At 44.8% G+C, this 144,179-nt stretch overlaps 1 protein-coding gene and 1 non-coding gene across 5 annotated transcripts; both read left to right on the forward strand.

Moving 5' to 3' along the window:
- The first annotated feature begins 31,391 nt into the window (after positions 1–31,391).
- Positions 31,392–31,463, forward strand: TRNAA-AGC (transfer RNA alanine (anticodon AGC)). The gene has a single exon. It is a non-coding gene; the product is annotated as a tRNA-Ala (tRNA).
- A 20,210-nt stretch (positions 31,464–51,673) lies between these two features.
- On the forward strand, positions 51,674–109,211 carry BCAS1 (brain enriched myelin associated protein 1). Of its 4 annotated transcripts, XM_053248639.1 has the most exons (11): positions 51,674–52,195; positions 68,934–69,098; positions 73,386–73,430; positions 85,517–85,582; positions 87,188–87,223; positions 88,241–88,468; positions 93,252–93,410; positions 94,774–94,839; positions 100,402–100,455; positions 102,384–102,641; positions 109,054–109,211. In XM_053248639.1, exons 1-11 carry the CDS (start codon positions 51,689–51,691, stop codon positions 109,135–109,137), a joined length of 1,668 nt encoding a protein of 555 aa, XP_053104614.1. In that variant the 5' UTR covers positions 51,674–51,688; the 3' UTR covers positions 109,138–109,211. The 4 variants fall into 4 exon arrangements, with proteins under 4 accessions (XP_053104614.1, XP_053104613.1, XP_053104616.1 ...); XM_053248638.1 differs by lacking the exons at positions 85,517–85,582; positions 100,402–100,455 and adding an exon at positions 77,636–77,776; XM_053248641.1 differs by lacking the exon at positions 85,517–85,582.
- The last annotated feature ends 34,968 nt before the right edge of the window (positions 109,212–144,179 follow it).

A 144,179-nucleotide genomic window follows, 5' to 3' on the forward strand; every position in this document is an offset into this window, starting at 1 on the left:
GATTCTATGGGCTCTGGCAATGTCAGATATCTTATCTGATTTATAATTTGAATCCAAATTTAAATTTAAATTCAGTTTTTCCCCTATAGTGGTCAATAGGGAAATTTTTTGAAAATCACCAAACATCACTGGTTTGTCGTAGAGCCTTGAAACCTGCCACACGTGTGGGGAAGGAAGTCAGGGCCCCTTGTAGTGAAATTGAAGATAGCTGGTTAATCCATTGATTGTTGGTGAATTTTTGAATGTTTTGTTTAAAATGGCTAAAAATTGTGAAACCTAGTTTGTTTCAAACCAGAATTTTACAAAAACTTCTGAAACTGAAGACTACCCTGGACCATCATTCCACTAGATGTGGAGGAACTGCCCTTTACCTTCATGACAAGGGGTAACAGCATGCCACTTTTTGCTCCCTCTGTTATATCTCCTGAATGGATGAGCATACAGTTTTGAAATCTGGCACACATGAAGTCCACATCGTCAGGACTGTGTAACTTTTCTCAGAGCTCTGCATCCCCATTGCAGGAACAGGCAGGCATTTTCAAAGGGATTAAAGGGACTTCACGTCTTTTAATCCCTTCAATGGCTAGAAGGGAAAGTGGGAAATTCTATCTAACCAGAAAAACAGAAACATTCATGACAAATATTAATTTAGTGATGGATTCATCCCTTGCACTGAAGGATCTGAATGCAGTACTGGGGTATATCCCAACTGAGTAGGGACTAAAATCAGGTCTTACACAATGGCTATGGAGAAGCTTACTGGTAGCCAAGAGATTAATACTGCAGTGATGGAAATCTCCCACTCCTCCTAGGAGTGAGGAATGAGTGCATGACTTGCTTGAGTTAGTGGCACATGAAAAATGGGCCCTCATAAAAGTAGATAAACTGCATAAATGGTCAGAAATCTGGGACAACTTTATTGAACTATTCTTAGAATAATCAGAAAACACAAACAAACAAAAAACAACCCCAAACACCCTTTCTGATTTACCCACATCTATTTGTGCAAGGGTGTGTCTCTCCTTCTCTCCCTCCCCTCCTGATCCCCCTCTTCTTCTCTTTCTTTCCCCCCATCTCTCCTTTCTTTTCCCACCTCCCCCCAGTCAGCGCAACACACAAAATCTAGCTAGGGGAGGGGAGGTCCGGCTGAGGGTTGGAGCGGGGTAGGTGGGAGAAGGGAGGGGGGAAACAGAGGAAGACATATGTAAAATACAAAATGTCAAAGAACATTAAATGGGAAAAAGTGCTTTCACTTTTACTTACTGTTTGCATTGCAATGAGAAGACAAAAATTAATATAAAATCAAAGGAAGGTCCTTGTTCCTCCACATAGGGGAGAATTTTTTGTTCCACCATTTTCAGCCATTTTAAAGAGAGAAAAAATAAAAATTCACCAAAAATCAGGGAATTGACCCACAGCTTTGGGGGAATAAATATTACACATAGTTCTGCCAATGTGGACCTCATGTGCACCAGATTTCATAATTGTGTGCCCATCCATTCCTGAAATATAAAGGGGGCCCCAAAGGGGCATGCTGTTACCCCTTTTCATGAAGGCGAAGGGCCAATTCCTCCACATGCTAGTGCAATGATGGTCCAAGTGGAATCTTCAGTTTCAGACATTTTTTTAAAGTTCTGGCTTGAAACAAGCCAGATTTCACCACTTTTAGCCATTTTTACAAAGATTTCAAAAATTCACCAAAAATCAGGGATTTACCATTTCACTACTGGGACCTTTCCCACATGTGTGGCAAGTTTCAAGGCTCTAGGACCAACTGGTGATCTTTGATGTTTTGGTTTTTTAAAAAAAATTCCCCATTCACCTTTAACGGGGGGGGGAAATCCTATTCCATTTTGCTAATTCCAAAATTCCAAAATATTTCTCAAATTAATTTCCAAATTTTGAAATTAATTCTGACTTTACTGATCCATTTAAAAAAAACACAACAGATTCTGATTTTACAGATTTTTACCTACTTGGGGCAATTTTGGATAAAATCTGAATTTCCAAATCCGAATTTTCACAGGCCTACAAAGCATCACAACAACACTTACTATCTATCACATCTCCCAGACCTGCCTATCCTGAGATTAAATGTTGATGAGTGTTCTTGAGCTGCAGCTTTGTATCATAACCCCAACTAGATCCGTTGTGACAGAAAAGGACACAAGTCTGCCACTGTGTTCAATTAATTAGCACACCTTGCTGTATAAGCAGCAGAGGTTATTGAAAAGTCAAAGAAGAACTTTCAGAAAACTCAGTCACTGCCTCATATTTAATATGAGAATAAGGGTGTTATCTATTAATGTATTGCTGACTGCCAGCTCTCTCTCTGTGTGTGTGTGTGTATATAGGAACAAAGCACTCACAAGCTCCTGCTAAGAGGGGGGCATTTGGGGGTGCTGGGAGGAACTACAAGGCATACCCCAAAAAGTTTATTTTGGGGGGAATTCCTGGACCTCTGCATACAAAATCAAAAACCTCCCTTGAAGAAGCAGGGAGCACATATGCTTTGTGGCCATGGATTACTCAAACAAAGGTTTCAAATGGAGGGTTTTCCTCTTCCTGTCAATCAACAGGCATAGCCAATAACACTGGAGGTTTGTGGGGGAGTGTGTGTGAAAGAATTGGGAAAGAAGAAAGAATTGGGAGAAGAAAAAACTGGGAGAAGAGGGAGGGAGGAAATATCGGGCCTGACATTTTTGTCACTGGTTTCACTTAATATTGTTCACTTGTTAATATGATTTCAATTGTGAAATGTGGGAGTACTTGTCCTTGCATTCAGTGCCCAAGAATAATTTCTCTGGGCCTGGCATAAATATGCAACACAGGTCTGCAAGCCCACCCGCCCACAAAATGATTGATTGATGCCCTTGAGCTCATTTTAGTTCCCTTTGTTTGAGCTCCATACATTTCTGAAGGCTTGATTTGCATTTATAGTCAGACATGACAGCATGGCATGTGTGTAGAGCATCTATTATTATGGCTGTTGTTGTTATTTGGCTGAGATGATGCCCTGCATTACAGAGCTGTAACCCTGTGCCCTAGGGCTGCAGTGGACTTCTAAGGCTGCTTGTGCTACCACCTTTTCTTAACAGCATTGGGGGTGCCTTAAGAAGCCCCAGGGCACAGTATTATGGCTCTGCAATGCTGTGCGTCATGTCGGCCACCACCATCATCATCATCATCATCATCATCATCATCATCATCTTTATTAGGAACAGAATTAGAAGCTGGTTCATACAACCAAGAAACAGGCTACCTCACCACTTATCCAGGACAACAGAATCTGTGTACTCCTGATTTTCACTCGTCTGCAAATGGAAAAGCCAGACAACTTGCCTGGAAATGATCATGTGCTGCAGTGCTTGGTGTAGGCTACCCAGGACTTTTGATCTAGGATCTGTTCAGAACTAGCTAAGTAGTCACACACAATGTTTTCTTTTCTTTTGCAGAATTTAACTGGAATTTCCACTTGCAGACGAGTGAAAATTGGGAGCGTGCCAGGCAGGTTATCCTGGATAAGCAGCAAGTTAGCCTGTTTCTCGGTTGTGTCAACCATCCCACCGCTTTCCAACAAAACAAGCTCCAAAACAGCCAAAGAAATGAAATTATGCTCCCCTGTCCCAGAGGGATTCAGCCAATGGAAAGACACTGTGCTGGAGTCCCGCGAGGCATGAGAGACAGTGGCCCTTTTCAGATGTTCTACAGTGAGCGCACTGGACCCGAGTGCAGGGGGAATGGGAGCATGGGGGCTAGCTGTGCCTTCCAGTTGACATGCTCCTTAGCCATGGCCCCAATCTTCCAGGTGTAGTACTTGTTTGCAAAGGCAAGCATTGAACCCAGAATCAATGTTTCAAATGCTATCCTGCTGGTGTTGCAGCAACATTCCACCCACCACACCAGGCCACAGTGTGGAGCGTTATCCTAGGGCCCCCAGGAACTAAGTGTTACCCTTGCATGGAACTAAAACACATGGAGGCAGTTCTCATGCATAAGCTGTTCTCACGTTGAACAGCCTGGGTTAGGCTGTGTGTGAGAACCACCAGGATTGGGCCCGATCCCAGCGGGACAGCGCCACCTAGCCTGGCTTTTTGGCCCAACTGCTAGCTGAGGTTAAGGGAGCAATTGCTTCCTTAACCTGGGCTGCTTGTTCATGTGAGAGACAGGCTGTTTCCATGCCAGCCGCACACAGAGACAGGCGAGTAGAGCACCCGTCTCCTGAGGGAATGCCCCAATGCATTGTATGTGTTTCGCCATGCATTTTGGGATTCCCGGAGATTGGGAATCCTGGCCTCTGTTTACCCCTGCTGCCAGGAGCAGTGTGGAGAGTCCTCCTCGCTGCTCCTGACAATGCTGGTCATGTGGGCACGTGGCTTCCATGCCTGGACTAAGAGCAGTCATCTGGGGGAAGGTTGGTAGCATCACAAGAGAGAGAGCTGCTGTTAAAGGGGCCAGTTCAAAAGTTGGCAATTCTAACTGCAGGCACAGATTTTTTAAAAAAAATCAACAGGCAACTGTAAAGAATCTCATGTGTGATCTTAGATATCTGCAATGTTTCAGGTTAAGATGACCACCAGTCAAAAAATAGTCCATAATGAGTACCGTATATACCTGAATCCAACCTAGGTCCCACCCACCCCCCAGCTCCAAGTTCTTTGAGGTTAGAAATGGGGCGGGGGGGGCATTCATCTTAAATTCAGAACCCTTTCCCTTTCAGGTGAATACTTTTTTTTTAAATTTACATTTTATATCCCACTCTTCCTCCAAGGAGTCAAGAGTGGTGTACTACATACTTGAGTTTCTCCTCACAACAACCCTGTGAAGTAGGTTAGGCTGAGAGAGAAGTGACTGGCCCAGAGTCACCCAGCTAGTATCATGAGGCTGAATGGGGATTTGAACCTTGGTCTCCCCGGTCCTAGTCCAGCACTCTAATCACTATACCACGCTGGCTCTCTACACCATGTATTTACCTTGCATGGAACTGCATGGTAAATTCATGGTAACCTGCATTTTTAAGGGGAAATTTAGAGTCATCATATTTGGGTAAACAGGGCATTGTCCTATGTAAGACATTACATATTGAATTGGTTTTCTCTCCTTTCATGAGTTTGCACCCTGCACGGTCTCATCACTTTGTAGCTTGTTTCTTATTTTTAGCTTTCAGTATCGTTGTTAATTATTCATTGCTGCTTATTCTGTTATGTTCTTCTTCTTTATTTTATATTAAACTATACACCTCCTTGGGAGGTTCTTGTTAGAGCCAAAAGGCAGAATATATGGCTGTAATAATAAATACATTTCTCCTCCTCCTGAGAAAGTATGAGTGTACTCATGGGGCTGATTTTTGAGGACACATGCATAGGCTCACACTGAGGCGCTTCACATGATTACTGTAAAGTGCCTCGATGAGGTCTTCGGGGAAAGCGGGCTTAGCCCACTCTCCCCACGGACAATCATGCCTGGAGCCCTGGACAGTCAGATCAGCTGCCCACACAATTACTCTCTCCATCACAGAGCCGGTGGGGGCTGCAGGGATCGGGCACTGCCTGGCCACTGAAAGTCCCAGGATGCCCCGCGTGAGTGTATGCGGCATTCTGGGGGGACCCCCAAGCCCAGGAGGCTGCTTGCAGCCTCCCAGTCGGGGGTCTACTCATGTGTTGCCACGCGTCACGGCGGCACATGAGCAAAAAAATGAGGTTGGTGGAGAGCTCACTCTGTTAACCTCATTTAAGGGGAGGGTGAATAGGGCTAGCCACCTGGAAACCGGGCCTGCCCACGAGCTGAGTGGTTCCCGTGATTGGTAGAAAGTGGGCTAGGCTCCCTTAGGCTTCATTGTGTGGTTAAGAAGTCGAATTCAAACTCCCCAGAGCAACATTCAGTAAGAAATATTACTGAGATAGCTTTCTGGTAATGGCGCAGCGGGGAAGCAACCTGCCTAGAGAGCAGGAGGCTGTTGGTTCAAATCCCGGCTCGTGTGTTTCCCAGAATATGGGAAACTCCTCTATCAGGCAGCAGCGGTCTAGGAAGGTGCTGAAAGGCATCATCTGATACTGTGCAGAAGCTGGCCATGGTAAACCCCTCTTTTTCTACCAAGAAAACCACATGGCTCTGTGATCGCCAGGAGTGACACTGACTTGACGGCACAATCTTTCCTTTCCAACCATATTTCCATATTCATTTTCTGCTGGCTTTTAACTAATTCAACACTGCCATCTGCCGGCTACATGTGCAATAACAAGAATGATATACATCCTTGATTGAGCCTCTTCAGATATAGATATAGATATAGATGATATAGATATAGATATGCCAAACAAATTATATGGTCATTAGGCTCATTATTTATTTATTTATCAAATTTATATCCCACCCAAACTTACGTCTCTGGGCAGCCAACATTAGTATGTAGAGTGGAGAAAGTAGGTGGAAACCTAAGCTGCAGGACAGCAACAGAGGGCATGCCTTCATCTCCTGGTTGTGGGCTTTAAAAATCCATCTAGTGGGCCACTGTGGGAAACAGGATGCTGACTAGATTAGATAGGCCTTGGGCCTCATCCAGCAAGGCTTTTCTTGTATTAATTAACAGATCTGGCGGGGGGGGGGGACTTTTAAAGCATTATGGAGATCCAGCAAAATATTTCAGCCATGCTCATGGACCTTGCAGTGAAGAACTGTGACATGTGCATTGTCCTCTTTGTTCCATATGGAGCACTAAGCCAGCAACCTCACTACTAGTCCTGTGATGTAGCTTCTGTGTATACAAACATGTTAAATAATATAAAATAAAAGGCATGGAATGTTGTTTTAAAGTTCCTTTTAGATCCCCAAGTGGCGCAGGGGATTGTAAGAATTGTAGGGTTTTTCCATGGCTGCAGGGGCGTAACTACCATTAGGCAAGGGGAGGCAGTTGTCTTGGGGCCCCACAGCCTCGAGGGGCCCCCCAGAGGCACATCACATGACTCCCCACCCGCCCATGTTGCACCCCCTATGAATTATGTTGAGTCTCTTGGAGATCGGCAGGAGCAGAGAGTAAAAAAACTAGATTCAATGTGAACTGGATATTCACCGTATTCATAGTAGGGATGTGAGTGTGAGTGTGAGTGCACGATATATTGTGAAGTGTGTTTGTGTGTGTATATCAGCGAGGGGCCCATTTTAAAATCTTGTCTCTGGGCCCCCTCCAGCCTTGCTACGCCCCTGCATGGCTGCATCCCTTTAAATATATATAACCCCTGCTAACTTGGCAAAGAGGCACCTTTTAATGTGGTGATTCTCTTTTATTTAGCAGTGGGAGAGTAACTGGCCCTGTCCATCCCCAGCACAGGACCTCCAGTGACTGTTGCTGGTGTCTATCTTGTGTTTCTTTTTAGAATGTGAGCCCTTTGGGGACAGGGACGCATTTTATTTATTTATTATTTCTCTGTGTAAACCGCCCGAGCCATTTTTTGAAGGGTGGTATGGAAATAGAATAAACAAACAAACAAACAAACAATCCCCATAATCCTCAGCACTGTGAGGGGACCTAAAAGGAATTTAAGGGGGGTGGCTTGATATAGAAGCCACAGATGGCTAGCAGTGAGGAAGGCTGAAAAAATGCATATGCTGGCCCTCACCCAGTCCCAGGAAAGGGTTAGGGTTAGGAATTGTCCTCGTTGCTAAGCAGGGTCCACCCTGGTTTGTATTTGGATGGGAGCTTACAAGTGAGCTCTGGAAGATATCCCCCTTAGGGGATGGGGCCATAGCTCAGTGGGAGAGTATCTGCTTGGATGCAGAAGGTCCCAGGTTCACTCCCTGGAATCTCCCGCTTGGTCTGAGAGAGACTCCTGCCTGCAACCTTGGACAGCCACTGCCAGTCAATGCAGACAATAATGAGCTAGATGACCAATGGTCTGACTCCATATAAGGCAGCTTCCTATGTTCCTGTGATCCTAGCAGAGGGCAGGAATGGGCAGTGGGGTCTACCAAAAATGCTTTCTACCCAAAAATGCTATCAAGCTGCTTAGGCCTCACTTATTCACTCACTGACATGAAATCACCAGACCAGACCATGAACCACAGTGATTTCACAGGTAGGTTCCAGACCTTGGCCAGCCTATTAAAAAAATTGAAAATTCCAGAAAAAATATTTAATGTCTCAGAAAATGAGGGGAAACTATCAAGCATGGTTTAGTGTTAGTGTTAGGGTTTGAACAAACTTTGGCAGTTTTCCCAAGTACTTTTAGGCACAGAAACTCCAGACTTTGTGGCACAGGAGGCATGCTTGCAAACTCAAAGCCATTTTACTAGTGCATTATATGAAGCTTAACACTCTGCCGTGGAAAGAAGGAAGGAAAAGGGAAAGACATCACTTATAATTGACTTGGTTTGAATTAGTCATAGCCTTGGTTGGGAAAAGCTGGTCTTGTGGTAAGAAGCACGACTTGTCCCCTTAGCTAAGCAGGGTCCACCCAGGTTGCTTATGAATGGGAGACTACATGTGTGAGCACTCTAAGATATTTCCCTTAGGGGATGGAGCTGCTCTGGGAAGAGCAGAAGGTTCCAAGTTCCCAATTGGCATCTTCAAGAAAGGGCTGGGAGAGATTCCTGCCTGCAACCTCAGAGAAGCTGCTGTCAGTCTGTGTAGACAGTACTGACCTAGATGGACTAATGGTCTGACATTGGTCTGACCAATGGTCTGATCAATGGTCTGACTCAGTATATGGCAGCTTCCTATGTTCCTATGAGCATGAGACAAGGAACATGAGCAACTTGTCCAATACTTCAAGAGAGGCACCCTCAGCACTTCTAAAGTGCGGGGTATTTAAGAGAACATCTTCTTTGCCCTGAGCCCCACTGCCTGCTAAGATCATCTGGAGATGTTTGCCAGCTGCTGCCACCAACTCATCTGGCGGCTACTTGGGAACGAGCCTTCTCCGTTGCAGCCCCTGGACTTTGGAATACACTCTCTGTTGAAATAAGAGCCTCCCCATCTCTGGCAACTTTTAAAAAGGCACTGAAGACACATTTATTCACCCAGGCTTTTAATTAGACTTATAGTTTTAAATAATTTTAATATTGGCTTTTAAATGTTTTTAATCTTTTAGATGATTTTAATTGTTAATTGATGTAAGGTTTTAAATGATTTTAATTGTAAGCCTACCAGAGATGCAAATTTTGGGCGGTATAAAAATATTTTAAATAAAATAAATTAAATTAATAAAGGTCCACCCTGACAGTAAAAAAGGGGGACACCTTATCTGTCCAGCAGATAACTGCTGTGTACTCTGTTGTACATTGTGTGTATTGTACTGCTGTGTACACACTAAGATGACTGGAAATCACAGTTGTGCTGTGGTTCTGGACACTTGTTTTTTATCCAAGTCAAGCAGTGGTGAAGTGTTTGTGTTTAGATGTGCAAGTTATGTTGTCATGAGTTTTATTCAATGTCTGTATTATAATTTTTTTGGTATACTTAAGAAACGATGGGGTACATGATACCCCCGAAATCAGTCACGAAATTAACATTGTGTGGTATTGTAGTGACTTCTGCATTATTCTACTGCTTCCCAGAAAAAGAATAGTACATAAAGTGTTGCTGTTTTATATTGCAGTTGGTGTTATGCTTAATGCAGCAACCCTACAGGTTTGAGATTTTTCTGAATAACTTAGGGTGTGTTTTTTTACCCCCTACAAATTAATATCGGTGACCATCCAAAGCTTACATAAGTTCTGAATGCTGAATCAAATTGGCTGTTAAAAGATACAAAATGATGCACACTGATTTTGGAACATCCAGACTCATGACAGCAGGGAATGGTTAGCTGGCCATCTGAGAGTCAGTGTTAAGCAGGCATAGCTGTGAGTCCAGAGGCTTATCTAGGGAAAATAGCACCTAGGGCAAGCACTGAAATTGCGCCCCCTGTCCACACATCTGACACCCATCTTTACCATAACTTTACCATAATATCAGCTGAAAAATGCAAGTCAAGCTTGTTAATCTTTTAATATTTCAAAAACTATTTAGCAATGGACGTAGCCAGACCAGAAAATGCTGGAAAACTACAAATTTCAGTATGCTGGGGCTCATGAAATACCCAAATACTATGTGGAGGTGTACTTGGAAAACTAAACAGAAATACCTGTTCTAATTCTCTACTATGCATTGTAGCATCACTATTACATAAGTTTTAAAAATAAATGGAAAATTTGGCTTTTCCCAGCTAGTCTGAAAATAATTAAAGATATGCAGAGTAAACTGTGTCACAGCTTGTAATATATTCTAGTATTTCAGAAAGTCAGTTAAAATGAGAGAAAGAGAGCAAGGAACTCCCAATGGGCCTTAATACTAAGGATTTCACACTGATTCAAAGACAAACTCACCATTAATAGCCATATTATTAAGACATCACATTTAACTCACTTATTACAAGAAGCAAAGTAAGAGCAAATGAATATGATCCTAGCTCATAAGCTTCAGCTCAGTATTCACAAACCCTGATTCGTTGTACCTAGTTCCAAACTAAATATGTGTAGTGACTTATATTATATATATTTTTTTACCTGTAGCCATTTGGGGTGCTTCCTAAAGGTTGGGGGGGTCTGCAAATGTTCCCCCTCCCCGCGCTGGCCTCTAGGGCCTCTCAGGGACCATTTGAGTATGTGCAGTGGCCATTTTGTTTTCGGCGACCATTTTTAATTTTTAAAAAATTTTTAGAGAATGGTGCCCCCCTTCAAGTGGCACCCGGGGCACGTGCCCTGCCTGCCCTACCCTAGATACGCCCCTGTGTGAGTCATCAATCTTCGCCTCTTTCCCCCCTCTCCACCCCTTATGTGCTAACCAGGTGCTTGATTAGATTGGAGAGAATTTTGGATATGAGTGTGGATTTTAAACTGTGGGGCATAGAACACTGAAGCTGACAACATATATATGTCGAAACATATGTTCTTTGTTGTAACTCCCCTCCCTCTTTTAATTTATGGAATAAAAATGTCTGGAGAGAAGTAATGCTTATTTCATAAGGACCAAAAAGAAATCAGAGAGCTTTGCTGGATCAGGCCTAAAGCCTATCTAGTCCAGCATCTTGTTTCCCACAGTGGCCCACCAGATGTCTCTGGGAAGCCCACAGGCTTCCCAGAGATGAAGGCCTCCTCTCCTCTCCTACTATTGCTTCTCTGGGAGTTATTCAGACATGGCTTCATGCCTCGGGTTATTGGAGGGGTGAATCGTTTTTGCAGCAGATTCGGAGCTGTTTAATTTGCGACATTAAATGGACCATTCACATTTCCCCGGTGTTTCCTCGGCACCTCTCTGCTTCTTCCTCTGTGTGTGTTCCCACAGCTTGCTCAGGATTTCTTCTCCCACCAATCACATACCAGGAGGAGATGAGAGAGATGCCTCCCTTCATTATTACTTCTTCTTCAATTATTATTATTATTATTATTATTATTATTATTATTATTACATTTATATCCCGCTCTTCCTCCAAGGAGCCCAGAGCGGTGTACTACATACTTGAGTTTCTCTTTCACAACAGCCCTGTGAAGTAGGCTAGGCTGAGAGAGAAGTGACTGGCCCAGAGTCACCCAGCTAGTATCATGGGTGAATGGGGATTTGAACTCGGGTCTCCCCAGTCCTAGTCCAGCACTCTAACCACTACACCACGCTGGCTCTCATCAATTAGTTTGATAGCTTGCAGACAGAAGTTCCAGCTGTGAGCTCAGAAGCATCCTGGGAGGGGGAAAGGTCCACCTCCCCCCCACCCCCGCCGCACCTCCATGCCCAAACCTGCAGGAAGAGAATGTTTCTCAGTAATTCAACACTCCACTGCGCTGCAACTTAGCCATGAGCCTTGGGGTGATGCGAGTGGCGTTCCTTTTGCCACCACCAACCATCTCCTTGCCTCCAGTTTCCACCCCTGAGCCCAGCATGGTACTGGGAAGAAGGAATCCTTGCCAAGGATGGAGTCCAGTCTCTGGTTTGTATTGAGCCCCCTACACACAAACACACACACACACACACACACACACCATGTCCCCTCCTCAAAGGTGGCCACTTGATGGCTCCGATTCCCAGTTCCCTTCCCCCCATCAACATCTGCATATGTAAAGCGCTCACAATTGCAAAGCACTCAGAGCAGACCACAGCTGTCAAACTCTCCTTCATTAGCCTTGCGAAAATGCAAGTGTTAGGGAAAAAACGAAATACTGGTAATGGCCACCCCACACATCAAGGGAGAAGCGGCAGGGCATACCAGAAAGCTCAGTTAAATTTTTAAAAAGCTGCCGCAAATAGAGGAATTTTTTTTACCCTGGACATAATTCGGGCCAAACTAGAATGCACAATAATAATTTGGGGGAAAGCAGAACTGGGTGTGAACTGGTCCCTGATAGCTCACAGGGACTTCAGGGTAAATGCAGCTGATATGTAGACTCAAACCCTCCATTCCAGGGGAGATGCGAGCTAAAAGCCCTGTGTGTAAAAGTCCCGGCAAATGGTATTCAGAAGCACCCTGCTTCTGAACTTGGAGCCATCAAGACTAGTAGCCCCTGACAGACTTGCCCTCCATGGATTTGTCTAAGCCCCACTTAAAGCCATCCAAGCTGGTGGCTGTCACCACATACTGTGGCAGAGAATTCCATAGATTAATTACATGTTGTGTTGAAAAGTACTTCTTTTAGTAGGTCTTAAATTTCCTAGAAACCAGTTTCATGGGATGAACCCAGGTTCTAGTGTTGTGAGAGAGGGAGAAGAACCTCTCGCTATCTACATTCTCTACACCATGCACAATTGTATAGTTGCCTTTTTTCTCAACTGAAAAGCACCGGGTGTTGCAGCCTTTCCACATAAGAAAGGTGCTCAAGACTCCTGGTATTATATTGGTTGCTTTCTTACAAAATGAGCAGGAGTCTCGAGCATCTTCCTTACAAGGCAAGGCACCATGCTGTGAGTAGTTTCACCACCTGGTTTTGTCACATCCAAGTGCTACTAAGGGCACAAGAGCAAACCCGGCTGTTTTTCTGATCAGTTGGCAACTCTAATAGCTAGACTGGGCAAGAGAAAAGTGACCATCAGGCTTGACAGTCAGTGTCAGAGGATTGGCAGCTGATGCACCATTTTAAAACTTGCTATGGGTATTATAAACGGCTGATGACTGCAATCCTATGCATGGGATTCTATTCTAATAGAATTGCATATTCTTTTCTATGCAATCCTATGCATGGGATTTGATTCCTAAGGGTCAAACCAGACATGATATTTAAAGCATTATTAACATTGAGATTTAATCTCTCTCTCTCTCTCTCTCTCTCTCTCTCTCTCTCTCTCTCTCTCTCTCCAGGTAGAGCTGGGAGTCTGGAACCCTAGAGAGCTGCTAATAGTCACAACTATAGAGAATTCTGTACTAGCTGGACCAATGGTCTGACTCGGTACAATGCAGCATCTTCTGTTCCTTATGTTAGGGCCTAGGGTTAAAGCTCCCCACCCCTTGCCATGGTCCTCAACTGTGGGGGTGCTGTTCCATCTAAAGAAAAGCTAAGCTGACAGGGATAATGATGCTTTAAACATCGCATGTAGTTTGGCAGTAAGAGTAAGTCCCATTGAAATGAGTGGGGCTTGCTTCTAAGTAAACATGAATAGGATTGGGCTTGGGCTATAAGACCAGCCCTGCCAGAAAGATCATTGCTTTGATTCCTGGCATGGTAGTGCTTTCTGCGCTAATACTGCTGCGACGTGCAGTCTACGGACCCAGCAGCGTGTGACTTGAAAGAGGAATCTAGACATGAATAAGCCATTGATAGAGTCGGCCGGGCTCTCCGTGCCTCATCATGCTGAAGGAGAGAAAGAGGGAGAAAAGATGGTGAACCAAAGAGTGTGGCTCAAAAGCCACCACTGCTTTGACAGAGGTAGAGAACCATTAGCGCAACTTTCCAGCAACTGTATTAATGGAGCAAAATATTTAGCATAGTATTGCAATCAATGGAACGTATTTGGTGGGAATGTAAAACTGCTCATACAGTGGGGTTATTGTGTTCCCAACATGCCTGCCCCACGCACCTCTCCAGCATTCGGACAATGGCTTTCTGTTTTAGTTTTGGTTTCTGACACAGTAACCTTCTCTCTTTTCTGGAATCTCCCACGTGAAGAAATAGCCTGTTTTCCATTTTGTCCCTCATCTAAATAAGATTCTGATAAAATGCAACTGGTGTATGTACATATGTATGTGTACACACACACACACACAGAGAGACGGGCTTGGAGTATGAATGTCCTCTCTTGCTGTAACTCTACTGTTTTTCTGTCTCTATGAGGTCTCTTTCCCCATGTTTGCCCCTGGAAGAATTTTCCCACCTTTCTTGGGGTGTGTGTGGGGTTTTTTTTGGTAGTCTAGGTGAGGTCTGGACCCCACCTGCAGAAATGGCATATTTCTGTCTTTCATGGTTTGGTCTGAGAGTTTCGTGGCATTTTATAAAACGCCATCATTCCCAAGGACAACCTTACCCTCAGCTGGAGTGCTCTCATGAGGCAACCTTAGAGTGCTGCTAAGGGCCAGAAAAGAAAATCATGTATTTTATTTTTTTGTTGTTATTATAGATCTATATCTTTAAAGGCTACACTTAAAAAATCTTACATCGCTATACAATGTAATGATTTGGGATAGTGTTAAGATATGCAGCCCTCAGGAACATATTCCTGCAAGCAGACAGATCTTTTGAAGTGAGGGGAGAGACGTGAAAATCGCTCCCCCTCTGTGAAAATTGCTCCCTGCTCCCCACGCCATGCCTGCTTGGCTGCACAAAAAGCCTTCATTGCCGGGACCCTGAAGGCACTCTGTAAATGAGCCTTCTTGTGCTCATCTACTGCTGCTCAGCATTGGGGCCTGTATACGTTGATTGTTATCACCTTAGATTATTTGTCATTGTCCTGACTTTTTCCATTGAGCTGTTGGTATTGCTTTGTTTGGTTTTGGCCCACTGCCTGAGCAGAATCATTTTCTGTCACCTGAATAGGGTTAGATTTTATGTACATTGTGTTGTGTGGTTTCCACTACAAAGCAGACCTCCTCTTGCACTGATAACATATGGGTGTTTCTCAGATCATGTGACTTCTCCCGGCACCACTGTCAGCAATTTCTGTTCTTACCATTGTGTCGCAAGCAGCTACAGAGAACACCTTAACTCTCATCGTTGCAAAGTGTAATGCTTTATATGCTCAAGAATTATGAAACAATAATTGTTCAGAATTATTGGATCATAGGACAAATCAATCCAGAATTTTCACTTGAGGCACAAATGACCAGGCTCAAAGTATCACACTTCAGACACATTATGCAAAAACGCAGCTTCCTTGAGAAGTCCATAATGATGGGAAAAGTTGAAGGAAAGAGAAGAAGAGGACGACCAGCAGCAAGGTGGATGGAGTCAATTACGACAGCAATGAATGCACCACTGGGAGACCTTAAAGGCCAAATTGAAGACAGATCATCCTGGAGAGAATCTATCTATGTGGTCGCTAAGAGTCAACACCGACTTGACGGCACTTAATCCATCAGTCAGTTGTTTCCTTTTGCCTTCTCCTATCTGACCGGTATCCAGTTATTTCTGATAGTGTGGCCAAGTTTAGTAGTATCACTAACACTACTCAACTTAATACTGTTTCTTCTTTTTGATGCTAATGGTTTTTTGTATGAGCTCTGAACCTAGGATGATATTGTAAGTGCTGTTATACTGTGTATTTTCTGCTGGTCTACAGCCAAAATAAACTTTAAAAAAAAGATTCCCACTGATTCACAGATGAATGTGCCACCACCCAAGGTTGTAACCCTCATTGATAGAAATCTTAATTTCCACTTAGTGGAGCACATATATGATAGAAAATATGGAGGTAAACAGAAAATGTATTAAGTAAACATTGAGTAAGGCCTGCAACATTTAAACACTATTACTAAATGGCACTTTAATCCTTTGCTCTCTTTCAAAGCATACACCCTTCAGGTACTTGCAGGTAGCCGATATGATTCTTGGATCAACTAAATGTTTGAGTCACTGTTAATTCATCCCATGTTTTGGTTATCCTAAAAAATGTAAACACATTAGAAATGGCATTGCTGGATCAAGGATCCATTTACTCCAGAAATCTCTTTCCAACCAGATGATCTTGGGAAGATTCCAAATCACAATTTATTAAACCAACTACAAAAAAGAAAAAAGGGAGAATTGTGGCTCAGAGCATGAAGAAGGTCCCAGGATGAACCCCAGATATCTCCAGTAGGGTTCCCAACCCTCCAAGATCTCCAGGGAGTTATTCACACCTGGCTTCACACTGGTTAGTCAATATAGACCAGGGATTCCCAACCCCGGTGTTGTTAGGCTACAGCTTTAAGAAGAAGAGAGCTGGTCTTGTAGTAGAAAGCATGAATTGTCCCCTTTGCTAAGCAGGGTCCACCCTGGCTTGCACTGAATAGGAGACTACATGTGAGCATGGTAAGATATTCCCCTCAGGGAATGGGGTCACTCTGGGAAGAACACCTGCATGCTTACATACAGAAGGTTCCAAGTTCCCTCCCCAGCATCTCCAAAATAGGGCTGAGAGAGACTCCTGCCTGCAACCTTGGGGGAGTTGCTGCCTGTCTGTATAGTCAATACTGAGCTAGATGGACCAATGGTCTGACTCAGTAGACAGCAGCATGATAAGTTACATAAGAACAGCACTGTTGGATCAAGCCCAAGGCCCATCTAGTCCAGCATCCTGTTTCACACAGTGGCCCACCAGATGCCACTGGAAGCCACAGGCAGGAGTTGAGGGCATGCCCTCTCTCCTGCTGTTACTGTTCACAGTGGTGGTCGCCATCCATTGCCCATAATCTAGCAAGATCCTAATATGCATATGCTACTGTGGGTCTGCAAGGGGCTTTTGTCTTTTTATTCTGAATAGCAGCCCTGATCCAGCACATCAGAGCTGCTATCCAAACTCAGAGGAAGTGTACAAAGCAGTCTGATGTGCAGTGGGAGTAGGCGATGGACTGAGTGTCAGCTGCCGTTCAGAGAAAGAGAACAAAAGCCGCCCCCCACCTGCAGATACGGCTCCCGCTCCCCCATTCACATCTGCTTCTCTCTGCAGAGTTCCATTCACTTCCCTAGTGGGAGGACTTGGAAGCAGTTTTCTACCCCAAAAGCAAGTGCATTAGTTCTTTTCACATGCCGATGTTATCTGCAGGCAGGCAGAAAGCAAGGGAGTATTTCAGTTGCTGAAATGCATGAGTCAGGCCAAGATCAAGCCAAATCAGGTGACACGATGAAGAAAAATTTCTGGAGAAGTCCTGCCAAAAGTGGGAAGAAATACTCCTTGGGCAAACAGAAGCAAGTTAATATCCTGCAGAGCAAACACTGCAAGGCAGAGCCTGCATAACGACATCCTGCTTATCACAGGATGGCAAGAGCTGATTTTGTCTCTCCTCCTGCTCCAATGAGCCACCTCAGAATGTGAGTTGCGACAGTTGTCATTCTCCAGGATTCCACTCCCTCCCAGGGGATCTAGAAATTCAATCTGCAAGTGTATCATGTCTCCAGTGCACCTGCACATAAAAGGGTGCATAACACTAAGGCACTCTGCAGTGCAGTGCATACAGCAGGTGGAATCCAGTCTTAGCAATGTGTAGTAATGGATGGAGGCAGGAATCCTTGGAATGAGAATGGGTTGTTTAGAAGGGTATCGCTGTTCTCATCAGTGACCTGGAGGCTATAGGCTTGGATTTCTGCTTTGGTAACCTGAACTAATGTGCTCTGCTGTATCACCTGCTTTCCATTTGTGGCCTCTTTGTAGTACACCATGCCTCCCCGGTTGATGGCCATCACCCCCACACACTGTACATATGAACATAGGAAGCTGCCTTATACCAAGTCAGACCATTGGTCCAATCTAGCTCAGCATTGTCTGCACAGAATGGCAGCGGCCAGGGGTGGAGCCACCACTGGGCGAAGGGGTTCAAAGAACCCGGGCTGCCACCAATCAGGGGCCACGAGTGCAGCCCCTGACATGCCCCCGCCTGCATCTGACATAAGACACAGGGGGCATTATTTTGGTCCCAAACTGAGCTGAAACCATTTGGGGGCCCAAACTGGCCCGTGCTGCGTTGGCATCATGGCCAAAGCAACTCTCCTTGCCTTAAAGGCAGAAAGCGCAGCTCCTGGTCTCACTGCGAATGCAGCAAGGCCGATTGATCTCTCTCCCAAACAGAGCTGCGTGGCCCCATTTAGGAGAGAGATCGGCCCGTGCTGCATTGGCAGCATAGCTGGGATGGCTCTCCCTGCCTTTAAGGCAGTGAAAGTCACTCTGGCCCATGCTGCCCAATGCAGCGTGGCCCAACCTCCCTTCCAAACAGGGTCGCACAGCCCTGTTTGGGAGGGAGACCACGTCCCCCATGTCTGACATCAGACGTGGCTAGCCTGGCCCCTGCGTCTGACGTCAGATGGGGGGGCAGGGGGCTGCGGTGGCCGCACACAGGCCACTGCCAGCCTCCCTACGCTACTGGCAGCGGCTTCTCCAAGGTTGCAGGCAGGAGTCTCTCTCAGCCCTATCCAGAGACACCAGGGAGGGAACCTGGAACCTTCTCCATGCAAGCATGCAGATGTTCTTCCCAGGACAGCCCCTTCCCTAAGGGGGATATCTTGCCGTGCTCACACATGTCTCCTCCCACTCAAATGCAGGCCAGGGTGGTGGACCCTGCTTAGCAAAGGGGACAATTCATGCTTGCTACCACAAGAGCAGCTCTCCCTCGTGCCTCACACCCCCTACATAATGTATTCACTTTGATATAATTTTCATCAGTAAAATCTTGGAGGGTACGCACATATCGTGATCTCTCCCAGCTCGAGTGTACGCAAAAAAGGGGGCTAGGGATGTACGTGAACCGAGGTTCCTGTGCCGGTTCGGCACCACAGAGATGGGGAGGGTGAGCAGGATCTTTAAGGAAAAGGAGAGGAGGTCTTTACCTGCCCTTCGCGGCTGCATGGAGCTCTTCCTGTTGTGGCAGTGCTTGTCCCAAGTACCCCCGTGCTGCACCAGCATGCACATGGCATCCGTGCATGCGCAGGCGCCACTTGCATAGTCCGCAACACCATGCTGATCACGCAAATGGTGCCGCACATGCGTGGATGCCATGTGCATGCTAGCGCTGGGGGGGGGACTTGGGATAAGCGCTGCCACAGCAGGAAGCTGCATGCAGTGGTGGAAAACATGTAAGGACCTGCTCTCCTTTTTCTTAGAGATCCCACTCACCCTTACCCTCCCCGCAGCACCAAACCAGTGTACGAACCGCAGTTTGTGTTTGGTTGCGATCCAACAGAACCTAAATATTACCATCAACGAAACTTTAGAACTTTAAAACATCTTAAACTAAAAGCCTGATAAAAGAGGTGCATTTTCAAAAGTCGCTTAAAAACCACCAGAGAGAGGGAGATTCTGATTTCATTTTGGGAGTGGGTTCCAGAGCCTTGGGCAACCCTAGAGAAGGTCCGGTTTTGGGTTGCCAGCAAGCGAGCCGGTGGCAACCAGTCCTCCCACAATGATCTTAATAGGCAGCAGGGATCATGAAGAAGAAGGTGCTCTCTTAAATACCCTGGACCCAAGCTGTAAGTGTAATGATAAATATATGTGAAGATAATATATGTGCAGCACTCTGAACAGTCAAAAGGGTATGATATAGGCCCAGGATATTTAAGATAACATCTTCTTCATTATGAGCCCCTCCAACCATTGAGGTCATCTGGAGAGGTCCATCTCCAGTTGCTGCCAGCTCGACTGGTGGCCACATGGAGGCAGGCCTTCTCGGTGGCTGCCCCGAGACTGTGAAATGCGCTCCCGACTGAAATATGATCCTCCCCATCTCTGATGATTTTTAAAAAGCACTTGAAAACCCACCTCTTCACCCAAGCTTTCTCAGCTTTTTAACATTTTTATGTTTTAACCTGCTTTTAATTTTCAGATTGCCTTTATTGTTTTAAGATTTGTATGTATGTTTGAAATTGTTTTATATTGTTGTTAACTGCCCAGAGACAAAAGTTTGGAGAGGTGTACAAATTTGACAAACAAACTAACTAACTAACATGCTAAATATTATGACTGAAAATGACAAATTTGCCAAGCTGTTAGGCAGGAGATGGAAAAGAAATAATCATATGAAATAAATCTCAGGGGAAAAGAAAGCAGAATGACCAGCACGGAAACAGAAAGACAGACCACCCAAACCAGTTCAGAACCTGCTAAGCGAGCAAAGAGACACCTTTTAGAGTGGTGATCCTCTTATTTTTTGCAGGGGGAGAGCAACTGGCCCTATCCAGCCCCAGCACAGTATCCCTTCAGTGGCTGTTGCTGGTATCTGCCTTATGCTTCTTTTTAGCTCGTGACTCCTTTGGGGACAGGAGGCCATATTATTTACATCTTATTTATTTTTCTATGTAAACCGCTTTGTGAACTTTGGTTGAAGAGTGGTATATAAATATTCATAGTAGCATTAATAAAGGAAGATTCAGATTTTTAGAGAAAGATCAGCAGAGTGGCTCTTTAGGCTCTTCAAGAGTCTTTCTTTCTTTCTTTCTTTCTTTCTTTCTTTCTTTCTTTCTTTCTTTCTTTCTTTCATTACATTGTTATACCACCCCATCCAAAGACTCTGGCTCTATTGCTGGTCTTGAGTATTTCATTTCGCAGTTATTCAACAAGTAATTCAGTTGGAGGAATGAACAGTAATTCAGCTGGATTTTGAATCTCAGCCAAGAGACGATTGTTTGAACTGGTGTGAACATATAATGATAAATCAGTAAATCTAATATCACATTACCTCTAGCTCTGTGGGCAGCCAGTAAGGCATTCCACCTGTTGGAACTGCCAGCTGCTACTGCAAACCAATCAAATGCCACTGTGCTCCTGAAAAGAAGGAGTTCCCAAGCTTGAACCCCCAGATGTTGGGGATGGGGAGGATGGGAGTTCTCATCCCACAGAGCAGGGGTTCTCAACCTTGAGTCTCCAGATGCTGTTGAACTGTGAATTCCCTCCAGCAGAGAAAGCCAAACTGGTTGCTTACACAGCCACCCCCACCCCCCGCCAATGAAAGAGAACTGAGTCAAGAATCCCTGATCAGGCAAGGTGTTTTTGACACTCGTTCAAGTCATGCAACATCATCTAAAGAAAGCAAGAGGTTCATTTGGAGCATACTTTGATAAATAAAAGAAAGAGCTATACATAAAAGCACTCCTCTCCTTCATTTATTTATCATGGATTCCTTCATGTGATTTCCCCCCACCTTTCAGATGACATTCAATGGGCTTCAAGTTTCCACATTCTGCTTCATTTGTGGTATTCACCTTCAAGTCACTTCGGTCTGGTTTTTCCCCTTGAACTTGTAAACATATCAGAGTTCAGCCAGGTCAGCCTGATGACGAAACAGGTTAAATGTCCTGCCTTAAGTAGCAAATTTGGAGTGTGGATTCAAGGCAGCAGATTCTGGGAAACGATATCACTGAGACTGGAAGATCGGAAGATCCCTGCTAACTGAGCCAGAGAAACCTTTTAAAGTGGCGACTCTTTTTATTTAGCAGGGGGAGAGCAACTGGCCCTTTCCATCCTCAGCACAGCATCCCTCCAGTGGCTGTTGCTGGTGTCTATCTTGTTTCTTCTGTAGATTTTGAGTCCTTTGGAGACAGGGAGCCAGTATCTATCTATCTATCTATCTATCTATCTATCTATCTATCTATCTATCTATCTATCTATCTATCCTTGTAAACTGCTTTGGGAACTTTTTTTGAAAAGCAGTATATAAATATTTGTCGTATTCATATTTGTGCTGCAAAACTATATCGCAAGGAGATGCTTACAAGGTGGTTAGGAGCATGCATTTGACATGCAAGTTTTCAAAGCTGCATGCAACTATATCCAGAACTGTCTTGATGGTACTTGTCTCCCATCCCCACCATGTGCACACCTGCGTGCATGCGCACATACACTGCGGTAGCTAACACTGAAGATGGAGGCTGACTCAGTATGAGGAAGAGGCCAGTTTGGAGTACAAAAACAGACCCTCAGTGGAGACAGTGGTAGGGGCATAGGGCAGAGCTGCTCAGCTTCAGCCCCCCTGCAGATGTCTACCTACAACTTCCATAATCCCTGACTATTGGCCGCTGTGGTTGGGGATTATGGGAGTTGTAGTCCCAGAAACAGCTCGGGTTGAGCAGCCCTGGCTTAAGGGATAGGATTGTGGGAATTGTAGGCCAACATCTGCAGGAGGGCCAAAGTTGAGCAGTCCTGGTGGGATGATGCTTAACCTGCAGCTGTGGAGGAGGTGGAGGCTTCAAAGGGCTTTAGGTGCAGGCTCCAAAATTAGCACCTCTTCATGATAAATAAACCAACAATAATTACTTTGCCTCTATAAGAATTTAACATATAGCAAATCTTCACTCCTCAAATAATGTTTTTTTGCCACCCCTTTTTGCCCCCTCAAACAAGTTGTTCTAGAGTCGTCCCTGTTCCAGGTAGGGCTGTGAAAGACTCCTGTCTGAAATCCTGCAGTCAGAGAAGACAACATTGAACTAGATGGACCAATGGACTGACTCAGTAAAGACGTCTGCCTATGTGCAGACGGTGTGAGAACCCATTGCTAACTATGTCCCACACCAGTCCTTTGCTCATGCTTTGTCTCTCAGGATTTCCTTTAGACCCTGTGTAAGTGAGAGGACATTTACTGACTTTACTTATTAACTTAAGTCCCACTCTTCATTTAAGCACGGAGCAGCTCAGACGAGGCTCTGTATAAGGTGTATGTTTGCATTGTACATAGATGTTGTGGTCAGCAGGGGTCACGAAATGTTGGCTCTGTTCACTAGCCAGACAAAAAAGTATTTACTCATTGAGCGATATTTCTATATTTTATTGACTGATTGATTTGTTCGATTTTGATATATTTCAAAATTTATTTGATTTCGACACATATAATTCGATATATTACTCACCAGGATTTTTTTTGCTCGTCAGCATCATTTTTCACTCGTAGATGTGAGTAGACTAGTGGGTTTCCTGAGCCCTGGTGAACAGGAATGCGAAAGGCAAGGCACCTGGTAGCAAATGGCACCGAATAGGTTGGGCTTGGTAACTGGAACTCAAGTTCCTGAAGAGCACAGGGAGTGGATTCCGCCTCCTCCTTTTTCCTTCCTTCCTGTTAATTGGACTTCTAGGAATCTAGGTTTTGCAGAAGCATTTGGACACCTGCTTGTGGTTGGCTTAACATATCTAAGTAAACCACCTTGTGCTGCACACTACTACTTTTTCTTCCTTTGTATACACAGAAATTGGAGGACTACTAGATGTCCAGGTGCTCTTTGTCTGGCACAGCACTTGGATTTTAAGATATTTCCCACTTGTGAAGTGGAGCTTTCTCTGTACCAGCTTTAAGATTTGTGCCTGTGTGTGTGTGTGTATTCGAGTGCATTATTAAACTGTAATAATGCACTCTTCAGTCTGAAGACTCCCAGGGCATCATACACATTTAAAACAACAATCTTTTTTTTTTTTAAGCCAAAAAACCTAGTGGAGCAGCAGAGTAAGTAGAAAAACAGAGCAAACACAGAGAATGGGTGGTGGTGGTGGTGGTTGATTCAGACCATAGTGTGGGTGGAGGAGGTTAACCCTTTCCCTCCATGTTGTAGTCCCACTGAAAATCCTCTTTAAAGCTAAATTTTGTCACAAGGGAGAAGCTGCCATTGGTGCCGTGGACAACCTCCCTCTTGGGACAAATAGCTTCAAGGTAGGGGGAGGATTTTGAGTATGCATGATCCCAGCTCTTGTTTCTCCATATGTTTACATGCCAACTGGATGTTTCAAAAGGGCTGAAGTATGTGTATTGAGTGGGGGACCCTTAATTGTTTGTATCCTGGTGTGCCAAAGTCATCATCATCTCCTCCTCCTCCTCCTCCTCCTCCTCCTCTTCCTCTCCTCCTACTATCACTAATATTTATATACCACTTTTCAACAAAAGTTCTCAAAGCAGTTTACACAGAAAAATAAATAATAAATAAGATGGTCCCCTGTCCCAAAATTGCTCAAAAGCTAAGAAGGTAGACACCATCCAGCAACAACCACTGGGTGAATGCTGTGCTGAGGTTGAATCGGAACAGTTGCTCTCCCCCTACTGGGTAGCAAGCTGGTCTTGTGGTAGCAAGCATGAATGCTAAGCAGGGTCTGCTCTGGTGTGCATTTGAATGGGAGACATGTGTGAGCACTGTAAGTCTGTGTAGACAATACTGAGTCTGTGTAGACCAGTCTGTGTAGACAATACTGAGCTAGGTGGACCAAGGAAGAAGACAGATTCCTTTGTTCCTAAGAGAATTACTATTATTATTTTGTCAGGGAGGAGATCTGTTCTTGTGGCAGCCAACATGAATTGTCCTCTTTGCTAAGCAAGGTCTGTCCTAGTTTGCATTTGAATGGGAAGCTACATGTGTGAGCACTGGAAAATATTCCCCTTAGGGGATGCTGGAAAGAGCACCTGTATGCTTTCATGCAGAAGATTCCAAGTTCCCTCCCTGGCAGCATCTCCAAGATAGGGCTGAGAGAGATTCCTTCCTGCAACCTTCTGCTGCCAGTCTGTGTAAACAATATTAAGCTAGATGGACCAATACTCTGGCTCTGTAAAAGGCAGCTTCCTATGTTCCTGTGATCCTACTAAATATAAGAGAATCACCACTTTAAAATGTTGATTTAATGTTTTCAATGATTTTAATTGTAAACCGCCCAGAAATGCAAGTTTTGGGCACTATAAAAATATGATAGATAGATAGATAGATAGATAGATAGATAGATAGATAGATAGATAGATAGATAGATAGAAGGTGCCTTTGCTCAGTTAGCAGTTTTCAATGTTTAGTTTCTAGTCTAGGTATAAAGAATACAGAACTGAATGCACAGGTTGATGTTAAGAAATCAGACACAGTCAATGGAGAAAGCCTGGCTGTAGCTGAACAGGTTTGGGTGGCTCTAGTGGCTGGGGAGATAAAATAGCCGAGCAGGGCTGCTGTGTGTCAGGAACTCCACCCTCTCCAGGAGTTTCCTCCTAGTGTTTGTGTAGCTTCATTCTCCAGATTGCCCAAGGTGAAGCAAGTCACCTGTTGGCCACTGGGAAGGCCTTTTCCGGATCTGCAGCACCTTTGCCTGAACAGCTCCGGGGGGAGCTCAGCACTGCCAGGGTCTTTGCTGAAAGGCTCCACCAGGTAAGCTTACCTCATCTGCAAACTAAGATATTTATACTCTTGTCTGTCTTGGCTCATAAAAATCACTGGCCTGCTGGTTTTTCTTTTCTTTTCTTCCCCTCTTCCCTGTGTTCTGCCACAAGCATTTTAGAGAGCTGTGTAGGACGAGGCTGCGTATGAGCTTTTGCCAGCTTCGGGAGTTGCAAAACAGTGTTGTTTTGTTTGCTTGCCAGCGTGGCTAGTGTAGCTGTGATTCCTTCTCGGTGAGGATGGAAGCCTCTGATTGAACAGGAAGGAACACAAGGAGACGGGGAACTTTTCTATAAGGATTAGATCTCCGTCAGGAGATAGAGCTGGTACAACTGCATAAAAAATCTGAAATATGTTCAGGGGCACAAATGAATCCAGGAGGTGCACTGCAAGATCCCCACACCATGAGACTGTGAAGTCATTCACAAGGCCAGCCCTATGGAGGTAGAATAGGGCTACCCCAGGTAGGGCTGGTCATGTGCAGGGCTGGGATCACTCCTGATCCTGGCACTCCAACCCTGGATAGCCCTGCTTCTGTACCCAGGCTAAAAGTGGGGTAGGAGGACATGCTTGTGCCTCCTGCCACACACCTGGGTTGTGTGGGCACACCGGGCTGCCGGCAGCCATCTGGACCATATAGCTGAGGTCGGGGGGAGGAGCAGCCTAGCAGCAGGAATTTCCCCAATTGCAGCAGGGAAGTAACTGGCCTAGGGAGCAAGAAGTTGCTGGTTCGAATCCCCACCGGCATGTTTCCCAGACTATTGGAGACATCTATATCGGGCAGCAGTGATACAGGAAGATGCTGAAAGGCCTCATCTCATACTGCCCGGGAGATGGCAATGGGAAACCCCTCCTGTATGCTACCGAAGACAACCACAGGGCTCTGTGGTCACCAGGAGTCTACACCGACTCGATGGCACAACTTGACCTTGACTGTGCTACTTATGCAGTGCATTGTGGGATTCCTGGCAGCCAGGCTTCCTTTCCCTGCCACTGGATCACCATGCCGCTCACCACCCTACTGCTCAACTCATGTGGATGTGTGGGCAGTGGAGCCCTGTCCAGTCCCTGGATCCTCTGGGGGAAGGCAGGTAGGCTCTGGCCATCCCCCAAGCCCTCCGTTCCCAGCCCCAGCCCTAATGGTCATGTGAATGCCCTTATTAGGTTGCACAGCCTTCAGATGTCTCTACACTCATACATGTTTTTGTGTGAACAGTTATTTAAAAATGTGAACCTGGATGCAAGCCCCCTAAAGGCAGGATTCAAATGGGAAGTGTCCTGCTCTCTTGCAATCAACATAACTTGAATAACTGTACCTGGATACAGATCTGTACCTGGATATGGATCTCAAGTTAGATGAGAGCTGAACATAGCAAAGAGGGCTAATGTCACAGAGCACTCAGAGGGGCAGCTCTGAGCTCAGAGTGGTGTGTATAGGAGCAAGTGACCACACTTCATCGTCACAACAAACCTGTGATGTATCTGCATGCGATTGGCCCAAGATCATTCAGTAAGGTGATTAGGGGTCATCAGATTATAGCATATTTCAGGCATACTCTAGGAGATTCTTTCACTGAGCAGAAGACTAGACTAGAACACCTCTTAGGTCCTTTCTCGCCCTATGAGTCTATGATTACACAAGAATCCATGGAATGCAGCCCTGAAGGCCACCTTCTCTGAAGAAAACTAGCTTTGGAGGGACCCATCTGAATACAGAAATATATAAATGAATAATGAATTAATTAGCTACTTAGTTAGTTAGTTAGTTAGTTAGTTAGTTAGTTAGTTAGTTAATATGCCTCCTGACTCCAAAGGCTCTAGGTGGTTCCCAAAAACAAACACAACAAAACCAAAATAAGACAAACTTTTAAAACAACTGAAAATAATTTAAAACATTCAAAAATTACTAAAAAAAAAAACAACAACCCCAAAAACCTGTTGTTGTTGTTGTTGTTGTTTTTAAAAAAATTGTCATAAAGGCTGTTTTGAAGCCTGGCAAAGATTTTAAACCAGGGACATCTCTAGGGAGTGCATTCCATAGAAATTGTATGTGTGGAGGAAGAACTTAACTCTTTCCCCACCCAGGCATCTCCCCCCACCCCAAATCACCCTCCCCAACTTGCTTTTCTCCTCCTGCCGCTCCAAGCATGTGCCAGCCTGCTGAGTGTCAAGTGTGGATTATGGGCAGATTTAAATGCAGGGCAGGAGCAACGGGAAGTTGCACTGAAGGCTGTTTGGAGACATCAGGGTTTGAAATACGGCATGAGCTCAGCCACCTGTCAACGGGTGGTTCTTGTTGACGTTGTGTGACTAATGCCAGTCCCTTCCCTTGACCGTTGCCTTCCAGGCTACAACTTCAACCCAATATAGACAGATCAGAAACATCTTCCTATTGGATTGGGGGTGTGGTGTGTCACTGTCACTTCCATTCATTCCCTGAGGACTACCCAAATGCAAAAAGAGCATCACTGGAGGTCTTTGGCTAGTCTTGTTTTTCTCTCCGTGGGCAGGCCCACAGGCGACATCTGTTCCAGCACGCTGCTGCTGGCTCTGTAGCTGGATATTTACTTAGCAAGAGGGAGTCACGTGATGTTGACAGATTCCACTATGCCTTCTGGGTTCCTAGCCCATGATCCAATCCTGCTGCTCCCACATGGAGTGACACGGCTTCCTGCCCCTTCAAGCCTATTAGGCATAGCAATTAGGTGTCTCATCCAAGGTTGTTCAGTGCTGAAACAGCTGCCTTCACAAAGCCCTCTTGCAGCAGTGTCTATGGGCCCATACTATGTGGGATGCTGGTAGACTCATATCTTTAAACATGGATCTACCCCAATCAGATATAAAACAGGAAGGTGCAGTTTAACGTACAAAAGAGGCCTATGCGGAGTTACTAAATCCCCCCAGCTTAACTCCTCTTTCCCCTAACAGTTTATCCTCAAGATCATTTTGAAATGATCATGGGATTCCCTCCCAAGAGAGAGCAAACTGAATGGATTCAGAGGAGGGCAACCAAGATGATGAGGGGTCTGGAAAACATGTCCAGGGAATTATGGAGAAGAGCTGGGTAAATTTAGCCAGATGAAGAGAAGGCTAAGGGAAGGTGTGTTAGCTGTCTTCAAATATCTGAAGGGCAGTCACATATAAGGAGTATGGACATGTTCTCTGTTACTCTTGAGGGCAGCACGAGACCCAATGGATTGAACTGGGATTGAATTGAACCCCTGCTAACTGGGATAAGAGGCACCTTTTTAATGTGGAGATTCTCTTTATTTAGCAGGGGGAGAGTAACTGGTCCTATCCACCCCCAGCACAAAATTCCTCCAGTGGCTGTTGCTGGTGTCTGTCATGTTTCTTTTTGGATTCTGAGCCTTTGGGGGGACAGGGATCCATTTAGTTATTTATTATTTCTCTATGTAAACCTCTATGCTTTGGAAACTTTGGTTGAAAAAGCAGTATATTCCTCCTCCTCCTCCTCCTCCTCCTCCTCCTCCTTCTTGGAAGCAGATTTAGGCTAGACCGAAAGAATTTCCTAAGAGCTGTTGGACAATGGAACAGTCTGCCTTGTGCAATGGCTATAGGCCACCTCCAGCCTGAGAGGCAAGATGCCTCTAAATACCAGTTGCAGGAGAAGAACAACAAGAGAGAGGGTATGCCCTCAACTCTTGCCTGTGGGCTTTCCTTCTGTGGGCCACCATGAGAAACAGGATGCTGGACTAGATAGGCCGTGGGTCTGATCCAGCAGGGATGTTCTTAAGTTCTTATGGTGTAGAATCTTTCACTGGAAATTTTTAAACAGAGGCTGGCCACATTCTCATGTAATGGGAGACTTGAGTTAATCGAGGCAGAGGTTTGATTTCATGTATGTCTGAATGCATGCAACCTCAGCCCCATTGAAAAAGCGACCAGAGGTTTCTCTCTCCAAACTTGAATTTGAACCATTGGTCAGTAGTGAGTTCCGCTGCTCCTACCTGAGGTTTTCAGCTGGCTGTAGTATGTCTGAATTCTGAATTGCAGGCTGTGTTTGCTGTAACTGGAGTTGAGGGACGAAGCTGCTCCCTCTCTCTGGCTGTGATTGGCTGCTGGGGCTGTCCTTAATGCCAGAAGGAAGCCATGCAGCCAGTCCCCCCTTCTCTCAGCAGTCTCATAGAGTGCAGAGAGCCAGCTCTCCATTTTGTCTGAATGTCGATATTAAAGCAGGGGTGGAGAGGGGAGTGGAATCGTGCATCCACTGGACCCGCGGTTCTGCGTTACACGCAAATGTGGCCTCTGAACCCCAAACCTATAGCCAACTTCAAACCTGCTCGTTATATCAGAAGGCGGATAGGTCAGTGCGTGGGGTGATGGCGGGGGAGACCGTGGGTCCGATGGACCCACAGTTCTGCATTGCTGTAGCAGTTTCCTGCATTGAGCAGGGGGTTGGACCAAAAGTTCTCCAAGGTCCCTTCCAACTCTACCATGCTATAATTCTGTGAACCTGATGCCTGATGTGAATCTTTTATGTAGGTGCCACTCAAAAAGATTGTTAGGGCTTCCCTAACCTGGGCAGGGCTGCTCGTGTGCATAGTCTTAATAACTGCTATCCTTGTTGTGCAAGCACAACACTTACACAAGTGGACCAAGAGTAGAAGAGACTGAGCCATTTTGAGCTACGTGAATGTCTTGTGTGTGCACATCTTTGTTCACTGCTCTAGCACAGCATGAGTCTGGATGTCAGCCAGTGAGATTTCCAAACATGGGACCTGTATGTCACACCCAGTTTGGACCTGGGTTCGTCAGTCTTCCACACCTGAGGATAGAATCAGGGAGGAATTTCTCTACGTTGAAATTCTGCCTGTTCTGTTCAAGCCTCTTGGACAGGAAAACAATTGAAACACACCCTAGGAAGGTAATGTTAATGGGTTGTGTCTGGCACACGCTCTGAGAACATGCTTTCTCTTTTAAACTGGTCAGACAACATTCAAGCTTAATGTGAGCTGCAAAATCCTATTAAAGAGCTGGAGTTTGGTGGACTGTTACACATACATTTAGGCAGAGTACTTTCCACAACAATATTTTTTTTCATTCAGTAGTTTTTGCATTTATTATTTCCATAGAGAAATCCTGACCCTGCTTTGCTGACACTCCCTTCCCCAAAGGAAGATTTGGTGTACGGGTTTTGTCCATGGCTTGGAACAGTAAGACACCGGGACACTGTATGGGCATGTGAAAGATTAGTCCGTCAAGTAATACATATCTGAGCTGGTACCATCAGCCGCATGGCGAAGAGGCGATGCTGGCACCCCTGTCTTCCTTCATGTAGACTAGGGGTTCTCAACCTAGGGTCCTCAGATTCTATTGGACTTCAACTCACATAATCCCCAACCAAAGGCCACTGGGGCTGGAGATTATGGGAGTTGAAGTCCACCCAACATTGAGAATCTCTGGTGTAAACTACATGGACTGGGCACTCCTTGCAAACACCTAATTGCGGGCAAGCCTGATTCACGTGATGCTCTTCCAACCAAAAGAAGATTGCATGGATTGTGTTTCCATATACGATGAATATTTATATACCGCTTTTCAACAAAAGTTCCTAAAATAGTTTACACAGAGAAATAGAAATAAATGAAATGGCTCCCTGTCCCCCAAAGGCTCACAATCTAAAAAAGAAACATAAGATAGACACCAGAAACAGCCACTGGAGGGATGTTGTGCAGGGGATGGAGAAGGCCAGTTGCTCTCCCCCGCTAAATAAAGAGAATCACCACTTTTAAAAGGTACCTCTTTGCTCTGTTAGCATCATATGATTAGACAGTCACACAGAGCACAATGTTCCTGGATACCAGTAACAAAATTTCAGCCACATGAGTGACAGCACCAGCTCCAGTAAGTATAGATAGAGGCTTACTATATAGTCCTATTCACACTTACCTAGGAAAAAATAGGTCTTCTAATTTGTCCTTCCCTTTTTTCCGACAGGATTGTTTCATAACCTTGCTCTAAAGCAGGGGTCCCTAACCTTGGGCCCCAGATGTTTCTGGAATACAACTCCCATCATCCCCAGCCACAGTGACCTTTGGCAATGATGGGAGTTGTAGTCCCAACAATATTTGGGGACCTGCATTTGAGAAGCCCTGCTCTAAAGCATGGGTGAAAACTCACCAACTGGGGATGGAGTCATGGCTTAGTGGTAGAGCATCTGCTTAGCATGCAGAAGGTCCGAGGTTCAATCCCTGGCGTCTCCAGGTAGGGCTGGGAGAGACTCTTGCCTGAAACCCTGGAGAAGTGCTGCCAGTCAATGTGGACAATACCACCCTAGATGAACCAATTGTCTGACTTGATATAAGGCCAACTTCCTATGTACCTAACTAACCCAGCATTTCCTAAACTTACAATTTTGTGTTTTCTCCAATATAGCAATTATGGGGAACACAGTGTCTATGCAAAAGGAACCCATAGACGATGAACCTGTTCATGGAACAGCATATTCTCAGGTAACCTTTAATATAATTTTTTCTCTCCTTTGCTGTGACCATAGGTGGCCCTGGTGGCGCAGTGGTAAAACTGCTGCCCTGTAACCAGAAGGTTACAAGTTCGATCCTGACCAGAGGCTCAAGGTTGACTCAGCCTTCCATCCTTCCGAGGTTGGTAAAATGAGTACCCAGAATGTTGGTGGCAATATGCTAAATCATTGTAAACCGCTTAGAGAGCTCCGGCTATAGAGCGGTATATAAATGTAAGTGCTATTGCTATTGCTATAGCTCTAAATAAAAGGCAAACTATTAAAAATCCACAAATGCAGCCTGTAAGAGCTCAACAAGAGTTGTACAGGAGTTAGTTCCGATGAATAACCTATCATTTGATGTTCCAGATCTCCTCAGAGCCTCCTGACAATGTTAAGAATGGGCTTCTCACAACCCAGCCTGTACAGACTATTTCTTCTGCCAATGGTGATGCACTAGGTATGTTCCAGACAGAAAGACCTGTGATAGATATGCCTTTCTATCTGTTTTTGTTGTCTTGTATAATTGTGGCTGTTCTGTGCTGGTCAAAAAATGGCAAAGCGATGTTGCAGCATGGAGCTGATATTGCCTAGTGGGCAGGGCGATTTTGTGCCCTAGGCAAACACATTGACACTCTGCACTCTGCGCCCCTCTGAGGTCTGCGCCCTAGGCAGCTGCCTAGTTGAGCTAATGGTAGCACCGGACCTGCTAATGGGCAGAATGTTGTACTTGCACCAGGGAAAGCAGCTCAGTGATCAGATCCACTGGTTTCTCTGGCCCAGCCACTCTTTCTCAGCTTAACCAGTCCACAGGGTTGTTGAAGCATAAGATGGGATCTGCTGCCCTGAGAAATAGAAGAAACAGAAATGGGCATAGAACATTAAAAAAAAAAAACCTTGCTGGATCAGGCCCAAGGCCTGTCTAGTCCAACATCCTATTTGCCATGGTGGCCCTCTGGGGTGCTTTCCAGATTGTGAGCCCAACACTGCAAAAAGCAGAGTAAATTGCAACATTTTGTGGCGCTGAATTCAAACCACATTGGAAATTAATTGTAAGGGGGCAAGCCTCCTACAATGGGCAAACACAGCTATTTTGGGGCAATGCATATGTGACATTATGCGGCTATGACGCAGCAATAAAATCCAAAAGAAGGCATCGGAAATATGAACAGCACCTTCCTTACAATGCAGGGGCTGCGATTTCAAAACACAGGCAACATGGAAGCATGCTTAAGGAACCCCGTTGCAACACTGTGATAGCATGCAATCTGGAAAGCACCCAGGTGCTTGGGAAAGCACACAACCAGGAGATGAACGCATGCCCCCTTTCCTGCCTTTGCTCCCCTGCAACAGGTATTTGGAGGCATCCATCCTGCCTCTGCACATGGAGGAACTCGATAGCCATCAGGACTAGTTGCTTTGTGAGGAGAGCTGGTCTTGTGGTAGCAAGAATGCATTGTCCCCTTTGCTAAGCATGATCCACCCTGGTTTGTATTTGAATGGGAGACTACATGCTGTGAGCGCTGTAAGATATTCTCCTTAGGGGATGGGGCCGCTCTGGGAAGAGCATCTGCATGCAGAGGTTTCCAAGTTCCTTCCCTGGGATCTCTAAGATAGGGCTGAGAGATATTCCTGCCTACAGCCTTGGAGAAGCTGCTGCCAGTCTGTGCCAACAATGCTGAGCTACATGAACCAATGGTCTGACTAAAGCAGCTCCCTACATTCCTAAGTAGCTCAGGAGCCTCTGATCTTGTCTGAAGTAGTTCCCCAGGCACTTGGTCTTGCTTCTTGCTCCTTTCCCTTCCAGACAATACTGCAGATCTGATTGACCTGGCCACACTACTTTCCACCTCGCTCTCTCTTTTCAAGTGATCAGGGTTGCTTTGACTTCCTATCCCAACACTTCCTCTCCTCTCCCACAAAACAGCCTCTCTTGCTCCCCTTCTGTCCTGCAACAAAATTATCTGGAAATTTGGTGGGGGTTGGGGTGGGGGGCAGCATGTTACAATTCCTTATTCTGTTGATGCAACCACAGATTTAGCAAGTGACATTTCCCCCATCATTTCCCCCATCGATGCCAGGAAAAATGTTGACTGCAACATTTCTGAGTATCACGCTGCTGTTTAAGATTTTTAAAAGCAGCTAGTAAAACGGAAGCAGTGCCACTGACGGGAGAGTGCCATGGCACAGAAACACCCACGGCTGTAGACATTCACATGAAAGATCAAATACATGCGCCAAACACATGGGCTGACATGCGCGTTGCAATGTAACATTCACACGGTTGTGCTGTAATGCTCCTGCGTCAAATGCAGTCGCACAGTTGACAGCCAGTATAGCCATCACCATCTGCACAACTACCTCTGCACAATTCTTAGTGCAACAGTATGTACAGAATTATTGTGTTTAGTGCCACAGTGTTAAAACACTGGGGCTGTTCACACGACTGTGCATGCGGCTGGGTGGGCAGACAGGAGGGAAGGCAGGGTTCAACCTACCTTTCCCCAGACGACTTCTGACAGCCTGGGTGGCGTGCAAGCCGCGTACCCACACGAGAGGAGAGCTGGTCTTGTGGTAGCAAGCATGACTGGTCCCCTTAAGCCAGGCCTGCTCAACTTCGGCCCTCCTTCAGATGTTGGCCTACAACTCCCATAATCTCTGGCTATTGGCCACTGTGGCTGGGAATTATGGGAGTTGTAGTCCAAAAACAGCTGGGGGGCCTACATTGAGCAGGCCTGCCTTAAGCTAAGCAGGGTCTGCCCTGGTTGCATATGAAAGGGAAACTAGAAATGTGAGCACTGCAAGATATTCCCCTCAGGGGATGGAGCCACTCTGGGGAAAGCAGAAGGTTCCAAGTTCCCTCCCCATCTTCTCCAAGATAGGGCTGAGAGAAATCCCTGCCTGCAACCTTGGAGAAGCCGCTGCCAGTCTGTGAAGACAATACTGAGCTAGATATACCAATGGTCTGACTCAGTATATGGCAGCTTCCTATGTTCCTATGACCAGCGCTGCCAAGAGTAGTGCAGATGAATCTCCATTCTGCTTCAGGAAGTGCTGGTAAACAGAGGCCAGGACTTTGTCCCTGCCTCCATGAATCCCACAATGCACTGCACAGCACATGCTATGCATTGGGGGATTCCCCCAAGAGACAGGTCATCTAGGTGCCTGACTTTATGTGCAGCCGGGCTAGGAGTAGCCCAGCTCGCACATGAGCCCGTAGCCCGAGTTAAGGGAGCACTCACTCCTTTAACCTTGGCTAACAGCTGGGCTAAAAAGCGGGGATAGGCAGGGAGCGGGATTGGACCCAATCCTGGCCGTTTTCATGGGCAGCCTAACCCAGGCTGGGCGTCCTGGGTTAAGGCTGCGCGCGAGAACAGCCTCATTCCAAACCCAGACTTTGGAATGCTCTCCCAGTGGCTATTTGCTCCTCGGTCTCCATCATGGCTTTTAGAAAATATGTGAAGACTTGGCTTTTTACTCAGGCTTTTATGTGATTGTCTCTATTGCTGCTTCTTTGCATGTCATATGGTATTTTTATGTATGTATTTTTTTAAAAAAATTAATTAGATCTGTTTTTATATTTTAGCATATTTTAATTATGTAATTTTAATAGTCTTGTTTTAACTTTTTCTATGTGAACCACCTTGTGATTATTTTAATGAAAAGTGGTATATAAATTTAACAATAAATAAATACATAAATAAATGTTGCAACACACATGTAACATAGTGCAGTATGTTGGCTGTTGATTTTCAGGAGGAAAGAAAGTAATTTTGCTAATTTGCATCCCACTCTCTAAAAGCAGGTACACTTGGCTGTGAGAGCTCTGGCTCCAGTTGATTTGAACAAGACCTTTGTACACCCGAAATCATATCCAAGCATGTATGACAGTCCCCACTAGTTATACCTTAAAATATGCAGATATTTTAGGTGACAGCTGTTTGTCATATTTCATGAGAATGTGTAGCTATGATGGTCCCAGAGATGAGATGTGCAGTAAACAAAGATGATATATTTTATTGTAGCAGCTTCCAATAGGGTATATTCCAATGCAGATAAATTGTTGTTGTTGTTGTTGTTGGTTATTATTCATTACATTTATAAACTGCCACATCCAAAGGCTCTGGGTGGTGTACAACAAATTTAAAAAGACATAAATTCACACACCATTTAAGAACCAGTGCTAAAAACAACATAAAAACAATTTAAAAACAATTAAAAACTAATTAAAATACTTTAAAAAACCAATTTAAAAACCTTGCAAGGCCAGGCCAAACAAGTAGGTTTTTAGGGCTCTAAAGGTTTTATGGCCAACAGCAAGCCTAAACTGCCAATATCTGCCAGGAGTGCATTCCATAGGCCAGGAGCAGCTACAGAAAAGGCCCGGTTCTGAGACGCCACCAGACGTACTGGCGGTAACTGGATTATTGAGCTCTTCAGCAGCCAGAATGGAAAGGAAGTTTAGGGCTGTCCGACATGATTATTGTGTGTATACTAGACTAGTCGTTCCCAACTTGGGGGCCTTCAGATATTGCTGAACAACAACTCCCATAATCTCAAGTAGAGCTGTGCATGAACTGAGATTTGTGCATGATTCAAAGGGGCAGTCCGTACATCTTTGAAAAGCGAGGAGCGTGTGGTCAGCAACCAAGCTGACCACACAAACGGCCACCCCATATGTGTGGAGGCCATGTATGTGCTGCCGCCACACTGCCGCCTGTTTGAGGGGTGCTGGGGTGTGTGTGTGATGTTGCAGCCGGAAGCTTCAGCAAGCAGCAGAGGTGCAGGTACGGACTTGCTCTCTTCACTCTTAAAAGATGCCCGGACTGCCCCTTCCATTCGTGCACGAATCTCGATTTGTGCACAGCCATACTTTCCAACCACTTCAAATTGTAGCTGGGGCTAATGGGAGTTGTAGTTCAGCAAGATCTGGAGGCTCCCAGGTTGCACTAGACCTTATTCTCAGATACAAAGGGTGTTGTTTTGCTACATTATGGTCAAAACACACACACAAATTGCTTTTCTGTTCTGTGCAATTTATAAACCTGTATTTTCCTACATGGATAAAATGTTGGGCCAATAAAAGTTACCACCTGTTTCTATTTCAGGCACCGTAGATATATGCAAATAATGTGGACCATGGCTGGGAGCCAGCAATGGTTGTGAGTCAGTGAGCTAAAAACTGCATGAGATAAAATCATGCAAGACAAAAACCACATGATATACCACACCCCTGAGGACATGCCTACTTGCTTCGGAGCTGCATTGTTTTTGCATGTCTCTTTTGATTAGTCCATAAAGGTGTGAATTTACAATCAGGAGATGGGAATCATTTTGAAAAACATGGACGCTATGAATACTACTCATGAATCCATTGTACTGAAACGTAACAGTATTCATGAGTTGAATTCATGCGGTGAATAAGTAATGCAACTGGACCTTCATCAGACCGAAAGAATTTCACTCAGGTCTGTAAAAACCTCATTTCCCAAAGAGGATGTGCCACCTTCATTCTAAAATCACCAAAAGATAGAGGAGAGACAGGAGCCCAACTCAGACAATATGCTGTACATGTGTACAAATGTCTGTACATTCGTACAGGTCTTTGTGTGGATGGCTGTAAAGGTAAAGTGTGCTGTCGAGTCGATTTCGACTCCTGGCAACCACAGAGCCCTGTGGTTTTCTTTGGTAGAATACAGGAGGGGTTTACCATTGCCTCCTCCCACACAGTATGAGATGATGCCTTTCAGCATCTTGCTATATCACTGCTGCCCAATATAGGTGTTTCCCATTGTTTGGGAAACATACCAGTGAGGATTCAAACCGGCAACCTCTGGCTTGCTAGTCAAGTCATTTCCCCGCTGCACCATTAGGTGGCATGAATGGCTGTACCTGTGTTCATTTTAAAAGTGAGCCTGGATACAGGCCCTTCCAATGCATGGCACAGATAGGGAGTGTACTTCTATCCCTGAGCTCAACATAATATGTGAATGACTGTACCTGCGTACAGATTTGTATCTGTGTACACTGTACACTCATATGAGTGTTGAACCTAAAGTCTGAATGGGCCTTCCGCACAGCTCACAAAAACAAGAAGGATTTACTGGGACCTGACAGTGTTTAATTTCGAAAGTTAAAGTTTTAGTTGGTGGTTTTAGTTGAATTTTATTGATTGTTTTAACTTTAAATTTTATATATGTTTTAAATGTTTAATCTTTTGTTTTGTTATTGTAAACCGTCTAGAGACAATGATAGTGGGTGGTTATTATGTTAAATAAAAAACTAAAATGAGAAATCAAGGGATTGAGATTTCCTTGCTAAGGAACTAGGGGGCAGAGTGGCGGGGGGGGGGGGACTAGGGGAAAAAACCTGGCCTACCTGGGTTTTATGTTTGTTTTGCTATGGGGCATGTTGTTGTTGTTGCTGTTGCTGCTGCTGCTGCTGTACAACCTCAGTAAATAGGCAGCTTCATCTCTAATCCTGACCTCACCCATGAACCCATGCCAACCTTCTGGCTGCACCCCTGCCCCAAACCCAGGGCTCAATCTCTGGACTAGCCCCAAATTGCTAGTCACCACCTCCAGTCCCTGCTCAGATACCAGGTTTTTATTTTCATTTTTATTTTGGCAAACCTATATGAATGTCACTTCCTCTGGCCTAGAAGCTCTTTCCTCCATGCAGGGGTGGACCCATCAGTGTGTGTGCGTGCATGCGTGCTGGGGGTTTCAAAGAACCTAGGGGACCATGCCTGGCACCCCAGCCACACCCCCTGCATCTGACATCAGAGGCAGGGGGCATGGCCAGGTTAGCAAATGGGGCCACACACCCCGTTTGCAAGTAAATTTCAGCTGGAAATTTGCATCGGACGTCAGACGCAGATAAATAAATTTCAGCCGGCGCCACATTAACAGGAGCGCATTTTTCTGCTTGCAAAAGGGAACCCACTGGGTTCCCAGCCTAGCCGGAAACATGTCTCCCTCCTTTTGCAAGCAGGGAGAGCCACTCCTGGCCACGATGCGAATGCGGCACCAGCCGAAATTTATTTGTAGACAGGGTGCGCCCCCTGTGTCTGACGTCAGACGCACCAGCATCTGGTGTTAGATGCAAGGGGCCACCAGCAGTGAAATGGACAGGGCCTGCCGGCATCCTCGCTCCACCAATGCATCCATTCATGCAGATAGATGGACAGATGTCTGGGGACTTTGGTTTCTTACTTGCAAAAGAAGCACACTTTCACTCTGCACATGCTCAGGATACTGACTTCCTGATAACTGCGTCATATGTTCCAGAATTGAGCATATTCATGGTGAAGAGCTTCTAGGGTTGAGCACCAATAAGCTGGGAGTTTGGGCAATGAAAACAGCCATATTTAGTCCATTTGCTAAATATGATGTTTGCTGTGAATCACTCGTTCATGGGCTCTATTTATAGACTCAAGCAAAACTGAACATAAATAGCAGCTCAGCAGAAAATGGGGGGAAATGCTTTTTAGAGAGAGCAGTTATGGGAAATAGGGCCATTTTTAGAGAGAGGAATCATGGGAACTCGGGCACTGTTCTGGGTGAAGTGCAGACTGCAGTGTTTCTTGGGTATGATTAAGATCTTAGTTTGCTATTGGCTGATGTTTGAGGATACAGCACTGACAAATGTGCCTTGTTGGCTAATCCCGGCATAATATTTCCACATCTATAGATGTTTGTTTTAAAATGCTTTTCTTTGCAAATGACCCTTAGTCCCCTCAACCTCTTCATTTTTTTGTTGCTTGGACTTACTGGTCTGGACTATTTCCTGTGTACAGTACATAGGCGGAGGACACTTCTTAGTACAAAGGCTGATATGTCAATATCATGTATAAGTTGTGGGTGTAGTATAGCTCAGCATGAGTAATGGTATTTGACTTGGTTCTGACTCAGGATTCCACACTGTGTTCTCTCCAAAAACAAAAAGACATTTGCTTGTTGTACTTATGCCTGCCCCTCTCTCGTGAGACATGCTCATGCCCAAGCAGCATTTTCAGGCATGTGCAAATTATTTATTTTTTATAGTGGCTGATATAAAACACAGGGCCGGTGCTCGAATAGTGTGCTGGTGCTATAAGGAAGGGTCAGTTTTCAGAGGAGTGGGGAGAAACAGAGGACTAGCAGCCCCTGATCACAGGCGGATTACCGCAAAAGCAATAGAGGCAGTTGCCTAGGGTGGCGAATCCTGGGGGAGCGGCAAATCTTGGGGCAGGGAAAATGTTGGGTTTTTTTTTTTTTTTAAACTTGCAAAAACAGTTGTGGTGAAAGATTAAGCCTCTTGCCGCCCCACCACCACAGAGAGGAGGGTGGGGTAGTGAGGACGACCCGACCCCCCCATTTACTTCTAAATGCTGCCACAGTGGTGGGATAAAGGGCCACACAGCGGCTGCTGTGGAGAGCTTAGTTGGCAGGGTTGGCTTTCTTAAAGCTCAACTTTGGGTTACAGCCCATTTGACCCACAAGTATACCCCCTGGTTTTGGAAGGGCTGCTTCAGGGGCGGGGCCTGCACTCATTTGAGAGGGAAGGGGGAGCTGGAAGGAGCTCTTTCCTCACTGTTCCTCCATGCAGTGGAAGCTGCTTTAAGGGAAAATGGGGAAACTTCCTCCCCCGCTACAACCCTCCCAGTCCCTGCTGCAGCCGCACCATTCCAGCGTACAGGCGGCGGCATTTTAAGAGGCAAGGGGAGACTCGCCTCTTGTCCCCCTCTCCCTGCAGCAGCCGCTGTGTGGCCCCCTATCCCGCCACTGCGGTGGCATTTAGTAGTTTAAAAGTGGGGCTTCATCCTGGCCCTCCCACCCTCCTCGCTGCGGCAGTGGGGGTGGAAAATCCTTGGCTGCCTACGGGCGGCAAAAGGCTTAATCTGCCCCTGATGGTGAGTGGCTTGTGTTGACCGAACATGACTGCTCCATTATGGCTCCGCCCCTGCAAGGCAACATAGAATGAAACATTATGGGCAACACCCAGATTAACCCAGCACTTCTAAAAACATGTTGCACTAGCACACTGATGTTGAGCTAGCCAGAGGCAACCAGACAGAAGCTTGTGTTCCAGAGTAGTGTTGTACTAGTGCAAATGTCTTAGCGCTTGCGCGAGGTGGTGCGCCTCCTGCCGTGAAACATCTTCCTCATCTGTTTAGCAGGGTTTTATTGTTGTTGTTTTTGTTGTTTTGCAAACACACAACTTGGAGCGTCCCCAGGACACTGAGCAGCTATGCAGTCTTCTTGAGTCATGCAACTTTGTTAATTGTGCAAGCACTAGATTCATCTGGATGTCGGCCTGTTAAACAGAGCCCATTAAAAACACAATATAATGGAGCAATTTGGGGAGGGGAAAAAACTAATTCAGTTGTGTTACCTGAGAGGAACCAGGAACTAGTTAAAAGCCACACTTGCTTCCTCTGACCTGAGAAGAGAGGCCACAGACTGGGAAACCTCTATAAAAAGTGTATTTAAATGAAAGTTGAGTTTGTTTGTAAAGCACATGGTGAGGTCATTCACACAACCAGAAACTGGGTAGGGCAAGTGTCCTACCCAGGTTTGGGATCTGTGTGTGCTCCCAGTTTTTGGTTGTATGGGAGCAAGCAACTAGGTAGAAGGAGGGAGATGTGAATGTGTGGAGTAACAGTAGGAGGAAAAGCTTGGTAGGACAGTGTCATCCTACCCAGCTTTCATACCTAGCATTTGACCAAGGTAGGAGGAAAAGCTGTCCTACCCAGTTGCTTTCTCCAACACAATCTCTTCTCTCTCCTCCTACCTAGTTGTTTGCTCCCACACAACCAAAAATTGGGACACACACAGACATCTCCCAGACCTGGGAAGGACACTTGCACTACCCAGTTTCTGGTTGTGTGAATGACCTCAGTCTGTTGGATGCTGTAAGCCAAGGGTTCCCAACCTCTGGTACTCCAGACATTGTTGAACTGCAACTCCCATCATCTCTAGCTACAATTGATTGTGGCTGGGGATGATGGGAGTTGTTGTTCAGCAACATAGGAGTAGCATGGGTTGGGAACCCCTGCTGTAAGCAATCCTGTCATCTTGGAACATGGTCGCAGGGATAAAGACAGAGGAAAAGCCTGAGGAGTAACTCATCACTTTTTAGGAGGAGAGGAAAGAGACTTTTTGGGAGGAGATATGGATTAGGTTTGGTGCCGGGAGTTCAGTAAAATGAGGAAGAGCTCCTCAAATGCTAAAGGGGGGCACTTGCGTGGAAGCAGTGTGTCTGACTCCTAAACAGAATATTATTGGCATATTACTGGCACAAGGGAATGCATGAACAGCTCATGAACATCCCTAAGCAAAGGCAACTGTGCCTCTTTGGAGGCCCTCTTGGCTCATTAGGATGAGCTGCTACTGATTGCCATGGATCTTACAACATGATTATGGCTCTCAAAAGGCATACTTGGGTATTCCAGACCTAAATCTAAGAAGTGGACCTCAAAGCACGTAGGAGCAACCCTTTCAACAGATTTATCAGGGCACAGAAGTGGAGCCTTTTCTCTGAGACACAAACTTGGACTTGTTTGAAAACTGGCACAAGTTAACTGTACTGGAAGGCATAATTTAGGAATACCATAAATCACTGCAAACCAGTCTGAAGTGTTCTGGATCCTGAATTTCAAGAAATGCTGCATTTCTCTGTACAACCTACTTACAAACAGGCATCTGTTGAGAATCATACAATGAAAACATAGGTGAGAAAATTAAGTGTATCTATGTGTATATGTGATACACATATGAGTTGATATGACGTGATAGTCAGCCAACTCACACTAAAAAAATGGGTAATGACTGCATTGTTTTGTCTGGAAGCCGGGAGTCAGGAACAAATGAATGAGACTATGCAGAAGTGAAAAACAACCAGTACAGGGCCAGACTGAACCATTCTTGCTCTGATCTCTTAGTTGCACATACAGAAAAAATGAGAGAAAGTTTGTGCTCCCATAAATAGTGCCAGAGGGGGAACAAAGGGGGACAAGCACCACCAACAAGTAGTCTAACCCCCATGCTGCTTCTCCCTATTGTTGGACCTCTTTGGTAACTTGCCAGCAATACGTCCCTGAAGGGCGAGTGACCCTCAGGGACATGTTTCTGCAAATGAAAAGAGGCTTTTGGAGGGAGGGGAGAGAAGCAAAAATTGCTTTCTTCTCCCCTCCACCCACACTGGCCTGGAGAGCAAAGTTTTTTCAACAGAGCATTTTTCCAGCCACTCTGTAAGGGCAGAGGCCTTTTGCCACCCTTGTAGCACGGTGAAAGATGTGGATTTTCCACAGTGATGATGATGATAAAAATTCAGCCATCCCAGGTCCTTGGGAAGGACTCCATGTCTGGATTAAACAAAACAGTCAATAATACCTGTCTGACTGTGTAAACAAGAAATAATAATACATAATAAATTATTCCTACCACTTATTTACTGCTTTCCAACAAAAGTTCTCAAAGTGGCTTACCTAGAAAAACAAGTAATAAATAAGTAAAGATGGTTCCCTGTCTGCATAGAGCTCACAGTCTAAAAAGAAACATAAAGTGGACACCAGCAGCAACCACTGAAAGGATGTTGTGCTGGGACTGGATAGAGATGGTTGCTTTCCCCCTGCTTAATATAAGAGATCCACCACTTTAAACGGTTCCTCTTTGCTCCATCAGCAAATTAATACTAATTAAAATTATGCCACAAGTAGGCGCCCGGTACTCAGTTCAAGTTTTTGGATCATTGCCAAGGAATACTCCTGCTCCAACCAAGTTTTCTAGGTCCTTTAAAGGCACAGTGTGAAGTGATCAGAAATCAGAATCCAGTTCCAATGTCACAGAGGTAGGACTGAATCCTAGTTTTGCACTGTGTCCTCTAGTGTTGGGTAATCCTGGCTTATTCTGTCCAGAGTTTCCCCAAACAAGGATCTGAAGCTGGGGAATGGGGAGTGCATGCATCCGAGGCTAGAAGATGTCACAGGAAACCTGGATTCAATCCTGTCTTTGTGGGGTGTTTGAACTGGACTCTTAACAAAGCTTCTGGTTTTTTGGGGTTATGTTTTTTAAAAATTGTTTATTATTTATTTATGTAGCTTATGTATATACTGCCCAAAACTTATGTCTCTGGGCGCTTTACAATTTATTTCCCATTTATTTGATTGACAGTGTTCTAGACTTCCCAGCTCCCTGCCCTACACTGTGTATATAGCAACATATTTAGTAAATGGGTGTAGTTAGTCCACCAACCTGTTAAAATAACAAGAGCAACCCAGAGAGTCAACCGACTCAAGCCATTCCCTTGACCAGACAGGGTCTCAGTCACCATCTGCATCTGCTTCTCATTAATGTGGCCCCACTGGCAGCTCCCTGCTTCTTTGCATGGCCTGATTCTGTCACTAAAAGCTCCCTAGGAACATAGGCAGCTGCCTTATACTGTGTCAGTCAAGCATGCAGATGCTCTTCCCAGAGCAGCCAATATCTAACAGAGCTCACACAAGTAGTCTCCCATTCAAATAAAAACCAGGGCAGACACTGCTTAGCAAAGGGGACAATTCATGCTTGCTACCACAAGACCAGCTCTGCCCTATGCCTCATGCCCCCTACATATTGTATTCAGATTGGTATAATTTTCATCAGTAAAATCTTGGAGGATATGCGCTGATATTGTGATGATTCCCAGGTCAAGTGGATGGCCGGGGGTGGGTGGGGGGCGGGGAGTAAGGCAGACTTTCGCTGCCTTCTTTCTGACTCTGTCCCTCCCTCCGCCAGTCAGTCACTGGTGAGTGCTTTGCTTTCAGTTCTTCAGTGCACCCATCCCACTCAGCCCTGTCCCGGCCAGAGCACCTCAACAGCAGCAGCCATTCACATCGTTTGGGAGGCGGGAGAGTTCTCGCTGTCGCCATCCCTCTTCGCCGTGTTTTTTAAAAAAACAACAGATAAGCCCCTAGGTGGCCATGCCCCTGGCCCCCCTCGGAGTCCCCACCCCAGTTTCAGCCAGCACAAAGTTGGCAACCCTAGGTTTCGGAGTTCCAGCAATCCTGCTGCAAGCGCCGAGTGGCTCAAATCAAGCAGTGGCTGTTACCCATGAGTAGGCCCATTAGAAACAATGGGCTTACTCATGCATTACATTTGCTCTATGGAGCTTGTTTGTATGCTGCTGCTGTGCTGGCCATTCCCATCCCATTTCCCCAGCCCTGTATTTTTTGAAGCAGCCTGCCTCCCCCATCGTTGGCCAGAAAAAGGGGGAGTGTCCTCCATGCATGCGCCCGTTACGGCGCTCGCAGCACACGTCACATGTTGCGTGCACCGCAACAGGCACATGCATGGAGGACACTTCTCCTTTTTCTGGCCAATGATGGGGGCAGGGGTGGCAGGGAGGAACGCTGCCACCCCAAAAACTTTACTCCAAAGTGGAGCGCCAGAGGGGGAAAAGCGGCGGGAGGGGTAAGTACTACCCCCCCACCCTTAAAGCTAGACATCCCCCAGTGCCGGACCGCCGGACTGGCCCAATTCTGAACCGGTTCAGAGGCCTCTAACGTGGCCCTGGACCAGTTCTGTGCACATCCCTAGTGGTGGTTTCCATCCCCCTTGAAAATGAAAAGAAAATGTACCATATGGGAATCCTTTGTCCCATAGGATTCTGTGATTAGAGTAAGGTTGGTGTTTGAACTGTGTGGAAAAGGGGGTGTGTGAGTTTTATTTATTCTCAAATTATCCTGTTTTTAGAAAAGCATGCATATATAATGCCAATTAGCATATGTAAATTTTCTGCACATTTTAAATACAAAATGGAGACTTAAGAGACTTTTTTGGTGAATAGCACCAAATATTTGGTCACAGATTTCCACTATTTTTACCACCTGAACCTGGCAACCCTAAAATATCTCACAGGGCTCACACATGTAGTCTCCCATTCAAATGCAAACCAGGGTGCTTAGCAAAGGGGACAATTCCTGCTTGCTACAACAAGACCAGCAACTATCCGGCAGGTGGAAAAAATAACTGAATTTCCATTTTTCTATGACACCCGCAAATAAGCAAAACGTTTAGCCCTTTTCAGGTCTACAGCTGAGATGTAAAGTCACCCTGATTTCCACTGCCCTGTTTTGTCTTGTACTGAGCCATTTGGCTCATATTTTTGAACAGCTGTTTCAGACACCCTCAGAAATCTTTTTCTTGTACTTCCTGCCTTGGTACTGCTTCTGAAATCAAAGCCATGTCAATCCACTGTAGCGTGCTTTTGTCTTTGAGTTGGCTTTGCTTGAGTGAGTGACAGGATGCTATTTTCAGGCCAGGATCTGCTACATTATGCATGTTGATTAATGAGTGCTCCCAGCAAGCTTTCCGAGTCATTGTTTTAGGACCAGAATTCGCAAAGTAGGAAGTAGGCCTCAGCTAAGGCAGGGAGATAATATAACAGGAGCCCTTCTTGGATCTCTCCCTGGTGGTCTGTGGGATGGGATGGCCCTACCACAGGCTAGGCATGGATTTTGGGTGTCCTTAAGAGAACAGAGTGGCAGGCAGCAGTTCAGAGCCAGGGATGCAATCTGCACAAAAGTTCTCCTTAGTCTGCCTACTCATTTCAACAAGTGCACAGGAGAACTTGATGAGAAAATGTTCCTTTTGTTACTTATGCTTGAGGGGGTGGCTCTATTTGATTTTTCTGCCTTGGCCATCAAAATGTCTTAGGCCTGTGATTATCTATCTATCTATCTATCTATCTATCTATCTATCTATCTATCTAAACCTCCCAAAATGGTTTACATAAAAGTTTCTATAAGGAAGCATACATCAAGCAACATGTTTAGATCTTTACATGCTGATCTTTTAGGCTCTGTCAGGTCTTTCTTCTCTCCTCCCCTCAGAGCAGGATGGTTCTTAGGTAGCTCTGTGGTAGTAATAGTTGGGGAGGGAGGGATCAGCACATCTGAAATTGTGACCAACTCCCACTGTATTAGAGACACCAGGGGATGGGGTTCACCTTGAGGAGGTTCTCCAGTTTGACCATTGTGAAGATTCCTGGTTAATAAGGGCCAAATTGTCTCCCTGGATAGAAAAGCAAATCAAGGATAATTTGGCTGCAGATGACTGCTTACATCTCCGTACACTTATTTTGGCAGAGCCCCCAAATGCGGGCATCCTTACCCACTATCAAACCCTTGTCCATAAGATTCAGCACTATTTGGCCCAGGCCGCTAAAACGGACTCCAATAGAGGATGCAAATCCCATAGCTGGTTTGATCAGGATTGTATTCTAGCCAAAAAAAAATGGTTACAAAATTTAAATTCTACAGGGCCGACGCAGATGCGGTGACGGCCCAAGAAATTTTGGATTGGAAGAAGCAGTATAAAGCATTGATAAGGTGGAGGGGGGGGGGGAGAACTGCAACAAAGGAGGCCTGGGAACGGTTGTATGCTGCCTCCAGAATGAAAGATTTGAGAACATTCTGGAGGATCATGTGGGCCAGTCCCAAAGGGAGCTCCCTGAAGTTGGGATGTCATATTTCAGCAAACACTTGGGTGACATACTTTAAGACTGTATATCTGGCCAACTGTACTAGGGGTACACCCCTACCACACCATTTGGATGCACTTCCCACTTGGCCTCTGGTTACCTCTCAAGAAATTGCTAGTTTAGTGGCCCAACTAAAACCAGCCAAGGCACCTGGAGTGGACCTGATCCTTACGGAGTAGATCTCGATTGGTGGGCCCCAGTTTTGGCAAATCTCTTCTCCTATATTGATTGGGTAGGTTGTATACCGGAAGAATGGAACACAGCTGTTATTGTCCCTATTCATAAGAATGGTCAGCACTCAAATCCATCTAAATATTGCCCAATACACTTGTGAGCATAGTTAGCAAAGTGTATGCTAGACATCTTTGTAACAAGCTTATTGATTGGGCAGAAACAGATAACATCCTTCGAGACAAACAGGCTGGCTTTTGTGTTGGTCGATCTACATTGGATCAGGCCCTGGTTCTAAGACACTTAGCGGAAAAGTATACCTACAATTCCTCCTCCTTATATGTGGCATTTATTGATTTCAAAGCTGCTTTTGATTCTGTCCCTAGATCTTGACTCTGGAGCAAATTGACCAATACCTCTATAGACCCCCAATTACTCTTCCTCATCCATATGCTATACGAAAACACCTCATTGAGATTAAAGTTATTATTAAAGGCCACTTGTCTGAACCTGTTGCTACGCAAAAGGGGGTTAAGCAAGGATGTATTTTAGCTCCCTTTCTGTTCAATTTTTACATTAATTACTTAATCCCCCCTCTTAGACAACCCTAAGCGAGTTGGTAGATCCATCTCAATTTTACTTTATGCCAATGACGCGGCCATACTATCAAGAACACTAGTTGGTATGAGAAGGGTGCTACGAAAACTCACACAGTTCTGTGAAGATGATTCGCTTGTTATAAATACACAAAAGACCAAGGTCATGGTATTTGCCAAGAGACCAAAAGAACATAAATGGCAAATTAATGGGTGCAGGGTCGAGCAGGTTAAGATCTATAAGTACCTGGGTCTAGTTTTCCATGCAAAAGGTTCGTGCAGCCCTCAATGTGAATACGTGGCAGCAAGTGCACAGAGGAGTGCATCTGCTGTACTCAAATTCTTTCACACTAATGGGGGACATTACATTCCTGCAGCGGTTAGGGTGTATCAGGCTAAAATACTGGCACAAACATTGTACAGGGTTCAGATCTGTCCCACCTGTAATTTTAAGCCCTTAGAAGTGGTGCAATCTGGAGTTCTTTGTGCCATTTTTCAAGTCCCCGGATGTGTATCGAATGCTATCTTGTGTTTAGAAACAGGGTTGACCAGAATTGAGGCACAGGTGTGGCTTCATACATTTAACTACTGGCTTAAATTATATGCCTGCCCCCAGGGCATTGCCCCCTTGGTTCTGAAAGGTGAGTTTCAGTCATCCTGGTGCAAGAGCCTCTATGACAATTTGGGCAGATATAGCTTCTCACCGCAATATTTATTGACTTTGGGTTATGATGCTGCCAAAGAAATTATTAAACAGCGCGTGGCAGATATGGAGAAGCAATTGGATTTAAGTCTAGTTATCACCAGTAACACGTTAGGTGGTTTTTCAAACTACCCCCAGCCAGCTGCATACCTCACCCACTTGACCACCTTAAACCAGAGGAGAGCCTTTTCACAGGCACAGTTTAATGCCTTGCCTTCTGCTATTTGGGATGGCAGATTCGCTAAGGAATCGCTTATGTCCATGTAGTTCGGGTGACATTGAGTCTGCCTTACATGTTTTTTTACACTGTGCCTATTATAGGGGCATTCGTACTATCTGGATTGAAGCATTTTTAAAAAATAGGCCTGGTCAATCAGAAGAGTATCTTTTGGCGGATCAACATGCAGTTGTCACAGCGGGGACAGCAAGATTCTGTGCAGCAGCCTATAAGCTGAGACGGAACAACTTCGTTGTAACTGAGATTTTTTGCATAACCTGATGTTGTGTTATCATGTTTTACTCTTTTGATTTTGTTTTGTTTTGTGCTGGTTTATATTTTGGTGTGTATGTTGACTGGTCATTGACCATAATAAACGACTACTACTTACTTACTCATCTGGAACTTGGGAGGTAGATCTATATGGGGACTCTAAACCCCCACCCGCCCACCCCACACACCATGCCATCCCAAGCCCCTGGAAACCCTAACATGTTGGGGTCTAGACTCCGTGGCAGTGGGTTCCAATATGGAGAGCGCCATTTTATTTCCTGTCTCATACAAAAAACAGAATTCACTTACAAGCCGCAGTACTTCGCAAGGCTGGGAGTCCATGACCTGGGCTTCCCTCAGCCCAGAAAGACTAGATGGGCCACCATTTGGAGAAAAGGCTGCTTGCCAATTGTAATTGGTAGCTATTTTAATGATTAATCCCATTGGAATTAATGGGAAAAGTTAGAAATGTCTAATTTGCCCCATTAATTTCAAGGGGACTACTCATGAGTAACTTAGTTTGGATGTCAGCCAGAATCTGGGAGAAGGGCCAGAACCCCCAGGAATCCTTAGTTTCTACTTGACCAATTGATGGTGGCCAGATCAGTAGCAGGACATAAGTGGGTGCCCATCTCTGCATTAACTTCTTTAATAATGAAATACTGGACCATTTGAGAACGGGATGGAGGAAAAATTATTTCCATGTTGATCAGAACAATTTTATTGAAGCAAGGTATAAAGTCTTTATTTTATTGTGTCAGCAATTACTTGCATGTGAACATCCATATAAATGTGATAGAGGAATCCTCACGGGCAGCAAGGACTCACAGAGCCCTTTCTCATGATTGCGTGAGAGGGTGTCAGGGCAGGTGTCAGAGAAGGGAGAAGAAGCTCATCTTCCTCACAGATGATCCGGCTGCTGGGCCTGGGAGGGTCAGGGTGCATGGTCCTGTGCGCCCAGATGCTCCGCTGCTTTGCCTGGCAGCACAGATGTGCAGGGGACAGGACACATCATCCCAGCCCCCAAAACTCCCACAATGCACTGTGCAAGCATACTATGCATGGTGTGGATATCCCCAGCGATGGGTGCGTGCTCGTCAGCATTGCAGCATTGGCTGAAAGCAGCCGGTGCTGCACACGATCTGGAAAAATGATCCGGCACTGCACACGATCCAGAAAACAGGGGTAAGGGAGCACTCGCTTACCCCTTAGGAGGTGGGCTCCCTAGGCAGGTTTGCCGCTAGGATCAGGTGTGATCCCGGTGGTTCTCATGCACAGCCAAGTTCGGGCTTGGCTTTCTTAGTCTGGTCTTGGCTACACAGGCGAAGAGCCTCAAAGTTTCTTTGGACTAGCATGTGCCTTTAAAAGAACAGATGGGGGAAGAGGAAGAGATGCTTAAAGGGTGCTTTACATTGGACTGGGGGAAGTAGTGGACAAAAAGTTCTTTGAAAAGAGTTTGCAACCAGATTGTAAATTATATGAATAAAAAGCTGGGGGTGGGGGTGGGGTTTCCCCCCCTTTCTTGCTTCCTTTCCACAACCTTAATTTCCAGAAAATGTGAACAAAAACTTCTACATTCCTGATATATCTGTCTTTGGAGACATTGTTTTAGTTTTTCTGGTAAGGAAGGGCTTCCCTCTTCTTATGGGAATTTTAACTTCCCACCACAATGCAGAACATGCTTGTTAGTTTTCAAAACTTCTCTGTTCTCTAAAATCAAGGAACTAAATGCACTGAACTCAAAAGCACGCTCTTATCTATTGTTTCTGTCTTCTCCAGCATATAGCTTCTTATTTAAGCTCAACTTCTAATGTTTCAAACAAGAACTACAGCCAGGAAGTTACAATATTGTAATACTAATACTAATACTGATAATAACCGCGACTCACATACCACCCAGCAAAATGAGAATAGTGGAGCACCTACAGGCCCCACTGTGTGTATGTAACTGCCAGCAGGACTGTTGCAGAGCAGAGCAGAGCAGTTCTGCTCCAACCTAAAGTTGTGCAAGCACTGTTCTGCGGCACCCATTGGAAAGAATGGGTGTCGCACTGTGCAACTGGAATTGCACAACTTTAAAGACAGAACTGCTCTGCTCTACAGCAGTCCCGTCCCTGGACTAATTTACAAATTTAAATGCTGTAACTAATATGTAGTATCTTCCTTTTTGGCCTTGTCATCCTAGGACTTGGGAGAGCACTCCTGTGTCATAGGGATATGACCATAGGTTGTGGGCCAATGACCATTCAGTGGGTTTTGACACCCTGGATCCACGTGCCAGTTGATAAGCCAAAGCTCACAATTTGTAACAAGAATGACACGTACACACTGGGTTTGTTTGGCCATCCCAGTTTACAATCAGTCCATTAAAGACGCAGGCAGCTATGATTAATAGTGCATCTTTCCTGTTGCAATGGATAATTGCTGTTTTCTTGTTTGCACTTGTAGTGGATGGAAGAGTGAGTGTTGTCCAGGATAATGTGGCTGTTTCTTCCCAGAAGACAATGGAGATAAGCTCCGTCTCTGAGGCCAATGGAAATAATCTCGGGAAGGAGGCCAAGGCAGCCCCGCCAGCTGCCAAATCTCGTTTTGTCTTTGCATTTTCACGGCCTGTACCAGGACGTACCGACGAGCCGGCGACAAAGTCATCAGTTGCATCGGCTCAACTTGATGTCAGCTCAGAAGCAGCCCGAGCGAACAAAGCGTCGAGTGAGGCTGTGGGCCTTCCTGCTGCAGCTGTGCCAGAAGAAGCTTCAGATAAAACCCTAAGTGAAGCATCTCTCAGTGAAATTGAACTCACAGGGCCAGCTGAGGCAGAGGATGCCGTTCCGTCCAAGCCCAAAGAGTTAACCTTTTTCGACAGACTTTTCAAAGTGGAAAAAGCAAAAGACAAGAACAAAACACAAGACCAAAGCCAACAGGAGGTAACGGCAGAAACCCCAGAGGTAGCCATCACAGTAGAAGGAACTGCAGGATTACAAAGCACACCGGATAATGTCCTGCAGGGAAAGGCAAGTATTTAAGAAAGAATATCTATCTATGTTGTTCCTAATTAAATCCATTAAAGAGTATTTGTGGGCACCGCATGGTAGAAATGAGGAATCAAAAGAGTGAGGTGGAAGAGAAATAAAAATTTCTCTTTTATTTATAGAAGAGAAATAAGTCTTTATAGCTGTAGGATTAGATGACGGGCTACAGTTGTGAGCGTCATCTGGTGATCCATGGGCCACCACAAGGCAACATTCATTGGCCCCCAATAGCCTTACTGAATCTTACTGAAATTCATGAAATTCAATAGCCTTACTTAATAAGGCTATTAAATGATAGCTGAATAAATGCAGGGAAAAGGTTGCTCACAGTTTCACTCATAAGGGAAATGCCACAAATGTTACATTTTCTCTTGGGGTCTTCTGTGAAAGGCTCAGTCATGTTTCCATGCATGCCTTCATAGCTTTGAAGCCCTTAAGATGCCACCCACCTTGTTCTAGAGCTTCACCACCTATGTGGGAGGTGGGTAGCCAGGCTGTGTGGCAAAAGAGTCTTCCAAACCAGTGTCTAACTCTTGAGAACACAGATGTGGACCATCTAGAATTTCGATTCAACCACATATTCTTCATTACAATTTATCACTTGCTTTGGACCCAAGACGTAACTCCTGTGTTTATATGTGCATGTAGCTATTTAAAAGGAAAGGAAAGGTGAAATCTGTGGAGATTCCAGTAGGATCCCATGGACCCCAACAAAAGTTATTTTCACCTCTGATCACATCCCAACCTTTCCCTTTTATTTTTAGTTTGTCTGTATGGAATTTTGGGATGTCCAGTGCAGAATATACTCTGTGTGTGTGTGTGTGTGTGTGTGTGTGTGTGTGTGTGCGCGCACACACACATGTGCATGAATGTGTATGTGTTGTTGTCTGCACAATGTGGAATACCCATGGAAATTAATTATTAAAATCATAGCATTCCTGTAGTTTCTCTCTTACGGTGTATTTTGCATACCTCAAAGGCAGGGCTGCACAACTTTGGCCCTCCAGCTGGTTTTGGACTATAACTCCCATCATCCCCAGTCACAGTGGCCAATAGTCAAGGATCAAGGAAGTTGTAGTCCAACATCTGCAGTAGGGCTAAAGTTGTGCAGCCCTGCTCAGGTAACAACCTAATTCATCTATGGCATTTAAAAAATGCTAAGGAATGATAATCCTATGCAATGTATTTCCAAGCTGATCTAAGAGTTAGATGCCTTTTTTTCAGTGTTTAACCCAATAAGGGTATGGGGAACTGTCTTGTAACGTGATTTATGCTTCTAGTTCAGTATAGCCTGGCACCAGATTTCCAGAGTCTCAAGCAGAGTGGTATTTCCCAGTCCTACTATCTGAGGGTCAAATTAGATGTGACACAGGAGATGAGTGAGTGGCCATGATGCGGAGCTGCAACACAATACCAACTAAACGGGGTTAGTGGAGCATGCGCTCCGCTAACCTCGTTTAAGGGGAGGGGGGAATTAAGTGGGTTGCCCTTAGCGGGGCTCCCTTAGCCTGGTTTCTACCACACATGAGAATAGCCTTTATGTCTCAGTTCAGCTCTTGTCCTTTGGGCATTGAACATGTCACTCTTTCTTGTCTTTCTGACATACTTGTGAATATTAGATTGTCAATCTTAAACCCCTTTTTAATTATTATAAGGCCTGTCTGTACCACTCAGATTCTCAGGACTGACTATTTGCTAATAGACTTGTGTCACAAACTGGTTAAAGTATGCCACGGGTCATGATGGCCCATTATACAAGAAAGGTACACAATTCTAATTAAACTGGGCCAGAGCAAATTTACTGCTTTCTTATAGCTTTGGGTCAACCATACACTGAGTTGCCAATTAGTGTTTTATTGGTCCAACCAATAGAACAAGGTTTTGGCTGCTCACCAGTATTATGGCATGAAAGGCAGCATTGACCCTGTTCTGGCTCCACCCTTGACTCACCAGGTTCAGCATTGATTCCCTGACCCACCAGTTCCACTCTCTAGGCTTGTCAACAGGCCCAGTCACTTTTCCTGTAGATTCAAATCGAATCTGCATGATTCAAGTGATTCAAATTTGAGTTGAATAATCTCTTAAGGCAATTCAATTCAAATTCAAATTCAATTTTTGAAATTCGATTTGAATTCGTTTTGAGAGCCATTTGGCGCTCTCTCTCTCTCTCTCTCTCTCTCTCTCTCTCTCTCTCTCTCTCTCTCTCTCTCTCTCTCTTTAAACCATTCAGGCCCCCTGATTGGTTTTAAAAGGCATCAAAACAGGGTCAAATCTATTCAAATTCAATTTGAATTTGACTGTAAGTTTCAGACCAGATTCTAATTTGATTTGAATTCAAAATGAATTTTCAGAAAATAGGAATCATCCCTGGTAAATATGAACAGCCAGAGCAGCTGTAGGATGAGGGATCATTGCTCAGCACGGTGGGGAAGCAGCAGCTTTGGATGCAGAAGGCCTCAGGTTCAAACCTGGCATCTCCAGATTGGGCTTGGAAACCCCCCTGTCTGAAACCACAAAGAGCTGCCCCCTTGCCAGTGTAGACAACAATTATTTAGATAGAGCTGACTCAGTAAAGGCAGCTTCCTATGGCATTAAGTTGTAAATATTAAAGAGATAAAGTGTAGGAAGAAGAGCTTTGAGCACTCCAAGGCAGGGGTTCCCAACCTGTGGTACTCCAGATGTTGCTGAACTACAACTCCCACAATCCCTAGCTGCAATAAATTGTAGTTCAGCAACATCTGGAGAACCAGCAGAATGATAGAATTCTGAGTATTTTTATTCTGCCATCAAGTGATGGTCCCTCCTCCTAGACGAGGTATAACCCTGCAGACACTCACACTTCCAGGAACACTTTCAGGGCAATCCTCAGTGAAGTCAATGTGATTTTTGGCACCTATGTAGTTCCCATTCATTTTAAATTGATCTGTGTACACATTCAGAAAGAAAGGATTGTGCCTTATATACATTGAAAAACAAAAACAAAATTTAAAAAAGTGTAGCAAGCCTTTACCCGATTGTCAGTTTTGCTTTGGTTGTATCCTGGGGCGGGCGGGGGGAGTTTTTATTCTGAAAAAATCCTGAAATTTGGTTTTATTCTTTTAAAAAATGGAGCACTACATCAAATTAAGAGGCATGAGTGTAAACAGCACACTTCCTATAAAGCTGGTTTCTTAACATGACCGATGGCAGGAAGCCTAATTTCTGATTGCATGGATGATATATTTACACTGGAAGGCTACATGTTTGATATAATCACAATTACCCAGATATTGCTTCAGGCACACATCACTCTTTTAGTAAGCCATGACTGATGCCTTCTGTGGGAGCGTAATGGCATCAAAGCCTTTTCCGCATGTCACGATGCCAACAAACAACAAGTAGTGCTGCGGAGAGGGAGGGAGAGAGATGCCTCCATTTTAGGTTTTAATCCAGGAACTGCACAAGCATTCTGTGTTCAGTTGAACCAGGGCCTTCTTTCTGAGCACCACAAAACGACATTCAGGAAACTGCATAATTAAAACAAAGGAAGGATTCATGAATTGATGAAGCATTTACTATTCAAGCCAAGGTAAATTGTGTGCCTGAAATGTTTTGCTGACTGAGCTTCTTCATGTGGACAAAGAAGTGTTGGCTAAGACAGATAGATAGATAGATAGATAGATAGATAGATAGATAGATAGATAGATAGACAGACAGATAAGCTGGAATAAATTCTTTTTAAATGGATTCCCTCTAGGGGTGTGCACGGAACCACCAACTGCGGTCCAGCACTGGGGTGGGGGGGTCCCTTTAAGAGCGGGGGGAGGGTTTACTTACCCCTCCCGCTGCTTTCCCACTCTGGTGCCCGTAATCCTTAGAGTAATTGGGGCGGCAGGACACCTCCTGCCACCCCTTCCCCGACGTTGCTTCAAAAAATTCCCAGGAGTCCTTTGCGTGCACACGTCACAAAGACGAGCACGCGTGCACGTCTCTGTGATGTGTGTGCGCGCGCAAAGGACTCCTGGGAATTTTTTGAAGCAACTTTGGGGAAGGGGCGACAGGGAGGTGTCCTGCCGCCCCAATTACTCTAAGGATTACGGGCACCAGAGCGGGAAAGCGGCGGGAGGGGTAAGTAAACCCTCCCGCCGCTCTTAAAGGGGCCCCCACACCCGAACCGAACCAGAGGCTATTTTAATGGCCTCCGGACCGGTCTGGGCCCATCCCTAATTCCCTCTCCATACAGCAGAATGACAGAGCTGATATCAGCACATATTGAGGTCACTCACACAATCAAAAATTGTGTTCTACCCAGGTGTGGGAGCTGTGTGTGCTCCCAATTTTCAGTTGTCTAGAAGCCAGGTAAGAGGAAAATCTGGGTAGAAGTGATTGTGTGAAAGTAAGGTAGAAAGGAAACCAGGGTGGCGCTCACTGGCACATCCCAGTAACCCGACCCCAAGAGCTGATGGGCAAGCCTCCAATCCGCCCGCCCAGGGAAGCCATAGCAATATTCTGTGGGGAAGATATGTTAAACCCAACATCCCTGCAAGCTCTTCTCATGGATCATGAGAAAAGCTCTCTTGGTTGACATCCAGACTAACACTGCATTAGTAATATTCACTATTTTTGAAGCAGGGTCCACTTTTGCAGAAAACTTCCCATGTGAGCCATTTCCCACTGCACTTTTGCACAGTACTGCACTTTCACCTTCCTTCACAGTACTGTACTTTCACTTTTTCACCTTTGCAGGGTACTGCACTTTCCTCGGTGCTGGGAGGACTCTTTAAGAGAGACAGAACCTTCTCTTAAGAGCTCTGTGCAGAAAGCATTGGGCTACACTTCCCAGCATTCTGTGCACACCTTCCAAGATGGTGCAGGAGCTCCAAATGGCTTCATTTCCTTTAAAGAAGCCCCACTCCCTGGGCTGGGAAAGCCCAGCACTGCATGGTGAGCATCTTTGTCTCCACATGGCGCTGGGGGGCTGTGCAGAGCCAAAGCTTTGTACGGGCCCAATAAACAATCAGTCGGGGGAGGGGGGCACCCTTAGGGTTGATGGGAGCCCCCACTGGCCCCCAGGCCTTACCGTGATAAGCATTGCACTAGCTCAGTTGGGAGCTTGGGTTCCGACCCTTGTTGTGCTGCTGGAACAGGGTACCATTATGCAACCTGCGGCATGCCTCCTGCCATGAAACCACTTCATAAGAACGAATAACATAAGAACAGCCTTGATGGATCAGGCTCAAGGCCTATCTGGTCCAGCATTCTGTTTCACACAGTTTCTTACCAGATGCCTCTGGGAAGTCCACAGGCATGATCTGAGAGCATGCCCCCTTTCCTGCTGTTGCTCCCCTGCAACTGGTATTTAGAGGCATCTTGCCTCTTAGGCTGGAGGTGGCCTGTAGCCATCAGACTAGTAGCCATTGATAGACCAGTCCTCCATGGATCTATCTAAGTCCATCTTAAAGCCATCCAGGCTGGTGGCTCTCACCACATCTTGTGGCAGAGAATTCCATCGGTTGATTATACATTGTGTGAAAAAGTATCTCCATTTGCCAGTCCTAAATTTTCTGGCCATCAATTTCATGGGATGACCCCTGGTCCTCGTGTTATGAGAGAGGGAGAAAAATGTCACTCTGTCCACTCTATCTTCTCAGTCCATACACATTGCAAGGAAGGATGCAATTGAGCGGGTGCAACACTTGCACAGGCAGACCATGAGTGCAAGAGACTGAGCAACTATGCACGTTTGCTCAGCTACGTGACTTTCTTACATGGGTTCATCTTTGATCATTGCACAAATGCAGCATTAGTGGATGGCAGCCAGTTAAAATAAAAATAAAAATGCAAAGACATCAGGACCTGCAAGGCAGAATGAGACTCTTGCCTGAAACCTTGGAGAGCCTCTGCCAGTCAGTGTAAACAATATTGAGTTAGTTGGGCCAATGGTCTGGCCAATAAGGCAGCTTCCTATATTCTTATGTTGAATGTTGGTGGTCAGTTATCTATTGACTTAGCATGGACCTTATTTTTCTTAGAAAGTCGTCATTCGGTTCATTGGCAGCTACTCTCAGTTGCATTACGTTTCTTGTTGCAAGACATTTGTAAGCAACCGATTGAGGCATTCCAAGCCACAGATCTACATGAATTTGGAGGTCGGTTTGCAAAACTTGGTAGGTGGTGGCAGGCAGGGTGGGGAAGAATTAAGCAGGCATTCTCTTGTGCTTCTGTCTAATTCAACTGATGCAGTTAACTCTTTGGATGCCAGCCTGGAAAATGAATCCTTTCCCCATGAACCTTTTGTGGGGCTACGGAGGACTTTTGTTATACTGCAATTCCATGCATGCAAGATTTCACACATATCAGGAATCTCCATCCACAGCCCACACCAGCCCACTCGAATCTATGTTCCCTTCTTAATAATATGTACCATTCTCTATAAATTCTTTGAAAGGAGCAGAGGAAGGGAGAAAGGAGGACATGCAAAGGGAGGAACAGGCTCAACAGTGTATCCAAGGAATATTCTCTACAATATAGAAATAACCTAAACAGGATTGTAGTAGATTTGGGTTTATGACAAATATGGTGGCAACCCAAAAGATGATCATGGTGTCTATAAGGGACAAACTTCCAAACATAGGCAAGGAAATACACTATTAGGACACAGCTGTGACTTACAATCATAATTATAATTAAAAATATATATTTTTAAAAAGCATTTAAAACAATTCAGTCAGTACTAAGAAATAAAAGCATACAACTTTCACCAATATATCTCAAAGTCATCCTTGTTGTGCAAGCCCAAGCTCATTATCCTGAGTACCTTAGGAGATAAGCTAATACAGGAACTCTGATCAAAACAATTATTTCAGATTACAGAAGATCACTGAACACTGCTGTAATCCAGAGGGCCTTACAGTGCGTCTTAAGAGATCAGCCATATGGTATGTCTCTTTTTGCAGGAGATAGATCAGACCTCCACCAACCGTACCGTGCAGGAGGAAGCACTCCTAAATAGTGTGGGTGCTGTTGATCGGAAAGGGCAGGTGGGCTCACGTTCCTGAGTTTGCTGGACTTTTGACTAGAGATTATGCCTGGACCTATAGATACGCCGTGGCAACAGGCAAGGCTGCATCCACTGGGCCTCCTGCCCCTTTCTTTCACCAGTCCTCTTGCCCACCCTTCACCCTCTCTTGCTGTGGCCAGCAGGACTCTCGGTTTGCCCCAGAGCAGGCGAGTGGGCAAGAGATCTGGCGACATCAAGCAGTAGGCACAGTGGTTGTTTGCTCAGGGCCTTTGAGTATTTAAAGGTACTTGTTGAAGTACAGAGCAAGGATGCACTGGTGCAGTGAAAGAGCAACCAAATGGAAGTTCCCGACTAACTCTACTGGAGGCAGCAATTTTTAGGGATCTGTATGAATTGTGATTTGAAGTGCCTTTTAAACAGAGGAGAGCAGGTGCATACCTGCTCCTCCTCCACACACTGCCACTTTCTGTATTAGCACTGCTAGCCCCCAGCTATCATAGCACACTGGTGGCACTTCCTCCAACTGCCCTCGTGTGACTCCAGCAAGCACCATGCAACCGTGCAGACCACGCAAATGGTCGTTGCGCATGCACGCAGGCCATGTGCGTGCCAGGGTCTCACGAGGGCAGCTGGGGAACGCGCTGCTAGTGTGTAATGATAGCTGGGGGCTGGTGCTACAAATACAGGATATGGCGGTGAGTAGCACAGGTGTGCACCTGCTCTCCTCGGTTTAGTGCTGGGGATGTGCTGCAAATCACGCTTAAAATTGTGATTTGTGCACATCCCTAGTAATTTTTGACACCCTCCCCTTTCCCAGGAAGCTCTCTGTACCACCCAAAAATATGTCTCTGGGGGTTATACAGCCCTTAAGGGCATGGGTGGCATGGAGGGCTTCCTGGGGAAGAGAAAGGCATCACAAATTGCCTCTTCCCTGCTGCACTGGTGCAGTTAGTTGGGAAGTTCTGTTAGGCTGCTCTCTCACTGTATGTCAGCCAGTATCTCTGTGTGGTGACCTAGCAACTTTATGTATGCTAGGGGAAGATCAGTCTCTAAGAAACAACATCTGTGTCATTAAAGCAAAGCAAGGCCACATCTCTAAGCTGGTCCTCAAGGTCAATGCGGCATAGTGTGAATGTGGTTTGAATGGGTCCACAGAAAGTTCAGTATGTAGAGAAGCAGGCCTGCTTCCATTTGCCTTTCATTGGGCCACTTTTATGCTACCCAATGTGAGCTGAGCTCTCATAGTACAGTAAATGTGGGTTCAATAAAGGGGACTGTGTAGCCACTGTGCTGCTGAACTCTGCCCGGGTCTATTTTCAGAGCCAAACGAGACACAATGGAGGAGATCTGTGGTTACAATTTCCTGAGGCTGTTTTTACGATCAGCCTAAAAAAGCCTAAGACACCCAGCCCGGTCTTTGCTAATCATAAGAACCACTGGGAGCCAGTGCAGCAGCAAACCCTGCAAAGAGGCTACCCTATTAAAGGGCTTAAAAGAGATATGCTCTCTTAGGCCCTTTTGTAATTGTCTGCCAGCCCCGGCTGCTTACAGCCAGAGCTGGGAGACTGTGGGGCTCCTGTCCGGCATTGGTGATCTCCAAAATACACTGTGAACTCATGTGATGCATTTTGGGAGTTCCAGGGGCGGGGCAATGCTTTCCAGCCCCCGACTCGCCGCACTGACGGGTGCATTCGGCAAGCGTTTGGGCAAGCAATCTATCCGCCCAGCAAAGACAGAGGGATCCTTTGCGGGGAATGTTACCATGGAACATTCTGGCATGGAACGTTAAGAACTAAGAATTGTGCAACTCTTCCGGAATTTGGGCTCTTCCTCTGTTGCCAGGGCTGTCCTTAGGGCATGGCAAGCAGGGCGACCACCCCTGGCCCCGCTCTTTTAATTCCCATTAGAATTAACTGGAAGGGCCCCCCGCACTGGCTGATTTGCCCCAGGCCCCGAACCTCACCAGGACTCTCTAAGGATGGCCCTGTCTGTTGCTGTGTGTCTTCCATTAGGAGTCTGTTATTATTATTGGAACATTGTCATGGCTTGAAGTTCAGCTGCAGCCTCTACACCAGGCCTGCTCAACTTCGGCCCCCCAGCTGTTTTTGGACTACAACTCCCATAATCCGCAGCCACAGTGGCCAATAGCCAGGGATCTATGGGAAATGTCGGCCAACATCTGCAGGAGGGCCTAAGTTGAGCAGCCCTGTTCTACACTGAACATATTTGGAAGGGGCTGTACTTTTATGAACCAAGATTTGCTACTTAGGAAAAGGGCGCACCCGCACCATTCAAACCTAATGGTAGACAAATCTATGGGGAAGCAGAAATTTGAGGGCCAGAAAGCAGGGTTACTTTTTGTTTATGGATTGTTTGGATTGCATGTGAAGTTTGGATTGTATGTGAAGGAGGTGGCTGAGTGATTACCCCAGCACCAGTACTCAATCTAACATACCACCACAAGCAGATCTTTGAAAAGGACATTGGCCCCTGTTAAATGAGCAAAGAGGCACTTTTAAAACTGACAGCTCTCTTATATTTAGCAGGGGAGAGCAACTGTCCAGTGTCTTCAGTCCAGTGTAGGTTCTCTTCAGTGGCTTTTGCTTGTGTCCTTTTAAAATTGGTTTTGTTTTAAAGCCCTTTTTGAACAGGAAACTGAAGGAATTCCTAACTAGAAATCTAGGAGACTGGAAAGTTTAGCAACTCCTCCTTCCATCTACAGGTTCTAGCTTCTTTTCAGGATGATACACTAAAGGCAGAATCGTGCTACCAAATCATTTTGTCATATTGGTCATTCATTCATTCATTTAACACATTTGTATACCACCCAAAATCCAAGTCTCTGGGCAGTTTATTGGTTTCAATGTTTAATTTTTTTTGTCAAAAAGCAGAACAACAATAATGGCAGACATCCAGACTAATGCAGCACTGGTGCTTTATTGCTGCAGTGGTGATAGTGGAGAGAAGCAATTTTTGTCAATCTGCCCTTCACTCCAAAGACCACCATGCTGGCTGAAAATATGCCCCTGAGGGTTTCATAGTCCTCAGGGACATAGTTTCAGGAGGCAAAGGGAGATTGATAGAAACTTCTCCTCCATTATAGCAGCAGTCTGGATGTCAGCCAAATAATGTCAGCAGTCTGGATGTCATCACATAGTTATGTTTGCTACTGCAGAAGAGAAGACTAGGAAATTGTTTGATGTATTTGTGGATTATTTTATTTTTTACTTCCCTCTGTACATTCTGCCTTGAGTGTATGTAATTTATGTGTGTCAATTTTGTCACAAGGGAAATACTTTTCCTAAGGAAAAAGGAAGCCTGTTTCAAATCAAGTTGATGTGGAACTGTTTGTTTAAGTTGCTGTCTGATGTCATGCTAAAAAAGCAAGTTATTGCTGTTACTTCTGAATTCAGGCTACCCCTCTTGGGCTCCACCTCCCTGCTTGGAGAGCAAAATCCTTAAAGAGGCAGCCTTCTGAACTGGAGTCGGGCAGTCTTCCTCATAAGGACATAAGAACACCCCTGCTGGATCAGGCCCAAGGCCTATCTAGTCCTGCATCCTGTTTCACACAGTGGCCAACTGAGGGCATGCCCTTTCTCCTGCTGTTGCTCCCCTGCAACTGGTATTTAGAGGCAACTGGCCTCTTATGCTGGAGGTGGCCTATAGCTCTCCGACTAGTAGCCACTGATAGACCAGTCCTCCATGATTTATCTAAACCCTGCTTAAGGGCATCTAGGCTCTTGGCTGTCATCACATATTGTGGCAGAGAATTCCACGGGTTAATTATGAGTTGTGTGAATAAGTACTTTCTTTTGTCAGTCCTAAATTTCTTGGCCATCAGTTTCATGGGATGACCCCTGGTTCTAGTATTATGAGAGAGGAGGGGAAATTATCTCTATCAACTTTATTCACACCATACATGACTTTACAGACCTCTATAATGTCTCTCCTCAGTCCTGTCTGCCTATTGTTGGGATTGGCATGCAGAAATGAGGGAGTTCAATGGTGTGGGTGGGTGGGGGCAGGGGCGTAACTATAATAGGGCAAGGGGAGACTGTTGTCTGGGGGCCCACTGCCTTGGGGGGGGCTAGAGGAAAGTCACATGACTGCCTCCCCCAGCCACACACCCGCCCAGGCTTCCTTCAGTTGTATTCAACCTCCAAAACTGAGGTGAGTGTTAAGACCTGGAGCTACCAGGACAGCATGTCGTTCTCTAGTACCATTAAATGACTTGCATCGTCCACAGTTTACAAAACCTTTAAAAAAAATTTAGGATGTTGTTCTATTGTGGCACATACTGCCATATACTGAGTCAGACCATTGGTCTATCTAGCTCAGTATTGTCTTCACAGACTGGCAGAGGCTTCTCCAAGGTTGCAGGCAGGAATCTCTCTCAGTCCTATCTTGGAGATGGTGCCAGGTGAGGACCCTGGAGCCTCTTCTGCTCTTCCCAGAGCAGTTCCATCCCCTGAGGGGAATATCTTGCAGTGCTCACACATCAGGTCTCCCATTCAGATGCAACCAGGGCAGACTCTGCTTAGCTAAGGGGACAAGTCATGCTTGCTACCACAAGACCATGCTTTTTGTTACCACTATTCAGCCTCATTTAACATTTCTTTACTTCATGAACTGAGCTTCAGTGATGGGGGGGCCCATTTTAAAAACTTGTCTCTGGGCCCACTCCAACCTTGCTATGCCCCTGGGTGGGAGGCAGTCCCCTGGGGGGACTCAGGTTCTGTAGGAAACTCCAGTTCTGGGGCTGTTTCAGACCCCGGCCCAGTGTCTGAAGGCCTGGGATTAGGTCTAGTGTTGGTCCAAGTGCCTCTGGGTCAGACTCAGAGTCACTGCTCAGAGAGGAGTCATGAGAAAAGGGGCCATCCTCTGTTCCCCTGAAAGGCTTTGGCACTGCATGATTGGGGATGGGAAGCCTCCTGTTGGCCCTGATTGTAGGATGATAGTGTCAGGGTAATGCCCCACAGAGGGTTCTGAGGTGAAAGACTCCATAGGAGGGAAGCAGGACCGCCTCCTCTGGTGAAGGAAACACCAGCAACCCTAGTTCCTGAGGCTTGGGAGACTCAAGCAGGTATTTCTGGGGCCCTCTCTGGGCATGGTTCCTTCCCTGTCTGAGTTCTCAGCATCCAAGACTGGAGCCATGGCAATCCCCTCATTTGAGCAGATAGTAAAGGCTCCTCTCTGAGTTGCAGATATTCTATAGAACATACCACCACCACATCAGTTTTGAAGGTAATTTTAACCTTCTCAGGTTTAACAATGGAAACTGTTTTGATCAAGTTACTAACCAACCTATGCCGGAGAGTATGAAATCTGGTCACACAGAGAAAGGAAAGTGGAGGGGGGAAGAGATGTGAGTGAGTGGGCAGACACTTAACAGGAGTGAAAACTGAACTTTGGACTGTTTGACTTCTGTGCTTGATACCAGTCAGCTGTGCAAAGCAGAGAAGAAAACACATGTCTTTGCTTCTCACATCAGTGGTTTTGGCACTGTTTGAAAGCAAAGTGGAATAAAAGCAGAAAATGGACACCAACCAAAGCCCCCCTCCCCCCCATGCCACCCACCCCCACACACAGAATTTTTGGGCAGAAGGAAGTCCCGCAAGAAAGTTGCTTGTGAGGGACAAAGACACTGATTGATTGATTGATTGATTGATTGGATTGGATTGGATTGGATTGGATTGGATTGGATTTATATACCACGCTTCCAAAAATGGCTCAGGGCGGTTTACACCAAAAAAACCACAACCAAATAAAATCAAAACTAAATTAAACAATTAAAATTATTTAAACAAACATTAAAATTATTTAAACCCAACATTAAACACATAAAACCAGAAATCCAATTAAAAGTGTGGGTGAATAAATGTGTCTTCGGTGCCTTTTTAAAAGTTTCCAGAGATGGGGAGACTCTTATTTCAACAGGGAGCACATTCCAAAGTCCAGGGGCCGCAACAGAGAAGTCCCATTCCTGAGTAGCTGGCAGCCAAATGAGTTGGCGGCAACCTCTCCAGAAGAAACAGGCGGTGGGGCTCATGGTGAAGAAGACTGTTGGAGGGCTAAAGGCCACCTCCAACCACAAAGGCAGGATGCTTCTGAGTACCAGTTGCAGGGGAATAACAGCAGGAGAGAGGGCTTCCCCTCAACTCCTGCCTGTAGGCTTCCAGTGGCATCTGGTGGACCACTGTGCGAAATAGGATGCTGGACTGGATGGGCCTTGGGCCTGATTCAGCAGGGCTGTTCTTATGTTCTTATGACGTTCTCTTAAATACCTCAGGGCCTAGGTTGTTAGGGCTTTATAGGTAATAATTATTTGACAAATTACACATTATTTTGGTGCTCATGACTGGAACCTCCAGTGTTATTTTCTTATTGTCCTTGTCCCCTGCCCCAACTTGCTCCCACTTCAAATCTTCTAATCGTCACAGAAAGGAAAACTTACAGGGTGAAATGATGTGTGGGAATGGGGGGAATTGGCATGAGGGGAATGGATGGGCCCTTTTGCTGGATTTTGGAGAGACCAATTTTAAAATAAGTTTAATCACTCTCAGCTTTTGCAAAGCATGTATCATATGTGTGAATGCAGCTGGACATAAAAGAGGGCTGGCAAGGTGAGTATAATTGATTGTTTCATCAGTTTTTATTTTTACAGAAAATGATTGGTGTCAAAAAGGCCCCCTCTGCACTGCCGACCCTCAAAATACTGTGAGGGTTGACGGCTGATTATTAGGGATATGTAATCCCTTCAGGAGTCTATTTGGGTTTGGCTTTTTTTGACCTGCTTCAACTCACTTCAGCCCAAAGCAGAACACCACCTGCAGGGGCTGAAGTGGGATCCATTGCCCCACTTCCATCCATTGCCCAGTGGCTGAGATCTTCTGAGGGCCCTTGCTCCAAGTCCCACTCTTCTCTGAGACGTGACTTGATGCAATCCATGACAGGACCTTCTCAGTGGTGGCACCTATACTTTGGAACTCCCTGTCTGTTGAGGTTAACCAGACCGCCCACTCTGTTGTCTTTCCACAGACAAATTACAATTCTGCTGTTCCACCTAGTGTTTTTAACTTGAACTATTTCTTGAACCTTTGGTTTGCTGTGGGTGTTTTCTGTTGTCTTGGGTTATTTATTACCCATTTATTTATTTATTTATTTATTTCATTTATATCCCGCTCTTCCTCCAAGGAGCCCAGAGCGGTGTACTACATACTTGAGTTTCTCCTCACAACAACCCTGTGAAGTAGGTTGGGCTGAGAGAGAAGTGACTGGCCCAGAGTCACCCAGCTAGTCTCATGGCTGAATGGGGATTTGAACTCAGGTCTCCCCGGTCCTAGTCCAGCACTTTAACCACTACACCACACTGGCTGTGTTGTTAGTTTTAGTACTACGACTACTACTATTACTACTACTACAACTTATTATTATTATTATTATTATTATATACTGCTCTTTAACCAAAGTTCATAAAGCAGTTTATAAAGAAAATTAAATAATATATATATAAAATAGTCCCCTGTCCCCAAAGGGCTCACAATCTAAAAGAAACATAAGGCAGATACCAGCGACAGCCACTGTAGGGATGCTTTGCTGGGGCTGGATAGGGCCATTAGCCCTCCCCCTGCTCAATATAAGAGAATCACCACTTTAAAAGGTGTATCTTTGCTCAGTTAGCAGGGGTTAGCTGTAGTTTTAAATGGTTTGCTGACTATTAATTAATTAATTAATTAATTCAATTTTTATACCGCCCTTCCGAAATGGCTCAGGACAGTTTACAATTAAAAAACAGAAACCATTAAAACCAACAACAATTTAAAAAGAAATATAAATATTGGCTTGCTCATCGTGCAGTGAGCCACCCATGTATGCAACAGGTGTGCTCGCTGCTTCTGTGGCACTTTCAACCCCATTGGTACAGCTTGCAAAGGCATGGAGGGCCTGTGCTTGCTAAGGAGTGCATCCTCACACTCCCACTGCTACCCCCATTACTCCCAATGGGAGTAGCTGCAGCAATGTGAGTACGCCATCCTTAGTAGACACGGAGCCTCCCCGCCTTTGCAAGCCATTCTGGAGCTTTTTCAGAAGGTGACCAAATGCAGTTTCATCCAAAGGAACCATTTACAGCAATATCCGGATGGCGACAGAAGATGCTGTTCATACAACCAATGGCAATATTCCGTTTTGCTCCTGACGATTCGCAGTTACTGTGCACTATATACATACTTTGAAAGACAGCACTTTGGTACAGTGCTCAAAACAGCTTAACTTTAAACACTTTCTGCTGCAGTAAAGCTGCCCATCTGGGAAAGCTCCTGGTGGGATTTCAAGGGCTGTGGAAACCACGGACACACCTGTTGCTACATGATATGTGAGCCATTAGGCCTGTTCGCATGACCCAAAACAGGGGCGAGGGAGCACCCAGTCAGGGTAAGAGAGCCATGTGCTCTCCTGTTCAGCAGTCATGTGAACCCAAACATCAAGGCAGGAAGAGGGGAGAGGGATTGTGTGGAGGGCGGGAGCTGGGTAGGATAGACGGGCCAAACCCACATCCTGTCGCCAGCATTTCAAGATGAAAAGCCATCCTATCCAGCTCCCGCCTCCCACACAATGGGGCTATTCTTACCATCACAAATATCGGGCTAGGAAAATCCTAGCCCGATTTTTGTGATTGTAAGAACCACCGGGCTCGCAGCCGAGCCCGGTGGTTCTGGAGTGGCTAACCCGCTCCTGTAGCCCACCCCTTAGCCCGGGTTTGCGGAGTGAGCACTCCACAAACCCAGGCTAACTGCTCATGGGCGCGGCTCCGTGCCATGCCTACTCATGAGTAGACCCCCGGCCGGGAGGCTTAAAAGCAGCCTCTCGGCTCAGGGGTCTCCCCAGTATGCCCTGCGTGCTCACTGGGGCTTCCAGGGGCCGCACGGCCCCCGAGCTCCCCAACCCCCGCCAGCTCCGTCTCGGAGCTGGCCATCGTGTGGGCGGCCGATCCGGTCGCCCAGGGCTCCATGCCCGCTCGTCTGCGGGGAGAGCGGGCTTATTCCGCTCTCCCCGCAGTTTTGACAAAAGCGGGTCTCATGGATCGTGAGACCCGCCTCAATCACTCTTCCCCTCTTCCTGCTTTTCATTCACGTGACCTCCCATCAGGAGAGTGCACAGCTCTCCCACCCTAACTGGGAGCTCCTCCAACCCTGTTCTGGGGCCTGCAAACAAGCCAACTGTGTTTTATTACAAGGTGTCATTTTTACTTGCCTGTATGTATAGTACACCACCCTGAGTGCCAATTTTTGGAAGAAAGGCAGCACAGACGTGGAATCACTAAACACAAACGTTCTGTAAACTGAGCATGGGAGGCTCCTTACGTGTGGAGTGACCTGACCCAAAGGCTTCAGAGACCACAACTGCAGCCGTGTGCTACTTACTATTCAGTGTTCAGCTGCACTGAACAGAAGAAGGGGCTTGTTTTGCGTGGCATATGCAACCTGGCTGCTTGTATTTGTTGTTCTCTGCCGTTCGGAACAATGTCCCCCCAGCCACTGGCAAATGCTGCATATATTAGATGTGGCTAGCATAAATGGCCAATTGTTCTGGATATGTAGGCTGAAAAAATATGGATGGAATTAGGAGAGCAACATGATGCAAGTCGCAAACAGATTACTTTTACAGTCTCCAACGGGGCATTCAGGAAGGGAGAAATTGAGCTCTGCTCCCTTTTGACAGGGCATAGTCGATGAGTGCAACCGAAACGCAGCACAGCCAGACTCAGCAGGTGCCGATTGTCTGGCTTCTGAGGATCTTGCTCAAGAAGAGGTAAAACCAGAGACCATTAAGACAGCAGGTGGATCAGATTACAACAACGCCGTCATGAGTTTCTTTAAAACCCTGGTAAGGCTCTGCCATCCTTCTTTCTTTTCAGCACTGGTATGAACTGTAAGGTTGCCTGGAAAGTCCTTTTTGTAATTGTGGAGGGAATCTAAATGTGTGGGGGATCCTTAGCATCAATGGGAGCAGAAATTAGCACAGCAAAAGCTATGGTGCTTGATTTGATTGTGAAATGATTTAAAAATGGAAAACAGTATAAGTTCTGAGTGTTCTAGGTAGAAAGCTATTTGTCTTAATTTAACAGGAGTTTTGCAGTGTAATTAAGCTGTGGGAAAATGTATCTCAATTGTGCATTATATCTTATTTTCATTAACAGAGAACAAAAGTATTATTATTATTTATTCGATTTCTATACCGCCCTTCCAAAAATGGCTCGGGGCAGTTTACATAGAAAAATAACAAATAAATAAATAAGATGGATGGACCCCTGTCCCTAAAGGGCTCACAATCTAAAAAGAAACATAAGATAGACACCAGCCAGCAACAGTCACTAGAAGTACTGTGCTGGGGGTGAATAGGGCCAGTTACTCTCCCCCTGCTAAATAAAGAGAATCACCATGTTAAAAGGTGCCTAATGCTATAAAATCAAATAAATAAATATAAATATATATTTATATTTATATATTTATATTTATAGTATATAAATCAAATAAATAAATAAATATAATCAAACAGGTTTTTCAGGTTTTTTGAAGCACAACAGAAACATACAAAATATATTCAGCTAGAGATTATTGAGGGACACAAAAAGTGGACACATCATGAGCACTGGTGCTTCTATCATTTCCAGTTCAGGCACATCTAGTAGAAATGTTTTGCTATTAGGAGAAGAAAGGTTTAATAAAATAGCAATTGCCATGGAGGTCTATCTATCACTATCCTGAAGATGTACAAACTTCACTAGCAGTATTTGTTTGGCTCTTTGTCTCCTCAACGGTGTTTTTTTTGGTGTGTGTGTGTGTTTGTGTGTTCACATACCAGAACTGAATTAAACTAATTTAAGAACATAAGAAAAGCCCTGCTGGATCACACCAAAGGTCCATCTAGTCCAGGCTTCTGCTTCTAGCCAATTGCCTTTAGGAAGCACACAAGCAAGGCATTAAACAACAGCTCACCCCTATTGCTTTCTCCCCAGAAACCAATATTCAGATATATACTACCTCTGAACGTGGAGGTTCTAGTGAGGTGCCATTTTATTTGTATGTTACATTTTTAACTCACAGTTTTTCTGTGGAGCTCAGGATGGTGTACATGGTTCTCTGCCTATCCATTTATCCTGACAACAACACTGTGCTGTGGATTAGGCTGGGAGATAGTGACTGGTTCTAAGCCTAGGTCTCCCTGGGTCTAGTTCAACTCTCTGACCAGTATATTGCACTAGCTCTTAGCCTAAAACACCTATCCTAGAATTTGTCTAATATAAATATTTGGATTTTGAGGACATTTTTTAAAAAATGGAATCATGAGGTCAGAATGCATTCACTGGGTCATTTATTCTAAACTCCTGCCTGGAAGCCATATTTTCTATAGGCCTATCACACATTATGTTCAATTGGCGTACAGTCTGTGTACAGTGTATGCACATACAGATCACTATGCATATACAGTACGTTCAATGCACAGACAGCAATACACTTCCTGTCTGCACGTTGCATTTCAGGGAGGCTGTACCCAGCTTTACTTTGAAAATAAATGCATGTGCAGTCATTTACACAAAAACAGTTTGATGCATACAGACACCTGTATGCACATACAACATAGTGGAGCTATTCACACAAATGGGAGCAGCAGTCGGGGAGCAGGTAGGCAGGGGGAAGGATCCTTACCTTCCCCCAAGAAAAGCGAATGATCCCTGCTGGGAGCACTGACTATGCTTCCACATGACCTGATCTCTGAAGACTAGGACAACACGACCCAGTCGCTGGGTATCCCACAATGCACCGCACACTGCGCCTAGTGCGTTGGGGATATGGGCACTCTAGGCGCCCATCTCTGTGTCAGCGTGGGTTGCAAGCAATCCCGGAGCCTGGGTTAATGGAGCACTCACTCCATTAATCCCAGCTAAAAGCTGGGCTTGGAAGCTGGGTTTAGCACCACGGCAGCAGTCGGGATCCATGTGGATCCTGGCAGATCTCACAGGTAGCCAAGCCCAGGCTTAGCTGCTCGTGAGAACAACCTCAAGGTCTAAATAGGACTTTTAACTACAGTATAACTGAGACTGGCAACATTTTGAAGAACACTGATGGTGTTATGATAAAAGTCATTTTTGCCTATGGACTGCACAACTTCGGCCCTTCTGCAGATTTTGGAGTACATTTCCCATCACCCCTGACTACTGGCCACTGTGGCTGGGGGTGATGGGAGTTATGGTTAGAAAACAGCTGGAGAGCTGAGATTCTGCAGGCCTGGTATACACATGCTAAACTAGGCGTGTCTTTAATTGACTTTGATGTACTTGTTTTTTAAAGTCAACTAGCGGACCCCGCACAGAGCATCTGTGTGCTCTTTGGGGCTGGCGGTTACTTCTCCCCCCCACCCACCCACCTTCTGCCCCAGTCTCCATTTCCAGGCCTAGTCACCTCTCCTCCCCACCGCCACTTCTGCCCCCCACTCCCCCCCCTGGCCTTGCCTCCCCCACCCTGGGCTGGGCCCGCCGCTGCCTCTGGCCTCCACGGCCAGGCCCACCACTGCCACGGCGACCAATCCTCCTGGGTGTGCCTCAGCCAATCAGGCGTGTCTGCCGCCCAGCCAATCAGCCAATCACTTCTAAAGGCACACCCAGGATAAATAAATATATAGATATCAGCTGCCAACATACCACACATCCAAAAGATATGCAGGCTCGCTGCTTCTGCAGCACTTGAATCCCCTCCTAGAAAAGGTGGGGGAGGCTCTTTGCGAATGATGCTGTGGGCATCATTGTTGTTCCCCACTCCCACTGGGGACGATGGGAGTAGGATGCAGCAGCGATGACTGCAGAACCAGCATTAAGTGCCACAGAAGCAGTGAGCCTGCATCCCTCTTGAATGTGCAGCTCACTGCAAATAATGTTGGCCAATATACAGACAGTGATCTGGATTGGAACCATTGCAAGAGAATAGGGGTCTTATACCCTGTCCTTCCCATTTATCCAACACACACACACACACACACACACACACACACACACACACACACACACACAGTGCAATATTGGGTGGGGAATGTCTGGAATGGCCAAATATTCAGAGGGCATTGGAGACATTCCTGACCCAACCTAGGGAAGCCCAGTTCGGGTCGGACTTCTCTGACCCCATTTGGGGGAAATTGGAGTTTTTTTGAGTTTGAAATGGCGGTGGGAGTTTCCTCTTTTTGTTGTTGTTCTTCTGTGATTGTAGCTGGGGTGGTGGGGGAAACATCTTCTGCCCTTTATCTGCCTGTTAGCTTGCCCACCAGCCTGCCCATTCATTTGTTTCTCTTTTTTTAAAAAAAGTGTTTTAGCCTGTTCTTAAACCTATAGTTTAAAAATAAAGCAGCTGATTTCCAGGTTTATACCTGCAATTCTCCAGTATTACCCAATCCCGATCCCAACATTCTGAATGGTTCAAAATACCTTGAACCCACATTTGTGGGACCAGGTCAGATCGAATTGGACCCAGTTCCAACATTTGCAATCATATGCAATCCTAACACAGAGAAACACACACACACTACATCAAAAATGCTATAAAATCAAATAAATAAATATAAATATATATTTATATTTATATATTTACAGTATATTTATAGTATATAAATCAAATAAATAAATAAATAAATATAATCAAACAGGTTTTTCAGGTTTTTTGAAGCACAACAGAAACATACAAAATATACTCAGCTAGAGATTACTGAGGGACACAAAAAGTGGACACATCATGAGCACTGGTGCTTCTATCATACCGATTTCAACTCTCTATGGAAAAATAAAAAACCTATCATCATACTTCAGCCTGACACGTGTCGGTCCAATCTGTACTTGAAGATTTTATAACATTCCTAGGTAGCTTGCTCTTGCTCTGAACTAAATTTACAGTTGTGGATTTCTTCCAAGTCCATAACTTCAGTCTGTCTCCTAGTATTTTAAAACCATTGGTTCTTGTCTAATGGTCCATGCATATCCTTGGTTTTAAGTTTGCATGGCCAATGTCCTTTTGAATCTTTGACTCAAGACTAAAGGTTTTTATTCCAGTACTTTCATGTTGTTGTTATTGTTGATCATGTTTAAATATTGCACATTTTATGGATAGTTTTGTCTTTTTGAATTGAAAGGTTTCTCCAAGCAAAGGAGATTCCAAAACTGACACTGAAGATAAGGTGAGTTTTGTTCATTTTTAGCTTAAAATCAATTAAGGTTGACTTTTCTTTTCTTAGGATTCCAGCTTAAGCAAAGTAATTGCTTTTGAGTTGATATGAAAGTCCCTTCTGCGGTATTATATCTGCAGTATGGTTATCATTATTTCCCACCCTTCCTCCAATGAATTCAGGGTAATGCACATGGTATCCTGCCTTCCATTTAGTGGGAGAAAATCCTCAGAACAGGGAATCTTACAGCACTGTTGCAGAAGAGTGTTCTGTTCATTGATGAAGACTCTGCGGGGAGGGGTGGTAGTAGTGAAGTCTGTGGGAAGTATCTTTGGCAGGAAGAAGGAGAAATGGGAATGCTTGACCAAGGTCTGGTTTCTAGAGGAGCCTGGACTGCCCCACTTTATTTTCTCATAGTTATCAGTCACTTTTTATATCTTCTAACAGAATGAAACTTTTGCATGACTTGAATTTTTGAAGTGTAGAAGTGTTCTTTTAGAACTGCCCATTTGTGATTTTTTTTTTTTTAACTGCATGTTTTATGTCTGGTTACACATTTTTTTAAAGCCCCACTATTTTGTTCTCTCGATATACTCATGTAAAGATGCTAAGCAAGTTATATACAAATAAGTTAAGTAAGCAAGTTGGACAAATGCCTCAGAATCTGCTTCCCAGAGTGGACCAAGGCACCCTTGTTCATGTCAGGGCCAACCCTGAGCAAAGCTTTAAACAACATATGGTTGTGCTTTGCTAAAGGTGTAGTTTGCACATCCTGCTGAAAGCACCAGCCATGTTTGCATTAGCAGCAAACCAAACCCATACAGTATATTTGCTTCCAAGTCGTCTATCTCTAGAGTCACAATCCTGCCAGAGCCAAGTTTCCATTGAGTTTTTGTGCAAAAGGATTAGGGACACAACTTAGTAGAGGTACAAAACTGCTTTCCCAGTCTGTCTGTTTGCCACCCTGTTTACCCCACAGAATGAGAAGCAGTGTCCCAGAAATGCAACATGCGCCACGTACAGGCTGCCACAGTCCATGTAGGCAAGAGATCTCTGCTATGGAATCCGATGTGCACCAACTGAGGTTCAGGCACTGGTTCAGCACTGTGGGTAGGGGAGCGGGGAATGGGGTCTTTTTTAAAAAGGAGAGCAGGCTCGTACCTCCTCTCTGCCACTGCATGCACCTTCCTGCTGCGGCAGCGCTTGTCCCAAGAACCATGCACGCCGGTGTGCATGAGGGCGCCACATGCAGGTTCTTGGGACAAACACCACCCCAGCAGGAAACTGCATGCGGTGGCAGAGAGCAGGTAAGAGCCTGCTCTGCTTTTTTAAAAAAGATCCCACTCCTCTCCCCGTGGCGCAGCACTGAACCAGTGCACGAACGTAGGTTCGTGCACATCCCATAGCCAAATCAACTGCTTAGTGAGAACCCGGGGGTCTCTTGCTGTGGCATGTGCACTGGACCTAAGAACAATTGGTGGAAGTTGCAGAGTCCTCTATTTCTGATGATAGAGCCATAGTCAGCAACTGGGTTTGCCCAAGATCCACTGTGAGAAAACAGCTTGGGAAGATGGGCCAAGGCCTCAAATTCCTCAGCACAAAGTAGCTGGTGATTCCTATCAGCCCAGCTATAACTCCCTTCATACCCATATACACCTGGTTTAGTACTGAAGGGCCTAGAGAAATCGTATTATCAGGTGACCAGAAAAGGTTCAGGGGCCTGCGGCTGTTGACTCCTTACCTTATAGGAAATCCATAGGGTATGGGTGCCAGTTGTTGCCAAGGTCTGAAATCCCTCTGCTTTGAGAGCTGGTCTTCTGAATATTTTGATGAAAGTCACGTGGGGGCCCTCCTTTCACCTTTGCCCAATGTGAAAAATAAAACATAGTGGCTAGCATACTGTGCAGTGAGCAGTGATGTGCAGTGTGCTGCCCATCCAAAGGAATGGATTCTCTTTGTATCATGAATAATGGCAGTAGTGGTGCAGTAGTGATGTACAAACATCTTTGGAGGCACGGAGCAGTCCCTGCCTTCAGCAGCTTCTTTTGGCTGGTGAAGCCAAGATGGGTGACTCACTGCACTGTATGTCAGCCGATGTATTGGCATTCTCTTAAAGATTGATTGATTGACTGATTGATTGTTAGATTTCTATACCACCTTTCATTAAAACAATGATGATATTATTATGCTATTTACACACAGTCTACCAAATGTTATTGACTGGATTTGGTAATTTAATTATTGGGCCCTTTCCAAGAGGATAGCTAAAGAAAAATTAAAAGATATTGTTGTAGTATTTGTGCTGTTCCGAGTAGTGTGGCCTTCTGTAGTTGATGTGTTGTAATTTTATTGATGCCCAAGGTGTCGAGATGGTGTTCAAGTTCTTTTGGTACTGCACCAAGGGCACCAACAACTATTGGCACCACTCTTATTTTCTTTTTCCAGAGCCGCTCAATTTCAATTTGAAGGACCTTGTATTTAGTTATTTTCTCCAATTGTTTTTTGTTGACTCATTTATTATTATTATTGTTGTTGTTGTTGTTGTTGTTACATTTTAAAATGTTTGAATGGTTATCCACTGAGAAATAGGCCATGATTATTCCCATTTCACAGGAAGGGAACTAAGGCTAGGTGGCTTTGCAATGACCCTACAAGACAGGGGCAAGCTTGCCCATCCTTCCTGTTTTTTCAGTGCAATGTGCAGCAATGGGTATATTTCAGGTTGTATTCTCATTTCATGCAGGGCTGTGGAGGTGCCCAACAATCATCTTGGACAGTGCTCCTTACGAGCAATCTTCTTCTTCTTCTTCTTCTTCTTCTTCTTCTTCTTCTTCTTCTTCTTCTTCTTCTTCTTTCTCCTCCTTCTCCTCCTCTTCCTTCTCCTCCTCCTCCTCCTCAGGTCACTCAACTGAACCCAGATGCAAAATAGAGGCTGGGCAGCAAAGCCAGATGCAAAATGGTGGCTTAGGGGGTGGAGTGAATTGTCTACTGCTTCTTATGAGCCGTATACTGGCTGACATCCTAACGAACTAAACATGTGCATAAGGAGGGGCTGCCTGTGGGAGCCCTTGCGCAGCTCCTCCAGTTATGCACACACACTATTGCACAAGAGCCCTTCCGGTTCAGGGTGATCCCCACACTCCAGGCTCCTGTGGAACAGCATGCATGCAGGGGAACGGGGTAGCTGTGCAAGGACTCCAAGCACATCCCTGCAGCTCCTCATAAGAACATAAGAACAGCCTTGCTGGATCAGGCTCAAGGCCTCTCTAGTCCAGCATCCTATTTCACACAGTGGCCCACCAGATGCCTCTGAGAAGCCCACAGGCAAGAGGTGAGGGCATGCCCTCTCTCTTGCTGTTGTTTTCCTGCAACTGGTATTGAGAGGCCTCTGAGGCTGGAGATGGTCTATAGCCACTGGACTAGTAGCCATTGATAGACCTGTCCTCCATGAATTTGTCTAAGCGCTTTTTAAAGCCATCCAAGTTAGTGGCCATCACCACATCCCGTGGCAGAGAATTCCATAAATTAATCATGCGGAGTGTGAAAAAGTACTTCCTTTCGTTGGTTCTAAATTTCCTAGCCATCAGTTCCATGGGACAACCTCTGGTTCTAATGAGAGTGCGAGAAAAAATTATATCTCTCTACTCTCTCTACTCCATGCATGATTTCATAGACCTCTGCCATGTCTTCTGGTAGTCCTCCTTGTGCATGCTTCATTAGTCAGAATGTCCACCACTATATATAAAAGGCTGTGGTGGTCAGTGGGAGGGGGGGAGTCTTTTTCATTGTTGCTATTGTTAAACTCCTGGGAGACCTGCTGATCTATTGCAAAGTACCCACTGATCTACCAATAGAACCTTATCTACCTTCTGTTTACCCCTGCCTTAGGACACAACCCAGAACTTTCTGCAGTGTGCTGGGATGCTGTGACAGATAGCACAATGTCTGAAAATCCACTGCAAGAGTACATACAATAGTGAAAATTGTTTCAAAGTGATATCTCAATGCTTAGGGGCTTTCTTGGAGAAACTGAGAGATGGTTATCAAAAAAAACCCTGTGAAATGCAGAATTATCTTACGTGAAGCAGTGACTGCTGATATGAGTACTATTTTATTGCAATGTAGTGCTCGTAATCTTGCTGATGCATATTGTGAGTGAAAGTAAAATGGAGTATGTAATGAAAACTTTGAACCATATGTTTGAACCATGAACAAAGGGATCTCAAACAGGCAAGAGCCATGGCGGGCAGCTTGCTGAGAAGGCAGCGGTCGATTCGCATGTGAAAGGCACCAAGAAAAAGAAGCCAGACAGCCCCAGAATAGGACACAGTACATTTAGCAAACTGTTTAGGCATAAGGTCGGTATTAGTGAGTAACCAAAACCGAACCCTGAGTTGCAACAGACAAGTTAACTCAAAGTGCAACCCTACATGGTTGAGTCCCCCTAGGTTCAGTGGGATTTACTCTCTGGTCAGCAGCTGACATCCAGACTCAGCAGAACTATGCAGAAGTTACTCTAAAGGACTACTAAATTTCAATAGGGCTTCCTCTAGTCAATTTAGTCAGTGTCTTTCACTGCAGCTGCTGCAGTCAGTGTTTAGGACGCTGGGACCTGTGTAAATTTGCCCCTTGAGTAACATCTGTGAATTCAGGGTTCAGGAAAGAAAGAAAAAACCTCTCACTACATAATATTTTTAATTTCCTGTGTAAGAAGTCCATCTCACTAACCCTACCCCACTAAATCCATGTTGCCTTTAACCGGAACATAGATCTGACAAACAATGAAGAGTTGTTGTTGTTTTTAAGTAGCAGATCATGTGCCTTATTTGATAAGACTTAGAACTTAAAGTGTTCATAGAACTTCACTTATATTGAGTGGGTTCACCTGGTCCACCAACAAGTATGTTGAGGTGTGGGGTGGGTCCTCTCTTTCCCAGGGAGCATGTGTTCCCGGCAGGCATGTCCTGCAAACCCACTGAAGTCTGGTTCCCGAGCCTTCTGCCTTCTGCCTGACATTCCCTGCCCATTTGTACTCAACATTTGAAGTTGGGTGGAGAATGTCAGGTGGATGTTGGGCTGAAGGCTCAGGAACCAGACTTTGGAGGGTTCACATGACTTGCCTGCTGGGAGCACGCAATTCCCAGAAGGTTCCCTTCAACTCACTTGCCAGCAGATTGCATGAAGCTGCTCATTGTCTTAGTCATCTTTGCAGCAAGGAGGCATGTTGCAAATAGTGGGGCTGCAGCTAAGAAAATAGTGGCTGACATGTTCCACAGTGAGACATGGGTGGTGCACACCCACCTGCGCTGCTGTGGGACTCTAACACACATGATGGTGCTGCTGCACAAGAGGGCTGTTCCAATCTAGCTCAAATTGCTTGAATGCACATTGCATGCTACTTGCGCTGGGGAATAACGCAAGTGGTATGTGGCCTGCAATCCCTCAAGGATGAGCTGTGACGGAAGAGCTGTCTGGCTCAGCAGTGTCGCCACATGTGCTAGAGCCCTGCAGCAGTGTGGGTGGGTCTGCATTCAGCTGCAGAACATATTAGCCAGTAACTTGCCTAAAGCCATCAAGTGTTCATGATATTTAAACCTAGGGTTTGTCAGGTCACATTCTGCTACCCCAGCTCCCATGTTAGGGAGAACCTTTGAGTAGGTGAAGTTGCTTTAAATTGAGTCAGACCATCAGTTCTTCTAGCTCAATATTTTCTACGTTGACTCCAAGATGCCAGGCTCTACCTGGAGATGCTCCACCACTGAGCTACAGTTCCCTGGAGTCATAACAACATTTTGCTAGAAGGGAATGTGACATCATCGTTGACGGAGGGCCAACTTACACGCACCCATAACTTCAGATCCCAATGACAGATTCATGTTGGTTCCCTGTTGGGTTGGCACAGTGCCAATCTGGGCTTCTCGAAAAAGCCTGGGTTCTCCCAACACATTCTGCAGGAGCACGTGCGTGGCGGGAATCTCCCGTTCTAGTCTCAGTAACATTCGATTGATTGTGAGAGCTGGCCCATATTGCTGCAATATTTCTGCTTAAGCAGTGAACAGCCTTCATTAATGGTTACAACTGACTCCCATTCACTGTTAAAGTGCGTGCAAAGGAGAACTGTCCAGTGAGTTATATTTTGAGGCTCTGATATGGACATGTGTATAGAGATGTGATACAGAGATGTGTGTGATGGAAAGCTAAGCTGTGGCAATCACTGATTCTTCTTCTTTCCTCTCCCCCCATCCCCACATAGTCATTTTTTAAGCGTTCAGAACACCTGCTGAATGTAAAGGAGGAAGCAATCTGCAGACTCAATGCTGATACTATCCCTGGCTGATTCTGCTTGCAGATTTGCCTTGTGTAGGCACAGAATGCATTTGCAATGACCTTTTAAAAAAGCAGCCATTTACTGCTACATTAACTTTAGCAGTAAAATACTTCACTTGTTTGCATTGCCATCCCAGTGGGGAGTAAGCTACTACTGTTTCTCTCTGCTTTGTCTCCAGCTTGAGAATGATAACATCTGTCCCATAATCCTTTGCATTAAGTAAGCGGGCATGGGTGATGCTGCTTTTCTAAGAAATGCTCTGGCTTCACCCAACTATTTCTGCCTAGAAGGAGAGAAGTAGTTACTCTCCTCTCCTAAACTGTTCAAGCTGGCTGCCTTTGGACATAACACGGAACCGCACCAACCCTCCCCCTGCTCTCCTGTCTGCATTCAGACCAAATGGAGAGCTTCCTCTCTGCAATCTTGCTGACTGCAGAGAGGAGGGGGAACTAGCTATTGGGGCTTCCTTCTTTTCTGAAGGACAGCCCCGGCAGCCAATAGCAGCCGGAGTGAGGGAGGAGCTTCCTCCCTCTCCGGTTGCAGGAGGGGAAAACTGTGAAGCCAGCATTTGGATGGATGTAACGCTGGAACCACAGAACTGGAGTTGGAGGCAGCAAAACTGAGTGAATACCTAAGTAGAGCTTGGGGAGGGAAACCACCGGTCCATTTCTCAATGAAACAGAAGTTGTCTGCACTTGGACATACAGCTAACGAAACCAGAGGTGAAGGGACCTCTGGTTTCGTGTTATGTGCATATTCGGCCAATGTCGCTTTCTAGTGAGAAAGGAGAGGAGAGGAGAGCTGGTCTTGTGGTAGCAAGCATGACTTGTCCCTTTAACTAAGCAGGGTCCACCTGGTTGCATATGAATGGGAGACTTGATGTGTGAGCATATTCCCCTCAGGGATGGGGCTGCTCTGAGAAGAGCAGAAGGTTCCAAGTTCCCACCCAGCAGAGCCGGATTAACCTAGTAGCAAAAGTAGTATTTGCTATGGGCCCCGCATTTTTGAGGGCCCCGCACTAAATGCTTGCAAGCTTTTCTCCTATTCCTATCTCCTCTTGTGTCTGGAGATCTCTCTGCTTCTGCAGTCTGCCCTAAGCGGGAAAAGTGCCGTTGCGGTCTTGCTCACCGGTCACCCAGGCCTCGCAGCTTCACTCATTCCTGTTGAAGGGAAAGTTCACTTTGCTGCCCAGGCAGTGCTCCAAATGGTGAAGAGCTGGGGATTTTAGCAGCCTGAAAGAAATAGCCTGTCCATTGGCTCTTGGAAATTTCTTGTCACATTTGCTTTCCTTACAATGCTGGATGAGATGGTGGTGCCCATGTCCCACTGCCCCTCCCCCTGGTACCCTGAAAGGTGCTAATAGCCTTATCCACTGTTTGCACATTAAAATAGTAGCCTTTAAAAAAGCCAATCCAAGGAAAAACCATCTGCTGTTAATATCAGAGCAAGATTTACTCTGGGGATGAATTTGAATAAGAATATTTGTTTTCATTTGTTTCATTCATTCATTCATTCACGACTCAGTGAATTACTTTACTATGCAAGTAAATAATTTATGTTTTAATATTTATGTGCATTTTAAAAATTTAGGGCCCCTTTATAACATATGCTACAGGCCCCGCACTAGCTTAATCCGGCCCTGCCACCCTGGCATCTCCATTATAGGGCTGAGAGAGATTCCTGCCTGCAACCTTGCAGAAGCCGCTGCCAGTCTGTGAAGACAATACTGAGCGAGAAGGACCCATGGTTTGACTCAGTATATGGCAGCTTTCTATGTTCCTAGCAGTCTGGAAGAAGCTTCAGCAAGCTACTTCTGTGTATTTTTCCACGGGCACTGAGCAATATCACTGGTCACATGCAAACCATACAATGGTAGAAGAACATCCAGCAGTAAAGTACCAGTTTGAATGCTTAATTATGAAGAACTTACTCTGATCATAGGATCTGGCTTCCTGGCCAAAGCCCCACTAATGTATTCTTTAAAATGTGCACATAAATCAATATATTTGTCTATTGATAAGTGGGGACTTGGAAGAAATGAATGGCAGCATTATATCCTCAGGAATGCATCAGGACAAAGACCCTTGGGCTGTGGCTGGAAAATGAAATGAACCTCATGCACAAATTCCACCCAGACACCCACATGGAATTTTTGTGAGTAGGGGGCTTGTATAACAAGTACATTTATTTGGAATGGAATGGTGCTTAGAAAGGCACTTAGGGTCGTTTTAGGAGAAAATGCATAGTATTTTTATTCTTTTTATATAGAGAAAGAAAAAGAAAGATGCACACATTCCCCTGAAAGGCATGTCATATAACAGTTATAACCAGGATTAGGCAACCCTGGCTCTCCTCCAGCTGTTCCTGAACTACTGCTCTCACCACCCCCAGCCACAATTTATATACCCCTGGTAATAACTCTGTGGTCCTGTTTTGGCCCTAATCATACGGGCAAAGAAAAGAGCCCCAAATAGTTCAGAGGCATTTGCTTACCAATAGACACGATCAAGATTAAGCTTTTTAAAAAGGATATTGATGATTAAAAGGCATGATGGCAAAAATAAATAAATAAATAATAAAAATAATAAATAAATAAAATAATAAAATACATAAGAAAATAAAACAAAAATAATAATAAAAATAAAATCCTCCCCTGTGTTTCCCCGGCATGTCTGGAGCATTTCCTGGCACTAAAATGAATGGAGCAACTCCTGTTCATTCAGTGTTCCATCGCTACGATGGTGCCACCCTGAGCTTCCATTGGTTATTAATTACTGAGATGGAAAGGGTTAAAATATTGGTCAGTAAAGAACGGCTCAGGGCATCTTCAGGAGGAGCAGGAAAAGTGACTTTTCCCCATGCTGCTTTCTAACGTTGGAAGTGAGGCACAAGTAGCTGTCAGGTCTTGGCCCGACTCCAAGGCCTGGGTCCAAATGTGGAGCTTACACATGAGGGTCAGAGGCAGTAGACATAGTCAAGCCAGACTCAGTTGATTGCCAGATCAGGTAGAACAACCCTGCTGGATCACTTCCAAGTCCTTTCTAGTCCAGCATCCTGTTTTACACAGTGGCCTATTTCACAAATGCCTCTGGGGAGCCTGCAGGCAAGAGCTGAGGGCATGCCATTCACGCTTGCTCTTGCTCCCCTGCATGTCGTATTGAGAGGCATTATGCCTCTGAGGCTGGAGGTGGCCCATAGCCCACCAGACTAGTAGTCATTGAGGTGGCCCATAGCCCATCAGACTAGTAGCCATTGATAGACCTGTCCTCCATGAATTTGTCTAAGCCCCTTTTAAAGCCATCCAAGCTGGTGGCCATCACCACATCCAGTGGCAGATAATTCCATAGATGGACTGTGTGAAAAAGTGCTTCCTCTTATTGGTTCTAAATTTCCCAACCTTCAGTTTCATGGGATGACCCCTGGTTCTAGTGGTGTGAGAGAGGGAGAAAAATTTATCTCTGTCTGTTCTCTCCACCCCATGCATAATTTTAGACACCTCAGTCATGTTTCCCCTTAGTTGCCTCTTTTCCAGACTAAAGAGCCTCTGACGCTATATTCTTGCCTTATAAGGAAGGTACTCCAGGCCCCTGAACAACTTGGTTGCCCTCTTCTGCACCTTTTCCAGTTCTACAACGTCCTTCTTAAGATATGGTGACCAGAACTGCATGCAGTACTCCAGATGTGGCCGCACCACAGATTTGTATAAGGGCATTATAAATATGGGTCAGAAGGGGCAGAGGCCATAGCTATAGTTTGGGACAGGGAAATGGTCAAGTACCAATTTGTTGAATCAAGAAAATTCTATGTTGTGCCTCAGTCAGATGACATCGCTCAGACTGAGGATCCAAGCCTGGAACCACTGTTATATGGGGCCAGGCAGACCTTTACTGGTTCCCCTGGCCGCCTGAGCAATACCAGTTCTAGCTGTTATATGTGTGGCACTGCACTGTGGAAGAAAACAGACTGATAGAAAGTAGACTCTATCAGCAGAGTCCCCTGAGCAAAGAGGCACCTTTTAAAAGTGGCGATTCTCTTTACTGAGCAGGGGAGTGCAACTGGCCCTATCCAGCCCCAGCACAGTGTCCCTCCAGGGGTTGTTGCTGGTGACTGTCTTACGTTTCTTTTTAGTTTGTGAGCCCTTTGGAGACAGGGAGCCATCTTTATATTATATTTTATTTATCTTTCAACTTTTGTTGAAAAGCGCTATATAAATATCCATTGTTGTAGAAGAGAGCTGGTCTTGTGGTAGCAAGCATGACTTGTCCCCTTAAGCTAAGCAGGATCTACCCTGGTTGCATACGAAAGGGAGACTAGAAGTGTGAGTGCTGTAAGATATTCCCCTTGGGGGATGGAGGCGCTCTGGGAAGAGCATCTAGGCTCCAAGTTCCTTCCCTAGCATCTCCAAGATAGGGCTGAGAGAGCTTCCTGCCTGCAACCTTGGAGAACCCGGTGCCAGTCTGTGTAGACAATACTGAGCGAGATGGACCTATGGTCTGACTTAGTATATGGCAGCTTCCTATGTTCCTATGTTCCACCTGGGAGCTGCTAATAATTCCTCTGCCTGTGAGGTGTGTAGGGAACCCTGCATCCAAAGTCCTCAGTTCAAGTCCCCCAGCACCAGCACCTTGCATTGCCCCACATCAGATCTCCACATGGGAGGTGTGTGTGGTTTCCATTTTGAATTCTACAAAACAGCATGGAAAACAGGAAACATGAGACAGCAGGAAGCACCAGACACTCGTACTTCCTGTTACCATTGTATCTCATAACTTCTGAAGTGAGGTATCAGTACTGAGCTCTTCTCTGAACATTAAAAGTAGCATGGAGTACAGGAAGGGCCAGTCACTCACACTTCCTGTCCCTCCCACATCACATAAGTTCTGAAGTCACATGTGCTCTGTTTTTCTTCTTCTTCCCAAAGGAAGCATTGTTTTTCAGGTCTGCATGTCAAATACTAACTTCAGTCCAAATTAGTATTTATTTTAAACTTGTTTTTCTCACAAAATAACAGTGATGCCAACAGCCTGATACAAGCATAAAGCTGCATTTGGATTACAGAAGTAAATTTTTGGTGTGGGAAATTTACACCACATTTTCTAAAAATCCTGTCATTTCTGATCCAAATGTAAAAATTTATCTGTACAAAAGCATCACAATAAATTTCCTCTAAATGTTTTCACCTCTAAAATATGTATGTATGCAATATTCCTTTGAAGATGTGGGCTGATGTCATCTGGCTGTGAGGCATCATTCTGTTTATATATGTATATACATGTTGCCTTTTATTCAAAGGACATAATCCAGTGAGATATTGTTGTAAGTCCCATGTAGAAAGAAACTGACATCACTGTGATTAACTTGATTTCAGTAGCCTGATCCTATGCATGTTATCTCTGAAGTGCTTTTGCATACAATTGAGCATTCACCTAAGTAAATATGTATAGGATTACAGCCTAAATATGCTGGTTGAACTCTGCTTGACTTAATTCTGAGTAAACATGCACAGGATCACAACATGTTTATGAGAAATTTCTGTGGATTGTGCCCTAAATATATTGGCTGATATGCTGCACATTATTTCTCATGGCTGTCTATTGAGAAACTGATAGGTTGGGGCATGCAATTGGCCGAGGAAATATGACTCTCTTGCTTGAACATGTGGGAATGATAGGGAACAATATGCTAATATGGTAAGAAGACTAACTTGTTGATCCTCAGCACCATTTCTTGTTAATAAGTTTCTTTGATTATAATATAATTCGCTTCCAAGTGCTTAGGATCACTGCCTAAAGATTTGGGCATGAAGTTGAAGCTGCAACTCACTCCCAGCAAACAGGTTATGTTATTTTATATGGACACTTTTGGGATATTTGTGGCACCACACCCTGTGGGAATGGATTTCCTAAGTGAATTGTGTTTGTCCTCTCATAGTTAATTATGTCATTTCACAATTATGTCTCATCGGGAAGTGTGGATGTGGAAGCAATTAACTTAAAGGGTTGTGTAAAATTACCAGGAACATATATTGTGGTCGGTGATCATAAGAAACATTGCAAGCAATGCTTTCCACAGGGCTGAACCTACTGAAACTTCTCTTGTCTGCAACCAAAGGTGAATGAGTAGCAAATCAGAGATGATTTTGGTTTCCATAATTAAAAGGAACCTGAGACATTACATGAATTCTCATAACCATTTTATGTTAATGGTGTGTGCAGTGAATTCATCATTAATTGGTTTGGTTCTGGTTTTTTGCATGCCAATCACTTACTGAAAATGCTCTAACACATCCTCAGTTTAGATCCCAATTCACCACCTCCTAGGAAACATTCAAAATGTGTGGATCACAATCTCAGTATGTCAGAGAAACGTCTAAATATTTTGCATATGTGTCTACAAAAAACCTTATAGGGTTCCAAAGAATTATGCTATTGAAAAAGAAAGAACCCCAATGTATGATCTCCTCCTCAATCTGCATAGTAATCAAATATCTTTTTAAATCAGAAATTCAGGTATTATAGTCTATACAATACTGATCAACAATCTGTGACTCCACTACACAGAAAAATATGACACATGTAGTCATAAATACAGCACAGATGCTCCATATATAAATAGTTTATAAGATCTACTGCCAGTCCTGAAAATCAAATCCATGCACTAAAATATATGAATGTATAAAAGTCCTTTTGTTACATAAGATTGAAATGGCTTTTCCCCTTTAATATGGTTTCTATGAGAGTTGCTACAGTGCTTGATACATATTTTTATATCATATGGAGTGATTGCATTGGATTGCAAGGAGTTTGATTTTTTTTTTAATTAACGCCACTGGTGAAGATCACACCATAGTCAAAACAAGGATTAACAAGGATCTCCTTGGACTTTATGACAATATGTCAAGCTTCATGAGGAACATATAGTTTCTTATATATTGCAAAGGATTGTGAAGAATTCATTTGGAGCAAATAGTTTTTGTTGGAACTCTATGAGAAACATCCTTTGGGACTATTCTAAGATTTCACAACAAAAGGACTTTTATTCATTTATGATTGGGAGAAGATCTTATAAACGAATGGACTATATTTATGACTATATGTGACATATTTTTCTGTGTAGTAGAATCATAGATTGTGGATTGATATTGTTTAGTTGATAATCTTACCTATATTTCTGATTTAAAAAGAGATTGGATTAGTATGCAAATTGAGGAGTAAATCATACATTGGGGTCCTTTCTTTTTCATTAGAAACATTTTGCATAATCAGCCTCTATGGAATGTTCAATTTATGGAGGTTTTAACATGATTGTATGAACATATCCATACTGGATCCTTGAGAGTAATGGAGACACCATTTGATCCTGATGGTACAAAATGACAGTATCCCAAATGACTTGGTTGTCTGTGTGTGTGTGTGTGTGTGTGTGTGTGTTTCTATTTTAGGCAAAGAAAGATACCCAACAGATGGCCAATACCAAAGTGAGTAAACTACAACTACTACGAATATTTATATATCACTCTTTAACAAAAGTTTTCAAAATGCTTTACATAGAAAAATAAATAAATAATAAATAAGATGGTTCCCTGTGCCAACAGGACTCACAGTCTTTAAAATAAGTAAAATTACCAAAAAGCATTCATGTGGCTATGCTACTTTAATACCTGTTATTTTATTTATTTATTTATTTTACATATTTTTATACTGCCCAAAACTTATGTCTCTGGGTGGTTTACAACATTATGAGTTATTTAATACAACATTATGAGTTACTAGTTATTTTAGGCCCGTTAAATTAACGGGCTAGTAGACGCTAGTTAACGCTAGTAGACCGCCCCCGCCGCCCCGTCTTCCGCGGGGCCGAGTGCGGCCGCCACCGCCAGCGGGCCCAGTCCTCCGGCCACGGCCATCGCCGCCAGTGGGCCCAGTCTTCCGCCGTGGCGGCCGCCGCCAGCGGACCCAGTCTTCTTGTGGCGGCTGCCGCCACCATCGGGGCAAATCGCCCCGCCGCGGCTCCCGCCGCCATCAGGGCCAGTCGCCCCACCATGGCGGCTGCCACCATCAGGGCCAGTCACCCCGCCGTGGCCTCCGCCACCTCTTGCTGAGGCTGCGGCTCCGCCGCCGCCTCGGCCACACTCCCGCCACGGCGGCCACCGCCATCGGGGTCACTCGCCCCGCCGCAGCCACCGCCGCCTCGCCCACACTCTCCTCCTGGTGTTGGCGGCGGCCGCTTCTCCTCGGCCTGCCGCTTCTCCTCCTCCCGGGCCCAACATGGCTGCCCGTGTCTCTGCGGCCGTATCTTCCTCGGTTGTTCTGGGCATGCGCTCTGCGCATGCCCAGAACAGCTGAGAAAGACACGGGCGCAGAGACACGGGTGCACACTTTAGCCTTTTATTATAGAGGATGTAATACTCATAACACCTGTTTCCATTTATAATGTTGAAATATATTTAAACTTTCCTTTGATTTTACAAATGCTTGTATATGTATGTTTCTAGGATAGCGAGCAGCCTGCAAGCTCTACTAGTGTGAAATCAGAAGCAAACGTCCTTCAGTCACAAGAGATTCCACCAATAAAGCAAACCGCAAAAGCCCCTGAACCTCCCATACAACAGCAACCAACACCACCAGCAGCAATGGTCATCACCAATGAAACTCCAAAAGAGTTGACAAAGGAAAGATCTTCTTCTACTCCCACACCCCTAAGTAAATTCTTTTGGAAAAAGGTATGTGTATAGGTCCTAGATTGGTGCTTTTGTTTGTGGTTGTGTAGCAATTAGATTTATCATTAGGGATTTTCTTTTCCACCCATCACACAATTGTCTCTGGATTGGGCCAGTACTGAAGCCCTATTCAGACACTGAGGGCGTACACAGCCCTACCCAAGTAGGGCTACTTGTGTGGAGCACTGAGATTGGTCCCAGTCTCTCCCTCCAGGGCACTCTCCCTCCAGTTAGCCCAAGTTTTATACCCGGACTTTTACTGAGGTAGAAGGGCACGAGCCCTAGTCCCTGGCCGTGTGGCTGCTTGGGCTGCCTGCAACCCGAACAGCCACAGAGCCAGGTGGATAGAGCACCTGGCAGTGGGGAAACCTCCCGATGCACCACCAGGGGTGAAGCCACCGTTGAGCCAATAGGTTCAAAGAACTAGGGCTGCCACCTCTCAGGGGCCACACCTCACGCCCAAGATGCAGGGAGCATGGCTAAATGCTCCCTGCATCTGACGTTAGATGCAGGGGGTGGGACTAAGGGGCCGCGGCGGTGGAACCCAGGAGCGATGCCGCTGGAGGGCTGCTGCTGGCCTCCCTCCGCGGCTGTGCACCGCACTCCTCGCACATTGCATTGTGGGATTTCTGGAGCCTGAGTTTCATTTCCCCAGCCTCCAGATGGCTGTGCTGTTCCTGGCAACACAGTTCATGTGAACATACAAGTGGTGCAGCCAAAGAAAAGAAAAGGATCGTCGGGTGGGGAAGGAGGTGGGTGTGATCCTGCCTCCTCCACCAGCCCTCCCCTGCCTGGTTACAGGGTCGTATGAATGCGCTTACTATGTTTACCTGCATTCAGATGTTTGTACACATGTACAAGGTTTTTTGTGTGAATGACCTGGGTACAGACCCCCTGCAATGTAGGAAACAGACAGGAAGTGTACTGCTGTACCCGCATTCAGCCTTGGATTAAGAAGCTCTGAAGAGGCCTGTATGGAAGAATTATACATGGACCCCACCGGATAATTTCCCCATAGAGCGCAACGAGAAACAAAAAAGACTAACAACTCCCAAACAGCTGGGCAGAAAGGGATGAAATTTCACATGGCATTCCTACACGATGATAGCAATAAAGCGTGGACATTCAAAATCAGTCCACCCACTGATTTTCAATGACTTTTTAAAAAAAGTTTTAAGAGCTTTCTGCCCTTAAGAACTTTCTGCCCTTAAAAGTTTTCTGCCCACCTGTTTGGGAATTATTAATATTTTAAAAAAAATTTCTCATTTATCCCTATATTAAAAAAATATTAAAGTTGGAAATCTGGCATGGATCCCCCTAGTGGCAGCCTATGTCCATTGCATACATTTGCTCAGTTCTAGATCTGTCCTTGGCGTTCCACATAACATGTGAATAACTCTACCTGCATTCAGATCTGGATCTGTATAAACTATACACAGACCTTATGAGTGTTGAATTCATAAAGCTGATTATGTCCCATCAAGGCACTTACAGATCAAAATAGCTCATTGAGTATCTCTGAGACACAGCTAAACAAAATGGCTGTTTGTTTCATACATATGACCTATTCCACCCTCAAATGTTCAAAGCAGTAAAGCGGCAACACCTCCTCCCAATAAGAACCCCAAACACATTTATTTTTTGCAAGATTTGTTTCTACTCAAAGCTTTCAAAAGCATCCCTTAAACTGAACCATCGTCGACATACGAGAGACACTCATCATTATTGTTATGGTTTTGACAAACCATAAAATAGCCAGTTAATTAGGCTTCCTGGGTGACTGACTGTCCCAGATTTCCTTTGTTCAAAGGAAATGGTGATTGGAATTTCCTCCCAGGATAAAATTGTTGTCACTAACGAAACTCAACCCACTGCATCAATATAGCATGAGAGACAAAATGCAGTTTGGCTGCAGCTGCAGCAGCAGTAACTGTAATAGGATCCCACATTAGATTGTTTGAAAAATGAATTCCTGGCAGAGGAGAGCTTCTGTTTTGCTGAGGATATGCTCTGCTTTGTGAAGAAAACTGACGCTTGCACCTAAAGAAGAAGTGGCTATCCCAGAGACAGGATTTTAAAATGCCACACACACACACACACACACACACACACACACACCCACTGAACCTCAGCTCATGAAGTAAAGAAACCTTAAATGAAGCTGAATAGTGGTAACAAAAAGCACACACACCTACACCTATGTGCCACAATAGAACATCATCCTAAATTATTTTTTTAAGGTTTTGTAAATTGTGGACAATGCAAGTCATTTAATGGTCCTAGAGAAAGACATGCTGTTCTGGTAGCTCCAGGTCTTAACACTCACATCCGTTTTGGAGGATGAATACAACTGAAGGAAGCCCAGGCAGGTGCTTGGCGGGGGGGGGGGTCAGTCATGTGACTTGCCTCTGGGGGGCCCCCAAGGCAGTGGGCCCCTAGACAATTGTCTCCTCTTGCCCTATTATAGTTACGCCCCTGGAAGGAGCATATGGGGTTCCTGCAGAAAATGGCAGCCCTTTGTCAAATTATCCCTTGCATAGTTCCTCCCTAAAATTGAATCCTGTTTATTTGCAGCAGCAAATTCAAGAGGGGCTCCAAAGGCTCCCTCACTGGCATTTTATTAGCCTGCTGTGCACGGCCTCTATGCTGGTGCAAAGCTGTTGAAAGTGGACTGTGCAGTGATTTGCATATATATTGTATGTGAATTTAGAATGAAATCACATGGTACAGTCTTGCTGGACTGTATCATTTCAGACTCAGAGGGCAGATTGGACCTTCCCCACCACCACTGCCTGCAATATAGTGTTCTCCTCTCCCAAGTAAGAAAAAGGGATCCCAGCCTAATATTCCTGATATCCTAGGCACAGGAAGATGGGTTTGTTTGAAACAGATGTGTGGATGCAGCATGCAAATATCTCTGGATCAGGGCCTAGGAATTTCTTCAGGCAATGTCTCAAAGTCCAGTTGTGGTTGACACAATATACATATGGCAATGCAGTGCAAAAACCCAGATGCTAAATACTGGTTGGGACACCCAGCTTGCTGGCAGAGGTGCTCTTACCCCTGGACTTTGGAGCCAGGGTCTCCACAGCCCCTGAGAGGGCCCAAATCCTCTTTAGTCTGTCACAGTTAGTGTAGTTGTCCAGCTGAGCATGATGATGCTTAATTTGAAGTGGAGGGGGGCCTCCAAAGGCCTTTAGGTCCAGTCTCCAAAATTACCTAGGTGCACCTCCGCTTGCTGGAGACAGCAAGAAGCTGGTTTCTTCTTCTCCACAGTCCTCAATTAGAGCCAGCACAATTGGCTACTTTGCTGGAGAAAAGGCTCCTGAATATGAGCTAGGGTTTCCAGCTAGGTTTGCACCTTGGTCGCTCTCATTTATGAAGGTAAACATATTAGCCCATTTAGCCTTGGGTTTTCTGTTTGGCCCAGTAGGGCCAAATTTAGGGGCAGGTGACCCTAATAATTTCCATTATTCTTAAAATTAAAAACCTTCTCTAAGATTTGAGGCAACAAATGTCTTTCTATTTGCTTATAGACAGCACAAATAAATATCAGTTTGTTGATCTATGCATGCAAATGTATCATCTTCTACGTCAATGGTGGATCATGCTTGCAGATCATACATTCAACTCACGAATGGATCTACAAATATAATTTTAAAAGCATGTATTTAATAGTTGTTGTTGCAGTGCAGTGGCTAAAAGGACAGAACTATTGGAGGTGGGGCCATAGCTCAGGGGTAGAACATCTGCTTTGCATGCAGAAGGTCCCAGATTCAGTCCCCGCTGTCTCCAACTTGGGCTGGGAAAGAATCAGGAAAGCTGCTGCCAGTGAGAGTAGACAATTCTGAACAAAGTTCAGAAGATGCCTTCATATCAGGCAGTTTCCTATGAACAAATGGGGAGTAGGGATTCAACCTGGACTTCTTGCATGTCCCCCAGCAATATGGACACCCTCAATGAAGCATTGTTTGGGGAAAGAGTGGCGGGAGTCAAATGCCACCAGCAAGAACAGAATCCCTCTTCTCTTGAAAATCTTACTACTACTACTACTACTACTACTACTACAAATATTTATATACCACTCTTTAACCACAGTTATCAAAGCAGTTTACATAGAAAAATAAATAATACATAAATAAAATGTTCCCCTGTCCCCAAAGGGCTCAGAATCTAAAAAGAAACATGACAGACACCAGCAACAGCCACTGGAGGGATGCTGTGCTGGGGATGGATAGGGCCAGTTGCTCTCCCCCTGCTAAATATAAGAAGATCACCACTTGAAAAGGTGTCTCTGCTCAGTTATCAAGGGTCTAGATCAGTGGCTCCCAACCTGTGGTCCTCAGACCACTGGTGGTCCATAAGGGTACTGTGAGGTCTATTGGGCAGGGGGAGATAATGAAATAATAATATAATCCTGCTGGTAGGCCTGCCCAATGTAAATGTACTGTGACAAGTACAATAAATTTATGCCTGAGCATAATAAATTAGAAATAGCTGTGTTTTTAATGCCCCTTGATATAGATGTTTGTTAAACACGTTTAAAATGGCTGGCTCACATGGTGGTCTGCAAAAGCTTTCTTTGACGACGTAGTGGTCCACATAAAGGAGAAGGTTGGGAACCACTGGTCTAGATCTTAAACGCTGACATAAATGTTTGTAACCATTTGTGATTTTTCCCCCCGTATGACATTCTGAATTTCTAAAATAGACCATCTTGATTTATATAGAATAAATAAATGAATACTTGCATACTCTCTTAACATTTGTAACAAATAACTTGCAGACTCCAACAGATGACATAGAGGTGATAAACACCGAGAGAATGGAAGCACCCCCTGAAGCTCCTGCTAAAGATGAAAACAAAAGCCAGGAAGTTGCAGAAACAAAACCCAAAGGAGATGAGAAGCCTTCCAAAGCAAACCTGAGGAAATTCTTTAAATTGGTAAGAAGAATGTCTTTGAATTAGTGTGGAAGAGGTGTTGAGTATCACCCAGGAGCCATTCTCTAGCTACAAAGATTCTGCATGAGTATTGCAGTGGCCAGTTGTTGTTGACCAATGGTTAGCAACCCCCCTACATGTTCTTGCCTCCTGGAATAGGCAACATATTAAGACTGGTCAGCTTTGTAGTGATGGGCTATCGCCTACCATGAGCGATAAACAAACAAAGCCAAGTAGATGTGAATTTGGTTTAGCAGATTACCCCCAGTGCATTTCTTCTTCAGTGGAAATTATGTAGCATGTCGCAGTTAAACAGACACAAGCCACCTAATGGTGCAGTGGGGAAATGACTTGACTAGCAAGCCAGAGGTTGCTGGTTCAAATCCCCACTGGTATGTTTCCCAGACTATAGGAAAAACCTATATCAGGCAGCAGTGATATAGGAAGGTGCTAAAAGGCATCATCTCATACTGCACAGTAGATGGCAATGGTAAACCCCTCCTGTATTTTACCAAAGACAGCCATAGGGTTCTGTGGTTGCCAGAAGTTGGCACCAACTCGATGGCTCACGTTACCCTTCACTTTAAACAGACACACTGTGGTAGACATCCGGACTAATGCTGTGTTTGTGCAACAAAGTTGTGCTATTGCAAGAAGGTTATGTACCTATGCTAAATCACAGGGATTTTGTGTGTTGTGCTCTTGCACTATTGTGCTCTTGCATAAAAGCTCCATGCAAAACAGATGAGGCATGGCACAGGTTGTGGACCTTGAATACCTGAATAAGGTATTCAGAAGCTGAACAAATGGACGGGATGCCCAAGACACTTCTTGCCTGGGACACCCTTCTCCTGGGTCACATGGAAAGATTTTTCACAGCACTGGTACCTGAGATGCTTTTAGCTTGAGGTGCCAGGAGGGAGGCACTGAATGGCAGCAGGTTTCCCATGCCCAAGCAAAGGCTTTTCCAAACCTTGTTGCCTGAGATCTCCTTAAATGCAGATACTGAAGACTGAACCTTGGAGCATAGGCATCTTCTTATGTGAATACTGGTTTTAACAGGCAGACAGGCTCCAAAGGAGCTAGGACATGCCAAAAGATGTTGCCAACCCTCAGAGCTGTGTGAGGCCTAGATGAACTTGCCTGAGGAGGTGAGGAGCCCCCAAACAAGTCCTAAGGGACACTTCCAAGAAACTATCCAGTTTGTGAAGAGTGAGCTGTATAGTCTCTGAGTTGCGTTCACATGAATCAGCCCCCCCGCCCCCGCTGTTCAAAAAGGGAGACAAAAAAGACAGCCATCTGTGAATGTTCTTTGTAACCAGCACAAGGAGCATGGTAGAAACCCGTATCATCCTTTGTTATTTAGACAGTCAAAAGTGATGCAAGGGTAACCCCTTCAGAAGAGGTAAATGGGCAAGCACCTGACCACCAAGTAAGTGCGTAGATCCAATGCTCTCTTGGTGATGGGTTCAGTCATAGTCTACTTCCGGAATCTCACTTTGCCATGTTAATATAATGTACAGGACACTGTCATGATTATGTTCATTCTCTGACCTATTGTATTTCACTCCTTCTTTGTTTCATGGTACTGTTGGGTAAAAATAAATAAATAAATAAATGAATGAATGAATGAATGAATGAATGAATGAATGAATAAATAAATAAATAAATAAATAAATAAATAAATATCTGGAAGCAAATCCATAACAAAAACTAAAATTCAGAAAGTAGAAATGGTTATACTGTAGTCCTCATGTGCTGAACTAATTGGTTTGAGTTCTACTATCTGTCCACCACCCAAAATGGACAGTATAGGAAGGAGCCTGGAAATTCTCATTTGTGGCAAGTGGTTACCCTTTTTTGAAAGGTGTAAAGCAGGGGTTCCCAATCTTGGGTTCCCAGCTGGTGTTGGACTACAACCTCCATCATCCCCAGCCACAGTGGTTGCAAGGGATGATGGGAGTTGTTGTCCAACAATGTCTGGGGACTCAAATTTGAGAACCCCTGGTATAAGGGGTGAGATGGAGTTCTATAGCTGAGCCAGTCTGTTCCTTGGGCTGCCCATATAGGAGACTACATGCCTGGGAACCATATATAAGCCACTTTGGGCAATTTATGGGAAGAGCAGGGCATAAAAAAATCCTATCCTTTCATAGTATGTATGATGTAAATGGAGTGCACTTGTTTCATTGATGTTGCTTGGTGTCAAGTAAGACAAAGATGCACTGATTATTTATTTATTTATTTATTTATTTATTTATTTATAACATTTATATCCCGCCCCTCCAGTACATTACTGCTTGGGGCGGCTCAAAACATTTATAAAACAGTTACAATATAAAATCAGAAGCACCCGCAAGCAGCGGACTTTGTCTTTCAGAGGGAGTGTGACCCCATCCAAGACCAGATTTACCTCATTACTTTACCAACCCAGAGCACTTCCATCTTATCTGGATTAAGTTTCAGCTCGTTTGCCCCAATCCAGTCCAGGACAGCCTCCAAAACATCCACTGCCTCCCTGGTATCTGCTGACTTAAAAGAAAGGTAGAGCTGGTTGTCATCAGCATACTGATGGCACTGCAGCCCACACCTACAGATGATCTCTCCCAGAGGTTGCATGTAGATGTTAAACAGCATGGGGGACAGAATAGATCCCTGTGGCACCCCATAGGCCAAAGGCAAAGGGGTGGAACAAGCATCTCCCAGCACCACCTTCTGAGTACAACCCCCAAGGTAGGAGTGGAGCCACTGTATAAATGTGCCCTCAAGTCCTAACCCAGAGAGATGTCCCAGAAGGATACCATGGTCAATAGTATCAAAAGTGGCTGAGAGGTCCAGGAGAATCAACACACTCCCTCTGTCTATCTCTCAGGATGACCAAGGCAGTTTCCGCCCCATATCCAGGTTGGAAGCCAGACTGGAAAGGATCTAAGTAATCAGATTCATCTAGGGCATCCAGGAGCTGAGATGCCACCACGGTCTCCAACACCTTGCCCAAGAAGGGCAGGTTTGAAACTGGTCAGAAGTTATTCAGATCATCTGGGTCCAATGAGGGCTTTTTTAGGAGGGTCCTGATGACTGCCTCCTTCAGCTGAGGGGGCACCACCCCCTGCCTTAGAGAGGCATTCACCACCCCCACCACCCATGGACCCAGTCCCTTCCTAGAAGCCTTCACCAAACATGAAGGGCAAGGGTCGAACACACACATGGTAGGCCTTAGCCTTCCAAGCAGCCTGTCCACCTCCTTAGTCAACACAGTCTGAAAACCATCCAATATAACAGGACCAGACGGTGCATCAGCAACATCCAGTTCCGGCACCACATAAATCTTAGCATCCAAGTCAGAACGTATGTGAGCAATTTTATCAGCAAAATGTAATGCAAATTGGTCACAGCGGGCTGCCGGTGGTTCTGTTCGATGGTCTTTGGGGTCCTCACCTAGGAGGCCCCGAACAACTCAAAAAAGCTCCTCTGGACAACATTGAGTAGATGCGATGGTGGCGGAAAAGTAGGATTTCTTTGCTGCCATCACTGCCACAGAGTAGGCCCTAATATGGGCTCTAACCTGTGTTCGGTCACATTCATTCTGAGTTTTCCGCCAACAACGCTCAAACCATCTACCAGCCTTCTTCATTGTCCGCAACTCACCTGTATACCAGGGAGTCGCTTGGGCTCGGTGGGTTGGGAGAGGACGCCTAGGCACAACCGTTTTAATTGCCTGACCCAACTCCTCATACCAGAGGGGGACCAGGCCATCAACAGGATCATCCACTCTCTCAGCAGGAAACTTCCCCAGAGCCATCAGGCATCCATTAGGATCCATAAGCCTCCGAGGGCGAATCATTTTAACTGGTCCCCCACCCCTGCAGAGGTGTTTTGAGTCCACCTTCAGTGATCAGTTCATTTAGCAAATTCTCCACTTTTAGTAGCTTTGCAGGAAACCCATGGTTAGCACCATGGTTCGTGCTAACCATGGTAACCAATGGTAACTGGCATAAAACCTTGAAGACCTGTATTAGCACTGCCCGTATGCAATGCAACCCTTCACAGCTGCTAAGGGAAACAGTCCCAGATCACCTCTATTTCGCCATATGGTGGCAGCAGTCTAGAGGAATGAGAAAGGAGAAGAGGTCATTGAACAGCAGTAGCAGCAGTAGTGACATCTGTAGAAGCTGACTGCTCCATCTCAGAATACTGTCTGTGGAAGGGCCCACTTTCCCTTTAGTGGCACCAGCCCATCCCTTGGATGCCCTGTTCTCATTTTCCTGATCTTCCAAAATGCAGTAAACCAAAAGACATTAGTTTAAATGCAGTACACCAAGTTTGCTTGATCCTGCTCTGAAGTCAATAAGAATCTTTCCTTCAGCTCCAATAACTTTGGAGCTGACTTGAGCTGAATTCCTCAAGAAAAACCTAATCCTGTTCATCTGGTTTTCCTTTCTCGGGGGACACTAACTGCCTATGAGCTAAGACAGACTGTTATGTCTAAATCAACCTTCGCAATGGGAAGGGTTAGCACACTTCATTATTTATAGCTTTCATTTTGTGTTTCTCAATGTCGCTTCCATCAGTTTTAAATGTGTCAATTACCTGCTTTTAAACATTAGTATGGAAAGCCTCAAAGAGATTCCCTGATTGTATCACTTCCAGTTTCCCCTTGAAAACATGTGAGTGCCTTTCAGACTGAAGCAGAGATAAGATGACATTGTCCTCATACCCCAGTCCCAAGGAAGACACAGATGCAATTGGCTTGGATAAAAGGGGCCCAATTTATTAATGAGGTGCAATCAGCGAACAGTGCAAAGCAGACTCCTCCCACCCCAGCAGTGCAGGCTTAACTAAGGCCAGGTTAGAACATTGCTGTCCTCACTCGTGCCTAAAATGGGCGACACACCCTGTTTCAGGATAGAAGCAAGCTCCACTGGCTTCATCACCCTCATTGTCAACCCTGCAGGGTCAGGGCAACTTCAAGGGCTTTACACACGCCAAGCCGCTCAGCCTTTAGGATCTATGAAGCCCTGAAGCAGGTTTCCTGGTGAATCAAAGTCCCTGAGCCACCAAGCCTCAAAGAACCGGTTGATCAGTCCACTGATCTCAAACCCATATACACCTCCACCCACCCTCCACGCACTGTACCTGCCCAGCTGTTACCTAACTAACTGCAGTAAAACTAGGAAACACAGAATGGAGTAGGCAAAAAGACCCCCAGCACGGCCAATACACTGAGGGCCAAAAATTCCTACTTGGCCCCAAAAGGATGACCAACTAGATCGATTTGATGACCATTCAGATATCAAGTGTGACCTTTGGGATGCTTAATAAAAGTAAGGATCTTGGTCTTATCATAATTAATCTCTAAAGCTTCCCCATTACAGTACAGAGCAAGAGAGCATAATGCTCATTTAAAGCCAACCAAAGTTTGAGACAGTACAACCACACCATGCGCGTAAAGCGTAGGAACATAGGAAACTGCCATATACTGAGTCAGACCATTGGTCTATCTAGCTCAGTATTGTCTTCACAGACTTGGCAGCGGCTTCTCCAAGGTTGCAGGCAGGAATCTCTCTCAGCACTATGTTGGAGAAGCCAGGGAGGGAAATTGAAACCTTCTGCTCTTCCCAGAGCAGCTTCATCCCCTGAGGGGAATATCTTGCAGAGCTCACACATCAAGTCTCCCATTCATATGCAACCAGGGCAGACCCTGCTTAGCTATGGGGACAAGTCATGCTCGCTACGACAAGACCAGCAGTATTACATAGAGATATAGAAATAAATAAATAAAATAAAGATGGCTCCCTGTCCCCTAACCAAACTGGTGGTCCACGAGCCAATTCGACTGAACCACCAGCTGTCTGGTCCGTTTGGCCTCCGCACATACACACCCTTACAATCATAGCCCTCGAACCAGGTCGAACTGGTTCCTGGCTGCCAGTTCAAGTTTGAAGTGGTTGAACTGGTTCTGCTCATCCTCTACACAGTGTTAGAATGAATGACAGCATTTTCTCGAATTCCTTTCCCATTTTCTTGGAGTAGGGATTTCTTTGGAGTTGAGTCCATATTATATGTTTGATTAAAATATTTACACCCTGCCTTTCCGCTTGACAACAGGCCTCCAAGGTAGCTTACAATAGAGATGATGGCTGATGAACACTCTGTGGGGAGGATAATGTAAAATGTCCACTACCCAGGCATTACATTTGCTCTACTGTGACTTTTCAACAACAACAACACCTCAGACAGAGATGTTTTGCAGACATAATTATTGGCTACCATGGTTAGCACGAACCATGGTGTGCCCCTAGTCCAACATTTGCCTCAAATGCTGGGTGAGGAGTGCACCCAGGTCTCCTCACTGAGGCACTAACATTGGTGGAAACATGAAGGGCTGCAGGGTTGAATGGAATTTGCATATATGGCCCTTAACCAAGATATCACTTGTTCACCAGCATATGCAACAAAGGAGGAATATTCTAGAGGTCTCATTAGGGGAATTCAGTGCTCATTCAAACTCTAGAAACTGGCTGTTATGAAACCAGAGACTACACCCTAGTGGATGGCATCCAGGCAAATTAAGATTAGATTTTTTTAAAAACCCAATAAAACTAAGTATTTTATGCTAAGCCATAGCTTCCCCATGAACACTGAAAATAAATATCACAACCTCTCAGCCACCTTTTAAAAATGAGTTTGCTTCCAGATATTTAACTTGGGCATGTTATCCCAGACATATGATGATATGACAGGAGGGAATAATTAATTACACCTTGTATTAGTTCATTACACCTCATAAGCCGGAACTGCAGGAATACTAACAGTACCATTTGATTTCTCCTTCTTTTAAAACCTGCATCATTGTCAATCCTTTTAAACCTTGAACCTTGTCTGTATCTTTGTATTTTTCCTCTTCTTTTACTGTAGTGAACTGTCTTGTAATAGTTTTTGCTTTGCAAGAAATAAAATCAACCATATTTTCTCAATTCACAATTCCATGCAGAATTTTCTATGGCGTTGGACTTCCTTAACCAAATCATGGCTTGTCAATCTTATGGTGGAGTATTGCAATTTTACATAGGGGAAATTTGTTCTGATAACATTTCTTTTCTGTAGCATGGCATTATTGATCTATTGTTTAAATATTTCTGGTGTCTTTCCCCCCACTCTCTTTGGACTCTATGCTTTACAGCTTGGGATGATCATATGTCCCCAAAGTTACTGCTCTGTTATAGTGATGTTATTGCATGCATGCCTGTGAAAAATTTCTGTCCCAAGGGCTGTGTCCAGATGGCAGTTTTCTGGGCTCCAGATTGGGCCTTGTAACATAAAATGTGAAGTGTGGGGAGTGTCCCATGGAGATCTATTTCTGCTCAGGAAACCCTGGTGCTCACTACAAGGAATCAACAGTGCCAAAAGCACAATGTTCATTCCTTTCTGCTCCCTACCAACTGTGTGGTTCAATGGGTGATAAGCATTGGCTGATGTCCACCACTTGATTCAAATCTTGAGTCTGCAAAACTTTGGCGCTCCAGCTTCATCTTTCTTTTTTCTTTTGGACTGTAACTCCCATAATCCCCAGCCCCAGTGGCCAATAGTCAGAGATGATGGGAGTTCTAGTCCAGCGTCTGCAGGTGGGCTAGAGGTGTGCAGCCCTGCTTTAAATAGTTCTTGCATGGCTGAGACAATGTATGTGGAATGCTCTGAACACTCCAAAATGTGATATAAATGCTAAGTATTATTAGGGAGTGCTGAAATGGCACACCTACATGCCAAAATCAGAGCCATCTGGACATGCCCTGTGTCTCTTTTCTTATCATGCATGAAGAAACATAAAAATACAGAAATGTGTCAAAAGAAATGCTTTGCAGAAAACCACATGTACAGTTTTCGTTCACATAAGTAACCCCACAAATTGTAAGAGGGCCTACTCATGTGAGTGAGGGTGGCAGGCTGGACTCCCTGCTAAGATGCTCTGCAGTCCAATCCCATGCTTGCTTACTTAGAAGTAAGCCCCACTAAATTCGGTCACTGGCACATAGTGTAGAGAAATGCAGACAGTTGACCACCACACGCAGACACTGCTACATGTGTCTAAACTCCGTCCACACTGTTGTGGCATAGCCCAGTTGCGCTGCACGTTAAAGTTGTGCAAGCACAATGGTGCAATATTACCGGAAATAACGGACAAAATGTCACACAACTCCACTTACACAACTTTAAACTGTAGTGGAACAGGGCTATTCCACAACAGTGTGGGTGGGATTTTGATACATGGGCATGCCATGGGTAATAGATTCAGACATGTTACCACTTGTTCAATGACAAGGGCATAAGCAGATTTTCAAGTTGATCTTTGATGTACCCACTGGTAAGAGAACATCTCCTACTATAAGGCCATATTTCTACAGAATCCTTAAATATTACAGATTGTATCTGAAACATGCAAAATATGTCAGTAACAGAATCAGCAATGATGTCCAAGAATGCTGATTCCATTGCTGATGCATTTTTATGTTTCATACACTATCTGTAATACTTAGGGATTTTGTAAAAATATGGCTTTGTAGTAGGAGAATTTAAGTTGCCAGTGAGTGTATATAAGATCAGCTTGAAAATGTGCTTATGGCTACAGTCATTGAAAAAGTGGTAACATGCTTGCTTATGTTGTAGTTGACCCACAAAGACATTAGCATTGATAACATGCCTGATTCCGGTACCCTTGGAATTGTCCACATGCCGCAGCGTGGGTGGTGCTCAACCTCCTGTGTTTTGCTGTGCTGTACATCAGCTACTGGGACTTACTCCTAAGTACGTATGCACCGGATTGCAGCCTTACAGGCATTGGGTGAAGGATTTTCCACCTTGTTGCTGTTGGGGTGCGGGGGTGGGCTTTAATTTGTCTAAACTGGGGAGCCTCCTGCCGAATCAAATGCATTTCTTTCTTAAAATGAAAAAAAGTAACTGCTGTTTAAACTGCTTTAGACACTGGACTTCACAGACAGGCCCTTAACCCAAGCCGAGAGCAGAGAATCTGTGGGCGAGAGGAGTAAAGAGGGCTCAACTGAGAAGCTGAACAAGCAGAAAGAAAACAAGCAGGAAGTCAGCAAAGACCAGCAAGAATCCCAGGAACAAGAAACAGTGGAGACAGATTCCCTTCAGAATGGAGGGGACGCAGCGAAGGAAAACACTCCCAAGAGGGTTGAGAAGAAACAGTCTTTCGGCGGGTTTTTTAAGGGCCTTGTACGTTATCTTTCATCTCTCTTTCATGATCCGCATGTAGTCACCATCCCTGGAAGCTTTCTTGTGTGGGTAGATGTGGGCTTGGCTTAGCCTTGGGACTGAGTAGATTCCCTCACTTCTGTTATAGTTCCAACCAGTGTCCCTCTAACAGGGATTCCCAGATGTTGTTGACTACAGCTCCCATAATCCCCAGCCAAAGGCCATTGCAGCTGGGGATGCTGGCAGTTGTAGTGAACAACATCTGGGAATCCTTGTTAGAGTGAACACTGGTTCCAACATTTCCAAACTTTAGTCCCATTCTGTTTCAATTCCAGTAGGAATTCAAAATTTTGGGGAGTCAGTAACAGATATTGGACAACATCCACACAAATGCTGCACACATTCAGCCCAAAAAGCATATAATGCTTTTATATGCTATATCCTAGGATGGCCAAATTTTATTGTCAATGTTGTTGCTGTTGTTATAGATATCGTCGCAAAATATAGGCTGTTCCCAGTAAAGCTGCTTTTTGTAATTGGCTGATTGTGATTTCTGGGGCCCTATGGTGTTGAGGTGCTCTTTAAGGTCTTTTGGAACTGCACCCAGGGCGCCAATTACCACTGGGATTATTTTGGTCTTTTTCTGCCACAGCCTTTCAATTTCAATTTATAGATCTTTGTATTTGGTGATTTTTTCCTATTTCTTTTTCTTCTATTCTGCTATCCCCTGGTATTGCTATGTCGATTATTTTAACTTGTTTTTCTTTCTTCTCGACTACAGTTATATCTGGTGTATTGTGTGGCAGATGTTTGTCTGTTTGTAGTCGGAAGTCCCATAATATTTTTACATCTTCATTTTCTTCAACTTTTTCAATGTTATGGTCCCACCAATTCTTGGCTACAGGTAGCTTGTATTTTTTGCAGATGTTCCAGTGTATCATCCCTGCTACCTTGTCATGCCTTTGTTTGTAGTCAGTCTATGCGATCTTTTTACAACAGCTGATTAGGTGGTCCACAGTTTCATCTGCTTCTTTACAAAGGCGGCACTTGCTGTTTGTTGTGGATTTTTCTACTTTGGCTCTTATTGCATTTGTTCTTAGTGCCTGTTCTTGTGCAGCCAGTATTAAACCTTCTGTTTCTTTCTTCAGGTTGCCATTCTTAAGCCATTGCCAGGTCTTGGTGATGTCTGATTTTCCGCTTATGTTGTGCAAATATTGACCATGCAGGGGCTTATTTTTCCATTTTTCTGCTCAGTTCTTGACTTGTTCTTTCTTGTAGGCCTGCTTTGTTTCATTGGTGTTGAATAGCTGCAGGGCTACCTCTGAAGCATTAGCATGTGCACTTTTTGCTGAACTCCCCTTCCCTGGAAGTGCTCTGGGCAATGCACAAAATGTCCCTGGGGGTCACACAGTCTGCAAGGTCATGTTTGTGTGTTGCATAGAGCACTTTTGGAGGAAACAGAGATCAGCAAAAATTGCGCTCCCCACACACAAGCACCTGCACTGCTGAAGAGGAATGCACCCACTCTGTTTGTGCTCCTTTTGGCTGCACATGCACAGCTTTAGTTGGGAAGTCAGGCAACCTAACTTTTTGCCCAGTTATTTTCATCTAGCATTTTCACAGCTAAAATAACTGAAGAACCAACTTAACTCCAAATTTCAACCAAACTCAAGGTTCAGAAGTTGGTGTCACATCCACAAATACAGTACCACATTAGCTGCAACTATTATTTATCTGCAGCTGAAGGTGACGGTGTTCCTGAGCACTGACAGAAAGCCCTTCCCTTGCTGTCAAGGGCTGATTTTTTTTTTTTTTTACCCTTAGTCACACCCTGCTATGGATGCTTGATTACAAAATACCTGGGCATCAGATCAACTGGGAAAGTTGGCATGCTTGTAAAATTTGGCACATGTGCCATCAGAAAAACATGGAGAAGAACATTTTACATGTGCATTCTCTTCATACATGATGAGGTTTGCATGATTTAAAGTTGGGTATCCATAATAGAATTCAAATTGCAATGTGAGAATTGACTCTGACTCGCCTCAGCACTTGAGGCCTTGAGTTTTAGGACCTCACCTTTCAAATGTGAAGCACTGAATAGCCTCCCATACAGAAAACCTTTCACTTGAGGGTGACATGTCATGACAGTCTATTTTTATGAGGGAAAACTCTTTCTAATCAGGGCACTGCTTCAGGTATGTTGATCCAAAAATGCTCAATGTTCAGCCCAAAGCTATGAACAGAAAATGCTTTGCAAACAGGACTGGATTTTATTGTATTTTATCATTTGGAAAATTGTTATCCACAGTTGTCTTTTCCCCTTACAGCCTCATTGTTTTACCTTTCCTAAAACAATGTTGTAGGGCAAAAAGCATGAGATTGTCTTGAGCACTGAACTGTGATTATGAATAGATAGGCTAGGCAACATTCATTTCACACATACAATCTGTGTATGCGTATACGAGCCCCATTCAGACCTTATGGTGTACTTAGACTCAGATGTCTGTACACATGCACATGTTTTGTGTGAATGTTTATACCTGTGTTCATTTAAAAAACGAGTCACTCAAATGCAGGGTACAGATGGGAAGTGTACTGCTATACCTGCATTCAGCATCTGAATAATTGTACAATGTATGCAGATCTGTACCTGTGTATACAGATTGTATGAGTAATAGTGCATAACATGACTAGACCTGAGGTTATGGACACAGTGAGGCAGTTCCCACAATCAGTGGAAGCCGCCTGGGGAAGGTGAGCGGGGTGAGCGGGCTCAACCCGCTCTCCCCACACACGAGCAGGAAGTCTGCTCCAGGCGGCCGAAGCGGCCACCCACACAACTGCCGGCTCCGTTACGGAGCAGGCGGGGGCTGGGACGATCGGGGGCTACGCACCCCCAGAAGCTCCAGCATGCCCTGCGTGAGCGTGCAGGGCATGCTGGGGAGACCCCCGAGCTGGGAGGCTGCTTTTAAGCCTCCCGCTTGGGGGTCTACTCATGAGTTCCCACGGTGTGGAGCCATGCCAGGTACAGATAGGGAGTACAATACCATATGTAAGTTTAAATAATAAACATGTGCCAAACACACATAATAGCGTGTGGAACATAATGAGGCTATTCCCACAATCAGCCGATATCAGGCCAGGGGAGCCGAGCCCGATTTCATCTGATCATGGGAGCCACTGGGCTCGCAGGCGAGGCCGGTTGCCACCCGGCGGTTAACCCGCCAAACAACCCCTCCCCTTAAACTGAGTCAGCGGAGTGAGCGCTCCATCAACCCGGGTTTTTTAATCGTGAGTAGCCGCGATGTGGCTCCGCGGCGTGACTCAGCGGCATGGCTACTCACGAGTAGACCCCCGGAGGGAAGGTGAAAAGCCACCTCCCAGCTCCAGGGGTCTCCCCAGTATGCCTTGCGTGCTTGCGCAGGGCATACTGGAGCTTCCAGGGGGCATGCAGCCCCCAAACTCTCCAACCCCCGCTGGCTCTGTCAGCCAATCCATTCGCCCAGGGCTCCCGCCTTGCTTGTGTGCCAGAAGAGCGGGCTTAGCTCATTCTCCCTGCAAACCCGGCAAAAGTGTGAAAACCTATATGGTCGTGGAGATCTGTACGTGTGTGAAGTGTACAGACTGTATACGTGATGAACATTAAGGCTCACAGACCATTCAGCGAGTTGCCTATCTAAGCGACAGCCATGCTCGCTGCTTCTGAGCCCCTTTAAAACCACCAGGTGTGACTTGCAAAGGCAGGGAGGCTCCGACTAAGGACTGTGTCCTCAACTCCTGCTTCTCCCATCAGGAATAATGGGGGTAGCAGCAGGAATGCAATGAAGCACTCCTTAGTAGGCACAGTGTCTCCCGGCTTTACTGGCAGGGTCTACAGTACCACGGAAGCAGAGGGCACGCTTGTTGCTTAGACCGGCAGTTCACTGCACAATGTGTGAACAGGGCTTGACTTTCTGCGTTCACTTCATGGTCTCAGAGCAGCCTGGACATGGAAACAAATCTCATTCCTGACGGGAAAGTTCCCATCTTGTTATGCTGAATGCTCGTGCCTGATGGCAGATTGAACATCTGCATTCCTTTTAAACAACTGTATTAGACCAGAACAACTTGTCATTTCAGTTACTCTGCTCCTCTGTAGATACTCATGTAATTGTGTTTTGGAACAGCCATGTTTGTTGTTGTTGATCACAAGACCTTAAAGGTTATGGTAAACACTGATAAATATGACACTCTTCTTTACATTGAGATTCTTTTAAAATGTGGTAGTCATGAAGATCTAGCAGAAGTGAACATGAGTGGATAATGTTAATTGTAAATAATGCACTTAGCAAGTCAGAGTGGGGATTATTTAGCATGATTTTGCTTCTTGTTGGCAGTGCTATGGAGATGTACAAAACACTGGGCAAGTTCAGACATCACATGGAACCATGGTCTATTTAGTCTAACTGTGATTAAATTGTATATCTCATGCCAGCAAACAAACCATGGTTTATTTCAGGCAGTCAAACCACAATCTGAACCCAAGGATTGAAGCTGGTTTGTTTATCCTAATGACAGTTTTACACAATACGTCTGAATTATGGTTTTAATCTTTGTTTGTTTCAGTAATTCCATCCTTGCAGGGCTCTCTCATAGAGAGAGGCAAGCTTAGATCATGCGAGGTAAGGAAAAGGGATGGGGTCTAAACAAACATGACATGGTGAAACAAACCAAAATTTGATAATTGTCTATTTTGCTGATCCAGGTTTGTTAAATAAACCTTGGTTAAAATAAACCATGGTTCCACATGTGTCTGAACCTGCCCAGTAAATTCTTATCATTCCATTTGGACTAGCAATATTGTCCTGAGTTTTCAAAGACAGCAGCAGCTGACAATCTGGCTGGAGGTTTTCTTTCAGAGGGCTTGATAAAGCCGCCATTGTCTGTAACTTGCTTCAAAAACCTATGAGACCTGTTTAACAAGAGATGGTAGTGGGACCACAGAAATGATGGTTGACATCCTGACTAATGAAGCATGTGTGCAGCAAAGGAATCACATGTGCAGTGTGCTGCACTCCCGGCTAAAGGAGCATGGGTGCTCATGTAGGGGCAGGGGGCGGGATTTTCCCTCTAAAGCACCCTGTGAGGCTGTTCTCACAAGCTAGGCTAGCCTGGGCTAGGCTGCTCGTGTGGAGTGCTGGGATATGCATGGATCCCAGCACTCCTGCCAAGCCTAACCCTGCTCCCACTCCCAACTCTTAGCAGAGGTTAGTGAGGGATAGTGAGTGTTCTTGAGCTGCATGTAGCTTGAGGAGACACAGAGACGTCTGCCTAGAGTGTCCATCTGAACGGGGGATACTGTCAATGCACCACATTCATGGCACAGTGCATTGTGGGATATGTGGAGGCTAGCATTAGTCTCCCCCCCTCCCCCCTCTGCCTGCCCGGTCATGTGAATAGCCCCTGTGTGTCATCTGAAAGTATGTCCCTGAGGGTCAGTTAGCAAACAAATATTAACAATGCATCAATGGCAAAGTGCCCTGCAGGAACATACTACAGGGACAGACCCTCAGCTTATGTATATATATATATGTATAGGGAGAGAGAGAGAGAGAGAATGTTTCTAGTCCTTATGCCTGCAGCACTATGCTTCAAAGTATACAAGCACTGCCTGATGAAATCCCAAAAGGAGATGCATAAGACTTCCAGGATATTGGGCTCTGGAGCCCTTTAAAGTGCCTTCCTCCTCCCCACCACCAGAATAAATTATGCTAAATTAAATTTGAACACTGTATACAGGTTGCAGAAGGTTGGGGGGTGTTGATACAGAATTTGGCTTACCATAGCACAGAAGAGCGAGGTACACAGCATCCTGGCTGTAGCCTCCTTCATTCGCTGCATTAAGCGGCTTACACACTTGCTAGGAACATAAGCAAAAAATTCCTACATGAGGCCCCAAAATGATTCCCTGAGTATTTTCAGGTATTTTTATACACGTATATATTTCACATATAAGATCTATTTAAGAGAGATCTATTTAAGAGAGCGTCTTCTTCACTATGAGCCCCACCGCCCATTGAGGTCATCTGAGGAGGTCCATATCCAGTTACTACCAACTCGTCTGGTGGCTACACAGAGACGGGCCTTCTCGGTCACTGCCCCAAGATTGTGGAATGCGCTCCCTGCTGAGATATGATCCTCCCCATCTCTGGCAATTAAAAAAAAAAAAAACCACCTGAAAAGCCATCTTTTCGCCCAAGCTTTCCCAGCTTTTTAAAATGGTCTGTTTTTAATTTTATGGCTGTCTTTAAATGGCTGCATTGTTTTATATGTGTTTTAATTGTTTTTATGTTAACCGCCCAGAGATGAAAGTTTGGGCGGTATAGAAGTTTAATAAATCAATAAATAGAATAAAATATTTATTTATTTCTCTTTTTCTCCCTTTACACAGAGTGCCAAACGGATGTCTGATGCTGAAGTGCAAACGGATCCAGTGTCTATTGGGCCTGTGGGGCCTATTGCAAAACCTAAGTAATGCACACTCTGAAGCAACTGAAGAATCATGGATGCCTCGTAATTTCTTTCCTTTGCAGTAAAAAATAACTTTTTTTGGTTCGTTTCTTTCTGTTCACACACACACACACACACACACACACACACACACACACACACCCTCCCTACTCCTGCTGTATATGGCTGTTGCCAAATGAGTGTTCTGCCTAGGGCAAAGACTGATGTACCTTTTGAACCTTACAGAACTTTTTCTTCAAAAGATGAGTCTAATTAACCATCACTGAGAAACAAGGGGCACAGTATTAAGTCTGGAGGCAAGTCAGCGGCAAGGATGGGGTTTAGATTAATAGTAGAGGGAGGATCAAGGGTGGGGAGGGTTTCCACTATAATTATCCAAGTGTGGGGACCCACTATAGCCACCCAAGGCTGCCCTGACCACAGTAAAATGTTTTGTTACAGTCAAAATTCTAAGGTAGGGACTTCTGTCCCTATATCTGGTCCTGGTTTGCCCTTCATAGGAACCTAGGAAGCTGCCTTTTAACGAGTCAGACCATTGGTCCATCTAGCTCAGTATTATCTACACTGGCTAGCAGCCGCTCTTCAAGGTTCCAGGCAGACGTCTTTCCTAGCTGTATGCGGAAATGCCAGGGATCAACCCTGAGATCTCCTGCATGCAAATCAGATGCTCCACCACTGAGCTATCCATGATAGGATACCTTTGCTCCATATCCATTTAGCCCTTCCTGAGCAGAGTGGAGCTCTCTGATTAGAAAGTGTCTGGGCACAGCCATTTGGTGAGGGCTGAGCCAGCCAGGTTGGTCCCTCTTAGATCCAGTTTGGAAAAGAGTCAAGTTCTGAGAGCCTCTTCCTACTCCAACTAGAACAGGGATCTTATTGGGGCCATTAGTACAACTGCCATTCATTAGAGTTTGGCCAACAAGTGTAGTATGCCCAATTTGTATCTTTGTAATTTGTGTAGTATTGATTGACACTTTATATAAAAATCAGATTAGAGCTCCTAAATTTGTGAGGATGAGATATTGTAGCCCAATGTGTGACTGTTTCAAGATCATCATCCTATAGATATAAATGTGCCTTGGCTTGGTGGGTGCATAGCTATCCCACGTTAATAATCTGTACAGTTCATCACATTTTAAAAATCTGGATTAGTTAATCTAGAATAACTATGAAAAGCAGCATTTGTTGAGAAAACAATCAATGTCTTCCTTAACATAGGCAGAGGGCAGTGTAAACTGAGTTGAGAGGCAGGATGGTGTACAAAGCATGAGGTCTGCAACTGTCAACAACACTAAACTGAAGACTCAAATCTGCCCACTTATGAATATGTGAAGCTGCCTTCTAGTGAGTCAAACTACTGGTCGATTCCACCCATTATTGTCTCTTCTGCTTGCAGTTCTCCAAGTTCTCAAGCAGAAGTCTCTCCCACCCTGATATCCCTGATATCCTTTAACTGCATACTGGAGACAGAACCTGAGAAGTTCTGCATGCAAAGTTTATGTTATCTCAACTCTGCTGAGCAGTAGGCTCTTGGTTGGCCTCAGAACACTGGCTGGTTTAGGAATAAAAATTATTTTTGTCAGAGTTGAGAATTTGATAGGAGTACAGAATGATAGTCAGGAGAGACAAAGGCCCATTTACAAGGATATATATGCCTTCTGACATATATCTGTGGTCCAGTGAGACAACATGCTTAACCATAGTTAACACTGGTTGCCTTAAACCTGGTTAAGATTCTTTTCTGTGGACTGGTTCCAACAAACATGGCCTCAACATGCAAAGATGGGTGGGGATGTGTTGAGAGAGTGCCCACCCTGATGTCACTGAAGGACATCCCGACATGCTGTTGAGAGACATGTGGGGATTGTTCATCCAAATGGCCCCTAAAAACATGCACTCCAAAGCCCTGTTTAAACTGGGTTTTTTAGCATATGTTTAGGGGCCATTTGGATGAACAGCCACCACTTGTGACTGAAGGCTGTTCCAACAGTGTGTCACATCCTTCAGTGACGTTGGGATAGGCATGTTCTCATCACATTCCCACCCCTCTTTGCATCTTGGGGCCATGTTTATTTGAACTGGCCCTGTAAACTATGGGCCAGTTCACATGATCAGGAGACTGGTAAACATTAAATCCTAGGTGAGTGCAGTCCACACACTCCCAATTTCTAGTTGTGAGAACCCAGAAATTAACTGTTAGGTTGGCAATGCACCAACCCAACATTTAACTTGGATCATTAATCTTAAATCTGATCTATGGCTATCAATCTTGATTAAATGTCAGATTGGTGCATTGCTACCCCACTTTGACAAAAATTTCTGAGTTCTTGTGACTGGAAATCGGGAGTGCACACACCACACTAATCTAGGATTTAATGTTTACCAGACATTTCTCTGAATGTGTGAACTGGCCCTGTGGTGTCATTGGTGTCAGGAGACTCCAGCAAGATTTACTTGCCACATTTCAAGTGGATTTGCTTGGGGCATATATAGCAATGGCTGATGCAAACTATGGTTGCAAACCATTTCAAACCATAGCTTTATATCTTGTTTTCCAACCAATCCTTGATAATGGCTTAATCAGGTGTAGCACTTAGCAATGGTTAAGAAAAACAAACCATTGTTAAGTGTTATGTCTGCATAGGGCACTGTAGAAAGAAGAAAGTGATTACTCTAACCACCAATATAAGAAAATACTCTTAAGATAAGGAAGGGGTCAGGTTAAAAATAATGGTGATTAAATGCATGTGATGAATGGGATTCAGTTGTGTGGCAGAACTATCAGATAAAAAAGAACAATATAACACTCTAAAGCAGCCATAAAAACCACCTTTTGATAATTTGTACATTGAAAATATTTTTCACAGTTGTTCATGGTTATAAGTACCAAGGTCACTGAATCATCAGCTTTTTAAAGGTATGCTTCGAATTGGTTTTTAAGTTTTTAATATTAATTTATCAGTTTGAAATGTACAGGACTTATAACTCATTTTCATCTTCTTCCTTGATGTAATAAAATGGAGGAAATTAACTTTAAAATGCAAGTAATTAAAGTATTAACAAGAATGTACCACAAGGGGACAGACCTGGTCTCCTTTTTATTACTAACTCAGAAGATGTATTTACTTTTGTGTTATTACTTTTTTCTGTCATTAGGGAAAAACAAACCCTTTGTTTTTCAGACACTTTTCTCCATTTATGTCTGTAAGTGAACCTAATATCTTTTCAGAATCCACCAACTCCTAAGACTGAACACAATTCCACCTGCTTTTTGAAAGTCCTGTGATATGCAAGTCCAACAGCATTTCTAGAGTTTTGAATTATTGTAAGAGTGATAAGAAAAGAATGACAAATATTATAACTTAACTACCACCTGAATTCTAGATGGTTGTATAGATTGATTTCCTTCTGATTCAATAAACATTCCTAAAGAAAATCCATGTGCCTTGTCAGCCTTCTAACTGAAAGCCATAATTCATCATTGCTGTGCTTTAATAATGGGGATGGGTCGGGCAGCTCGCTGCTGAGGCGAGGTGAGGCAAGAGCCTCGAGTGGCACCTGCGCCTTGGGGCTAGGGCTGCCATATGGAAAAGAGGACAGGTCTCTTGTGCCTTTAAGAGATGCACAGAAGAGGGAAGCTCAGCAGGTGCCGTTTGTTGAACAGGGGGAAGAAAAGCAGCAACTGCCTGCTGCCCCCTAGGCTGTTTGCCACCTTCCCCTTCTACCGTTTATTCTCTGAGTGTGTGGTGATGGGGTTTTACAACCCCATTCTGACATGCTCAGAAGGTATGTGGCGGAAGAAGGGAGATGGGGAAAGTGGCGCACGGGTGGAACTGGCCTGGCTTGTGTCTGTGTCAGGGGGCCTGGCCAACATAAGGGGCGTTGCCAGCGCAGCATGGCACCAGCACTGCCAACGACAATGACGAATATTTATATTCTGCTCTTCAACCAAAGTTCTCAACACAGTTTACACAGAAAAATAAATTATACATAAATAAGATGGCTGCCTATCCCCAAAGTGCTCCCAATCTAAAAAGAAACATAAGGCAGACCAGAGACGCTCCTATCCATGGACTTTGTTTAACATCTAAGAAAGCACTTTCTTTGACAAGAACCGTGCGACCTATTACGATCTTCTGGAGAGGTCCGTTTATGCTTGCTGCCGGCGACTCAAGATTGGGCTTTCTCTGTGGTTGCCCTCGGGCTTTGGAATATGCTCCCTGTTGAAATATGAGCATAAAAATATAAGAACAGCTCTGCTGAATCAGGCCCATGGCCCATCTAGTCCAGCATCCTGTTTCACACAGTGGCCCACCAGATGCCACTGGGAGCCTACAGGCAGGAGTTGAGGGCATGCCCTCTCTCCTGATGTTACTGCCCTGCAACTGGTACTCAGAGGCATCCTGCCATTGAGGCTGGAGGTGGCCTATAGCCCTCCGACTAGTAGCCGTTGATAGACTTCTCCTCCATGAAGTTATCCCTATCCCTCTTAAAGCCATCCAGGTTGTTGGCTGTCATCACATCTTGTGGCAGAGAATTCCACAAGTTAATGATGCATTGTTTGAAAAAGTATTACTGTTTGTTGATCTTAAATTTCCTGGCAATAAATTTTAAGGGGTCACCCCTGGTTCTAGTGTTATGTGAGAGGGAGAAGAATTTCTCTTTCCATTTTCTCCACACCCATGCATGATTTTATAGACCTCTATCATGTCTCCCCCACAGTCATCTTTTTTCTAAACTATAAAGCCCCAGGTGTTGTAGTCTTGTCACCTAAGGAAGATGCTCTAGGCCGCTGATCATCTTGGTTGCCCTCTTCTGCACCTTCTCCAGTTCTACAATGTCCTTTTTTAGATGTGGTGACCAGAATTGTGTGCTGTACTCCAAATGTGGCCGCACCATAGTTTTGTATAAGGGCATTATAATATTAGCCATTTTATTTTCAATCCCCTTCCTAATGACCCCTGTCATGGAATTGGCCTTTTTCACAGCTGCCGCACGTTGAGTCGACATTTTCAACGAGCTGTCCACCACGACCCCAAGATCCTTCTCCTTGTCAGTCTCTGACAGCATATTGTGAAAACTCTCCATTTATACCTACTGTCTGTTTCCTGTCCTAAAACCAGTTAGCAATCCACACATGTACTTGTCCCCTTATAGCAATAGCACTAACAATAGCACTTACATTTATATACCGCTCTATAGCCGGAGCTCTCTAAGCGGTTTACAATGATTTAGCATATTGCCCCCAACATTCTGGGTACTCATTTTACCGACCTCGGAAGGATGGAAGGCTGAGTCAACCTTGAGCCCCTGGTCAGGATCGAACTTGTAACCTTCTGGTTACAGGGCGGCAGTTTTACCACTGCGCCACCAGGGGCTCATCCCATGACGGCTTGGTTTTCTCAAGAGTTTTTGATGAGGAATTTTGTTGAAAGCTTTTGGGATGTCCAGGTATACAAGATGCACCTGTTCTCACGGGCTTTTAAGTGGAATTAATGTTAATAATTTGTTTTAACAACTTGTTTTATTGGATTGTTTTTATTGTGTTTTGTGGATTTCAAATCTCTTTTTACTTTTATATATTGTTTTAAATTTTGTACACCACCTAGAGATGTACATATCAGGCAGTATAAAAATATGATTGATAGATAGATAGATAGATAGAGTGAATGATGCTATCCTAGACTCTGTTGTGTTTACCATTCAAACTCAGTAACTGAGGGTGGAAACCACCATTTAACAATCCAGATGATTATCTAATCACATAATAGTAACTAACACACATTTTAAATCCTACAGTATATCTAGTATTTAAATCCTTGGTAGAGAATGCATGTTTTTTCAATTTGGATTATCATTTATACACATGTAGAGGAATCTGATCATATGTTGAAAGTGTTATCTGAACTGGACCATTTTTTTTAAAAAAAATTCTATTATTAATTGTTGGCACTTTTTCAGTCAATAAAATTATCCATTAATCTGACTGATTAATCAACTAAATGTTCCAGCCCCAATAAAATGATTAAGGTGTGTGTGTGTGGATTTAATATATATGCTTTCACAGCTCTGCTGAGGAAAAAGGTGTCTTCCCATTTTTCTACCAAATGCTACACTGGATCTAGGAGTAATTCAAGATTACAGACTTGAGTAACCCCATCAGTTACTGGGGATCCCTCGATGGCTACTAGGTTCCAACATCTGCTAATCATTATCTTAGTGAGCTTTTAAGAGGAAACTGGATGAACTAGATTTTAAAAATTGGATTCTCGTGACTTTTCCTCCAGCTTTTCATGAATTAGCCTGGCAATTCAGAAACCTGAATCCCTCCTCACTTAGTTCATCACGCTCTTGCCTGCCGAAAGTAAGTAGCTGGCAAAGCATTTGTTGGCTTCGAACCCTACCGTGAAGTGAGCTGAGTAAGCATACTGGTTCAGGTGATATTCTGAGCCAGCCCCTTAACTATGTAGAAAGGGCTGTGGGCATGCACATCCTGGCATGCCATTACCAAATCTGGCATCATCTAATCACTTGGAGAGGGAGTGTCATGTGAAGACCCCCTCCATGCGCAGTTTAAATATAAAGTAATATTAAAACCATGCATTGAGGGAGAATTTGGACAAATCACCCGCACCCCCACATGCATGATTAGGTGCCAACCAGCTGTGTGAGGAGGAGGTGTGTACATCCCCAGTCCATTGTGGCTAAAGAAGATGGGAGTTGTAGTTCAACAACATCGGGGAACACAAAGCTCACAACTCATGTGTTGGGGAATGGTGGTTGCGGGGCAGGAGAAAGCAGGGGAACTTACCCCCAATCCTGGGAAAGCTCGGCCTGTGTGTCATGTGCCCCGCCCACTGCTCTGCCTTGTGGCCAATGATGGGCTTAATAGGGACAATTGTAGGCTAAAGTGGCCCCAGCAGGGAAGAGTGTCCAACCGTGGTGATGGGGCCGAGACTTTAAATAGTATGCTGGAACTCTTGTGGGATCTTGGAATGAGACCTCATCTCAGGCCGAGATCTCACAAGATTTGCCGGGACTACTGTGGATTATTTAAAGCTGGACTTGCCAATGATGAGGGGCCAGTTACTGAGGAGGGCCTATGCTGGTGAGTGCCCTATGACTCAGTGTAAAGATATCACCAGGAGGGCTGTTTGGAGTAATAATCAGCCATGCCATAGGTGGTGTTTTAAACCTCTGAGGTTTGTCTTGACAACATTGGAGATTTGTTCCTGGATAGGTTACTGGGACATAAAGGGCTGTGACACCACAAGTTACCCGACCCATTTCGGTTGCTAGGCTCAAGTCCCTTCCCATTTACAAGATTACTCATTTTTAGTTACTTGTGCAGTGAAACCTCTTGTGTGTGTGAAGTTACTTACTGATTATGAATTAAGAAGAAAAAGAGATTAGAAAAAAGTCAACACATAAATCTGCCATGCGAACACATATCTGAGAAAGCATTGTATGTAGAAGTGCTTTATTACCCTATATATTCACTGTCAAGTGCTCAGCAAAGAACACCATACAATTCACCGGTTCACTTTAGCAGCAAATAAGGCATAAAAACAGGAAATTCTGCACAAGCCCTGTTGAAGGTTAGTGTAGTGTGTTATAACTGGAATTTTTTCTTAAAGAACAGAAAAGAAACCTAGATACAGCAGTCTAACTTCTGACTGAGGTTTTTGTTGCTAATTTTCTATTAACAAAAGTCTATTAACAAAGTCACATAGATAGAAATAAATGGGACATTCTGCACATACTGCAGAATGAAGTGATAGAATCCTGGGGGTGGGTGGGAATGCTGTTCATAATCCTCCCCAAATGTGAAGCTTTCTGCAAGTAAAAAGCTAAGACATACACAGAAATATTCTAGCATAGTCTACCTCCTGCTATGTTCAAGTTTTACTTACAGGGAGGTTTTTTGTTTGTTTGTTTGTTTGTTTGTTTTAAACTCAGGATAACATTGACTGCACTGGCTGTTTCTGGGTACAATTCAAAATACTGCTTATTACCTTTAAATATCTACATGGCTTGGGTCCCAAGTACCCTAGGGACCACCTGCTGAATCTACCCACCTGACTAGATCAGCTGGGAGGGCTCTACATTAGGGGTGTGCACGGAACCGCGGAGCTGCGGTCCAGCACTGGGGTGGGAGGTTCCAATAAGGATGGGGGGGTTACTTACCCCTCCCAACAACGGCGCCGTATTTTCTGGAGCAATCGGGCAGCAGGATACCTCCCTGCCGCCCCCTTCAAAACCCCGCTCGGCTGGCGGCCGCCCCCTTCAAGCCCCCTGCCACCCCCAAGCCCCCTGCTGCCCCCTTCTCCCCAGTGCTCCATTGCAAACGGGCGGCAGGATAACTCCCTGCCACCCCTTTGCCGGCTTGGCTGCAAATGGCTTCTAAGAAGCCTTTTGCACGCACGCGCCAGGCGCCAGGCCCCGCAAGGCTTTGAAAGTCAGAACCAGGACCTTAAATTGAGCTCGGAAGTGAATAGGCAACCAGTGCAATGACTGTAGGAGAGGGGTTACCCTGTCATATTTCCTGGCACCCATGAGTAGACGAGCCACTGCATTCTGGATCCGCTGCTGCTTCCTGATCGTCCTCAAAGGTAACCTTGGATAGAGAGCATTACAATAGTCTAAACGGGAGATAACAAGGGCATGGGTCGCTGTCATTAATGCCTGCCGACCAAGTTTAGGGTGTAACTGGCGAACCAGATGAAGCTGGGCAAAAGCACTTCTGGCTGCAGCCTCCACCTGCTGTTCAAGCAGGAGGCGCAAGTCCAAAAGGACCCCCAAATCACGAACAAGCTCTTTTGAGGGCAGCGCCACCCCATCTAGAACAAGGTTCACATCCAGCTGTTGGCCGTTACGGGGGTGAATAAAAGTAATTCAGTCTTAGTGGGATTCAGTCTGAGCTTGTTTTGATTCATCCAGACCTTAATTGCTTCCAGGCAGTGGGTAAGCACAGAAACAGCATCCCCAAAATGGTCTGGGATGGCAATATATAGCTGAGTATCATCAGTGTATTGATGAAATCTCACCCCAAACTGGGAAATGACCTGACCCAGCGGCTTCATATAGATGTTTAAAAGGACAGGGGCAAGAACTGAACCCTGGGGAACTCCATAAAGAAGTGGCCATGGGTCAGAGCACCTGTCCTCAATGCATACCAACTGGACATGCCCGCTAAGGTAAGAACGGAACCACTGTAAAACAGTGCCCCGATACCCAACCCACACAGGCGGCTGAGAAGGATAGCATGATCGATAGTGTCAAAAGCCGCTGAGAGATCTAAAAGGACCAAGAGAAGGACACTACCCTTGTCAAGGTCCCGAAGAAGGTAATCTACCAGAGCGACCAGTGCTGTCTCTGTGCTATGCTGAGGCCTGAAGCCCAAATGATAATAATTAAGATAACTCGTTTCTTCTAAGACCCTCTCAAGCTGGGCACATACAACCCTCTCTAACACCTTTGCTAAAAAGGGGAGGTTGGAGATCGGCCTACAGTTGTCAAGGACCTCAGGGTCCAGGGAGGGTTTCTTCAAATGAGGGCTAATGATATGTAGATTGCTATTCTCAGGGACTTCCTTCCTTCCTTCCTGCCACTTCCTCTTCCTCTTCCCCTTTTCTTCTCCCTTGCAACACACATGCTCCTCTCTCCCTGCACCATGTGTGCAGAGATGCAGAAACCATCCCTCGGCATCCAGCTAGCTAGCTAGCTAGATTAGAGATCCTATCTCTCCACTTTCCTATCTATAATGGAGTTCTCCAGTAAAGACTCCTTATATTGATTTGAAACTATGAACTGGCTCCAAGTTATTTTACTCTCAGCATACACACATGCCTAGGCAGACTCTGCTGTGTTGTGACTCAGTGCACTCTGCTGTAATAGAAGGGTATTTCTTACCAGAGAGAATTCCCAACACCTCCCTGTGTGCCCTCAAGTCCTTCTCACTGATCGTGAGAAAGAGCTCTATGTCTTGAAAGTGCTGCAAAACTCTTCATGCAACAGGCAAATTTACTCTTCTAGAATGTTTCTATTCATGGAAGAACCAGAACACTGCAGTGGGCTGAGTGTTGCTGTCAAACGTGGAGTCCGAGAACATTAGAATCAGTGCCAGATTTAGACACAAACTAAGTAAGCTACAGCTTAGGGCCTCACTTTATGAGGGGCCTCTGAATACCCCAAAATGACTCAATTTCAAGCTTTACATAATGGGCTCAAAAACAAAGAAGAAAGTGGGGGGAAGTCCCTAAAACAGACATTGTTCCGATAGGACAAAAATATATTTATATGGCTACACAATTATTTATCATATTGAGGTTATATATCTGTAAAGGAATAACTGTAAGTTATGTCAAAATTTCATTAGACCAGGATCTGGTGTTTTTGGATGACCCCTGCAATTTATTTATTTGTTTGTTTTTTAAATTTGTACATCACCCCCAACTTTTATCTCTGGGCAGTTAACAATGAAAATGAGGCAAATAAAAATGAGGACAGGAGAAGTTGCTTGGAGGCTGTTGTTCTCTTTCGTTTGTTCTAGAAGATTGTTACCAGCTTAGCTGAGGCAGACAAACAGCTGAGGGATCAAGGTGCTGACAACCTCTCCACTTTTAGCCCAAAGGAATTTAACTGGACATAGTTGTCCCAAACCTAATTTTGCAGTAGGCCCCAATTACTAGAACTGGCCCTGTTTCATGTGGCACAGAGCTCTTCCAGAGAAAGGAGTGGTCATCAAAATTTTATCCCCCTTTGCAAGCACCGGTACTATGTAAATCAGGAAGCCACTGAGAGTGTCACTTCTTCTCACAAAACACCAGTTCTTCCTTAGTCTAGAGCCCAATTCCGACATTATGCTGTACGAGTGTACAGAAGTCTGTACACTCATACATGTATTTGTGTGAATGACTGTGTCTGTGTTCATTTTAAAAGTGAACCTGGATACAAGCCCTTCAAATGCATGGTACAGATAGGAAGTGTACTTCTGTGAATGATTCTACCTGTGTACAGATCTGTACATGTCTACACTGTACACTTGTTGATGAATATAATGTGTGAATGGGCCTAAGATCATGTCCAGGAGCATTACAGTTTAATTTGGCTAGGGTTGCAGAGATGTGTACTCTCATATTAGGACTAGAGAGTCGATTGGTGTAAATCCATGTACTTTATTTTAACTGGATTGTGGGTTTGTTTGTTTGTTGAAAATCACTGGCTACGAACACATAGAGAAAATATCTGTCCTATAATGTACTTTCCGCATATGCAGACAAAAATCCTAACAGAAACCTGCTTCCAGAAACTGAATGATTCACAAATTAAATTATATTTCTGGCTCACCCAAATTGTGATTCATGTGGAGGTGGGCATTGCGAATGTATGCAGCTTAGTCAAAACAGTTGCTCATCCTGAAATTTCTTCATAGCATTTGATGGTTTTCCAACTCCCCATCTACAACTTGGCTTATGGTGTTTACAGTTTAGTGCCAGTCTCACGCAAGCATTCTGTAACAAGGAAGTCAAAATGCCACATATTGTCATGGGAAGGTCCCAGATCATTTTGTTAATCACTCCATTGACATTTCTTATACCAACAAGGTGAAAACCTTGGACGTAATCCTTGGACTTAATTTGGAGTGGCACCCAGGACCTGGTGCATGATGTCATTGTCATGGACCCCTTAGGGAACAGTGACCATAGTGCGATCAAATTCAGCATGCATGTGGGGAGAGAATCACCAAGGAAGTCTGAGACAGATACTTTGAATTTCAGAAGAGGAAACTTCTCCCAAATGAGGAGTATGATGAAAAGAAAACTTAAAGAGATAATCAGGAGAGTCACTTCACTCCGAATGCATGGAGTTTACTCAAAACCAAAATACTAGAAGCACATTTAGAATGTATACCAAAAAGAGGGAAGGTATCACTAAGTTCAGGAGGATGCCAGCATGGCTAATAGGAAAAGTCAAGGAAGCCATAAAGGAGAAGAAGACTTCCTTCCAAAATTTGAAGGCCTGCCCAAATGAAGAGAACAGAAAGAAACACAAACTCTGGCAAAAGAAATGCAAGGTGACAAGGCACCCCTGCTAACTTGACAAAGAGGCACCTTTTAACGTGGTGATTCTCTTTATTTAGCAGGGGGAGAGTAACTGGTCCTATCCACCCCCAGCATAGTACCTCCAGTGACCATTGCTGGTATCTATCTTTTTTTTTTTTTTTTTAGATTGTGAGTCAGGGACAGGGTTCCATCTTATTTCTTTGTTATTTCTTTGTGTTAACCGCCCTGAGCCATTTTTGGAAGGGTGGTATAGATATCGAATGAATGAATGAATGAATGAATGAATGAATGAAAAGAAATGCAAGGTGACAATAAGGCAGACGAAAAGAGAGTTTGAGGAACATTTAGCTAAAAGCATCAAGGGGAATAACAAAAACTTCTTTAAATACATCTGAAGCAGGAAACCTGCCAGGGAGGCGGTTGGACCATTAGACAATGAGGGAGTGAAAGGGATTATTAAGGAGGATATGAACGTTGCAGAGAAGCTAAATGAGTTCTTTGCATCCGTCTTCACGGCAGAGAATATTGAGCTTATACCTGTTCCTGAACCAGGCTTTGCGGGGACAGAGGCTGAACTACTGAATCAGACAGAAGTAACAAGAGTTGATGTTCTAAACTGTTTGGAAAATTGAAAACTAGCAAATCGCCAGGGCCAGATGGCATCCATTCATGAGTCCTTAAGGAACTCAAATGTGAAATTGCCAACCTCCTTGCTAAAATATATAACTTATCCCTACAATCAGGCTCTGTACCAGAGGACTGGAAAGTAGCAAATGTAACTCCGATTTTCAAAAAGGGATCCAGGGGCGATCCAGGAAATTACAAGCCGGTTAGCTTAATACCTGTTCCAGGCAAATTGATGGAAAGAATCCTCAAGGATAAAATTGTAACGCACATAGGAGAACATGCCCTGCTGGGGGAGAACCAGGATGGCTTCTGCAAAAATAAATCTTGCCTCACAGATCTTTTGGAGTTCTTTGAGAGTGTCAACAGGTGTGTGGATAAAGGTAATCCAGTTGACATAGTATACCTGGACTTCCAAAAAGGTTTTTACAAAGTTCTGCATCAAAGACTCATGAGAAAATTTAGCAGTCATGGGATAAGGGGAAAAGTACATGAGCAGATTGCTAACTGGTTGAAAGACAGGAAACAGCGTGCAGGTATAAATAGAGAGTTTTCACGATGGAAGTAAGAAGTGGGGTCTCCTGTTACGGGGGGACTGACGTATGCGGCGCGCACGCGGCAGCGTCAGAGATGAGTGCGCGTGCCGCGCAGGGTGCATGTGCACCGCTAGCTCTAGTCTCTTTTAGCCTTAAGGAACAACGACGGGGGCAGGGGCGGCAGGGAGGAACTCTGCCACCCCAAGAAGATTTTTTAAAGGACCAGAACCGGAGGGGAAAGAGTGGCGAGGGGGTAAGTACTACCACCACCCCCCGCTTAAAGTAACAGTCCCCCGCCCATCCGAACCTCCAGACCGCTGAACTTGCGAACCTGACCGGAGGGCTTTAACAGTGTGCCCGAACCGAACCATGCAGACTACTATTCTGATGGGGTCTGAGCTGTCAGTGACTGACCAGGAGAAGGCTCTTGGGGCTGTGGTGGACAGCTCATTGAAAGTGTTGACTCAATGTGCGGCAGCTGTGAAAAAGGCCCATTCCATGCTAGGGATCATTAGGAAGGGGGTTGAAAATAAAATTGCTAAAATTATAATATTATAATAAGGGCTTGAGGGAGGGCAGGGAGGAAGCCGCAAAAAGCTTACCTCACTGCAGGCAATAGGCGATCAGTGCCGGATTTAGGCACAAGCCAAGTAAGCTATAGCAGAAGGCCTCACATTATGAGGGGCCTGTCAACCACCAAAAGACAAAAGTTTTGGTGTTTGCTAAACGGCCAAAGAGATATACCTGGCACATGAATGGGAACACAATTGAACAAGTTCAATCTTATAAATACTTAGGTGTTGTATTCCACTCATCTGGTTCCCGTATTGCGCATCAAAAACATATTATTCAGAGCGCCCAATTATCAATCAATCTGATCAAATCATTTTATTTTTCACGGGGAGCTCTGTACATCCCTGTTGCAATAAAATTACTATTGGCCAAAGTGTATCCTCAGATAATGTATGGTGCACAATTGGGCCCATTTAGTAATTTTGCTCCGTTAGAAACACTGCAAACTAAGTTCATAAGAACTATATTACAGCTGCCATGTTGTGTCCCAAATACTGTTATTAGAAGGGAGGTGGGTCTGGTTAGATTTGAATCACATTATTGGAGATCTATCATACTCTACTGGTTAAAATTGGTTTTCATGAAAGTCGGCTTAGTGCATTTAATTCTGGAAGACTCCTTTAAATCCAATTGGAAATTGGCAATTACAGAAAAACTTCTATTATATGGATTTTCTCATGATGATTTTATTAGATTGGGTTTCGATCAGGCTAGAAGAGAAATTGTGCAACGTATCCATGGCGTGGAGTTGCAGATGGATCATGCAAAGTTACCGAGTAGCATTTACATAGGTAGCCAGTGCACCGAGCTCAAGCCTGCTACATATCTAAGTAGCATTTTAATTCCAAAATTTAGACGAGCTCTAACACTTGCCTGTGTAAATGCTCTCCCAACAGCTGTGCTCCATGGGAGATTCCAGGGTATACCATACACATCAAGATTATGCCCTTGTGGATCTGGTAACGTTGAAACAACTGCTCATGTTTTACTGCATTGTGAATATTACAGAGACATAAGACGCCAACAAATTGCCCCACTTTTGATAAATTTTCCGGGTCGTGGAGAGGATTTCTATTTAAACTATTTGCTCACTAATCCTAATCCGGATGTTATTCATATCGTGGCCAAATATTGTTATATAATATGCCAAATGCGTATAAATGTAGTCTGATTTTATATTATCATCTTATTATTGTTATTATCATTATTATTTTAATACTGTTGTATTGCTGGTCTACGACCGAAATAAAGTTTTACTTACTTACATGAGGGGCCTGTGAATTTATTTATTTATTTATTTTTAATGACTGTTTCAAATGTGACTTAATGAGGCTATTCACACGATGGTAGAAAATCAGGCTAGCCTCCACTAGCCCGATTTTCTACCATCGTGAGAACCACTGGGCTTGGCTGCGAGCCTGGTGGTTCTTAAGTGGGTTTTTGCAAACATTAGTTGCCATGGCGCGGCTCCGTACCATGGCAACTCACGAGTAGCCCCCCGACCAGGAGGCTGAAAAGCAGCCTTCCGGCTCGGGGGACCCTCCAAGCATGCCCTGCGCACTCACGCAGGGCATGCTGGAGCTTCCGGGACAGCGCAGCCCCGAACTCCCCAGCCCCCACCAGCTTTGTGATGGAGCCGGCAGTTGTGTGGGCAGCCACTGTGGCCACCCCGAGCAGACTGACTGCTCGTCTGTGGGGAGAGCAGGCTAAGCCCGCTCTCCCCACAAACTCTCCCCAGGCGGCTCCCCACTGATCGTGGGAACCGCCTCAAAGTACTTTCATTTAAAGGTGTTTCCAATGAAAATAGACTTCTTGCAAAATAACTGTATTTATTAGATTATTCGTTTTAGGAACATAGGAAGCTGCCATATACTGAAGAGCATTGGTCCATCTCACTCAGTATTGCCTACACAGACTGGCAGTGGCACCTCCAAAGCTGCAGGCAGGAATCTCTCTCAACTCTATCTTGGAGAAGCCAGGGAGGGAACTTGAAACCTTCTGCTCTTCCCAGAGTGGCTCCATCCCGAGGGGAATATCTTACAGTGCTCAGACATGTAGTCTCCCCTTCTTATGCAACCAGGGCAGACCCTGCTTAGCTAAAGGGACAAGTCAGGCTTGCTACCACAAGACCAGTTCTCCTCCCAGCTATGTGTCTCCTGGGAGTTATTCACACTTGGCTTCGGGCTTCGGGGTAAACACTGAGCGAAGCCCCTTCGAAGTACACTCGCGGCATTGAGGGAAGCAGCCACTCCCCTCTGCTCTCGGTTTTCTTTTGAAACAAGTCCACATGGCAGGCGTCAGTGTTTTCCTTTTAGCCAATGGGAAGGTGGGGGGTGGGGTGAGAGAGCGCTCCCTGCAGAGAAAGTATGCCTTTTTCTCATGCTAATGATTCTACATCAGTGCCTCTCCCATTTGCTTCGGTGTTTTCAGAAAAAGTAGATTAAAACCAGTATTTTAAAAACCCGGACATATGTTGAGATAAGCTAGAATTCACATCACAAAGCCCGGTTTGTGTATGGAGTGGGTCCAAAAATCTTTAAGGGACTTTGAGGTAAGTTTGGCTGGTTTATGAATCCACACACTCTCTTCTGAAGGAGATTCGGGGCAGAAGCCCTGTGTGTAAAGCCTCCTGGTGCCTTGTGGTGTGTTTGACTCTGGTCTTCGAGAACCGTCAGCAGCACAGGCAGGAACGCGAGTCTCGTCTCTTACATCCCAGCCAGGTGTCCAAGTTCTCTTATTCCTTTCCAGTTGGTGCTACAAACCACCTTATGCCCTACCCCGTGGGGTATCTGTGTCACAACCCAGATGCAAGTTTTTCCTTGCATAAATATTTGTTGTTGTTTGTGGTTGTAATAGACAATAATCATTTCTCCACAAACTTGCTCCATCAAACTTGTTTGATTCTTATAGTAACTTCTTGGGAAAGATGTAATTTTGGACATAAACACAATATCCCATATGTTATGTACTATTCCAGTATCAGCAGGGCTTTCCTGCCCTCCAGTTTTCAGAAAGATAAATTTTAACCACAGTTATTACCTTTAATATCAGAGGCTATACAGGGGGTTTATTGTTAGGTGTAAATTTGCATGCAAGGGGCTCAGGGAGAGAAGATAGAAATGTGGGAGACTGTGGGAAACTCTAAGACTGATACTTAGAGTTAGAATAGGCGTGTCATAAGCACACACAAATATCCCTACCTTCATCTTCAATGTTGGAGGGTTTGTTGTTGAGTTTCACCGCCTCCAGGAGTTCTCGCTCACCCTCAAAGGTAGATTGACACAATGATTTGAAATTTGACAGACTAACTTTGTCTAGAATGGATTTTTCTCCTTATTGCAGAGAACTATGAATAGTCAAGAAGCCTAATTATTTGACATTAGACTGACTTCAACAATATGTCTGAGCTGACTCTCACTCACAGGCACCCAAGGCACCGTTTCCCTGCTGCTTATCATCATCTGAACCGTATTCTCACACACAATTTAAATACAACTTAGTATTTAGCAAGAGGTTGCTGGTTTGAATCCCCGCTGGTATGTTTCCCAGACTATGGGAAACACCTATATCAGGCAGCAGAGATATAGGAAGATGCTGAAAGGCATCATCTCATATTGTGTGGGAGATGGCAATGGTAAACCCCTCCTGTATTCTACCATAGACAACCACAGGGCTCTGTGGTCACCGCCAGGAGTCAACACTGATTCAATGGCACAACTTTACTTTACTTTACTTTACTTTACTTTAGTATTTACTAGGGCTGTGCAGTTGGATAGTTCTATCAGATCCAATAGTGCCACTATCTGAATGATCAGAATTAAATCCAACATAATTTTCATTGAGTACATTGAGCTTAGAATTAATTCTCTATTGTATTGGATCTGTGTCACAATTATCAGAATTGTCAGAGAGTGGATTTTATAGTTGCACGTTTTGTAGCTGTTTCTGTAATGAAACCTTTTTTAAAAAAACTCAAATCAAGGAGTGGACTAATCTCCTTGAAAGTACACACACTAAATTCTATCTTCATGTAGGAACACCATGGCCAGTTTGAGAGCCTTCTGTCCAGCCATGCTAGAATCATAATATAGGGTGCAAAAGCGGTGGGGGGGGTACTCTTGTTTTTCTACACAGGCAAGGAGCAGTTTCCTCCAAGTTAGGCTTGAATGATGATCAGAGTGAGTGTATCCATTTCTGCACTTTTTGCCAAGAAACAAGCAGTTTATAGCCCCTTTAAAATGTTAAAAAAAAAAAAACTTTCCCCAAGAAATTATTAATGAATGGACTGAACACCTTGAAACTTAACACACATAGTACTATCCTAATGCCCTGCCACCATGTGAAACTGTGAAGCTTTCTGGCCAGCCATTCAGGAGTTATAAATTTGGTGGGTTTCCCATTGATCCCGGGTGCGGGGTGGCACAATTTATGTTAGAATTTCCAAGTGAAATTCCAAGAAGATTTGTTTGTTGTTTGTTGCATTTTGATACCACTCTATATAAAACCTCAGGGCAGTTCACAATTCAAACCAAGCAACAACTAAAACCTGGGGGGGGGGCGGGGGGCGGGAACCATCAATACGATACAACTATACAACATTAAAAATAGGTGCTCATTCCAGTTCCGATAATTTCTATATTGGATCCAATCATGTCAGATCCAATGTGATGTTTTCTGGATGGACAGGCCAGCTATTTAGATTGCAGGTGAGTGGGTGGTTTGGACTAATCAGACCCCCTCCCAAACACACAATTGGGAGAAAGGAAAAGGTGCATCAAGAGGCGGGAGCAGGATGTGCCGGTGCACTTCCCTGATTGCCTGTGGGCGGAGCCAGCTTGCACATCTCAGCCCAATGGCTCCATTACCTTTCCCCCCTCCTTCCTCTTTTTTCAACGTCTTCTGCTCAGTGACGTCTGCTCAGTAGAGCAAGACTACAATCCTGTCTCCCTCTTCTGTTGCTGCAGCAAAAGGACGGCCTGACGAGGGTGTTGTAAAGCAGCTCTTGACTCTTATTTCAGAGCTGTTCAACTTCGTCCCTCCTGCAGATGTTGGTCTACAACTCCCATAATCCCTGGCTATTGGCCACTGTGGCTTGGGATTATGGGAGTTGTAGTCCAGAAACAGCTGGGGGGCCTAAATTGAGCTGGCCTGCTTCATCCCCACCACCACCCAGGCTGAAGCTGTATAAAGCTACTATAAAGAAATGCCTCCTTGTGAAAGGGGAGAAAGGAAAGTTTGGCTATTTTGGTTTCATTTTTCTTTTTCCACTTAATAGTTTTTGTACCAACATCCTGAATTGCTCTCTCTCTCTCTCTCTCTCTCTCTCTCTCTCTCTCTCTCTCTCTCTCACAACACACACACACAGAGTGCAACGCCTACCAGCAATTAGATAGTCCTAGCTAGTATGGGATTACAGCTGCGAGGCCCTGCCCAGCTTTATTGACAAAGTTTCCTTCAACTATTGCTTAATTTCTCTTCCCTCCTCGACTATTTGCTCCCCGCACCCGACCCCGCCGCCTTGGCTTCTTTCTAGAGATTTAGCCTCCAATGGCCACTAGAGGGCACTTAGATTTAACTTCTGAGAATTTTAACTGTATTAAGCAGCACTTAAAGAGCAACTGGTTCTCTGGAAACAACAACAACAACAACAACAACAACATCATTACTGGCCAGCATCTAACAATGGAGCCTGGAACAGCATTGCTGAATGTTTTTCTAGAACCAGAGGGGAATGCATGCCATGAGGAGTGGGCTGTACACTGGGGAAAAGTATCAACCTGACCACAATGAAAGCATTATACAATAATCTGAGAGCATTTAATCATTGGAAAAACTGTCCTCCAACCATTTGGTAGTACTCTCTACCTAGAGCACTAGCTAAAATTAAGCTCCAGCTTTGCTATAATAAAAGCTGTCCACAGTTCTGTTTTCTTCCTTGCAAGGAACTCATGTAATCTGCTTAGTGCGGAAGACAGATCAGAGTTAACTGCTTGAATTAACCTTTTCAAAATATGGGGACACAGCAGGGCCTTTTTAAGATTCTGTGAGGCCCAGTGGCAAAATGTTCATTTACATTCCCTACCTTCTTCTCATTGCATCTTGAAGCCCGATTCAGACATGGTGCTGTACAAGAGCAAAGATGTTGGTATGCTCGAACATGTGCTAGTGTGAATGATTGTACCTGTGTTCATTTTAAAAGTAAACCTGGATAAAGGGCCCTTCAAAAGGCCCATTCATGTATTATGTTCTACACTTGAACAACGAGTATACAGTGTACGCAGGTATAGAACTGTTCACATGTTATGCTGAATGCAGGTATTATTATTATTATTATTTCTTGTTTGCACAGTCAGACAGGTGTTATTGACTGGTTTGTTTTTATCCAGACATCGAGTCCTTCCCAAGGACCTGGGATGGCTGAATTTTATCATCAGTACTGTTGGTTATTATAGATATCATCGCAAAATATATTATATTATTTTTATTATACATTTATATCCCGCTCTTCCTCCAAGGAGCCCAGAGCGGTGTACTACATACTTGAGTTTCTCCTCACAATGCCCCTGTGAAGTAGGTTAGGCTGAGAGAGAAGTGACTGGCCCAGAGTCACCCAGCTAGTATTATGGCTGAATGGGGATTTGAACTCGGGTCTCCCCGGTCCTAGTCCAGCACTCTAACCACTACACCACGCTGGTACAGTTCCTGTGTCAGGGGCATAACTATAATAGGGCAAGGGGAGACAGTTGTCTGGGGGCCCACTGCCTTGGGGGCCCCCCAAAGGCAAGTCATATGACTGATCCCCCCAGCGACTATGCTTTTTGTTACCACTATTCAGCCTCATTTAAGATTTCTTTACTTCATGAGCTGAGCTTCAGTGGTGGGGGTGGGGGGCACTTAAAAATCTTGTCTCTGGGCCCACTCCAACCTTGCTACGCCCCTGACCTTTGTACACTCATTGTACAAGTATTGAACATAGAGTGTGAATGGGCCTTGAGTCAAGCCTGATTCAGATATTATGCCGCACTAGTGTACGGATATCTGTACACTTGTACGTGTTATTGTGTGACTCTCTGTACCTGCATGCATGTTAAAGGTGAACCTGGGTACAGGCCCCTCAAATGCATGGTACAGAAAGAAGTGTACTGCCTTGCCTACATTCAGCATAACGTGTGAGTAACTGTATAACTCTCTCCCCTTGGGTTATATTTTAACTAATTAAATTTACTGCCTTGAGTGAAAAAGATCAAGCTGATCCTATTTTGGACTTGTTCTGCTTTTATGGTACAGAACTAAAAGGGGGGGGGTTACTGATGGGGGGATTACTTTGCCCCCTTGCTCTCCTAGCAACCGTCTCAAAAGCTAAAAACCAGCCAGTCTGGGTTTTTCTTTTCTTTTTCCTGGTTGGAAAATCATGGAGAAACCTTCACCATGCCAAGCTGCTTTTAAAAGCGGAGGAGCAGGACAAGAAGAAATGGTGGCACCGCATTCTAGCATTCTTGCAAAGGCTTCAGAAACATTGTGCGTATGCGTAGGCCACGGAAATATTATTTGGGTGGCAAAGAAATGTTACAAAACCCTTTGCTTCAGAAAAAAAGGCACAGAGAGAGGAACCAAGAAATCTGTTGCCTTTAGAGGCAGGAAATATGCTCGTTTCCTTGTCCGTGGGCTTGGTACACTGTTTTGAAAAAGTGTGGCAGAGAGACATTTGTGATGATGGCTTTCCTGGAAAACAGCTTCCATTTTGCTGTGGAAGGTCACACAAGTATATAGTAGAGAAATGTTTTCATGCACATTTTCTAGGGCAAACAATGGCTCCTTCGGGATGTTTGTCCCCAACTGATATAGTAAATCATGTATCCATTGGTTGTGACCATGTTTCTAAAGATGTCAGAAAGTTCTGTAATATCATAGAAGGAGCACACACAGTTTGCAATGGCATGTGTAAAATTGCTTCACCAGTTTGCACCAGCTGAAGAGTGGTGTGATCAGAGGATGGGTGAGGTCTGGAACTCTGCCCTGCATTCATGGAAAACTCCCTCGATGCCTCTTTCTTTGCCATTTTCCTCTCAGCTATTTCCTACCCTCATTCTCCACCCCTGCCTTTTTTTTCCCCTGACAGAGGCTTTGTGGTTTCAATTGCTGCATGAGAAAGGAAGTCAGCAGGTACAGCGTTTCTTGCCATGGAGAGATAGTACCGGGAAAAGCTGCACTGTTATATCTGCAGTCTTCCATCCAGACAATAGACCAGTCTCAGGCCTGCTTCTCAGGAACAATAGGAACATAGGAAGCTGCCATATACTGAGTCAGACCATAGGTCCATCTAGCTCAGTATTGTGTACCAAACTGGTAGCAGCTTCTGCAAGGTTGCACGCAAGAATCTCTCTCAGCCTGTAAACCTTCATGTCATTTATGCAATGCTCTTGCATAGGAATAGGGAGGGAAGACGCGACCAAGAGGTTCACGTAGATGAGACAGTAAATTTCTTCTGGAAAAGTTTGTATGGTCATGTGCAAAAAGACAAGAGTATCTCTTCTAAACAGCAATGGGATTTGGTAACGTACTGTATGCTTTGGTAGTTTGTTGGTTCAATTTAAAAAAATCTTGTCCTATTTAAAAACAAAACAAAACCCTTGTCCTATCTTGGAGATTCCAGGAAGGAACTTGGAACTTTCTGCTCTTCCCAGAGCGGCTCCATTCCCTGAGGGGAATATCTTACAGTGCTCACACTTCTAGTCTCCCATTCATATGCAACCAGGGTAGAACCTGATTAGCTAAGGGGACAAGTCCTGCTTGCAACCTTGCTTCGCCCCTGCCTCAAAAGCCAAGTTGAAAACCAGGCGCGGAGCCAGCCGAACAGCAGCCTGGGTCCCCTCCAAATACACCCGTGTGTGTGACGTCACACACACGGGGGCGTAGCTCAGGCTCCAGAGGAGCCCAGGGCGAACGCCCTGCTTGGCTACCGAGAGCCCAAACAAATGTGGCACCCCAAGAACCGCGCACTCTTCTTCTGTGAAGGAGAACTCCCACCTCCCATGCCCTCCCAGCAAACTCCCCTCTTCCACACCCAGGCCACCGAGAGCCAGGACAAACTCTCTGCCAGTTATTTCAGGCAGCGCGAACTGCCCAATAGGACGTTTCCCCCTTTCTCTCCCTGAGCAAGCTCTCAGCTCGTCATTTCAGGAAGCATCGGCTGCCTGATAGGATGTTTTCCCCTTTCTCTCCAGAAAGGGGGAGAAGTCCTATAAGGCAGCCGACACTTCCTGAAATGACGAGCTGAGAGCTTGCTCGGGCTCTCAGCAGTCCGGACCGCACCCTTTGCATGTGACGTCAAGCGCAAAGGGAGCATGGCCTGGGCTGCCAAGAGTCGGGTCGTCATTTCCGGCAGTGTCGGCTGCCTGATAGGACGTTTTCCCCTTTCTCTCCTTCAAGGAGTGAAAACGTCCTATTGGGCAGCTGGCGCTGCCTGAAATAACTGGCGGAGAGTTTGCCCAGGCTCTCAGCAGCCCATGCATGGGAGGGGGGAGTTTGTTCTGGGCACCTCTGGAGCCTGAGCCATGGGGCTTCGGTGGCCTTTTTCATTGGCGGCCTGGGTTCTTTGAACCCGTTTGCACAAAGTGGCTACGCCCCTGTTGAAAACAGATCATCCTGGAGAGAATCTATCTGTGTGGTTGCTAAGAGTCGACACCGACTTGACGGCACTTAATCAATCAATCAATCAGTGAGATACACAACTTTACATTATTCCTTTTGTATGGTTGATTGTGCTCCTGCCAGCCAGTATTTACTTCATCAAACTAAGTAAATATTTATAGGAACTTATTGAATATAAGTTCCTATATTTAATAGTTTTGACTATGGATACTTATTTCGACGAAGGCACAGCAAGGAAATGCTTAGCTAACAAGCAGAATGTTGCCAGTTTGAATCCCCACTGGTACTATATCGGGCAGCAGCGATCTAGGAAGATGCTGAAAGGCATCATCTCATACTGTGCGGGAGGAGGCAATGGTAAACCGCTCCTGTATTCTGCCAAAGAAAACCATGGGGCTCTGTGGGCGCCAGGAGTCAAAATCGACATGATAGCACACTAGCTTTAAATACTGTCTGGAAGGAGCACCACCTGTCATAGAAACAGAATAATGCTGTAAAGTTGTGTGTCTCACTAAATAAGCTCCAAGTAGGAATCGAATCCCTTTACACAAAGAAATCATTCTTTTTTAGGAGCAACGCTTATCAAAAATAAAATAGTATCCACAGACAAGAAAAGAATGTCTTTGTAATTTTATATCCTTCATAATATCAATATCCTCCTAAAATTATTTAGTGTAGTTGTCTTGTTGTATATAAACAATCACCTTTCTTTCCATGTTTTTATCTATGAGGACGTTCTGTATATGAAAAGGTTTATCACCCAAAGCACTGATAATGACTACGCCATTAGACAATTCAATGGAACACTAAATTGAATTCAGTAATACTCCAAATATCCAAGAACTCACACTATACGTTTATTGTTGTATTCTCAAAGAATCACATTTACTGAATGATCCAACTGGGAAGAACGCAGCATTTTCTTTCATTTTACAAGCAACAGAGTCCGTAGCAGTCGCGTCACCAGACTGTGGGCAAGGCGTCCCTATTGCCGGGCAGCTCCTTTGCTGGATCGGAGAAAGAGGGTGGGGCAAGTGCTTGGATAGACCATCAGCAAGAAGCACTGCAGGCAAGGAGCGGGCGCAATCCCAGGCAGGTGCGTGCCACCATCTCTATGATTGCGCTTATGGTGGTGTCCACATTCGGATATATCACTACTACCAAAAAACCTCAGGTTACAGGGGCAAAACTCACTACAAACTGAAGGATCAAATTGAAGTTTGGTGAGGCAAACTTCCGGTCACTTTTTCCACGAAGCCATGGTTGCATGCATTTGGACGCCATGGAGTTCCAACCTCTGGCCCATTTAACTGCGGTTTCGCATGATGTGCAAATGCAGCCATTAGCTCTGCATGCAAGTTCAGGATGTGCTTAGAGTGAAAACATGGAGGAGTTCCCCACACTCCCTACGCTCATGTCTCCAAATGTGGGTTGCCATCAAATACCTGCAAAATAGAGGAGAGGGAGGTGATCTCAAGCGAAAATGTGCTGGGCAGGAAGGAGTACTGAACTTTTTCCTCTGCCCACTCTTTCCCCCTCAGCCCTTTTCTTCCAGCAGGGCTGAGAACAGAAATTAGCCTGTAAGAGGAAATCACCATCAAAGAGGGGCAGGGGGCGCGGGAAGCCACAAGCGGAAGAAGGGCTCAGCACCCTCCTCCCACCTGCTGGTTTTCCACTTGAAATTGTGCACACACATACTTGGCAGGGGTTTGGCAAGCTCTGCTTGAAATCACAGGTCTGTAGTCATCATTACATATAATTCTGCCCTGCCCTGTGCTTCAGAAGTTTCACATAACTTTAAATTCTGCAACCCAACTCTTGGTGCAAGTGGGGCTATGTGGCCCATTTTGCTTCATCTGTGCTTGGTTTGACATTTGGTTCTGGGACCAAGACAGGATCCTGGTTCTTACCTTTAAGGATTTAAATGGCCTAGGCAATCAGGGATCACTTTCCCCTAGGCCAGTGGTTCCCAAACTGGGAGCCTCGATGTTGCTGAACTACAGCTCCCATCAGCCCCAGCCACAAGGAGTTGGGGCTGATGGGAGTTGTAGTTCAGCAACATCTGGAGGCTCCCAGTTTGGGAACCACTGGCCTAGGCCAGGGGTTCTCAATGTTGGGTCTCCAGATGTTATTGGACTTCAGCTCCCATAATCCCCAACCAAAGGCCACTGGGGCTGGGGATTATGGGAGTTGAAGTCCAATAACATCTAGAGACCCAACGTTGAGAATCTCTGCCCTAGGCAATTAGGGATTATTTTCTTCCTTGATGCACATTAACATATCTGAAAGTGGCCTTATTCCATATGCCACCAGTGACCAATATGCTGGGCACAAAACATATCCTTTTTGCCCTGGAGTTGTAGCATACCCTTCCTGGAGATATCCGGCTGGAGATCTCTGGCTTGCTCCTTTTTTTTTTTTTTTTTGCTTCCTTCTTTTGCCAGCAAATTAAGACATTTTTATTTCGGAACACCTTCTCATCTGTATGATAATGTGCCAGAATAATTTTAATTTGCAGATTGGCTGTTTCTAGGCTGGTTTTAGCTGTCTTTAAATTTATTTATTTTTTTTAAGTCTGAACTGCTGTTGTTTTAGTCTGCTTTTCCTTTTGTGATTTTATTGATTACACCCGAAAAATATATACAAATAAACAAGGCAGCCCTGGTCTTGTATGATGGTTAGAAAATTAGAGATGATGTCTCTTCCCCCCACCCCCCAATTCAATTTTTTATTAATTTTAACAATCATTCATTGCAAATATACACAAAAAGGTGGACTTCCCGCACACATCTCTTCGTGAATCATCAGCTATAAAATTTACCCTTGCTATAATAATAATTCAAAACATAAATTCAAACCCTTACAAACATAGCTAATCTACCCAACCTGCAGTTTTTTGCTAAATTTCAAACCCTGCTGTAAAGTCCATAGTAGGAAAGTAATTCTTTAGATACAACAAGAATGGTTTCCAGTCTTCTTTAAAACATTCTAAGTTTTGGTCTCTTATTAGTGCTGTAAGTTTTGCCATCTCCGCATATTCCAAAATTTTTATCAGCCAGTCTTCTTTTGAAGGCAGTTCATTACTCTTCCATTTCTGTGCATATATAATTCTGGCCGCCGTAGAAGCATACATAAAAAATGTTAAATTAGTTGTAGAGATTACACCTTGTGTTATTCCTAGCAGGAAGGATTCTGGCTTCTTAGGAAATGTCATTTTAAATATTTTCTTTAATTCATTATAAATCATATCCCAATAGGCTTTAGCCTTCCCACAGGTCCATCACATATGAAAAAAGGTGCCTTCAGAATGTCCACACTTCCAACATTTGTTTGAAACATTTTTATACATTAATGCCAATTTTTTTGGTGTCAGATACCATCTATACATCATTTTATAATAGTTTTCTTTTATAGCATAACATGCAGTGAATTTTAAATCATTTTTCCATAACTTTTCCCAGGCTGCCATTTCTATATTACGCCCCACATCTTGAGCCCACTTTATAGAAAATTAGAGATGATGTCTCAGGTCCTCTGCTAACTGAGCAAAAAGGCACCTTTTAAAAGTGATGTTTCTCTTTCTTGAGCAGAAGGGGAGTAACCGGCCCTATCCACCCCCATTCCTCCAGTGGCTGTTGCTTGTATCTATCTTGTGTTTCTTTTTTAGACTGTGAGTCCTTGGGAGACAGGGAGCCTATAGGTAGGTTTGTTTGTTTGTTTGTTTGTTTGTTTGTTTGTTTGTTTGTAAACTGCTTTGGGAATTTTGCTTGAAAAGCAGTATATAAATATTTGCCATATTTGTATTCAGGCAGTTGTTGAAAGGAGTTACTGAAAAAGAATACGTGGGCATTGCGGGAGCCTTACTCCTTGTGTTTCTAGTATAGATCCAAAGATGGGCAGAACATTCTTTCTGTCATAAAAGGCAGGAGAAGATGAAAAGGGAAAGAAATGGAAATGTTGACAATAGATATCAAAGGCGTCTGGAAACCAAAGCTGGTAGAACAATCGCAGCCCTTCTATCTGTCACAGGATGTCTCCCTCAGTCGTTGAAGTCTGGTCTTGAAAGGGTTCCATTACCATCACACACCTCAGTGCAGAGGCAGGCATCTGTCATTCTTGCAACGTGTCATTTAGTGTGCTGCTGCCTTCAGATTAGTTGAGTTCATCCGTTTCGGCTGTTTGTTACTGCTCCTAGTCTATCAACGAGCTAAATTACCGCAAGCATTACTATAGCGGTTTAGGTATGCGTATAGAACTTCCAGAAGGACAGCCAAAAAAATAAAGAGTCCATGGCATCTTGAAGACGCACAGATTTGTTGTGGCATAAACTTCTGTGGGATAGAACAAACTTTATCGGATGCATAGACAAAAGACCTATTCAGACATTATGCTGTATGAGTGTACAGATGTCCGTACACCTATACAGTGGTCCCTCTACTTACGAAATTAATCCGTTCCGAATGCACATTTGTAAGTCGAAAAATTCGTAAGTCGAAAAGCGGTTTCCCATAGGAATGCATTGGGAACGGATTAATGCGTTCCGGAGCCTAGAAAAAAGACCTAGACCCCCAGTAAGGCTTGCAAACTGCACAGGAACATTTCTTTTCAAGAATAAACAGGCAGTAAACAGGCAGGCAAGTCAAGGAAACCGCATGTAAAATTTGTAAGTCGAGGAAACCCCATCTAAAAATTTGTAAGTCGAAAAAACCGCATCTAAAACCGGATCTAAAACTGCCGTTTGTAACTCGAAAAATACTTATGTCGAGTAGTTTGTAAGTCGAGGGACCACTGTACATGTTTTTCTGTGAATTACTGTAAAAGTAAAGTTGTGCCGTCGAGTCGGTGTTGACTCCTGGCGCCCACAGAGCCCTGTGGTTGTCTTTGGTAGAATACAGGAGGGGTTTACCATTGCCTCCTTCCGCGCAGTCTGAGATGATGCCTTTCGGCCCTGGTGGCGCAGTGGTAAAACTGCTGCCCTGTAACCAGAAGGTTACAAGTTCGATCCTGACCAGGGGCTCAAGGTTGACTCAGCCTTCCATCCTTCCGAGGTCGGTCAAATGAGTACCCAGAATGTTGGGGGCAATATGCTAAATCATTGTAAACCGCTTAGAGAGCTCCGGCTATAGAGCGGTATATAAATGTAAGTGCTATTGCTATTGCTATCTTCCTATATCGCTGCTGCCCGATATAGGTGTTTCCCAAAGTCTGGGAAACATACCAGCAAGGATCCAAACTGGCAACCTCTGGCTCGCTAGTCAAGTCATTTCTACCCTATGCCATTAGGTGGCTTGTGAATGACTGTACTGATATTAATTTTAAAAGTGAACCTGCCTGGGTACAGGCCCCTTGGATGCATGATACAGATAGGGCCCATTCTCATGTAATGTGGAACCAAGGGCCCAATGGACCCGCCATTCTGCCCCTGCCCCCCAGTGCGCTTGCCTGTCTGCGTTCAGATGAAATGGACAGGAACTGAACTGCAGTCAGGGAGAATGCAGAGAGGAGGGGGAACTAGCTGTGCGGGCTTCCTTTTGGCATGAAGGACAGCCTTGTCAGCCAATCACAGCCAGGTAGAGGGAGGAGCTTCCTCCTTGAACTCCGGTTACAGTGAACGCAGCCTGCAGTTCAGCATTTGGTAGTAACGCTGGTGGCTGCAAACCTCTGGTAGAAGCAGCAAAATGCACTACAGACCAAGGGTTCAAACGGGAGTTTGGGAAGGGAAACCTTGGGTTGCTTTTCTGACTGGACTGAGGTTTCACGGATTTAGACATGCAGGTTTGTCAGCTTCAGGCTTCTTCACCTCCAGTTTCCCGTTATGTGTGAATACAGCCATCAGAAGTGTACTGCTGGACCACAATGTGTGTGAATAACTGTATTATGTAGCTGTACCTGTGTACACTGTACACTCGTTGTTTGAGTGTTGAATATAATGTGTGTATAGGGCTAAAGTGAACTCTAGTTTATTAAAGATTCTCCCATGATGCATCTGTGAGCTTTCAGGTGCCACAAAACTATCCAGATGTATGTGTCTTTTTTGGAAGTCAGAGTGCATAAGGAGGGAGGGAGGGAGGGAGGGAGAGAGAGAGAGAGAGAGAGAGAAAGAAAGAAAGAAAGAAAGAAAGAAAGAAAGAAAGAAAGAAAGAAAGAAAGAAGTGTGCAGAGCCGGTCATCTGCAGTGCCTGCCTAAGATTTTTCCTGCTTCCTCAAATATCTGATAGGGCAGAGAAGTGGTTCCTTCCTTCCTTCCTTCCTTTCTCATATCAGATTTTACAGATGACCAGTTCCAAATTCCAATCACATTGTACATGAGCCAGCAGGAGAGGGTACAGCAATTTGTTGATTGTTACTCTAACCCAGGCCTGCTCAACTTAGCCACCCACGGCTGTTTTTGGACTACAACTCCCATAATCCCCACTCATCATGGCCAATGCTAAGCCACGGATTAGTAGGCCAACATCGGCAGCAGGGCCGAAGTTGAGCTGCCCTGCCCTAAGCCATGGGTTCTCAAACATGGTTCCCCAGATACTGTGGGACTACAGCTCCCATCATCTCCAGGCAATTGCAGCTGGGGATGATGGGAGTTGTAGTCCAGCACATCTGGGGATCTACTTTTGAGAACCCCTACACCCTTTGCTCTGGGCAGAATGACTCCAATTTTACCCTATTTGTTTGGAGGTGGGGATAAAGAAGGGTTAATAACACAGAGAAAACTGTAAGTGCAACTGTGCTATCACCTCTTTTCCATCTCTAGGGCAGAAGACCTTGGCCAACATCACAGTGAGTATTCGTCCCCTGAGATGGTATTGATGGCAAAAATATGTGGGCCTGACTTATGGACTAATATGTGTTAATATTATCATAACATTGCCTCTTGGTAAATGGTGTGGAGTTTTTCTAATTCTGAAAGCAAAGAAGCCTCAGATTGCTTCCATTTCTGTTACCAAATTCTTACACAGCACAATATGGCCCCAGTTTAGCCCTGGGTTGATTTCTTCTCAGCCTGCATTACTCATCCCTCTTCTGTTCTGAATGCTGACACCCTGAAATACTTCTAAACAGCTCTCATATCCACTCTTAGTCACTGGATCATCACAGTTTGTATGGGTCTCACTCTTTTAGCCTTCTCCTTGCAAATCCAATCACTCTCATACCTATAAATTTGTTTGGGCTTTTCAAATACTTTTCTGGTTACCAGTAGATCTCACTGGGCCCACAAGCTGATAGCAATGAGCCAATGAGAGAGATTATGACTCCATTTGTGATTCTAATGGTGGGAAATGTGGGGCAGACAAAAGAGAGAGGGAAGTCCCCATCCAGAGATAGACACACTCAGCTGTTGCAAACATACCTGGTCCAGTCAAACAAAGGCAGGTTTTGCCCAAGCTCAACCTAATTCTGAGGTTATCAAACTCGGGTCCCCAGAGGTTGTTGGACTACAACTCCCATCATCTGCTGCCACAATGGCCTCATGGCAGGGGTGATGGGAGTTGTAGTCCAACAACATCTGTGGATCCAAGTTTGAGAACCCCTGGCCTAATTTATTTTGTAAAGATTATTTAGTATTTTGTACAGACTCAACATAAGCTAGGGGAACCATTTTAGGTTCAGCAGGGGAAGCAAAAAGAGTTTGGTGCATGGTAGGGATATGCAAACTGGTTTGACATTGAGCTGGCTCAACATCAAACCGAACAATTTGGGGTTTGGGTTGAGCCAAACTGGGCCCGTTCAGCTCAAACCGGCTCAGAGCATACTGGTAAATGGGAATTGGGTAAGGATTCCCCTTTACCAGTAAAGGAGGGGACCAGGGGGTTTAAATAAAGGGGTGGGAGGAAAGTAACATTTTACTTCAAATTTACTGCTGCTGGCAAATTTGAGGTAAAATGTACCAGATTCCCCTTTAACAGTGAGGCATCAAACCCACCTGAACCAGGCTGGAACCAGAGCCAAACCAGGCCCGATTTGGGTGTGCACAAAACCGGACTGGACCCAGTTCAGCACAAATCCGATTCGACTCGAACAGGACCCGGGTTTCTGGTTTTGTGCACATCCCTAATGCACAAAATCTCTAGTGCTCCAAAGAAAACCACATCCATTCCCTAGTGCTCCAAAGAAAAATAAGCGGGTGATTTCCAGCATGGTTCAAAGGCCAACTCTTGAGTGTATTCAAGTTTATGCTGCAAAAGAAAACAGTGTAAGAACATTTGCTGTGGACATTTCACAAGCACCCGAGAGACACTTATTTATAATATAAATATATCTCTTATATATATCTCGTATAAATAAGAGACACTTATTTAGGTATGATTTTTATTCATGCATGTTTATGTTTTACTTATGATTTGAGTTTAAGAATATATGCACTGCGTTCTCTTCTATGAACTCAAAATGGCTTACAACAAATCATTAGAACAAACATGAAATTACAAACCAATAAACTAAAAGACAAACAGAAGCAATGCCAAATAATTGGATAATAGCATCATCTGTAGAATAGAAGCAGCAGTAATCAATAAAAAGGGGGATACCTCCCTTGCAGAAGCAGAAAAGCAGTAAAGATAAAAAATATTTTGGCTCCAAAGAAAAATAATTGCATGTGGTCTGAAAAGGAAAACCCTAAATTGTGCCCTTGATTGAGCATCGAACACCATCGTTTATATTTGTTTGTTTTTACATTTATATCTTACTCTCCCTCCAAGGAGCCCAGAGGAACATGGTTTACATGGTTTATGTGTATCCTCACAACCCTGTGAGATAGTTTAAGATGAGTGATAAGTGACTGGCCCAGAGTCACCCAGTGGGGCACTTCACACAATTAATGTGAAGCGCCGGCAGGAGGGTTAGTGTGGGGAGAGCGGGCTTGGCCTGCTCTCCCTACACACGAGCAGAGCGCTTGCCCTAGGCGGCTGAATTGGCCACCCATACAACTACCGGCTCCGTTATGGAGCCAATGGGGGCGGTGGGGATCGGGGCCCCCCTGAAGGCCCAGCATGCCCCACGCAAGTGCACAGGGCATGCCGGGGTGACTCCCAAGGCTGGGAGACTTGATGGAGCCTCCCTGTCACGGTCTCCTCATGAGTCACCGCAGTACGAAGACTCACAACAACTTCTCACAACTCGAAAACCTGGGTTAGTGGAACGCTCACTCCACTAATCTGAGTTAAGGGGAGGGGTTCTTAGGCAGGCTAGCTGCCCGAGAACCACCGGGCTCACCCACAAGACCAATGGTTCTCACGACCACTCGAAAGCGAGCTGAGCTGCATTAGCCTGTTTTCACACAGTCGTGTGAATAGCTTCAGTGCGTTTCATGGTTGAGTGGGGATTTGAACTCAGGTGGTCTCCCCAGTCCTAGTCCAACACTCTAACCACTATACCATGCTGGATCTGAATCCCATTCCTTTATCTGTGTAGCTTCCTCACCCTGGTTCTCTTTCCTCTTCATACAGTAGTGTGGGGGACAAAGGGAAGCTAGGACTGACTTCTATACTGATTATGATATAAACACAGGAAGGTGCATTCTACTTAAGTGGACTATTGGCACCTCTAACCCTGTATCGTCTACTCTGAGTGGCAGTTGCCCTCCAAGGTCTCATGCAGAGGTCTTTGTTGTATTCTGTCAAGTACTCTTTTTTATTGTGTGGTGTGATCCTGTAGTGTGTGCGGGGTGGAGTCAGAAAGGAGAAGGGAGGAAAAGGAGAAGGAGAAAATGGAATTGTTGCTGAATAAACCTTTAGTTAATCTACATACGATTCCCTTGTGTTTATGAGGCCACCTAATGGCGCAGCCTAGCAAGCAAGAGGTTGCCGGTTCGAAACCCCGCTGGTATGTTTCCCAGACTATGGGAAACACCTTTATCGGGCAGCAGCAATATAGGAAGGTGCTGAAAGGCATCATCTTATACTGCATGGGGGATGGAAATGGTAAACTCCTGTATTCTAGCAAAGACAACCACAGGGCTCTGTGGTCACCAGGAGTCGACACCGACTCGTCGGCACACTTTACCTTTCATGGCTCAGCGAGGAAATGACTTGACTAGAAAGCCAGAGGTTGCCAGTTCGAAGCCCCACTGGTATGTTTCTCAGAGTATGGGAAACACCTATATCGGGCAGCAGCGATATAGGAAGGTGCTGAAAGGCATCATCTCATACTGCGCAGGAGGAGGCAATGGTAACCCCCTCCTGTATTCTATCAAAGACAACCACAGGGTTCTGTGGTTGCAGGACTTGATACCGACTCGAAGGCGCAACTTTACCTATGAAAGAAGCAGCTATAAAACAGAAGGACTTCCAGTGCACTTTTGGAGGCTGTGTGCAGGTAGGGTCCTTGCAAATAACATATGAATAGGGCTGAAATAAATGTAGCAATGTGTGGAGTGCATGAACCTGAAACACACATCTGTGGGTTATGGCTGTGGCTGTTTTCCTGAACTGTACTGCAAGCAAGACCTAATGCAAAGGTTTACCTCTTCCTGTTTCTTTTTATTCACCAACCTTTCTGGATCAGGGCAGTTTGGCTGTTAATTGGCTGTTACTGTTTCCAAATATCCAGCGCCATTACTGACCACAGAAGAATGCCTGGATAAAAAGAAAAGTTTTAAAGTTCTTTTTAAAACTAGACAGGGAGCTAGACCAGGCCTGCTCAACTTTGGCCCCCAAGCTGTTTTTGGACTTCAACTCCCATAATCCCTAGCCATAGCAGCCAATAGCCGGGAATTATGGGAGTTGTAGGCCAACATCTGCAGTAGGGCCGAAGTTGAGCCGGCCTGAGCTAGACTAATGAAGCCCTTCTGGGAGGGCATTCCAAAGATTGAGGTGGGGTACTAATTTTTGTCTCAGAGTATTACAAAAATAGTCATTCCTTGCGTGAAGGGCATCTGACTGCCCTTGAATCATACCTAGTGGTTTGAATATTACCAAGTCGGCTTACAGGAAGTCTAGTTTTGGCTTGGAACTTCTATGCAGGGAGTGATTTGAATCAACAACAATATAAAAGGGCTGGTTGAAAACACACTTCTGATAACTTCATTGGAAAGGTTCCCCTTTCCTTGTTCCTCCTTATGGTGCATTTTGTTTCTGTTAACAATCGCAATCTATATTATGTGTCTGCTTACATTTCAGTTCATATAGATTCAAGACAGCTACAGGTACATTGTCTACCTTAAGTTACAGAACACTGGCCCTTCATTCCTGAGCATTCACCCACCCACAGGGTTGGGCATTGCCTTTTGTCAAATCCAAAGGATTATTGTCCATTTAAACTCTTACATCTGAGAGACAAAATCAGGGTTTTTTTGTCAGCCGCCATCCTAAGCCTGTGTGCTTCCATGACTGGATCCTAGGCCCCAGCAGTTTCAAAGCAGTTTTAATGGAGGGAGCAGGAAAAGGGTGGACAGGAAACCTGACAATAGTGTCCCACAATATTGCACTCTAAGGACTGTTGGAGCAGGGAGGGACAGGGCCTTCTCTGTTGTGATGCCAAAGGTTGTGGAGGGTCTGCTAAAAGACGACCACCTGGTTCCATCTCTGTTCACCATCGGTAAGAATAAATAGCTTTATTTTTAAATTGCTGGTTTCAGGGCATTGCGCTTTAATGAGAGTGAG

Source organism: Hemicordylus capensis, chromosome 4 (genome assembly GCF_027244095.1).
Source record: "Hemicordylus capensis ecotype Gifberg chromosome 4, rHemCap1.1.pri, whole genome shotgun sequence".
NCBI lineage: Eukaryota > Metazoa > Chordata > Lepidosauria > Squamata > Cordylidae > Hemicordylus > Hemicordylus capensis.

Bases quoted from the DNA above. Each gene is read 5' to 3' on its own strand.
- BCAS1 (XM_053248638.1), top strand. From the start codon at position 51,689: ATGGAGATAAGCTCCGTCTCTGAGGCCAATGGAAATAATCTCGGGAAG. The intron at 73,431-77,635 runs GTGAGTTTTGTT...CCATGAACAAAG, and splicing joins AAACTGACACTGAAGATAAG to GGATCTCAAACAGGCAAGAG. The intron at 102,642-109,053 runs GTACGTTATCTT...CCCTTTACACAG, and splicing joins GCGGGTTTTTTAAGGGCCTT to AGTGCCAAACGGATGTCTGA.